The sequence below is a fragment of the Hypanus sabinus genome, chromosome 6 (assembly GCF_030144855.1).
Source record: "Hypanus sabinus isolate sHypSab1 chromosome 6, sHypSab1.hap1, whole genome shotgun sequence".
Classification (NCBI taxonomy): Eukaryota; Metazoa; Chordata; class Chondrichthyes; order Myliobatiformes; family Dasyatidae; genus Hypanus; species Hypanus sabinus.
In genome coordinates this window covers 163,368,084-163,512,262 of record NC_082711.1, presented here as the reverse complement: position 1 = coordinate 163,512,262, position 144,179 = coordinate 163,368,084, and the positions used below count along the sequence as shown (strand labels likewise).

The window sequence follows — 144,179 nt, the reverse complement described above, 5'->3', positions numbered from 1 at the left end:
TATGAGGGTCTTTTAGTGGAACTTGCTGGCTTTAGCATTAGGAGTCATCTCACATGCAAACCCAGGTCTGAGAACTATACGCATTTTCATCAGTTCCACAGACAGAGGGACCCTCTCTCTCTAGGTGTGAGATCACTTGGTTCTCAACTGCTTAAAGTATGTTGCAGAATGCACATAGGAACTTAAACAAAGTAGGTGTGGTTTAGTAAAATCTCTTCAGAGGATGTATCTGGAATAATTTGCAAGATGTTGGAACGAGGTGTATTTAGTCAAATTGTGAAAGCCTTAAAGGGGCAACTGCTTTGAATTGTTCACTAACGATATTATGTATGTCACAAGGATACAAAATTGGAAAATCTGGAAGATCTCAGCAGGTTAAGCAGCATTCATATGGGTAGCAATGTAGATGATGTTTTCGTTTACCAGAGAAGATACGTGAGAGTGTGTGTGTTGCACAAAGAGGCATGGGATTGCGGGAAAAGAGGGGACGTATGTGGTATAATGCAGATCAGAGTTGTCAAGGTAATGGTATTTTAGAGACAGAAAAGAAAAAGAATACAAATTCAAGTGTAATTGCAGGAGAGAGAGAAAAATAAGATGGTTGACCAGAAATTATTAAATTCAATTTTCAGTTCTGAAGGCTTCAGTGGGCCACTGGAAAATGAAGTGCTCTTCCCTGAGCTCATAGCACAGTGATGGAACTAGTAGAACCAAATTCCTCCAGCCCCAGAGATTTGGCTTTAATCCTGATTTCCACCACTGTCTGTGTGGAATATACACTCCCCTCAGTGACCCTGTGAATCTGCGTGTGCTCCAGTTTCCACCCACATCTCGAAGATGTACAGATTGGTAGTTTAACTGGCCATTGCAACATGGTAACGTGATGGTTAATGTAACATTTTACAGCTCCAATGATCAGGGTTTATTCCAGCCAATGTCTATGAGGATTCCCTTGGGACCATGTGGGTTTCCTCCGGGTGCCGTGGATTCCTCCTACACCCCAAAGCTGTGCGAGTCAGTGAGTCGTGGGCATGCTATACTGGCGCTGGACATCCGGTGGTCTGTCCCCAGCACATCCTCAGAATACGTTGGCTGTTGATGCAAATGATGCATTTCACTGTATCTTTTGATATACTTGTGACAAACTAAGCTAATCTTTCTTAATCCATTGCATATTGCCTCTCATGTGTAGTTGGGTGGGAGAATCTAGGAGGATGGAGAATGGAGAAAGATCAGAACAGATAGATGTTTGTGTTGGGTAAAGGGCTTGTCTCCATATTGTAAGACTATATAACACTGGACCAATGAAGAAGATCAATGACAGAGAACTGAAGGAGCAACATTGCGGGCTGAAGGGTCTGAGCTGCCCTATACTGTTCTATATCTGGAAGCTCAGGGTCATTTTAATGTAACATATTTAGTTACCCGCTGGGAAGCTAATAAGCAAATATTTCTGTAAGAACCCACCTTTTTCCCCGTTTTTTCTGCTTTTTCTTTAGATTTCCTGCATCTGCAGTCTTTTTGCACCTATTACAGATATTCACAGACTCGTCGGAACCTAGGGGAGAGACACACTTATATCTGTGTGCCCCCATAGCAATAATGTGACCTAATGTCATCCCAGAGCTCTGAACTGGCTTGATCTTGCAACGTAAGCAAGGTGGCTGAATATGAGACATGTGTATGGAGCAGGCAGGCAGTAGATTGGCAAGGAAGTTATTGGAATAGTGAAGTCTTGAGGTGCTGCAGAAACAAAGATACTGAGGTCAAAGCAATATTGTATAAACAGATAGTATTAGTGAAGCAAGAAAGAAAATTTTATGTCTCTTTCATACATGCTAAGTTGCTTTCCAATTGAATATTTCTGAAATATAATGCAGGACACCAGTGCAATAATATAATATCATTTGTATAATATCATATTTTCACTCACAAATTTCTACAGATGTACTGTGGAGAGCGATCTACCACCTGCTGCGTCACCACCCGCTATGGGATAAGCCACCGCACAGGATCAAAATAAGCTGTAGAGAGTTGTAAGCTTAGTCAGTCTCCATAGCATCCAGGAAATCTTCAAGGAACAATGCCTCAAAAAGGCAGCACCTGTCATTAAGGACCCCCATTCACCCAGGACAGGCCCTCTTCTTATTGGACCATCAAGCCTGAAGGCACACACTCAATGATTCAGGAATAGCTTCTCTCCCTCTGCGAAGGGAAGGTGCTTCACTTGCTGCATGACACCCGGATGCTGCCCTCAGAGCCATAGTATTTATCTGGCTAGTTAGAGGTTTTTGACCGTTGTAACACCCAACATGTTGATGTGATCCAATTATGATAATACCAAGGACCAGAGGTTAGACTTATAACAGACAGCTTTTGCAGAGTTCCACAATTTCAACCAAGTAATGAAGAATGAGCGGTGATATATTTTCAACTAAGTGTGGTACGAGACCTTGGAGAAGAACTTGTAGGTAATGGTGTTCCCCATAGACTTGCTGACTCTTTTTGGATACTGTCATTGGTCAACAATGTCAATGTCAACATTGGAATATATAGTACTGCTTTTGAAAGGCCTACTTAGAGAGGGCATGGAGGGTGTGTTTCCTACAGTGGGGAGTCCAGGATCAGAAGGCACAGGTCAGAAGAGAAGGGCGTCCCTTAGAATGGAAATGAGGAACAATTCCTTTAGCCAGAGAGTGGTAAACCTGTCGAATTCATTGCCACAGGCAGCTGTGGAGGCCAAGCCATTGGGTTTATTTAAAGCGGGGGTTTGAGGGTTCTTGATTAGTAAGGGTGTCAAAGGTTACAGGGAGAAGAAAGGAGAATGGGGTTGAGAAGGACAATAAACGGCAGAGCAGACTCAGTGGGCTGAATGGCCTAATTCTGCTTCTATGTCTTATGGCCTTTCTTTGACAAAATCCACACTGACTATGATTAACCTGTGCTGCCCTGAATTAAAGGAATAATGTCCCTTTAATAGTTCTGTTTTTCCCTGATAACCTGTCCACATCAGCAATTGGCTAAGTGGTCTCAAGTAATTGTCCACTGTGACACCGCAGCAATCTTAGTTAACTGAACACCTGGAAAACTCTTGTCAAATGTTCAATATCTCCTCCCTTGTGACATCACAGGTAGATAAATTGCAGATTGGATAAAGATGCTGAACCCCTAATACTTCCCACTTTCAATCTTCCCCTCATGTCTAATATTTCATATTTCAGCACCTAGGAAGACCTCAACAGAAGCCCTTTCTCTTGTCACAATCATTGGGCTTAATCATTAAATATCCAGTTATCTCATCCAGCAAGACACAAGATTAAATATCATAGAAGTCGGCCTTCTAAATTTAATCATTGTGCCTCCATTTTCCGGCAAGCAGGCAGACAGACAGAGTGAGAAGTTGGAAGGTTTCTGTGTTGTGAAAGACCAAGCAGGACACTACTCAACGTTGAAGCAGACACGGCTTACTCCTGCCCTGTTTGAAGGCCATACTGCTAACCTCAGCCATGAAGCAGAGAGGGAGGGAGATTGTGGAAGCTGAAGCAAGGTCAGAAAGGGTACATTCACTGAATGTCCGAAAGTTGAAGCTTTTGATCCTCAGGGGGTTGGTTGAAATGAACAAAACACCAGCGCTTAACATTTCTGATTGATCACCGGTTTAGTGATAGGCTTGGCCAGGGAAGCAGCAAGTTCAAGGTAAAAACATCTGCTGCTGTCAATGATTAGAGACATCCCCCAACCACAAAATTAACCAAACACCTCAAGCACCAGTGGTCAAAGTAGCAACAGCCCCCATGCCTTAGAAAACAAAAAAGCAATGGATCTTATATTTTTAAATGATTGAAACCAATATTACAGATCATCAAAATACAAGCAAAGCATAGTGATTTATTTCTGAGATAAGGGAATTCAAAAGCTAGTGCTTTGATCACAAAGCACTGTTTGCATTTCTACACTGTAAAAGATATTGAAACACTGAAGGTAGAGATCATGGTACATGGGATCCATGGTGACTTGGCAGACTGGATTCAAAATCTGGCTTGGATATAGAACACAGAGGGTAGTAGTTGTTAGGGTGTATTCTCAAGTTTGGTTATATAGCAAATATTATTTTCTACAGCAACCAGACTTCATACTTGAATGTGGATTGCAGATTGAATTTAAAATGCAGCTCTGAACAATGATCTTGCTGGAACTGCAGAATGAACTTGATCACCTGAGATGTCTGCATTTGCATGAATGCAGCTAGAGAGACAATGGGATTAATATTCATTTTGGGTGTCTGGAGTGTTGGAAGTGTTTGAAAATTATATGTAATTCAAAGAAGGACTGTGGATACTTCATAACTATAGAGTTGTCCTGCTGTTACTTTTGATCTTTAGCAAATAAAAATGTCATGTAATGTTGGGTCAGATGGACTCTTCCCCCAAGAGTGTCTCGAGTATGATGCCTGATGCTTATTTTGCTGAATAAAGACTTCAATATCCACCAACTTCAGTGTCTTTCGCTGACTGTTCACAATCACAGGATTTGGGGGCTTGTCCGGGATATGTTCACAATCCATCATGTGTCCAGCAATCTCAGCAGTCTAAGTGGATAAGTATTTTTAAGATTAGCACTCACACTTAGATCTGTTCGAATCCATGACCACAGGATCACGAAATATCACAAACATGATAGAGAGAAGAAGACTAGTTGCTGTTGAAATTAATATTTGCTATATACCCTAACTCCAGAATATGTCCCAACAGTGGTGACGGGATGTTATTCTGACTAGAGATCTGTGATCAGTGGTATTCCACAACAATTAGTGCTGGAACCTCATAACTTGGATGAAAATTTAGAAGGGCTGATAGTAAGTATGTAGATCACATTAAAACTGGTACAGTTCTGAATAGTTGGGAAAGTTGTCAAAAGATGGGCAGAGAAATGGCAAATGATATTTAATCTGAACAGGTGTGAGGTGTTAAACTTCTGGAGGTTATATGTAAGATCTAAGTATACAGGACCCTTGGGAGCATTGATTTATAGACAATGCTCCATAGCTCCCTGAAAATGGCAGTACAAGAAGATAAGGTGGTAAAGAATCTGGATGGTATTTTTGCCTTTACTGCTCAGAGCATTGACTCTAAAAGTAGGGAAATCATTTTGCAGTTCTGTAATATTTTAGTTATGACACAGTTGAAGGAGGCTTGGGAGACGGTACAGAAGGGGTGTACCAGTATGTTGCCTGGATTAGAGGATATTAGCTATAAGGAAAGATCAGACAAACTTGGATTGCTTGCTATAGACTAGAGTGTTAGGGGCTAAGGGGGAGACATAATAGAAGTACAGGCCATTCCACGGCAGTGAATGGGAAACACAAGGAAGTCTGCAGATGCTGGAAATTCAAGCAACACACACAAAATGCTGGTGGAACGCAGCAGGCCAGGCAGCATCAATAGGGGTAAGCACTGTCGACGTGTCTGGCCGAGACCCTTCATCAGGACTAACTGAAAGGAAAGATAGTAAGAGATTTCAAATCTCTTACTATCTTTCCTTTCAGTTAGTCCTGACAAAGGGTCTCGGCCTGAAACATCGACAGTGCTTCTCCCCAGTGAATGGGATCCTTTTTTTTAGGCATCCTTAATGTGATTTTGTTGATAAGTAAGAAAATATACAAATCTCATATGATATGGTCAATGTACTCCCACTACATGTTAATAAAGGGCATCAAAAACATATAGACTGAGAAGGAAGTATTACCAAAAGTAGAAGGAGGGAAAGCAGAAATTAATTCCTCTGTTTGTTGGAATGAATGTAAGAACATAGGTTGGACTTTTGAGTTTAGTGATACTATGGGAGCTTGTTCCCATAAGACAGGCAGTTTATAAAATTATGAGAGAAGATTGAGAGTCAGAGTCTTTTCACTCTTCGGTGCAAATGTCAAATGCTAGGGGACATAGCGTTAAGTTGAGAGGGAAATGTTTAAAGGAGATTTACGAGGCAAGTTTTGCACAGAGATTGGCAGGTGCCGAGAACATGCTGCCAGGAGACTGGCTGGAAGCAGATATGGTAGCGACATTTAAGAGTCATTTTGACAGGCATGTGGATAGCAAGGAAATGGAGGGATATAGATTATCTGCTGGCAGATGTGTAGTTTAGATTGGTATCTTGGTAATGTAGACATCATGAGTAAAATGGTTTGTTTCTGTGCTGCACTGCTCTGCGGTCTTTGTTCTACCGTATGTTCCAGAGCAGCAAATGGTAAACAGAAAGATTGAATGGATTGAAGTATTTCATGTGGCAAAAGGAAATGACTGAGTAGCCATTAAATTTATGATTGGCTTGGATTGGGTAAAAGTGGAGTGAATGTTTCAACTATGGGAGAATTTAGAAAGAGGAGGCATTTCTACAGGCTAGCTATTGAAAATATGGTGAAGTGTTATTAATAAGCAATTAGACAGGCTACTGCACACTTTTGTATTATTTTGCAAAGGATATGGGGGAGGTTTGGAGGTACTAAAGCAACTAGATAATTGCTGAGATAAAAAGCAAAAGCGTGAAAGAAGATCCCAAAAAACAGAAAAAAAAAAGAAAAAAAAAGATAATTGCTGAGAAATAAAAGGATTGGAAAGACTGGTGGAAAGGAAGGAGAGTTGCTGGCAATCTAGACTCAGTAGTCAATTTATTAGATATTTCCTGTACCTAATAAAATGGCCACTGAGTGTATGCCTGTGGTTTTCTGCTGCTGTAACCCATCCACTTCAAGGTTTGAGATTTTGTGCATTCAGAATGCCTTCTGCAGACCACTGTTGTAGCACATGGTAATTTGAATTACTGTTGCTTTCGTGTTAGTTGGAACCAGAGCTGCCACTCACTGGATTTCTTTAAATGTTTTTCGCACCATTCTCTGTTTAACTTGTGAGACTGTTGTTGCATGAATATCACAGGAGATCAGCAGTTTCTGAGATATTCAAACTGCCCCATCTGGCATCCACAATCAGTCCACAGTCAAAGTCACTTATATCTCATTTCTTCCCCATTCTGATGTTTGGTCTGGACAACAACTGAACCTCTTGACCATGTCTGCTTGCTTTTATACATTGAGCTGCTGCCACATGATTGGCTGATTAGATACTTGCATTGTTGAGCAGGTGTACGGGTGTACCTAATAAAGTGGCTATTGACTGTAAGCAACAGTATGAGCTAGATGGACCAAATAGCCTCGACCTCTATAACACGTAATTTGTGATCGTAATCCTCAACCTTCCACAGACTCCAAAGATAAAAAGATTTTTTTAAAACTATAGCTGCATGCAATGTTATGCACACAGACATACCTCACTGGTTCCGCTGTAATGACAACCAGACACGTCACAGAAACACTGCAGAAGGTACTCATTGATTTCTACAATCCTGATTGAGAAGTTACAGAACCTGGACCTCTGTACCTCCCTCTGCAATTTGATCCCCGACTTCATAACCGGAAGACCACAGTCTGTGCATTTTGGTAATAATATCTCCTCCTCACTAACAAACAACATTGCCGCACCTCAGGAGTGTGTGCTTAGCCCAATGCTCTACTCCCTCTATACCTATGACTGTGGGCTAGGGATAGCAGAAGTGCAATCTATAAATTTGCTTATGATACAATCTCAGGTGGTGACGAGAAGGCGTACAGGAGTGAGATATGCCAACAAGTGGAATGGTGTCGCAGCAACAACATCAATAAGATGAAAGAGCTGATTGTGGACTTCAGGGAGGGTAAGACAAGGGAACACAAACCAATCCTCGTAGAGGGATCAGAAGTGGAGAGAGTGAGCAATTTCAAGTTCCTGGGTGTCAGGATCTCTGAGAATCTAACTTGGTCCCAACATACTGATGCTGCTCTAAAGAAGGCGAAACAGCAGCTATACTTCATTAGGAGTTTGAAGAGATTTGGTTTGTCACCTAAAACATTCAAAAACCTCTACAGATGTACCATTGAGAGCATTCTGACAGGCTGCATCGCCGTCTGGTATGGGTGGGGTTGGAGGGGGGGGGGGAGCTACTGCATAAGATGGAAAGAAGCTATAGAAAGTTGTAAAATTAGCCAGCTCCATCTTGGGTATTAGCCTCTGTAGTATCCAAAACATCTTCAAGAAGCGGTGTCTCGGGAAGGTAGCATCCATTATTAAGGACCCCCAGCACCCAGGACATGCCCTCTTCTCACTGTTACCATCAGGAAGGAGATACAGAAGCCTGAAGGCGATTCAGGAAAAATTTCTTCCCATCTGCCATCCGATTCCTAAATGGACATTGAACCCATGAACCCATTGAACGCTACCTAACTTTTTAAATGTCATTTATGTTTTTGCACTGTTTCTAATTTAATCAAATTAATGCAGCATACATGTATATATATATTTCCTGTAATTGACCTACTTTTTTTCTATATTATCATGTATTGATTTGTATTGCTGCTGCTAAGTCTACAAATTTCATGAGATCAAGTCTATAGTAAACTGCAGGATTCTTTTGCTACGTAAAATTATTTTCTTTGAAATAAACAAGCTTATCTCTTGCCTCTCTAAGGACCATTGGTGAAAACCTGGCAGTGCCTACAGAAAAGTAGGATAAATGTGAGCTTGCTTTATACTTTTCTCATGCAAATTTTCAGTCTGAGTTTTACATCAAGAAGGGAGGAAGAGAGAAGCCAGAGAGAGACTATAGTGGCCCACTAACGTTGACAGGAAAAGAACATGATGTAGATGTGGGTAGTATTTGGAGTTCTGGAAAACTGAATGAGGGAAGGTTATGAGAAGGAGTGTTGCTGACAGGGAAAGGCAATCTGTGCTCATTACTCTGGTCATTGAAACTTCTCACATTGAAATTCTGCATTCTGGGGGTGATGCTGCATGAGTCAGCTTGTCTTGTTGGACCTTTGGCCTTTGGATGCTACATTAATTGAAATGAGAATGTCCCTCTTTACCTTGCCTCTTTCACAAGGACTAAGGGATGGGGAGCTTGGTTCTGAGAGACGTCTAACTAGAGTTGCTTTTGAGCAGGATAGCAGAGCACTTCTAAATAGAGAAAGCAGCTGTACTGAAGCTTAAAACCTGCCTGTGTGCACCCGCCTTGCAAGCGGGCAGACTGTCCGTTCGAACTTGATTGGGCAGGTGCCCACAAAACAAGCTTAATTCAGGCCAGACATTGCAAGCAACCCGGCCCCACTCTAACAAGGATCGAATGAGCAACACGTCCATGGGGTGCCGCAGTTGCGCAGTGGTGAGCGTGACACTATTACGGCTCAAGTCTCCGAGTTCAGAGCTCAATTTCAACGCCATCGGTTAAGAGTTTGTATGTGAACGTGTGCTTTTCCTTTGTGTGTTCCAGTTTCCTCCCACATCCCGGTTAGTAGGTTAACTGGTCACTGTAAACTGTCCTGTGATTAGGCTAGGTTAAATCAGTGAGTTGCTGGGCAGTGTGGTTCATTGGGCCGGAAGAGCCTGTTCCGTGCAGTATCTCTAAATAAATAAAGTGCAAACATTATCTAAACCTAATGAGAACACACTCTATCATCTTGCATGCAACGGATTCAAGACTTTTCAAAGGAAAAGTCTTCAGCCACAAGGTACTGGTGAATCACTTACAACTGTCGTATCCCCCTTTAAGACCTTCACTCGGCTTTGCAGTAGTTCCGCCAGCAGGAAGCGGCGATGATTGAAACATGCAGAATGCTGCCAAATTTCAATGCTAGTAATACTGCTCTTTGTACACATCAACTCACAGAACATAGAGTCTCCATTTGCGATGCTCCAACTGGCTACAGAAAAAAAGAAGTAAAATTGGGTGCTAATAAAATGCAGTGCTAATGCGTTTAATGACATAGTGAAGATTTCATTACACCATGAAACTGACGGGAATGTTTTAATTTACTCATAAGTGCAATTGTTATTGCTACTTCATTCCTTATTGCTCCTCAGAAAGGATTTTTCAGTGTAAACTGGGGAAATCAGTTAACTAGGAAGTTAAACACAAGAGATACTGCAGATGCTGAAAATCGTGAGCAATTCAGTAATATATCTCAATGAAGGACCTCAGCTCAAAACATCGACAGTTTATTCCTCTCTATAGATACTGCTTGACCTGCTGTGTTCCTCCTGCACTTGCTTAGTAAAGAGTAAGAAGTTTAGCGACTAGTCTCACCATAATAGACTCAGAGCCATACTGTGTGGAAGTAGGCCGTTCGGCCCACCATGCCCATTCTGACCAGTGGACACCCGTCCATATTAATGTAGCCATAAAAGGTTTGCATTTTGTTGCATAAGGTGCACGTTTATTTCAAAAATGGTAATTGTGTAGTTATGTGTGTCCATAACTAAGAACTTCAGCTCCCAGTGGGCAATGCGGGTGGTTCACCCAGAAATGGAAATGACGCAGCCAGACAGACAGACGTACTTTATTGATCCCAAGGGAAACTGGGTTTCATTATAGCCACACCACCAAGAATAGTGAAGAAATATAGCAATATAAAACCATAAATAATTAAATAATAACAAGTTAATCATACCAATTGGAAAAATAAGTCCAGGACCAGCCTATTGGCTTAGGGTGTCTGACACTCCGAGGGAGGAGTTGTAAAGTTTGATGGCCACAGGTAGGAATGACTTCCTATGACGCTCAGTGCTGCATCTCGGTGGAATGAGTCTCTGGCTTAATGTACTCCTGTGCCTAACCGGTACATTATGGAGTGGATGGGAGACATTGTCCAAGATGGCATGCAACTTGGACAGCATCCTCTTTTCAGACACCACCGTCAGAGAGACCAGTTCCACCCCCACAACATCACTGGCCTTACGAATGAGTTTGTTGATTCTGTTGGTGTCTGCTACCCTCAGCCTGCTGCCCCAGCACACAACAGCAAACATGATAGCACTGGACACCACTGACTCGTAGAACATCCTCAGCATCATCCGGCAGATGTTAAAGGACCTCAGTCTCCTCAGGGAATAGAGACGGCTCTGACCCTTCTTGCAGACAGCCTCAGTGTTCTTTGACCAGTCCAGTTTATTGTCCATTCATATCCCCAGGTTTTTGTAATCCTCCACCATGTCCACACTGACCCCTTGGATGGAAACAGGGGTCACGTGGTTGAGCTTGTCGCACGTGCTCGGGTCATTGCTGTAAATCTGTAAATAAAGTTGTTCTAGCATCTTTACCCATGCTGTTTATCTTTACAAAGAACAAACATAACAGTGATCATAAGTGCTTAATGAGCATTGTGCCTGAAAAGTCTTGCTTTATTTGTGTAAGCAAAAAAAATTAAAATAAGTTAAAAAGTTTTCATTGTAATTACTTTTTAATTTCAGGTTTTACATTAAACTCATATTATGTGTTAAACTCATATTAAACTCATATCATTTCTCACTCTAAAGTGTTAATGAAGCAGAATGCTTTTTCACTTTGTGGTTGGTTGTATGTGGAAATATATCAGGGCATCTTTGTCACCAGAGCCCACTGGGCTTTTCAACATTTCTGAGGATCTTTCTTTAGGCTCAGCGGAAATGGTGTCATTTCAAGGCTGATCACAAGATCTGGGCTAACCAGACATTGATTTTTATTGTGATGCATGCATCATGTGGTAACTGGTATCAGATTTCTAAAGTTCCACGATTCACTTTTTAAAGTGCGCACAGCTTTAGATTTTGCATCTGCCAAATGAAGATCGGAACTTCAAAAGTAACTGAATATCCCACAAAAGTGATAATCCAATTACTGCATAATTAACTGAAGCCTTTTATCAGTTAATAACTGAATTGTTCATTCTTTATTAAACTAAATGCTGTTGGGCTGTCTGCCATCTGTATTAAATGAGCTGTGAGATTGTGGAATTATCACTGTCTTAATAATATTGTGTTTGTGAGCTGCAAGAAGACAATTTATTAAGTGAGGAATATCTGTATATTGAGCATTTGGTCTCCAGCTGTCTTACTCAGTTTGGCTGAGCTTATATTCGAATATTTCAATAATGAAACATGTTGTACAAATTCTAGTCACGATTGTAGAATATATTTTTTAAATCAACCATTTATTATGCAAAGTAAATATGCGGTAAACTGCAAGTCTTAAATATGCTGGCATAAATCTAAGCCACAGCATGGGGCAGGAACAACAGCATTCTGCTCGTTTTGCCAATGCTGCATATTTAAGGGCAGCGCTTCAGACAGTTGTCCCTCTTATTGGCACTCATGCACCTCCTCCATGTGCCAAGGCACATATTTACTTTGAATGCCACATCAAATTACCTGCCTTAGACAATGGGTCACTTGTACAGACAGCAGCAACAATTCCCGCGCAGTATGTGGTCTGATGCCCTGAGTTATTGGCTGTGTGACTCTCTGCTGACTTTTGTTCCGCTGTGACTTCAAGAAAAGTGAAAAAAAGAGTCATTCAAATGGGCTGGAAGGAATGGGGCAGGGGGCACTGTTGCATTAATCTAAGGAGTCTTGGTTCAAATGCTCTTTTGGATCCTTCCCGATTCACATTTGGATTCACTTATTTATCACATGTACATTGAAACAGACAGTGAAATGTGTTGTTTATATTAACAACCAACACATCTAACGAGGTAGTGGGACAGCCCATAACTGTCACCACATTATGTTTTACTTCCATTTTAATGTTCAAATGAAGTATTCTTACATCTTTCCTAATAAAGTGACAGCGATCTTATTTACTTACTGAGATACAGCGCTGAATAGGTGCTTCAGCCCTTCAAGCCCCACCTCCCAGCAACCCCCATTTTAACCCCAGCCTAATCATGGGACAACTTACAATGACCAATTAACCTACCAACTGACACGCCTTTGGAATTGTGGGAGGAATCCCGCGCAGTTACGGGGAGAACGTACAAATTCCTTACAGACAGCGGAGGGAATTAAACCTGGGTTACAGATACGGTAAAGCATTGTGCTAACTACCGTGCTTCTGGGACACCCTGACTGATTACATTTCAATTTTTTCCCATCTTTACTCATACCTCATTAAGAAACACTTCGATTAAAATTGGTATCTGTCCTTCTGCAATGTGATGTTGACACTTTGCATTGCGTTTTTAACATAATGAGCCTCTGGATGGTAGTTTCGCTCTTTTCGGTCTATATGTATAAACAATACTGTGTGGCAGACCGTCCCAAAACCTTGCTCTGTCTCCTATGGAGGCAATGGTTAGGATGTTACTAGTGCTTGTTGTGGTGTGCTTTGAGACGTTACATCTCAGCTCCTAGAAGAAGCAAGATAATAAAAGAGTTGCTGACTACTCAGCATTTAAGTTTCTCTTCCTCCATCTACTAGTTAGTTCAAAGGTCAAAGGTTCGAAGGTCCAATTTAACGTCAGAGAAATGTACACAACGTGCATCCTGAAACGCTTTTTCTTCGCAAACATCCACGAAAACAAAGAAATGCCCCAAAGAATGAACGACAGTTAAACGTTGGAATCCCAAAGCCCCCCCCCAGCACGTAAGCATCAGCGAACAACAATCCCCCCCTCCCCCACCAGCAAAGAAAGCAAGCATCAGTACCACCACCGAGCACTCAAGCGTGAGCAAGGCAACAGCAAAGACACAGGCTCTTTCTCTCCCTAATAAGGGAGAGGGAGGTATCTCCATTTTCCCAGCAAGCGGGGAAGACGTAACGAACAACTCGCTGGTTTACGATGTTAAAAGATCATTACGTAGCTCTTCCCGAGCTCTGTGCCTGAAGATCGCAAAGATCCCGGGTCTTCGGGCCCACAGCAATAGTAGGTTTTCCAGCTCCCTGGCGACGCATGGGTCTCTTGCCATGACACTGACCCTCCATCCAACCGTCTCCACAGCCCTGAGATCTTAGGCTTCCAAATACTAGTCAGACTCTCAGGCCGAACCCTTGGTGAGCCGAACAACGGCCAGTCCTGAAACCCCAAGAACGGGTCCCATTCCTGCAAAGAACTGCAGGCAGAGTGTAACTCCAGGTCAGGATCTTGAAATAAAGATATTAAAGATGGAAGTAGAGCTGTTTCCAAAGATGCAAATAAAAGAGTCGCTGTTTAGCGCCATCTTAACTCTGCCTCCGTTTTTCTCTTCCATGAGGAAAACATTTCAATGCTAAGATGATGGCCCCACCAAGACTTCACAAGGGACAGAGTTTGACCTGGCATAGTGGGAAAGCAAAAAGTATTGCATGATCTTTGGCCCAGTCAAAAGTCAAAATTAATTTTAAAACTTGCTTTGTGGATGTAAAAATTGCTATTGTAATATTCATTGTCTGGGTACAATACCTATTAAATTTAATATGCCAAGTATCACAACAGTTAGTATGGCAAATATTACACCACGTCTGTAAGCAGATCTTCTGCTGCGTGGATCTCAGAGAGTTGGGGATTACTCTGTGTTATGAAAATAGATGTTATGTGACATAGTACTGGATGTGAATAATGTTAATTTAAGGATCCCAGCTCTTTAAGGGTTGTGTAATATACATTATGTTATTACATCAATATACTATCCAGAGATTTGTTTTCTTGCAGGCATGTACAAGGAAAAAAGAAATACAATAGAATTTTATGGAAAACTACACACATTGGTCTTAATTAGGTACATCTGCACACCTGCTCATTAATGCAAATAGCTAATCAGCCAATCATGTGGGAGCAACTTGGTGCATGAAAGCATGCAGACACGGTCAAGAGGTTCAGTTGTTGTTCAGACTAAACATCAGAATGGAAGGAAGTGTGATCTAAGTTGGTACCAGACAAATGGAGTGGTTCAGACGTCAGAATGGGGAAGGAATGTGATCTAAGTGATGCTGACTGTGGAATCGTTGTTGGTCCCAAATGGGGTGGTTTGAGTATCTCAGAGACTGCTGATCTCCTGGGATTTTCATACACAAGGATCTCTAGGGTTTACAGAGAATGGTGTGATGAACATAAGACATCCAGAGAACAGATGTCCTGCGGGTGAGAATGTCATCTTAAGGAGAGAGGTCAGAGGAGAATGGCTAGACTGACAGGAAACCAAGCGTAACTCGAAATAACCACACGCAGCAATAATGGTGTGCAGAAGAACATCTCTGGCCACATAGCACATCAAACCTTGAAGTGGATGGGCTACAGCAGCAGAAGACATGAACATCAGTGGCCAGTTTATGTGGTACCTCCTGTAGCTAATAAAGTGGCCACTGATTGTACACATGAACAGACAAAGATTGACAAACAACCAATGCACAAAAGAAGACTAACTACAAATAAAAATTATACTGAGAACATGAGTTTTCAGAGGCCTTGTAAGTGGGCCTGTAGGTTGTGGATTTGGTTCAGAGTAGTGGTGAATGAACCAAATGCCATTTATGAAGTCTGATGGTTCTGGGGTAACAACTGATCCTCAAGGTGGTTGTGTGGGACCTAACACTCCTTCCTAACAGTGATAGCAATAAGGGGTTATGGCCTGGATGTTGGGGTCTTTGATGATGGATGTTGTTATGTGACTTCATCATTATTTTTGACAAAAATCTGTAGGTGGAAGAAAATGTACCAGTAAGAGATGTTCAGCAGTTTCCAGGTCATGAATAAAATGGTGAGCATATATTGAGAACACATTTTTAAAACTACATATTTGTTGTATAGTATTAAGTTGCATATTAAAATTGAACCAGCATTATATCTACTTAAAGCTTTAAGTTCAGTTCCCACTTTGCACTGAAGCTCCCAGTTTTACTATCACAAAAGGATTAACAGGAGAAAATCCGTTTTTGTGACTTTTTCCTGGATTAATCAACAAAGAGAGGAGAATTCTCTGATAACTTAAGAATTGGTACCAATTATTTGGCTATTGAATAACAGTGAATTTCCTTTAGGGAGGTTGAGAAGGAGGTTATTAATGTGAAGATTGACCTTAGCATTTCTGCCTCTAATTATCTCCTTCCGGGAGGAATGTGGGTGGAGGAGCAACACCTTATATTCCATCTGGGTAGCCTCCAACCTGATGGCGTGGATATCAATTTCTCCTTCCAGTAACTTTCTTCCTCTCCCCACATTGGTCTTTTACCTCTTCTCACCTGCCTATCACTTCACCTGCCTGGGTACCCTCCTCCTTCCCTTTTCCCCATGGTCCACTCCCCTCTCCTATCAGACACCTTCTTCTCCAGCCCTTTACCTTTCCCACCCACCTGCCTTCCCCATTTAACCTCCAGCTAACCTCCTTCCCCTCCTCCCACCTTTTCATTCTGACACATCCCCTTGTTCTTTTCAATCCTGAAGAAGGGACTCGGCCTGAAACATCATTTCCATAGATGCTGCTTGACTTGTTGAGTTCCTTCAGCGTTTAGTTGCTGCTCTTGAGTTAACGTACAGGCCTAGGCTGCACATTACCAGCAAAATTCCCAGCAGCAGAGCGGTGCATTCGCCAGGGTTGGATTTTCACTGCCGGGTGCTCAATCCTGTCGGTAAGGAGTGTATGCTTCTCCCTGTAACCACATGTACGTTCTTCCATTGCTTCAGTTTCCTCCCACATCCCAAAAGGTTAATGTTCCGCTGTAAGTTCTCCCTGGAGCATAGACGAGTGGTGGAATCTTTTAGGAATGTGGGGAGAACATTTTTTTAAAGGAATTTGTTTTGGAATACTGTTTTTATTTGCACATCATGTCTTCTTTTGCATTTTAATTGCTTGTCAGTCTTTGTTGTGTAGCTTTCCATTGATTCTATCATATCTTTTTGTTCTACTGTGAATACCTGTTAAAAGAAAATGAACCTCAGAGTAGAATGGAGTGTCATATACTGTACGTACTTCGATAATAAATTTAGTTTGAGCTTTGAAGCGGGTGCTTGATGGTCAGCATGGAATCAGTGAGTCAAAGGGCCTGATGCCACTGTGACTGTAGCTTTAGGATATCCATGTTGCTGCTCTTGAAGTTCCTTCACTCCAGCTCAGATCACCTTCTGCGCTCTTGCAATCAAGACAAAAACCCAACATTCATCTAGAGGAATTGAATGATTGGCCTTCTGTTGAGTTAGGTATGGAAGATAGTTTTAAATATTGTCTTTTCTGTTCTATGTTCTCTCTTTGCCTTCCAATATATTTTCTTTTAAGTAGCTGCGTTTTCCGGAGTTCCTTTGACTTTGGGTTTAGTGAGGAGACGTTACACAAGTCAAGGGACGGGGCTGCCGTTTTGAGCTTGTACTCAAGATGCAGTCATTTTCTTCTCTGCATGATGCCTGGTTGGCTGGTGAGTAGCTTATATATAACCATTTCCCAGTAATTCGGACCGGCTTTGGTGATCGTCAGGCAACAAAACCAAAATAAAGGAAGCACAGTCTGGTTTCATTGTTGACTTGAAACCAGTGTAATTACTGAGTCTTTCTTCCCTGTGCTCCTCACAGCAGGGCAAATACTGGATGGGCCGAATGGCCTGCTACAGTGTTGGAATGCTCTGTGACTAGCTCTGGAAAAGAACACACCATACATGTATCGTTCAAGGCTATCAATGTTCAGGAATTGCTCATGTAACAATTTGTATGTGATATCTCTAAACAGTCGATGAACCCATGAACACTACTTGTTGTTCCTTTTCTCTGAACTATTAATTTATTTTGCAATTTATTGTCATTTTTATGTCACAGAACAAAAGGATTCAGCACATATACTGTAAGTCAGTGATAATAAACTTGGTCGTGATTCCTGATTCTGAAATGATTGTGCACAGGAGGCTGTCCAGCCCAGAACAATATTACTGAATAAATACAAGATACAGTCCTGTTTACCTAGAATTCTGTTTTTAACAGCTTTGTCCACTTTCCCTAAAGATTGAATCACACCTCCAGCACTGTTTGAAGTGGAAAATTCCATGTTTTAACAACACTCTCTATAAAACGAATGCCCTAATTAACCTTATTTTTTCCGCTATTGTCCATCGTATCTGTGCCACTGCCAAGTGGAAATAACAATTATTAATATCTAGTGCAGGCAAGCGTGCACAGGTTCAGGAGAAGAAATGGTGGCAGTAGCAGAGAAACTGGAGAGTGATTGTCATGAAAAAGATGTCCAGTTTGTGAAATTAATCCGGACCACTATCACCAGGGAAATTTTTTAACTTGTCATTAAAGCTATAAGATTTTAAGTCAGAACAAGGAAACTGTTGCCAATGATCATTCTGCTCTGGACTAACATGACTGTATTTCATGGTTCACCACAGGCTGGTCTTTCAAACACATTCTACACTCAATGTATATTCATGGTCTTCTGCTGCTGTAGCCCATCCACTTCAAGGTTCAATATGTTGTATGTTTTGAGATGCCTTCACACCACCGTTGCAATGTGTGATTATTTGAGTTACTGTCACCTTCCTGTCTAAGTATAGCTCAAATACTATCTATAAGTTTGCTGATGATACAACCATTGTTGGTAGAATCTCAGGATGGAGATGAGAGGGCGTGCAAGAGTGAGATGTACCAACTAGTGGAGTGGTGCCGCAGCAACAACCTTGCACTCAACGTCAGTAAGACTAAAGAGCTGATTGTGGACTTCATGAAGGATAAGACAAGGGAACATGAACCAATCCTCATAGGGGGATCAGAAATGAAGAGAGTGAGCAATTTAAAGTTCCTGGGTGTCCACATCTCTGAGGATCCCAACACATCGATGCAGCTATAGAGAGGGCAAGACAGTGGCTATATTTCATTTGGAGTTTGAAGAGAACTAGTTTGTCAACAAAAACACTTGAAAACTTCTATAGATGTACTGTGGAGAGCATTCTGACAGGTTGCATCACTGTCTGGTTGGGTGGGGCAACTGCAAAGGAGCAAAAGAAGCTACAGAAAGTTGTTAAGTTAGTCAGCTCCAGCTTGGGTACTAGCCTCTGTAGTATTCCAGACACCTTCAAGGAGCAGTGCCTCAGAAAGGCAATGTCCATTATTAAGGACCCCCATCACCTGGGGTTTGCCCTCTTCTCACTGTTACCATTGGGAAGGAGGTACAGAAGCCTAAAGGCACACACTCAATGTTTCAGGAACGACTTCTACCCCTCCGCCATCCAATTTCTACATGGACATTGAACACTGCCTCACATTTTATATTATTTCTGTTTTTGCACTATTTTAATGTACTCAATATACTTACTGTAATTGATTTGCTTATTTTTTATTTTTTTTGTAATTTATTTTTTTATTGGTTCATCATCAAACAAACATTTCCATAAGATGTACTTCAGACATTGTACATATATATCATATAATCATATATATCACAAATCTCCACAAAGTATTTATCTGAGGTATACACTTGTAGAAAAGAGTGGAAAGAAAAAACAAGCAAAAGGAAAGAACTATGTACAAGTAGGGAGTGATCTTTTTTTTACAACAGATTCATTGATTTGTGAGAATAAAATCAGGCCTATGAGGCATTATGTAGTTAAACCATTTTTCCCAGTATGAATCAAATTGTTCCAGCTTATGGTTAACAGATGCTGATATCTTCTCCATTTTGTAAATGTCCATTGCAATTTCCATCCATGCGTTTAAAGTTGGGCTCCCCTGTGATAACCATTTCCTAGTAAGAGTCTTTTTACCAGCCACCAGCAGAATATTCATTAAATATTTATCTCTTTTCAACCATTCTTGAGGTATATATCCAAAATATATGGTCTTACTCTCCAAGGGTATTTCACATTTAAAGATGTCTTGTAGGGCATTGCGTATCCCCATCCAATAGTTTTTGATAACAGGGCAGTCCCAAAAAATATGATAATGATTTGCATTTTGATTTCCACAATTTCTCCAGCAAACAGGGAGGTTACTATCATAATGGGATTTCTGAGAGGGTGTAATAAAATATCTCATCAAGTTTTTCCATCCAAACTCCCTCCATTTCTGTGAACTGGTACACTTCTATTGATATCTCCATATTGTTGTCCATTCTTCCTCAGATATAATTATCCCTCCTTCCTTCTCCCATTTTGTTTTAATGTATGAAGTCGAATGTGTTTTAAGATTTGATAATCCCTTATACAGGCTTGAAATGATTCTACTACCATTATCTGAATTATATGCTTTTCTAAAGAGCTCTATCAAGCATGTATTTGCCTTGGTTACATTTTTAAGCGTCTTATTAACATATTGTCGCTTCTGTAAATACCGATAAAAATCTTGTTTTTCTAATAAGTGTTTCTCTTTAAGGATTTCAAAACTGAACAGTGTTCCTTCTTTCATTATGTTGCAAAGAACTGTTATTCCTTTAGCTGTCCAGTCCTTAAATCTAGCATCCAATTTATTTGGCGTAAAATCCGAGTCATATGCACACCATTTAAGAATTGCTATATCTCCCTCTAGATTATATTCTTTTATAGTGGTTTTTCATACTTTAAGAGTCGATTTCACCCATGGGTTATCAATAGTATTTATGTACCTTTGCAGGTTGTTATCAGCCAAAATTGCTTGTATGGAGATGGGAAGTACCCGCTCCTCAATGTTTTTCCATTGAGCGTCATATGATGGGTTGCACCAACATATCACAGCTCTCAACTGTGCTGCAAAATAATAATCTCTAAGAGAAGGCAAGCCCCATCCCCCCTTTTCCTTTGCTAATTGCAAAGTATTGAGACGAACACTAGACCTTTTACCCTGACAAATATACCTTGATAGCATCTTGTTCCATTCATTGAATTGATTTTGATTAATCTTTATTGGTAGGGTCTGAAAGAGATCTAACAGTCTGGGCAGTATATTCATTTTAATCGACAATCCTTGAACTGAGACTGAAAAAAGGAATCAGGCTCCATCTTGCCACATCTTCCTTAGTTTTTTTATATAAAGGCTGATAATTACATTCTGATAATTTTGCCAAATCTTTTGGCATAATGATGCCCAGATATTTGAAAGACTCTGTGTGCCATGCCCAGGGGTATTGACTTTCAATTTCTCTTGGTGGGCTATAGTAATATGAAAGTAATTGGGTTTTATCTTTGTTGATCTTGTATCCTGATAATTGACCATATTGTTCAAAGGATTGCATCAAATTAGGTAAAATTGGCTGCCCTAGATAGATCAAAATGTCATCCGCATAACAAGCCAATTTATGCTCTGTCCCTTTAATAGTAATTCCCCTGATATCTTCATTCTGTCTGATGTATTGAGCTAATGGTTCCAGATACAACGCAAAGAGTAGTGGTGACCATGCACAACCCTGTCTCGTGTCCCTTTCTAGGGTAAGACTATTTGATAAATATCCATTGATTTTAATCCTAGCAGTAGGATTGTCATATAATGTCTGTATAGTTTTAATAATTGTGTCTTGGAAACCAAATCTATGTAAAACTCTGTAAAGGAAATTCCAATTAACTGAATCAAATGCTTTTTCAGCGTCCACGCTTATCACTATTGCTTCGATTTCATTTTTGTGTATATGATCCATAATGTGGAGTGTCCTTCGTATATTGTCTTGAGTCTGGCGTTGTCGTATAAAACCTGTCTGATCATTATGTATCAGTATGGGGAGAAACTCCTCTAATCATTTGGCCATGATGGAGGTAAATAACCTATAATCTACATTAAGAACAGATATTGGTCTAAATGACCCACATTCCATTTTATCCTTGCCTTCTTTCGGTATAGCTAAGATTATCGCTTCCTTCCAACTGGGTGGCATTTGTGCCTTTTTTAGAGCCCAGTTCAGTGTGGGGAGTAAAACAGGAATTAACTCATTTTTAAATTCTTTGTACCACTCTGCCGTATACCCATCTGATCCTGGTGACTTTCTTAATTTAAGCCTATTAATTGCAGCTTTTAATTCAACTTCAGTTATATCACCAGTCATCGTTCTATTTTGTTCTTCACTGAAAGTGGGTAACTCTAGAGAATTCAAGAAGGTGTCAATTTGGGTTATGCTTTCCCCTGGAACTTTGGAATATAGAGTTTCGTAAAACACTTCAAAAGCTTCTTGAATTTCACTTAGCTTATTTTTTATCAGTTTTGTTCTTGGGTCCCTAATTCTATGAATTGTATTTTCTGCTATCTTTTTTTTCAGTTTCCACGCCACTTTCATAATGTCTCTGTTTCAGAAACATTAAATTTTTCCTGATTTCTTGCATAGCCAAATTATTTATTTCATCCTTAATTCTTTTAATTTCCCCTAATGTATCCTGTGCCAAATTCAATTTATGTTTTTTTCTCTAGTTCCTTCAGTCTATTTTGTAATTCCTCTAATGTTTTATTCCTTATTTTTTTCTTATATGAAGATATCACTATAAATTTCCCTCTTAAGACCGCCTTCAGAGTATCCCATAAAATGGGAGGTGAAACCTCTCCCTTATCATTAAATTCTAAATAGAGACCAATTTCTTTTTTAATTTGTTCCTTAAAGTACGGATCATTGAGTAGACTTGAATTTAGTTTCCAAATAGTATTCTTTGGTTGTAGGTCAAAATCAACAGATAAATATATAGGTGCATGGTCACTTACATCTATTGTCCCAATTCCACAGGTGTTTATTTTGTCTTTATCTTTTCCAAATGTTATGAAATAGTCTATTCTTGTATATACAGAATGGGGAGTAGAATAATGAGTGAAATCCCTTCTGTCAGGGAACAGGTCCCTCTATATATCAATTAAACCAACATCCTCAAAAAGTGTATTAACTTTCTTATGTAAAGATTTTGTTTCATAGGTTTTATCTATTGGGAGAGTCTAAATCTGGTCGGAGAGCCGCTCGCTGCACTCCTCTCGGCAGCAGGCTCCACAGTGACGCTTTTTTAATTTCTGTTCTTTTTCCCCATTCTTGCCCCTCTTTTCAGTTCAAATATTTTTCGAAAAATATTATATTTGACGGGTTAATGGGGCTTAATACGCGTTTTTCCGGAGGAACTAGTGACTTAAGCTGCCATTCTTGACCGGAACCACTTATTTTTTCTTTCTATTGCATTGAATCGCTGCTGCTAAGTTAACAAATTTCATGACACATGCCGGTGATAATAAACCTAATTCTGATTCTGTCAGCTTGAACCAGTCTGGCATTCTCCCCTGACCTCTCTCATTAACAGGGCATTTTTGGTCACAAGTCTGCCACTCTCTGGGTGTATTTTTTTTGCTTTTTGCTCCATTCTCTGTAAACTCTAGAAACTGTCCTGTGTGAAAACACGATGAGATCACTATGATACTCAATCCACCCCATCTGGCACCAAAAATCATGGTCAAAGTCACTGAGTTCACATTTCTACCCCAGTCTGATGTCAGATCTGAACAACAACTGGACCTTTTGACCATGTCTGCATGCTTTTATGCATGGAGTTGCGGCCAAATAATTGGATATTTGCATTAACAAGCTGGAATATCTAATACAGGGCCTACTGAGTGTCCATATTGGTCATTTTGACCATGATAAATTAAAGATGATTTGTATATTTCTGTTACATTCACAGTAAAATTCTATTTGCTTTCATGGCAGAAACAAGTAACACGAACTAATAGCATGTCAATACCATGTTTTTTTTTCTGACAAGGGATGAAAAATGCAGTGATTAACATCTAATTATAACATGAGGCTTAAAAGTGTAGAGCTCCCCAGGGTATTATCCAAGATAGGGACTCAGCTTTTAGTACCTGCCACCTACAGCCAAACTATTCAATATAATTGAGTTAATGAATATAATAAATGCACTCCGGATTAAATACATATTCTTCCTGCAAATCTTCTTAGCCTGACTGGAAATATCTCCCAGTTAATGTGTTGTAATCATTAGACAGTACTTTGTGGAAGTTTTAAACCATTTCCAGTAATTGTTTTGTTAGTTCAGAACACTTTATCCCCCACAGTTCCGGTTTTCCTCTCTTTCTTCTAATAAAATTGATTTAAATTTAAATTTTAGATTTAAATTTTGTTATTACTCCTGAGGAACTGCTTTTCTACTAATTAGGCCAATAAAGCAAGCCTTGTAAAACCATCTGAATGAGGCAAGAGAAAGGCTCAATTAAATCCAAAGTCTGTTCTTCTCCAAATAAATGGTTGTCTGTAGGCCTCTTTTTCTGTAATTGTAATGAAGAATGAGGAGCTACGTAACAATAGAGCCAACACATGCTGGAGGAGCTCAGCATGTAGGGAAGGAATAAAAAGTCAATGTTTCAGCCTAATATCACTATTAGGTCACTAATATCAATCACTGTTGCTGAATGTATGAGTATTGAACCAATTGACTCAGAAAGTGAAAAAAGTTATCTAGATCATTGAAGCAGCCAATGATGTATAAAGGGCTTAGCAATTTTTTGTTCAGCCTGATTTGAGAAAATAAGTCATTAGAAGTGGTAACCAGACAACTTCTGGTTGACATAAATACCCATCTTCCTCTCCTATTTCCATTCTTACCTACCTTCCCCATGTAACTGAAGAACCACCAATGGGTCTGATATCTTCTGAAATGACTTAGCAAGTCATCATGTTCAAAGGCGTTTAGGGATGGCCGATAAATGCAGGCTTCAATAGTGTCCAAAATAGAGAAAGGTCTGAAGGGCAAATCAACTCTTTCAAAATGTAAACACAAGGGATTTTACAGATGGAGGATCTCAGCAGGTCAGGCAGCATCTAGGGGGAGAAATAACAGTTGACATTTCACGCTGAGGCCCCTTCATCCTATTCTGAGTTGTGAAATTACCAAATCAAACCAAAAGATTAAGTGATGGAGGGTCTCAGCCCGAAACATTGACTGTTTATTTCCCCTCATTGTATTTGCACAGTTTGTTGTCTTTTGCACACTGGTTGTTCACCTACCCTGTTGGGTTTGGCCTTTCATTGACTCTATTATGGTTCTTGGATTTACTGTATGCTTGAAAGAAAAAGAATCTCAATGTTGTTTATAGTGAGTAATATGCGCTTTGATAAGAAATTTACTTTGGTCTTTTAAATCTTGAAGTCGAAGACCATCTTTCTCATCACAGCACAATTACTTTGAATTCCACCACAGTATTCCCCATTATCATGTAGATAGTATTTGGAACTAGCTTCAGGAGTTTCTTCATATTGTGTTCGTTAAAATGTGATAAGAATCAGTCAAATATTCTGCTAAATGCTGCTTCTTATTTTTAATGCTTGCTCACAACAAAAATAGGGTGGCCCGGTAGCATAATAGTTAGTACAACCCTTCGCAGCAGCAGCGACCCGGGTTCAATGCTTGCCGCTGTCTGTAAGGAATTTGTGCATTCTCCCACAACAGCTTGGGTTTCCTCCCACAGTCCAACGACGTGTCGGTGGTAGTTTAATTGGTCATTGTAAACTGTCCCCTGATTAGGGTAGGATTAAATCGGGGGTTGCTGAGTGGCATGGCTTGAAGGTGTTGTGGAAAGGCCTGTACTACACTGTATCTCAATAAATGATCAAAAATAAATAAAATGGAAATGGACTAAGCCTTTTTAATCAACTTATTTCTATAAACATCTTGCTATGATGTTACAGTGCAACATCCTGTCATTTTTAAATGCTGTCAATGATTTTTTTTAATGTTCTATGTCTGAACAACTAGTTCATTATTAATGACATGGATCGTGTCTTCCGGAGACAACCTTGAGTTCATCTCTGCAAGAACCCAGGGAGCACCTCCTGATATTTGCCGTTTTACTGCAGCTCACAGCAGTAATCACCAAATGAGCAAATCGTAAGTACATTGTATGAAGACAAAAGGAAAAATGTAACCACTAATTAAAATTTAGAAGTTCTGTTAGTTTGAGGGTTTGGGTGTGCCTTAATTCATCAAAATACAAAGCACCCACATGTCCTGCAGCTATCTCACTTGGAATGTGATTTTATTTTTTTTTGGTTGCTTCCCATTTGGCTCCAGGGGTGTTCCTTCCGGACACTGTCAGTGTTGTTGCAAGAAGCAGTGGAAATAGGGACAAGGTTTATGACTGTCTGCAAAAACTGACATTTATCCTTTTAATGGAGGGTGTCTTTCAGCATTCCTCCTATCAGTTACTTCAGAGTATTCCTCTTTTATTGTTTAAACTAGTTCACAAATTGGCAATAACTTGTCAAAGGAAAGTACATATCCAGACTCTCCAGAACGTTAGTGATTTTATCATAACCAATGTTTGAGTTATGAGCAGCAATTTGAATTAGTAATAATGAATGATCTGCTCAAAACTACATATGGAACCACAAGTCTAAAGTGATTGACACCCAGGAACATGCATTGAACATACTATTTGCACTCTTTTATCATGAGTCAGTTGTTATTTTGTATAATTGGTACTTGTACAAACAATGAAACTTCTCCAACTGAGTTTTAATTTACTTTTTGATCTTGGAGCAGATTTAATCCCAAATGCCAAACCTCAGTGTTGTGTTAATAATAACAGAGTGATTAAAGAGGAACATACTTTTGCCGAAATAGTGCCATTAAAGTCATTCCTGTCACTGACTGTTCTGTTAATCCTAAATTTGTGTGTGTGTGTATGTGTGTGTTTGTGTTTCTGTGCATCTGTGTGTGTGTGTGTGTGTGTGTGTGTGTGTGTGTGTGTGTGTGTGTGTGCGTGCGTGTGTGTGTGTGTGTGTGCGTGTGTGTGTGTGTGTGTGTGTGTCTGTGCCCTTAAATATTATACTTCTTACGGAATTAAACAAGTTTCTACTTTTATTTAAAATTTATTTATTTATAAATATATTATTTCTTAGCAAATGCCATAAATCACCGTTTTTATTTAAATTACATATAATTTTATCAAACGTATCATGACATACTCTTCACTCACTGTTTCAGCTTGCTTCTTGACTGAATGAACAGGAAGCTATTTTCCATCATTTCACTGGCGGCCCAATTAAAGACTTTATTGTCTGTCTTAGCAGCAATGGCTAGGTTGGGAGGGGCCTTCTGTTTGGTAGGGAATCCCAGGGTATTCGCTTTCTACCTACAAGGTTCGGTCAGAGGCTCGGTAACAACTGTCTCGGCTACAACATAATCGTTGAGCCCCTCTTCAGCTGCAGTGGTTCCGCTTGGAAAATGCACACAGCACATTCAACATTTCTCTATGCCAGCACTGTTAGTTTTCTCTCATAGACTTATTAAACTCAACTATTAGTTCAAAGTTTATTATCGAAGTACATACACTGTAGTGCTATGCACACTGACATAGTCCTGTGGGCACTGGCATGGTTCCATAGGCATTAGAATATTTCTGTGGGCACTAGGATAGTTCACTATGCATTGGAATACTTATATTATGCCCCCTTATATTAGCCATTTCCAATCTAGGAAATGGTCCATAACCGCTTCTGGTATTTTCTCAGTATGTTTGGGAGTTTCACCTTCACTGAACAGTTAGTCTAGGCAGCACCTCCGCTGCTGTCTGCCTGTCATTTTCACATTCTTCCCAAGTTTGTGTGGATGTCCCCCGGGTACTCTGGTTTCCTCTCATACCCCAAGGCATGCATATTGTTTGTTAACTAGCCACTGTAAATTACTGCTAGTGCAAGTGTGGGAGTGAACTGGCTTGTGCACGGGAGAGTGTAGATTACAGGGAACCAGTGCAGGCACAAAGCAGCCAAAATATTCTCCTTACATAAACAAGAGGGAATCTGCAGATGCTGGAAACCCAAGCAACACTCACAAAGTGCTGGAGGGACTCACCAGGCCAGGCAGCATCTATGAAAATGAACAAACAGTCGAAGTTTTGGGCCGAGACCCATCTTCTGAAAAGAATAATGTGATTCTGTGTACAGCTGATCAGTTAAACCAGGCGTCCTCAACCTGGGTTCCACGGGCCCCTCAGTTCATGGCATAAGACGGAACATAAGAACATAAGAAATAGGAGCAGGAGTAGACTATTTGGCCCATTGAACCTACCCCACCATTCAATAAGATCATGGCTGAGCTGTCCGTAAACTCAGCTCCATCTACCTGCCTTTTCCCCATAACCCTTAATTCCCTTACTATGTAAAAACCTATTTAACTGTTTCTTAAATATATTCAGTGAAGAAGCTTCAACAGCTTCCCTGGGCAGAGAATTCCACAGATGCACCACTCTCTGGGAAAAACAGTTTCTCCTCATTTCTGTCCTAAATCTTCTCCCCTAAATCTTGAGACAATGTCCCCTAGCTCTAGTCTCACCTACCAATGGAAACAACTTTCCTACTATCTTATCTATCACTTTCAAATTGCTGTATGTTTCTATAAGAACCCCTCTCATTCTTTTGAACTCCAGAGAGTATAGTCCCAGGCGACTCAATCTCTCCTCATAGGTTAACCTCTTCATCTCTGGAATCAACCTGGTGAACCTCCTCTGCACTGCCTCCAAAGCCAGTATATCCTTCCTCAAGTATGGAGACCAGAACTGCACACAGTACTCCAGGTGCAGCCTCACCAGTACCCTGTACAGTTGCAGCATAACCTCCCTGCTCTTGAATTCAATCCCTCCAGCAATGAAGGCCAACATTCCGTTTGCCTTCTTAATGACCTGTTGTACCTGCAAGCCAACTTCTTGCAATTCATGCACAAGCACTCCCAAGTCCCTCTGCACAACAGCATGCTGCAATCTTTCATCATTTAAATAATACTCTGCTCTTCTACTATTCCTTCCAAAGTGGATGATCTCACATTTGCCAACATTGTATTTCATCTGCCAGACCTTGGCTCACTCACTTAGCCTATCTATATCCCTCTGCAGACTCTCCACATCCTCTGTACAATTTGCTTTTCCACTCAGTTTAGTGTCATTGGCAAATTTTGCTATGCTAGACTCAGTCCCCTCTTCCAAATCATCAATGTAAATGGCAAACAGCTGCAGGCCCAGCACCGACCCCTGCAGCACCCCACTCACCACAGACTGCCAACTGGAGAAACAACCATTTATACCAACACTCTGCTTTCTATTGGTTAACCAATCCACTATCCATGCCAATACACTTCCTCCGACTCCATGCATCAGTGTCTTACTTATAAGTCTCTTGTGCGGCACCTTATCGAACGCCTTCTGGAAATACAAGTATACGACATCCACTGCACTCTTAATGTCCTCGAAGAGTTAAACAGAAATGCTGGGAGCTCCGATCATTTTAGCAACTTTAGTTTGAACTCTTTAAGAAGTTTGTGCTTTTTTTCATGGTTGCAACTAGACAAAAAGAAAACAAAATAAGAACAGATATATTAGCACACACTGCCTTATTATCTCAGTCACGAATCAAGATTGGAGATTACTTATCGTCATTCTTCAGTGCAGGAGTGTAAAGGAGAACAAAATGATTGTTACTCCAGATCCAATGCATCATAAAAAAAAACAATGAGCACAAAGAATACAATAAAAGCTCATTAAATATAAGTACATAAAATTAGCTTAAACACATAGACTGATAGTATGTCTATAAAGTGTCAGGAGCTTCTGTACATAAAGAGTCTGGCAGGAAATGATAAAGTAGTGGTGACTGGGGATGATCGGGTCGGTTAATGAGTCCCCCTCAGAAATACACCAACAGACAGGGACAGCAGGATTAGCATAGCGTTATTACAATGCCAGCGACACATGATCAGTTCCACCGCAGTCTGTAAGGAGTTTAGTTTCCTCTAGGTACTCTGGTTTCAAGTTCAATTTCAAGTTTAATTGTCATTCAACCAAATATGAACACCCACGAATACAGCCAAACAAAACAGTGTTACTCCAGAGCCAAGGTGCAAAACATGGTACTAAGAGTTATATACAGCACAAATAAGATAGGAGTAAAATACAGTCACACACAAAAAAATAGACCAAGCCCCCGAGTCCATGAATGCTGCTGTCAAACACAATACAGCTTGTCTTCTGCCAAGCAAACGCTAGCAGGCAGCATCTACTCCAACGCCTCTCACCTGGACAGCTGCAAACAGGAGACATCACAGCCCAAAGCCTCATCCTCACTACCACCGAGGACACACAACTCCGCACAGCATGAGGCAAACAGAGCACGTACAAGACAGCAGTAAAGCCCAGTCGCACAGAAGAGAGCGCAGTCCAGGTTCCCGGCTCCATGAATGCTGCAGCAGTCTGCAGCCAAGCACAACACAACTTGTCCTCCATCGAGTGACCACTGGGGGCAGCTATGACAGCTCGCTTCTAGACTTCCATAAACGGGCGACCCTACGGCTTGGGGCCTCTCACATTCCAAAATGTACAAGTTAATTGGTCACATGGCTGTCATTAGACCGCATGGATTTGCTGAGCCGCAAAGCCCTGTTTCCTTGCTGTATCTCTAAAAAATAAAAACAATAACTACTATAAACCTTAACAATAAATGTTTCACACTATATAGAAATTTTATCCAGGTTCTGACAGAATGAAATTAAAAGGAGAAATATATTTCTGTTTGGAATTGTTAAACTCCTGCAGAATTTTCTAATCTGAAATCACAAGTAAGAACATAGAAATCTACAGCGCATTACAGGCCCTGTGGCCCACAACTTTGTGCCGACCATGTAACCTACTCTAGAAATTGCCTAGAATTACCCTACTGCATAACCCTCTATTTTTCTAAGCTCCATGTACCTTTCTAGCAGTCTCTTAAAAGACCCTATTGTATCCGTCTCCACCACCACTGCCAGCAGTGCATTCCACACACCCACCACTCTCAGTGTGAAAAACTTACCCCTGACATCTCCTTTTTACCTACTTCCAAGCACCTTAAAACTATGCCCCCTCGTGTTAGCCATTTCAGCTCTGGCTTTATTTTCATGCAGAACAGATTCCCATGAAAAAAAAACTAATGCTCTCTCAAAGAGCTGGATGAATAAACAGAAAAATAAACAAGTTAGAGTGGAGCAAGGGGAATAAGGTGGAGGAAGTTAAGAAATATATATTAGTAATCAATAGCAGCACACACAGAATGCTGGAGGAACAGCAGGTCAGGCAGCATCTATGGGGAAGAGTAAACATTTGACACTTCGGGACAAGACCCTTCATCAGGACTCTGAGGTGATCAGGGACAGGGTTCTGAAAGTTGCTGAAGGATTTCAAGCGCTCGAAACGTTTAATTGGATCGTATTTCCCTCAGTTCAAAGTGAATTTCTTATCAAAGTTCATCCAATATATATCACCATATACAACTCTGAGATTCGTTTTCTTGTTGCCATTCACAGTCTATTGAAAGAAACCCAACAGAACCAATGAAAAACCTCACACGACAGAGATGGACAAACAACTAAAGTGCAAAAAAACATCAAACTGTGGAAGTACAAAAAGAAAATAAAGAATAATAATAATAATAGTATAATAAACAGGCAATAAATATCAAGGAGATGTGTTGCTGAGTCCTTTAAAAGTGAGTCCATAGGTTGTGGAATCCAGTCAGTGTTGGGATGAGTGGAGTTATCCCCTTTGGTTCAGGAGCCTGATGGCTGAGGGTTAATAACTGTTCCTGAACCTAATGGTGTGGGACTTGAGGCTCCGGTACCTCTCTACTGATGGCAGCAGCGAAAAGAGAACATTGCCTGGAAGGTGGGGTCTTCGATGATGGATGCTGTTGTACTGTGACAGTGCTCCTTGTAAATGTGCTCCATGGTGGGTGGTCCTTTGCTTAAGATGGACTGAGCTGTATCCACTATCTTTGCAGTTTTTTTCTGATCAAAGGCATTGGTGTTCCCATACCAGGCTATGATGCAACCAGTCAGTATACTCTCCATCACACATCTATAGAAGTTTGTCAACATTTTAGATGACATGCCGAATCTGTGTAAACTGAGAAAGAATAGGCACTGCTGTGCCTTCTTTGTACTGGCCCTTACATGCTGGACCCAGGACAGATCCTCTGAAATGATCCTCAAGAATTTGAGTCCTCAAGAATTTAAAGTTGTTGACTCTCTCCACCTCTGATCTCCTGATGAGGACTGGATCGTCGACCTCTGATTTCCTGATGAGGAGTGGTTCATCGACCTCTGATCTCCTGATGAGGACTGGATCGTCAACCTCTGATTTCCTGATGAGGAGTGGTTCATTGACCTCTGATCTCCTGATGAGGACTGCATTGTTGACCTCTGATCTCCTGATGAGGACTGGTTCGTCGACCTCTGATCTCCTGATGAGGACTGGTTCATCGACCTCTGATCTCCTGATGAGGAGTGGATCGTTGACCTCTGATCTCCTGATGAGGACTGGTTCGTCGACCTCTGATCTCCTGATGAGGACTGGATCGTCGACCTCTGATCTCCTGATGAGGAGTGGTTCGTCGACCTCTGATTTCCTGATGAGGACTGGTTCGTCGACCTCTGATCTCCTGATGAGGACTGGTTCGTCAACCTCTGAAGTCCTGATGAGGAGTGGTTCATCGACCTCTGATTTCCTGATGAGGACTGCATCGTCGACCTCTGATCTCCTGATGAGGAGTGGTTCATCGACCTCTGATCTCCTGATGAGGACTGGATCATTGACCTCTGATCTCCTGATGAGGACTGGATCGTCGACCTCTGATCTCCTGATGAGGAGTGGTTCGTCGACCTCTGATCTCCTGATGAGGACTGGTTCGTCAACCTCTGATCTCCTGATGAGGAGTGGTTCATCGACCTCTGATCTCCTGATGAGGAGTGGATCGTTGACCTCTGATCTCCTGATGAGGACTGGTTCGTCGACCTCTGATCTCCTGATGAGGAGTGGATCGTTGACCTCTGATCTCCTGATGAGGACTGGTTCGTCGACCTCTGATCTCCTGATGAGGACTGGTTCGTCGACCTCTGATCTCCTCCTCTTATGGTCAATAATCAGCTCTTTGGTTTTGCTGACATTCAGTGAGAGGTTACTGTTGTGGCACCACTCAATCAGATTTTCAAGATCCTTCTTACTGTATCTGCTGTTTCATCACCACATTTGATTTGGCCCACGACAGTGATGTCGTAAGCAAACTTCAACATGGCATTGGAGCTGTACCTAGCCTCACCGCCATAAGTTTAAAGCAATGAGAGCAGATGCTTGTGGTTCACCTGTGCTGATGGTGGATGTGGAGGAGATATTAGTGCCAATCTGAAATAACCGGGGTCTGCATGTGAGGAAATCAAGAATCCAGTTGCGCAAGGGGGTATTCAAGTCTTGCAGCTTATTGATTAGTTTTGAGAGGATAATGGTGTTGAGTGGAGAGCTGTAATCGATGAAGAGCATCCTGATGTATGCTTCTTCACTGTCCTGATGTTCTAGGATTGAGGGAAGAGCCAACAAAATGGTATCTGATGCTGACCTGTTTTGATGTTAGGATAAATGGAGTGTATCCTCAGGCTGAAATTCATGTGCCTCATCACCAACCTCTCAAAGCTCTTCATTACAATAGATGCAAGTGCTGTCGGGCAATAGTCGCTGAGAAAGATACCATAATCTTCTTGAGCTACAGCCTGCTTGGAGCAAGTGAACACCTTCGACAGCTGAAACAGGAGAGTAAAGATATCGGTGTACCCACCAGCCAGTCTTCAGTGCTCAGCCAGGTACCCTGTTTGGGCTGGATACTCTTTGCAGGTTCACCCTCCTGAAGGATGCACTCACGTCAGACTCAGAGACTGAAATCACAGAGGCATCAGGGCTTTGGGAGTTTGTGAAGGTGTCTCTATATTTAAGTGCTCAAAGTGAGCATAAAAGTCATTCAGCTCATCCGGGAGAGAAACCTTATTGTCACATACAGTATGTGCTTGATTTACCTTTGCAGGAGGTGATAGCATTGAAGTCCTGTCACAGCTGTCGAGCAACCTTTAGCGATTCACAATTGATCCAGAATTACCACTTTACATGTGAGATAACTTTCAGAAGGTCATAGCTGGACCTCTTCTATTTTACTTTGTCACCAAACCTGAATGCCAGTGATATGTCCCTCAGCAGATTGTAGATCTCTTGGTTTATCTAGGGCTTCTGGTTGGTGAAGACTCTGGATGATTTTATGGAGGCACACTTGTCAACAACCATTTTTATAAAGTCCATGACAACCATGGAGGATTTGTTCTGAACCTCTGTTGAGTCCTTGAACACAGCCCACTCCACTGACTTGAAGCAATCCTGTAGCTGCTCCTTTGACTCCCGTGGCCACTTCTAGAGCTTTGTTCTTTAGCCTCTGTCTGTAGGCAGGTAGAAAGAGGCCAGTCAGATGATCAAATTTCCCAAAATGCGGTCTGGGGATTCAACAGAAGGCATTCCTAATCATAGAAGAGCAGTGCTCGAGTGTGTCGAGACCCCTGGTGCTGCAGGTGATATGCTAATGATAATTGAGCAGAGAAGTCCCTGGCAATTACTGACAAGGTTCTGCACGGAAGGTTAGTTAGGAAGGTTCAATCGTTAGGTATTAATATTGAAGTAGTAAAATGGATTCAACAGTGGCTGGATGGGAGATGCCAGAGAGTAGTGGTGGATAACGGTTTGTCAGGTTGGAGGCTGGTGACTAGTAGTGTGCCTCAGGGATCTGTACTGGGTCCAATGTTGTTTGTCATATACATTAATGATCTGGATGATGGGGTGGTAAATTGGATTAGTAAGTATGCAGATGATACTAAGATAGGCGGCATTGTGGATAATGAAGTAGGTTTTCAAAGCTTGCAGAGAGATTTAGGCCAGTTAGAAAGTGGACTGAAAGCTGGCAGATGGAGTTTAATGCTGATAAGTGTGAGGTGCTATATTTTGGTAGGACTAATCAAAACAGGACATACATGGTAAATGGTAGGGCATTGAAGAATGCAGTAGAACAGAGTGATCTAGGAATAATGGTGTATAGATCCCTGAAGGTGGAATCTCATGTGGATAGGGTGGTGAAGAAAGCTTTTGGTATGCTGGCCTTTATAAATCAGAGCATTGAGTATAGGAGTTGGGATGTAATGTTAAAATTGTAAAAGGCATTGGTAAGGCCGTATTTGGAGTATTGTGTATAGTTCTGGTCACCGAATTATAGGAAAGATATCAACAAAATAGAGAAAGTACAGAGAAGATTTACTAGAATGTTACCTGGGTTTCAGCACCTAAGTTACAGAGAAAGGTTAAACAAGTTAGGTCTTTATTCTTTGGAGTGTAGAAGGTTGAGGGGGGACTTGATAGAGGTATTTAAAATTATGAAGGGGACAGATAGAATTGACGTGAATAGGCTTTTTCCATTGAGAGCAGGGGAAATTCAAACAAGAGGACATGAGTTGAGAGTTAAAGGGCAAAAGTTTAGGGGTAACACGAGGGGGAACTTCTTTACTCAGAGAGTGGTAGCTGTGTGGAACGAGCTTCCAGTAGAAGTGGTAGAGGCAGGTTCAGTATTGTCACTTAAAAAAAAATTGGATAGGTATATGGACAGGAAAGGAATGGAGGGTTATGGGCTGTGCAGGTCGGTGGGACGAGGTGAGAGTAAGCGTTCAGCACAGACTAGAAGGGCCGAGATGGCTTGTTTCTGTGCTGTAATTGTTATATCGTTATATGATTCCAAAGGTGCTGGGGTAGGCCATTTTTTTGTGAATTGTGGCACTCAATGCATTGAATGCTTACTTAACATTGGCCTTTGACAGTGTATAAACTGCGGTCAGGATCATAGAGAACTCTGACAGTAAGTAGAACACATGGCACTTAATCATTAGATGTTCCAGGTCAGGAGAATAAGAGTGTGACAAGACCGCCAGGTACAACTACCATGGAGAGTTTATCGTGAAGCACAAACCCCCACCTCTTGTCTTCCAAGAGTATTCTGCAGGTCAATCCATCAGGTAGATCGAGAACTCCTCAGATTGGACCACCATATCTATCATGTCTTGAATGAGCCATGTCTCCATGAAACACAGAACGCAGCAATCCTCATTTCCCTCCGATACAACAATCTTGCTCTTATGTCTTCAGTCTTGTTCTTCAGTGACTATACATTTGCTAACAAGATACTGGGTAGAGGAACATTTACACCCCACCATGTTAGTCTGGCTTAGGGTCCACCTTTTGTTCCTCTCTTCTGGCTATGGTGACCTTTCTGATGACCTTTCCTCTGGCCACCTTTGTCCACTTAAGGGTGCCACACCTGCATTCCTGAGAGATAATTCCACTGAGTCCTTCAGAAGATCGTGAAATCACTAGTTTGTTTTCTTTTTCAGTTCAGAAGTATGTTACTTAAAGGGAAATTATAGGCTGCAAATCGCAGTGTTAGAAATTCAGAAATATATTTAGAAGTTTTGTAAGCTGCCCGCAAAACCTCACTGTGTTTCACCACTGCCATCTTGGTCTCCATTTACCTTATATCTCTTGATTCCCTTATTATCCAAAACATTTCCAAGCACGGCCTTGAATATGCTCAGCCCCTGAGCCTCCACAGCCACTTTAAGGAGAAAATTCCAAAGGTTCGCTACACTCTTGGTGAAGAAATCTCATCTCTGTCATCTGTGTCTGGATCCAGATACCCCACTCAAAAAAAAATGTTGTCCTTGTATCTCTCTTACCAATCCCTATAAGAATTGGACATAGTTCAGTGTGATCATCTCCCATTCTTCTAAACTGAGGAGAGTGCAGTCTACTCTGCTTAATTTCTTTCCTAAGACAGAGAAAGGAGGATACATCCTTTTCTTCCTCTGCCCAATGAGTTCCCCATTCCTAGCTTATAGGATGGTTTGTTCTCCAGCATGCAGGCATTCCTGAATCTGCCTCAACAGTTTAAGTCAAAGAACAATGGCGATATATGAAGCAAAACTCAGAAACAGGCCCTTCGGCCAACCTAGTGCATGTCATCCTCTTTCTCTACCATCTACCCACACCCAGATCATAGACTGCTATGCCTCTCTCCAGAATGTATCTATCTAAACATCTCTTAAATCTTGCAACTCAATCCAAGTCCAACTCTTCTACTGGTGGCCTATTCTACATTCGCTCCATCCTCAGAGTGAAGCAGTTCCCCTTCAGATTCCCTTTAAATATTTCATCTTTCACCCTAAACCTATTGCATCTATTTTTGCTGAGGGTCTCAGCCCAAAACGTCACCTGTACACTTTCCCATAGATGCTGTCTGGCCTGCTGAGTTCTTCCAGCATTTTGTCTGTGTTATCTCTATTTCTTGAAGGGTAATGTAAGGGCTGGAAACATACACGCAGGAGGAACTTGGTGAGTCAGGCAACATCGATGGAGGAATATGGATCGTCAACGTTCCTCATTGAAATCCTTCACCAGTCCATATCTTGGACTGGGATTGCTTAGCCTGTTCACATGACATGAATATCCCATTGGTACCTGAGTTTCCACAAAACCACTCACTTGGTAATTGGCTTATTATTATCACATACGCTGAGATATAGTCTAACACATTTGTTTGTATCAAGACTGCTTTGGCCAGTAATGACTGGGTAGGGTAATGTCAGAGCTATAGGTGGTTAGTGACCATGGTAAAGCAGGCTTCACTTTGAAAAACTAGGCCCGATATTAACACTTCTGCTGATTTATTCATTTTCTGTTATCTGGACATCACTGGCCACACCAGCATTTATTGCTCATCCCTAATTGCCCATGAGCTACCTCTTTAAACTGTTCCCTCATTGCTGGGGTGGGGGTGGTTTCAGTGTTTTGTATAAGCACCGATGATAGAATCTTGCAATCAGCTTGCCGTGCTGCTTCCCTTGACCTTCTCAGAGCATCAAGGTTATGGAGAGAAATCAAGAGAATGGGGTGGAGAGTGAAAATAAATCAGACATGATTGAATGGCAGAGCAGACTTGATGGGCTGAATGGCCTAATTCTGCTCCTATGTCTTATGACATAGATAGAGTGGACATCCAGTGTCTTTTTCCAGGGAGGCAATGGCTAATAGGAGTACATGTTTTTAAGGTGATGGGGAGAACATATAGGATGGATGTCAGAGGAAGGTAAGTGGTGGTGGAGGAGGCAGATACAACGGGGCATTTAAAAGACACTGGATAGGCATGTGGAAAGGAAAGAAGAGGGTTATATAGGAGGGAAGATTTAGATTGATCTTGGAGTAGGTTTAAAAGCCAACACAGTGTTGTGTACTGAAGGGCCTCCACTGTGCTGTATTCTTCAACCTTCTATGTTCTCAGTAACAGGGACAGCAGGTGTTAAGTCACCTTCCAAACTCCAGAAACAAAGGACCCTATAACACCCCCCAAAGGCCAAAAAATAGGCAATTGGAGAGTGAAATCAGACATCATCGTTTCATTTTAAAGTTAGGAGAAGTTGGGAATTCTTCCTCCAAAAGGCTAAGATTTTTTGGCCGAGTGGAGTAGCCAAGGCTGAGGTGACTTTCTCAAAAGTTAAACAAACAAGAGCTATATCCAGTAAAAGGAAATGAGATACACATCAGCTGTGCCTGACTGAACGGTGGAGCAGGGATTGGGGACATCGGTGACTTATTTCAGCTCCCATGTTCCCTCCGGAATTACCAGGATGATTGATATACTGGTGAATTTACAGCCGTGATCTGAGATCTGTGCTGAGCTAAATACTCCCCCCAGTGGCTTGTTTCCAAATGACATTCAGGGGTAAACTAGCAGGTGAGATAGTTGTCACCCTTACACCTCTCCGGGATTATAGCTTACCTGTGGAGACATGTAAAACAACACGACTTTACAATTGGAATAACATAAAGCTATGAGAGAGAAACATTTACTTTTGGTGCCTAAAAGAACTCATAAATATGACAATAAGTGAATATGGCTTCACCTAGTGTTAGTGTAAATTAACTGAACATACATCAAAATCTGCCTGAAGAAATTCAACATTACATCTTAAAACTGAGAAGATTTTGCCCTCAGTTGATAGAGTCCTATGCAAAAGTCTTAGGCACATATATAGAGTTAGGGAGCCTGAGATTTTTGCACAGTGCTGTAGTAATTGTATGTATTGCACTGTACTGCTGCAAAAAAAAACCAATTTACACGACATACGCGAGTGACGATAAACCTAATTCTGATCTGGGTCTCAATTGTGGACTGAGAGTGGGAAGGGGGCGGGGAGAGGGGAATCGTGGTTGGGGAAAGGAGAGGGAGAGGGGAGGGAGCGGGAAGCATCAGAGATTCATTCTGTAATGAGCAATAAACCAATTGCTTGGAATCAAATGACCTTGCCCGGTATCGCAGGACTGGGTGCGTCTGCACCTGTGACAACCCGCACCCCTGGCGCTCCTCTGCTACCGGCCCCACGCCTCCACCCTCACCGTTACCCACGCCCTTTGCCCCCACCAGATTTACGGAGTCACTCTCCGCCCTGCGTCGACAAATTCAGCACTGTGCATAAGTCTCCGGCACACTGGCGAGACACATGTGCCTGAGGCTTTTGCGAAGTGCTCTCCACCCGGGACTGAATCTGTTCAGGCGGCCTCCGCTGCGCCGCGGAGAACAGGCGGCAAACGATCAATCACAGTCACTGCTTCCCCTCGTCCACATTGCACTCGAACACGTGCATCCCTGAGTGGCTTCCACAGCCACCCACCGTCAGACAACCCCTCATACTCGACCCGAGTGATTGCACCACTGCGACTGACTGCGAATGAAATGAGAGACTAAAGGACGGTTATCGTGATCCGTAAAGCGATGGGGCTTGGTTCTCCCGAAGTAATAGTGCATAGAACGTCATTTCCAGCACTAACTTAGATTGAACTCATAACTTAAAGTTAAGGATGTCATGGTGAGGTTGTCTGAACTTTTTGGTGCAGCATGTGACTTTACTAAAGGTGGCTTTCTTTGCCAAAGCCTGTTACTCCTCTGTAAATCTCTAACCAAAGAAACACTAAAGGAATTTCCAAAGGAACCATATTCAGATTCATTTATTTATCACATGTACATTGAAGCATGCAGTGAAATGCACAGTTTGTGTCAGGCCAGGATGTGTTGGGGACAACCCACAAGTAGCACCACACGTTCTGGCGCCAATATGCATATCCGCTATTCTCGGCAGAACGACATGGAGCACAACAACAGCAAAGCAGGTCTCTTTCCTCCCTCGCCACACGTCCACATACAGTGATAGTCCTCCAACTGCCGGGTGAGGACCCTGAGCATCCATTCTCCAGGCTTCGGCCATCGGGCTTCAACCTCCGGACCTCCAATCAACCTTCAGTATCAATCCCCAAACTAGCCGATGATAGGACCCCAAACTCCAGGCTCGCTGACTCTCAAGACTTCGTGCCTCCTGCTCGCATGGGGATCAGGTTCTAGGATCCATCGACCTGGGACATGCTTCACTCTGACGTTGGAGGAGATGAATCAACTGCACTGGCGTGTCTGTTTATCTATGCTTCACATACAGCTGAGACTAAATGGGGTGGATAGCATGGGTGAATAAAATAGATCAGAATCATGTTCAGGAACTTAGATTTGACCTCTTTTTAAAGGATCACATTAAACGCATACACTCAGTGACACTTTATTAAGTACACCTGCTAATTAATGCAAATATCTAATCAGCCAAGCACGTGGCAGCAACTCAGTGCATAAAAGCATGCAGGCACGGCTGTCGTTTAGACTAAACATCAGAATGGGGAAGAAATGTGACTTAAGTCACTTTGACTGTGGAATGACTGTTGGTGCCAGACAGCGTGAAACTTAGAAACATGAAAACCTACAGCACAATACAGGCCCTTCGGCCCACAAAGCTGTGCCGAACATGTCCCTACCTTAGAACTGCCTAGGCTTACCCGTAGCCCTCTGTTTTTCTAAGCTCCATGTATCCATCCAGGAGTCTCTTAAAAGACCCTATCGTATTCGCCTCCATCACCGTTGCCGCCAGCCCATTCCAGGCTCTCACCACTCTCTCAGTAAAAAACTTACCCCCGACGTCTCCTCTGTACGTGGTTTGAGTATCTCAGAAACTGCTAATTTCACACACAGCACTCTCTGGAGCTTACAGAGAATGACGTGAGAAACAACGTAACATCCAGTGAGAGGCTGTTCTGAGGGCGAAATCATGTTGTTAATGAGAGAGGTCAGAGGAGAATGGCCAGACTGGTTCAAGCTGACAGAAAGGTGACAGTAACTCAGGTAATCGCACAACGCGTGACAGTAACTCAGGTAACCACGCGTCACAACTGTGATGTGCAGAAGAGCACCTCTGAATGCACAACATGTTGAAGCTTGAGGTGGACGGGTTACAGTAGCAGAATACCACAAACATACAGAAATGCCTCTGATACTTAATAAAGAGGCCACTGAGTATAGATATTATACATTCATACATACATCACAGACATGTAGTCCCTGCCTGCTTAAGCAACCGTCTTCACTCCTGGAGTGAGTAGAGTGTTATTTCTATCTCCATTTTCAATAAGTGTACCCACTGTCAAGCTGCAGAAAGTACTGATGTTTGCCTGTTTGCAGAGAGGAAAATGATTGAACTATAAAAGGTGCAACATGAGAGCACTTTGCAGGGTCATAAGAACATAAGAAATAGGAGCAGGAGTAGGCCATCCGGCCCATTGAACCTACCCCGCCATTCAATAAGATCATGGCTGATCTGTCCGTAAACTCAGCTCCATCTACCTGCCTTTTCCCATAACCCTTAATTCTCCAACTATGTAAAAACCTATCTAACTGTATCTTAAATCTACTTAGTGAAGAAGCCTCAACTGCTTCCCTGGGCAGAGAATTCCACAGATTCACCACCCTCTGGGAAAAACAGTTTCTCCTCATCTCCATCCTAAATCTTCTCCCCTGAATCTTGAGGCAATGTCCTCTAGTGGAAACAACTTTCCTACTTCTATCTTATCTATCTCTTAAATAAGGATGGACATGCCTCCTGGAAGTGAAGTAGAATCTCTGCCTCAATGGAGGGTCTCAGCCCGAAACGTTGACTGCTTATTCCCCTCCATAGGTGCTGCCTGACCTGCTAATTTCCTCCAGCATTTTGTGTATGTAGCTCTGGATTCCAACATCTCTTCTGTGTATGCTCTGCTAACCCTAACTTGCTCTGCTTAGTGCAAAACATGTATTTTGTTCAATAACTTCACAGCAAGTATCGGAAAGTAGTTAAGACACTTGCAATGTCGTTTATCTACTGGGAAGGGATTAATGGTTTATCATTGAAATATAGTTTACAAAGATTTTATTCTCAAACTATTTTTAAGAAACAAGAGCAGGTCAGGTCTCAAAGGAAAGGAAAGCTATTTTCTTTTAAAATGTAATTTAGCTTTGTATGAATCAGCGGCAGAGAGGCTTTGATGGTGCAAAACACCAAAGAATATTGATTCATATTAATGGCAACTATATTTAATAAGGAGTCATTTTTCTTTCAATTAACAAATATCGAGTGTGATGGCCTCAATTCCATTTTTATGGCTAGATTTGGACTGAATTCTTAGAATAGGCATGGCGGGGACTGACATGAAAATTATAGGAATGTATTTTCCAAACAGTCCTTCAATGGAGCCTTAGTCAGACATTCATCGATCTGACTTCATTGGCTAAGGCCTAAACACAAGAACCATACCAGTGAGGTGAAGCAACACCTACAGCCCTTTACCATTTTTCACCTCTCAGCTTCAAACTTCATCTTCTCACCCCCTCCATCACCCACCACCTTCCCCCTCACCTGGCTTCACCTCTCACCTGCCAACTCGTACAACTTCCTCTCTCCTCACCCTCTTATTCTGGCACTTCCCCCTTCCTTTACAGTCCCAATGAAGGGTCTCAGCCCGAAACGCCGACTGCTTATTCCTTGCCATAGAGGCTGCCTGGCCTGCTGAGTTTTGTGTGTGTTGCTCTGGATTTCCAGCATCTGCAGGATCTCTTGTGTTTAACTTCTCCACTCATTCTCAGCTTCACATCATGTCCCTCAGGCGATTTTAGTCCTCGAGGTTGCTCATCGGAAAGCAAAGGCGCCATATGTGGATGCAGAAGGGACTGAAGGAATGGGGTCAGCATTCATTGGTGGGCCCCATAAGGAGTGAGGTTGGAGAGGGCCTCATTGACCAGGTGAGTGACAAGAGAGGAGCAGCGGCAAATGAGTCTTAGAAGACCCAGAGAAGAACTGGCAGGCGATGTTACTATCATCTGACCTGCACCTCAGAAGAAAGCAGGCTTCCATGTAATATTCCCTCTAGTATTCATGCTTGGGTTTAAGAAAGAAGGTAACCATGGCTGAGTGCCCATCTGTTAATGGGTAATGGTCAGCCAGCTTCTATGGAGACTACAGTAATAGTCACATTAATGTACTCCCGGTATCAGCACCTTGCTGTGTTAAAAAATGCCTTTGGATTGTAACAGTACAATCAAAGTGCAGTGCCCATTTGCAATTTTTATTTAATCTCCTAGGTTCAAAATGTCATATCAGTGGGCCAGAGAGACACTAAAAGCAAACAAATTGTTTACTTAGTTTATAACAAGCTTTATGAAATACATAACAACAAAATTTATGAATATGCAGAACCTTTCCTTGTTGACTGCAGTTTTAAATTAAACTTAAAGGATACTGTAAATGAAAATTGATTTCATGCAGAAGTAATTTTGCGCTGGGATGACTGCAGAACTTGAGGGAGGTAGTATGACAGCGCAGGATCAGGCGCTACCGCCACATCAGTCAAAGGAGGTGTAGTACGCACAGTGAAGCATTGAGGGTCAGTCTAATAGACAATAGACCCCCTCTGGCTGTACCTGGCAGATTACAGATAACTCACACTTGAGATGGTTTGGCGCTCTGAAGCTTTTCTGCTTATTAAGTGCTCTGTGCCACTGTTTTATTCCTTCCAGCCGTTGCCAAGATAGAGGCGACGGTAGATATTGCTTCCCAGTGGTGGCTAGGCCTTTGCAATGGTGGTTGCTGGGTATCATATGAGGGATTGTGCAGAGACACAGAATCAGCACATAATGTTGGTAGTGACGGCTCTAGGGCAAGCTGTTATACGTCGGATCACTGACTGAAACAGAAGTTCTACAGAGATGGGGTTAGGAGTTTGCAGTGGAAAGGGCAAGCAGCTTCAGGTTCCTGGATGTCAGCATCTCAAAGGATCCATTCTGGGCCCAACATATTGATGGAGTCATGACGAAAACATCTCAGCAGCTATACCTCATTAGGAGTTTGAGGAGATTCAGTACCTCACCAAAGGTTTTACCAAGTTTCTATGGATGTACAGTAGAAAGCCCTCTGACTGGTTCCATCACCAGCTGGTATGAAGGCTCCAATGAACACGATCGAAAAGGTCTGCTGAGGGATGTAGACTCAGCCAGTTCCATTGTGGCCACCATCCACCCCAGCTTCAAAAGGTCAAGCTTCAGGAAAGCAGCATCCATCAGTAAGACCCTCACCATCTGGGACAGACCTTTCCTCATTGCTACCATCAGAGAGGAAGTACGGGAGCCTGAGGACATAAGCTCAACATTGTGAGGCTTTTATTTGCTAACTGTTAACCCTGCTGACCAATGCTCCCTCTGATTTGTAATGACCAGTGTGTGCCAAAGTCTTGCGCTGTGCAACTTTTTGCCCAGTGACAACAACATGTGCGGACTGAATAATTTCTTCAATAAGAACAGTATAAATAAGCCAGCTCTAAAATCTGCAGGCTGATCATCACAAACTCCACATTGTCAACGTCGTTCACATCAGAAACTGGAAAAGGAAATGTAATTGCGTACGATTGTGAAATATACTTAACATGCCGACGAGATAGACAGTGACAACCTTTGGTGCACGGTTTAAATTCCTTCGTGCACTAGTGGCATACGTGCACACATTAGAGACAACATTGTTGCTGACTTTTATTTTGAAATTCAGTTGGACCACAACAGGACAGTCATTTTCATTCTTAGTAGAGGTTTTCAGTCAGACTGAAGCACATGTACACAATCCTGGATGATCTTTCTTTTGTTTGTGCCATCGAAACCATCACCTGTGAGTATTATTTTAGTTCATAAAGGAGAATGCTATCTGAGCAACATTTTGTGCTAAAGTTATGTAAAAGTTTATTTTTGATTCTCAGTACAGTGTTTGACCAGCCTTGGAACATTTACATGATATTAACTTTCTTGCATACTTTAAAGCCATGTTTACTCACATTGTGTATAAGGTTTGGATATTTTACTTGTAAGTCTAATTTCTTATGAATGTGTGACTTTATCATCACAAGTTTAATGCATTAAGTACTTGCGGTATTTTCCTGTTTCTCTCTGTTTTACTCTTAAATAATTGAAGAGGTGAGTGCTGCCCAATAAAGCACCTGGAGCTTGGTCTCTAAATCCTGAATCGGCCAAGCCCTACTCCTTCAGTGACGCTGGGGATGTGGCCATAATCATCATGAGGAAACTTAGGGGAGGGGCTGGGCATGTGCTGAGAAGAGAGGCCAACTCCGTCATCAAGACAGCATTTCATTGGGCACCAGAAACCCTGGAGACCAAAGACAACTTGGCACTGCACCGTAGAGGCAGAAATGCGGACCCTGAACCAGACCTGGGGCATAATAGAGAAGATGGCCAAGGACAGACAGAGATGGACAGAGATGCAGCGGCAAAATGGGCAGTAAGTAAGTGTTCAATTGAGTGGAATTTGGCTTCGTGCTGAATTCTGTACTTCCTACTTCCCACACAAGGACAGCAGTATAAGCTTCTTCACCTCTACCAAAAGATTTCCCAATATGAACATTACCTCACAATTTTGCCCTCTTTTTGCATTATTTATTTATTTTTTATATTTCTTGTGGTAATTTTTTAAATGTATTGCACTGTACTGTTGTTGTTAAACAGCAAATTTCACAACTTATGTCAGTGATAATAAACCTGATTCTAATTCATTTAATTGAAAAGAAATGATCATATATTGGAATTTATTCATACGTCATGGCCCCAAACATGTGGATTAGTTACAGCAATTTGAATGATCTGATTAGCTACTTCTAAGCATTTCTTATCTGATACAGACTGTGGAAACAAGGAGATTGTTACAGGAGTTGCTTTTTATAAACCCCATATATTCCAAATTTAACTCATGAAGCAAATTGTTAAGTGCAGTGATTTTTATGAAAGTGAGGAAACTTTTGAACAAACTTTTTTAAAACAAGATGAATAAGAAATTGATTTTTTTATTTTTAAGGTTACTAAAAAATACATTGCAGAGAAAATCAATAGAATTCTTTGCTGTTCATTTGGGTGGTATAGGACATTTAACAATTTTGAAAAGGGTTCGGAGTGAGTTGTCTGCCCCTCCTGCAGCCGGGGATGGTGATATGATGATCACAATCTAACATCGGTAACGTAAAACACGAAATGGGAAGTAATCCAGAATGCAGCAGGCATGATGAGTACGGGCTGGATTTGTGATTCCCTGCGAGACTAGCCCAGTGCTCGTCTCCTTTAGGAAGGCTGAAGTTTCTGTATGTGTAATGGCAAGAGGCAGAGAACAATCCCCCCCCCCCCGCCTTAAACATTTCACTTTGTTAACTTACTAGCCTCCCTACCAATTGCAGACCAAAAATGTGTGTGCTGTTCGTGCAGTTTGTTGAGCTGCCAGAAGAGGGCGTAAAGCTGAAGAATCAAGAAGACAAATATGCATTCATTTTAATTGTGTATGGATATTATGGAACCAAAATTGAGTGCATTTATTGGAATTATTTGGTTTAAGAGCAGATCCCCTGTTTACTGCACTTTAGAGGACAAGTTAATGGCAGGGTTCTTAGCAATGTGGAAGAACAGAGGGATTCTGAGGGCCACATCCAAGTTGGTAGGATGATCAAGAAAGCATCTGGCAAGGCAAACTAAACTAAACTAGTTTTGTTTAGTTTATCTTGTTTTTGATTATTCAATTTGGGTTTTTTTCTTTGTTTTTTTATTATCTTTTTATTTATTTATATCATGTTGATATTAAGAGCTTGGGAGGTCAACTATATTGGTGTTACCTATAGCTTATATATAGCCTATATAACTTATATAGCTTATATAGGTGTTACCTATAGCTTATATTGGTAATTAACATGTGTTAATTACCAATAATGTAATCCCACTCCCTTTGTACTATTATAACTGCTATGTATACATGTTTAAAACTTAATAAAAAAATTGAAAAAGAAGGCATATGGCACGTTGGCCTTAGTCAGACAGGGGATTGAGTTCAGAGTTGTGAGGTAGTGTTGCAACTCTAAAAAACTCTGGTTAGACCACACTTGGAATATTGTGTTCGATTCTGTTCACCTCATTAGAGGAAGAATGTGGAAGCTTTAGAGAGGATGCACGGGGAATTTTCCAGGCTGCTGTGTGAATTAGAGAGCATGTCTTATGAGGGGAGATTGAACAAGCTAAGGCTTTTCCCCTTGGAGCAAAAGAGGGTGAGAGGTGACTCGATCAATGTATATATGGTAAAATGAGAAGAAGCATAGATGGAGTGAACAGACAGTGCCTTTTGTCTTAGGGCATTGATAGCTAATATGAGATGATTTACTTTTAAGTTGACTGGGGGATATTATAGAGGGAGGTCAGAGGTAGTTTTTTTGCACAGAAAGAGGGATAAGTACATGGAATGGCCCGCCAGGGGTGGTGGGTTAAGGCTATTTCAGACTCTCTTAGATAGGCACATGGATGAATGAAAACTGGAGGATTCTGGACGAGAGTTAGATTGGTCATGGAATAGATTGAAAGGTCAGTGCAGCATCATGGACCGACTGTGCCATACTGTTTAATGTTATGTCTGTACTCATTTCTTAGTTTCAATGTTAATTATCATGGGAATGTTTGAAAGACATACAGAGATCTTTCTTGGAGAAGCAGCTGACTTGCCTTCAAATGAGTTCCACAGAGAAAGACCCCAGAGTAGTTGCTTACTCGTGTTATTACATAAATGTACTTTGACAATAAATTTACTTTCAGCCTTGAACTTTGCTGCTGCACAAAATTGCTGGGATCCCCTTTACCAGTCAGTGACCACACTTTAAAATATTTCACAGTGGGAATCTTTTGGAGACTGAATAGGGTTCTATAAGTCCACAAAGAAAAACTTTATAAATATTAGTTTTTTTAGAAGTTGAGTTGATGGAAAAGTGAAATGACACATACTTTAAACAAATATTTGCCATCTGACTAAGATCACATTGTTTCCACCTAATCACGTAAAGCTTTTATAAGTGATATATTATCACTTGGTAAATAATGGATTCCAAATTTTACCAGATAACTGACGTCAGCTTAATTGGCTTGTTAGTCCCTGTTTCCACTCCCAGTTCTTTCTTGAATACAGGTGTCACATCTGTACTTGTCCAACATTCTGGAGAGTTTTATGATCTTCGTAACTTTGGAATATTGCATCCAATGCATTCATTATCTCCAGAACCACCTCTCTTACAAACCCAGTCTAATTAGTCCAGGGGAACCATAAGTCACACTAGTTTGCCAAATACGTTCCCTATACTATTCATTAAGAATGAAAGATCAACTCTATTCGCCATATACACTTACATATATTAGGAATTTTCTGTGGTGTGTTGGTGTGACATGCAACAACAAGGAATAAAGAATTATATACAAAATAAAGTTAGAAATGGAACAAGATATGCATCAATACATAAATACCAGCATGTATTTACAACATAAGCAACAGTATAAAAAGTAGTTTGCAGAGTTTACAGTGCAGAGACTAAGGTAATAGATGGAGTGGGGGAGGACTAGAAAGGTTAATCAGATTAATTGCTTGGGGGAAGAAACTTTTAAGATGGCATGAAGTTTCTGTTTTAATAGTTCAAAGTTGAAAAGCCCTCTAAGGCTTTGCAGAGCGGATATAATGTGCACAATAAACCTCATGTGGAACAGTTTTCCTGAATATTAAGGTAAGCGTGTACATACATTGTACTGATAATTAATGAATTAGTAGCCTTAAATTACTCTAGTGAGAAAAATTTACTTCAGCAGAATAATTCAGCATCATAACAAATAAAAATATTCAGAAAGCAACATTGTCTGAAACATAGAAATCCTACAGCACAATACAGGCCCTTTGGCCCACAAAGCTGTGCCGAACATGTCTTACCTTAGAAATTACTAGGGTTACCCATAGTCCTCTATTTTTCTAAGCTCCACGTACCTATCCAGAAGTCTCTTAAAAGACCCTATCGCATCTACCTCCACCACCATCACCAGCAGCTCATTCCATGCACTCACCACTCTCTATGTAAAAAACCTTACCCCTAACATCTCCTCTGTACCTATTTTCAAGCACCTTAAAACTGTGCCCTCTCACGTGAGCCATTTCATCCCTGGGAAAATGCCTCTGATTATCCACACGATCAATACCTTTTTCCATCTGATGTATGTAACAGATTTCACAGAGGCTCTATTGATTAGACATCATTCTTTTTAATCATTTATTTGATTTATTGATACAGCGCGGAACAGGTCAACCAGCTGCACTGCCCAGAAATCCACCTGTTTAACACTAGCCCAATCACCGGACAATTTGCAATGACCAATTAACCTACAATCCTACGTTTTGGGAATGTGGGAGGAAATCGGAGCAGGCAGAGGAAACCCACGCATTCACAGAGAGAACATACAAACTGCTTATGGACAGCGTCAGAATGGAATCCCAGGCTGAGCTGTAGCGGTGTCACGCTAACTGTTACACTACCATGGCGCCTCCGATTTAAGTCAATTATAACTGAACACTGCGAGGGCATCTTACAATGCTTTTCTGTCTATAAAGATGAACGGTTCAGTTTTGGATCTATAGATAAAGGCCTGTGGACCATATTCCCATCATTTCAAAGGAGACAGAATTGTTTTTAAAACATGGTGGATTACAAGTTATCTTATACAGGAGCTTTAAGAAAACAAATCATTCAGGAGAGCCAGACTAGGGGTAGGGAATGGGAGAATAAGAACGCACCTATCAAAACTCTATCCACAACTGCATTTTCTCTCTTCTCGCTGCTGCCATCAGGAAGGAGGTACAAGAGCTTCCACAACACCAGGTTTAGGAAGAGTTATTATCCTCCAACCATCAGGATCCTGAACCAGCGTGGATAACTTCACTCACCTCAACACTGAATTCCACAACGCATGGTCTCACTTTCAAGGACTCTACAAATTATTTTCTCCATATTATTTATCTATCCACCAACCAAACAACCACCCACCCATCCACACAATTCTGTGGCTATTGCAGCCTGATCACAAAGTTCAAAGGAAATTTATCATTGATGTCACCAAGGTTCATCCTCATGCAGGCATTCGCAGTACATACATAGAAACACAACGAAAAGCTACACAAAGATGGACAAACAACCAATGCACAAATGAACAACAAACCAAGCAAATACAAGAAGAAAAACAAAATAATAATATTGATAATAAATAACTCATAAATAATACCGAGAGCATTAGTTGAAGAGTGCTTGAAAGTGAGTCTGTGGGTGTGAAAACAGTTCTGCGATGGGGTGAGTGAAGTTATCCATTCTGGCCCAGGAGTATGAACTAGAGTCAGTTGCGCATTGTTAACATTTCCTCTTTTTCTGGTTTCTGGCATTGCAATTCTCCTTCACATCTCTTTATGAGTACACATATTTAATGGCTTCAGTTGATTGTGTACCATTAACTTATCCTTATCTCTGAAGCATGTATATAACAAGGGCGACGGAACAAAGGAATGTGATTCTCGCTACAGGCAATTTACCATTAACATGTTTTTACTGGCAGAGATTTCAAATAAGGAAAAGACCATCCACAAAATATTTGCGTGTTTGGAAAACAGTACAATCAGTAGTGGGGGAAAGGGCAGTGTTTACCTAAGTGTATGCTTGCTACTCTTGCCCACTTGCTATGACCCAGAGCAGCACACAAAACAACTCAGGTCAAATTTTCAGGGTTATAGTGCACGTTTTTGGGACTGATCTGCTGTTCTGTGTTAAAAGTGCATATGGAGGAATGAATCAGTTTATACTTCACAGCATAATGACAATCAAAGCGCATTGAAGAGGAAGAGTTTAAAGATTCTTCAATTTAAACACTGTATTGATGCAGTTTTAGAAAAGTTTGAGGAGGAGGTAAAAGACGGGTGGATACAGAGTGCTGTATCGGCAAGCTGCGGTGCTGGAGGTTCATGGCAGGAAGAGTTTTTCTTCCTTCTACCGTCTGCGTGAGATGATGGGCTGTTGGGACTTTGAGACTTTCTTTTAAACCGTGCCATGGACTGCTCTTTATCAGATTACGGTATTGCTTTGCACTGTTGAAACTGTGTGTTATAATTATGTGGTCTTTGTCAGTTAAACTTTTATCAATTATGGTATTGTCTGCACTGTTGAAACTATATGTTAACCATAACTATATGTTGTAACTATGTGGTTTTGAGTATGTCTTGTAGCTTTAGGTTTGTCTGGTGGGTTTGGAGCTCTTTTCCGGGGAACGTGCTAAGACAGTAGTGCGATATCGATACACAGCAGCCTCTCCGGACTCTGGATTGGGGATTACCAAACATTATGTGGTTTTTCTTGTGTGGTCTGTTTGTGTTTTTTCCTGGTATCATTCCGGAGAACGTTGTCTCATTTTTTAACTGCATTGCATTTGTGGTTTCTAAATGACAATAATCTGAATCTGAATCTGAGTTGCACTGTTAATCAGGGACTGCACTCAGAGGAGATAATGGAGGGTTCAGACACTGAGCCCATTTGGGTGGAGCTCAGGAATGGGAAGGGTGCTATCACACGAATAGGATTCTGCTACCGACCCTCTAATAACAACCAGGACACTGAGGAACAGATATATAATCAGATTAAGGAAATGTGTAAAAATAATAGAGTTATTATCATGGGGAATTTCAACTTCTCCAATGTAAACTGGGCCAACCAGAAAATGATCCTTTTATTCCCACTCGCTGCCTCCTACCAATCAGCTAATACTCGAACCATGCCAGTAACTTTCCTGTAATGCCGTGGGCTCTTAGCTTGGTAAGCAGCTTCATGTGTGGCACCTTGTCAAAGGCCTTCTGAAAGTCCAAATATACAACATCCATTACAACCTCTTTATCTATCCTACTTGTACTCTCCTCAAAGATTTCCAACAGGTTTGTCAGGCAAGATTTCCCCTTAAGGAAACCATGCTGCCTTTGTCCTCTCTTGACCTGTGTCACCAAGTACTCCATATACCTCAGACTTAACAATTGACTCCAACATTTTCCCAACCAGACTAACTGGTACATAATTTCCTTTTTGCTGCCTTCATCCTTTCTTAAAGAGTGGAGTGATATTTGCAATTTTCCAGTCATCTGGCATCATGCCAGAGTCCAATAATTTTTGAAAGGTCATTGCTAATGCCTCCACAATCTCCAACACTGCCTCTTTCAGAACCCTAGGGTGCAGTTCATCTGGTCCAGGTGACTTATGTACCTTTATGTCTTTCAACTTTTGGACACCTTCTCCCTTGTAGTAGTAACTGCACCCACTTCTCTTCCCTCATACCCTTCAACATCTGGCGCACTGCTAATGGCTTCCATAGTGAAGACAGATGCAAAGTACTCATTTAGTTCATCTGCCATCTCCTTGGTGAATAATGCCATCCGCATTATTATTCCATCAACCTCATTTTCTAAAGGTCTCAACCCTCTTTTATTTTTTTACCTACTTGAAAAAGCTTTTACTATCCACTTTGATATTGGTTGCTAGTTTGCTTTCATATTTCATCTTTTTCCTCCTAATGATTCTTTTACTTGCTCTCTCTAAGGTTTTAAAAACTTCCCAATCCTTTGTCTTCCCACTAATTTTCGCTTTGTTGGATGCCCTCTCTTAAGCTTTTACATTAGCTTTGACTTTCCTTGTGAGCCACCGTTGTTCTATTTTGCCATTTGAGTATTTCATTGTATTTTGGAATACATCTATCCTGCACCTTCCTCATTTTTCTGAGAAACTCACGCTGTTCTACTGTCATTCCTGCCAGCATCTCCTTCCAATTTACTTTGGCCAACTCCTCTCTCACATATCACTGCAATTTTCTTTGCTCCACTGAAATACTGCTATGCCAGACCTTACTTTCTCCCTATCAAACTTCAAGTTGAATTCAATCATATTGTGATCACTGCCTTCGAAGGGTTCTTTTACCTTAAGCTTCCTAATCGCCTCCAGTTGTGGATAGTGAAGAAGACTGGCAAAGAATACAGCACAATATAGATCAGTTACAGATATGGGCTGAGAGATGGCAGATAGTGTTTAACCCAGATAAATATGAAGTGTTGTATCTCAGGGAAAATTCATGGAGACAGTACACTGCTAAGGGCAAGGTCCTTAACAGTGTTGCTGAGCAGAGAGATCTTGAGATCTAAGTTCATAGCTCATTGAGAGTGGCCACCCAGGTCAATGAGGTGGTTAAGAAGGCTTATGGATTTCTTGCTTTTATTAGCCAAGGCACTGAGTTCAAAAGTCAAGAGGTTATGTTGCAACTTTTTAACTTTATGGTTAGGCAACATTTGGAGTATTGCATACAGTTCTGGTTGCCCCGCTATAGGGAGGATGTCGAGGCTTTGGAGAGGGTGCAGAAGAGGTTCACCAGGATGCTGCCTGGTTTAGAGGGCAGGTGCTAACATGAGGGGAGATCTGATAGAGGTTTACAAGATTATGATAGGCTTCGAGAGAGTGGACAGAGAGTATCTGTTTCCCAGGATTGAAATGTCTAATACCAGAGGGCATGCATTGAAGCTGAGAGGGGTAGGTTCAAGGAGGATGTGAGGGGCAAGTTTTTTTTTTACTCAGGGAGACATGGTTGCCTGGAATATGCTGCTTGGTAAGGTGGTAGAGACAAGTGCAAGAGGAGCTTTTAAGAGATGCTTGGATAGGCACATGGATGTAAGTAAGATGTAGGGATATGGACATCGTGTAGGTAAGAGAGATTAGTACTTGGATGCATTTGGTTTGCTTTTTAGCTGGGTTGGCACAATTCTGTGGGCTGAATGGCCTGTTCCTGTGCTGTAGTCTTCTATAATCACAATGAAGGCATGACAGCAGCTATATTTCATTAGGAGTTTGAGGTATGTCAACAGAGACACTTGCAAATTTCTACCAATGTACCGTGGAGAGCATTTTAACTGGTTGCATCACCGTCTGGTATGGAGGGGCCACCGCACAGGATCGGAATAAGCTGCGGAGAGTTATAAACTCAGCCAGCTCCTTCATGCACACTGGACCCTCCCCCCCAGAATGGGGGTCACCCTCAAAAGGCAATGCTTAAAAAGGTGGCATCCATCATTAAGGACCCCCATCACCGAAGCCATGGCCTCTTCTCCTTGCTACCATCAAGGAGGAGGTACAGGAGCCTGAAGAAACCCTCTCATTGTTCCAGAAACAGCTTCTTCCCCTCTTCCACCAGATCTCTGAATGGACAATGGACCATGAAAACTATCTCAGTATTTTTGCTCTCTCTTTTTGATCTACTTACTTTAATTTAATTTGCCTTTATTTATTTTTTATTTGTACACTCAGTGGCCACTTTATTAGGTACAGAGGGCCACAGAGTGTATATTGATAGTCATGAATTCTTGGCCATCCCTTGCTCGATTATCAATTGACATCCAGGTACCTTCTTTCCTCTGCTATCGAGAAGAAAGTACAGGAGTCTTAAGGTCTTATACTGCCAGGTTCAGGAGCAGTTATTTCTCTTCAAACATCTGTTGCTAAACATGAGACCGCTTAACAAGCTACGAGCGCATGGTATTACAGGAAAGATTTTAGCATGGATAAAGCAGTGGCTGATTGGGAGGAGGAAGAGTGGGAATAAAGGGAACCCTTTCTGGTTGGCTGCCAGTGACTAGTGGTGTTCCTTGGGGGTCTGTGTTGGGACCATTTCTTTTTACATTATATGTCAATGATTTGGATGATGGAATTGATGGTTTTATTGCAAAGTTTGCAGACAATATGAAGATAGGTGGAGGGGGCAAGAAGTTTTGCGGAAGTAGAGAGGCTAAGGAAATACTTAGACCGATTAGGAGAATGGGCAAAGAAATGGCAGATGGACTACAGTGTCAGGAAGCATAGGGTCATACACTTTATTTGAAGAAATGACAGGGTTGACTATATTCTAAATGGAGAGAAAACATAAAACACTGAGGTGCAAGGGACTTGGGAGTCCTGGTGCAGGATTCCCTAAAGGTTAATTTGCAGGTTGAGTCTGTGGTGAGAAAGGCAAATGCAATGTTAACATTCATTTCAACAGGACTGGAATATAAAAGCAAGGATGTAATGTTGAAACTTTATAAGGCACTGGAGAGGCCTCACTTGGAGTATTGTGAGCAGTTTTGGGTCTCTTATCTTAGAAAGGAAGTGTTGAAACTGGAGAGGGTTAATAGGAGGTTCATGAAAATTATTCCAGGATTGAATGTTTTCATATGAAGCTTGCCATCTGTGCTGGGTTGAACGTCGAGCTAGCAACTCAGCCTCACAAAAAAAAGACAGACAAAATGCTAAAGGAATGGTAAGGTTGCTGCCTGACACACCACAAAGACGTGGAGAGGAATAACCTACTAACATACATCTTTATGGAATGTCTGAAGAAACATCCCTTTGGAGAAGCCAAAGGGAGCCAACATGGTCACAAAAGGAATGGGCAAACAAGGATCTATTCACAAAGACAGCACTGGGGTGAGGATTGAGCTCAGGCCTCTGGCAGTGAGAAACACTACCCCGGAACATCCCGATTTTAATGGCTCATTTTCCCTACTACACAACAGACTACTCACTGAGCCCAGCGAGTGGGGAGGATGAACTTTGTGAAGATGTGTTAAGGCAAAAGTATAAAAGGGCACGTCACCATAAGTTACAGAGCACTCCATTTTAATCACAATTGAAATCCTTTGACAGTCGTCGTTATTTACTTAGGCACAGCAGCCAAGCTGCAGACAACAAGATTGCACAAAGGGCAAATCATTGAATGACTATTTATTTGGATCAGTATGGAATGTTGGCCAATGCATGGAAAATGTTCCAGGATATTTAAAGTCCCACTGAACCAGGGAACAGGCAGATGTGGTTTGCTTAATGGCTTCTTGGAAAGCTGGCATGTGTGGAAAGAAATACTGAGGTTCTGGCGAACTCCAAGCCCCAACACTGCGTTCAGTTTGGTTGATTAGAAAACATTTTCCTTAATGCAGATGATTTCAGGAAGTCTTGACATCAATTTGGCAACTTGGCTTGTACTGAGTTCCTGTGTTAAAATACTTTACACAGCACTTTTGGCTTCTGGCTAGAACAATTAAATAAATGAGTCACGATTCGAGAGAGACAAATAACTAATTTCACACCATTTTCAGAAACACTTTCTTCAAAGTAACGTCCATTCAAACAATTCTCAATTTCTAAAACATATTTTTAAATAAATCAAATACTGCTGAATTTCAGTTGTAGAGAAACTTGGAACAAATCCAGGTGCCTTTGCCTTTATGATTTGAGATGTACTTCATTCAAAAGGTTTGGGAATAAGTCATATTGTAATGATGGATAGGAATGACTCGAGTTTCAAGCACTGTTCCAAGAAAGTAAGAAAACTAGAAGACTGACTCTTTCCCTAATTGTATCTCTGTTGTTCCTTGGGTGTAATTATGTATACTTGTGAAAAACGAGTTAGCTACCACTTCACCAGCCTCCACGTCCAGCAAGTAATTCTCCGTAACTTCTGCCATCTCCAGCGGGATCCCAACATCAAGCACATCTTTCCTTTCCTCCGCTTTCTGCTTTCTGCAGGGATCACCCCCTACGTGACTCCCTTGTCCATCCGTTCCTCCCCACTGATCTCCCTCCTGCAAGTAGAACAAGTGCTACACCTGCCCCTACACCTCCTCCCTCACTACCATTCAGGGCCCTAGACTGTCCTTCCAGGTAAGGCAGCACTTCACTTGTGAGTCTGCTGGGGTCATCTACTGTACCTGGGTGCTCCTGGTGTGGCCCTCTGTATATCGGTGAGACCCCACACAGATTGAGAGACCGCTTCACCGAGCACTTACGTTTCATCCGCCAGAAAATGTGGGATCTCTCAGTGGCCACCCATTTTAATTTCACTTCCCATTCCCATTCCTACATGTCAGTCCATGGTCTCCTCGACTGTCGCAATGGGGCCACACTCGGGTTGGAAGAGAAACGCCTTACATTCCATTTGGGTAGCCTCCAACCTGATGGCATGAACATCGATTTCTCAAACTTCCGGTAATGCCACCCCCTCCCATTCACCATTCCCCGATCCCCTTTTCCTTTCTTACCTTCCCTGCCTATCACCTCCTTCTAGTGCTCCTCCCCCTTCTCTCTCTTCCACTACCTTCTGTCCTCTCCTATCAGGTTCCCCCTTCTCCAGCCCTGTATCTCTTTCACCAATCAACTTCCCAGCTCTTTGCTTCACCCCTCCCAGTTTCACCTATCGCCTTATGGTTCTTCCTCCTCTCCCCACACTTTCTTACTCTGACTCCACACCCTTTTTTCCAGTCCTGCTGAAGGGTCTCGGCCCAAAACATCGACTGTACACTTTTCTATAGATGCTGCCTGGCCTGCTGAGTTCCTCCAGCAGTTTGTGTTGTGTTAACTATTGTAGTCATCTATTTTTCACCAGACGTCATCTACTGGCTTTTTAACTTCTACAGGTGATGCACTTCACCACACTGCATCATGGGTAAGGAAGCTAGACTGTGATGGACAGGAAGGCTCCAAGATAGGTTGTCAGAATAACCCGTCACATCATCAGCAACAGCCTACCCACCATCAAAGTGCCAGTAGCGTCATAAATGATCCCGCCCACCCTGCTCATGGACTTTTTGTCCCACTCACATCCGGGAGGGAGCTATGTAGCATCCATGCCAGGACCACCAGCCTCAAAAACAATTACTTTTCTCAAGCCAACAGGCTGGTCAACACCACCTACCCACCAACCCCATCCCTCCACAGCCCTCACCAGCACGATTTTATCATTTCCTGTCAGTCACCTCCTGTACATGTTCCATCAGGAAGAAGGTACAGGAGCCTCAGAACTCAGACCACCAGGTTCAGGAACAGTTCTTATCCCTCAACCATCGGGCTTTTGAACCAACAGGGATAACTTCACTTGCCCCATCACTGCACTGTTCTCACGACCCATAGACTTACTTTCAAAGACTTTTCATCTCCATCGAGCGGTGCTGCATGAATTCCCAAGGCCCCCCAGAAGTAAAAAACCCAAAGCCCAGGACATGCCCTCTTCCCATTGTTACCGTCAGGAAGGAGGTACAGAAGCCTGAAGTTACACACTCAGCAATTCAGGAACAGCTTCTTCCCCTCTACCGTACTATTCCTAATAAAATGGACATTGAACCTGTGTACACTACCTCACCTTTTTCTTAATATATATTACTTCTGTTTTTGCATTATTTTATTCTATTCAATTTAATATATATGCTAACTGCAATCAATGTATTTATTTTTTTATTTTCTTTCTGCTGTATATTATCACAAATTGCATTGAAGTGCTGCTACTAAGTTAACAAATTTCACAACACATACCAGCGATAATAAACCTGATTCTGATTCATCTCATGTTTGCAACACTTTTTGCTTATTTATTTACTATTATTATTATTATTATTTTCTTTCTTTTTTATTTCCGCAGTCGTCGTCTGCCCTCTTGGGGCAGTCGAAGATTCAAAGCACATTTATCACCAAAGAATGTATCAAATTACACAATCTTGAGATTCATTTGCTTACAGGTAGCCACAAAGCCAGAAACCCCAAAAGATCTCAGTTAAAGGAAAAATAAAAATAAAAGACCAACACCCAACATACAAGAGAGAGAAAAGAAAACTCAAATCACGCAAACAATTGAAGCAAACAACAACGTTCCGAATCAAATTTGAACCCAATCAGTCTTTCACTGATTCTATTATGGTTCTTGGATTTATTGAATATTCCTGCAAGAAAATGAATCTCAGGATTGTACATGGCGACATTTAAGCACTTTGATAGTAAATTTACTTATAGCTTTGAGCTTCCAACTCCTGTGCCTAGTGTTACTTTATGGGCATGCAATCAATCCATGTATATAAGCTATCTTAAGTATTTATATTTATCTTTATTATTGTATTCTTTATCTTATTGTGTTTTTTGTGTGCTGCAAAGTAGTAATTATTTTGTTCTCCTTTACACTTGTTTACGGAAAATGACTTTAAACAATCTCAAATCTTGAAGCAGTTGAGGACGTGGATGGATGACTCCCTCGAGAGACTTTCTTTGCTTTTGTTTCCATATTTGTGATTTACCAGTGCACTTGTTCAACGAGGAATCAGCTCTTCAAGTACAGAAAGGCATGCAAGTTCAGAAAAAAGCCACTAAAATCAAAATATTCCAGGTAATAGAGCCATTGCCTCTCAACGCCAGAGAACTGAGCTCAATCCTAACGTCAGTGCTATCTGTGTGGAATTTGCCCAAATATAACGTAGCAGTGATGCACCATCAATAACTCTCCGAGACGTGAGGCGAGATATAGGCTTTTATTGACTGGAAGAAAGAACAAACAGCAATTGACCACCATGCTACATCCTGGAGACTGGCAGGGCTCAGGCCTCAATTGCCTTTATACCGGGGTCTGTGGGAGGAGCCACGGTCAGTGGGAGGGGCCACTGGAGCAGTCAGCAGGGGGGCGTGTCTAGACAGGTATATGTAGTTCACCACAAGCAGAAAACACAAGCAAAGAAGTAAATACTCATAATGTAAAAAAGATAAAAAGTAGGATTTCTTATGTGTGGGTGTAGAATAGGGGGACCTCAGAGTGTCACAATCATGACTATCTTCAAAAAAAGAGACACAGTGAATTGTGGTTCCTGCAGAGGAGTCTCAGAGTCTGCCACAGAGAAAGTCATTACCAGCATCCATCTGAGCTACTTTCTCCCAGTGGCTAAGGAAGCACTGCCCAAGTTACAGCACGGGTCTTTAGTGGCTATGATCTTCAGCATGTGGATATCATTTAGTAGACATGATCTTCAGCTTGCAACAATTCCAGGGGAAGAGGGAGCAGCTCCAACCACTATATAAGTCCTGACGGAGAGTCTTGGCCCAAAACGTTGACTGCTCGTTTCCATGGATGCTGCCCGACCTGCTGAGTTCCTCTGGCGTGTTGTATGTGCCACTATATAATTAGTCTGCTTCAGTCTCACTAAAGCTTTTTAATGGGCTAACCTGGATCTCCCTCTCCTCAAATTAAACTACTGACAAGAATTTGTCTCCAACTTGAATTTCTTTCCTAGTGGCACTCAAACCATTGTATGTTAGGTTTAGCCAATCTCAGTGAAGACTAGAAGACCATAAAACATAGGAGCAGAATTAGGCTATTTGGCCCATCAAGCCTGTTCCATCATTCTATCGCAGATAATTTATTTTCCCTTAAAACCCTATTCTCCTTTCTCCCTGTAACCTTTGATATCCCAACTAATTAAGAACCTTTCAACTTCTCCTTTAATCCAATGACTTGGCATCCATGGCCATCTGTAGCAATAAATTCCACAGATTCACCACCCTCTGGCTAAAGAAATTCTGGTATCTGAGAAAACTGGTGCCTAAGATACACGTTGTTAATGGCACCCTTGATATGTGTGGTAAGCTTGTTTCCTTTCTCACTTCACTCTGCTGAGGATATTGCCTTCTACATGGACTGTATCAGGTTGCAAAGACCTATGTCTGAATTTCATGAGTTCCAAAGATCTACTTTTACTGTATTCTTCATGGCTTTTCTCAGGTGCATTTTCTCTGACCCATTCTTATCTGTGAGGCTGGACTGATGTTACACACTATCCTGGAGCAGCACCTTGCTTCATCACAGCTTGGCTTTCACTTGAAATCGACATTTCAGGCTCATGGATTCAGTGTACGTTCTGCTTTCTTTTCTTCACAACCAGTGGGTTTAGTTATAGACACTGCGCCTGTCTTCACTGTGAAGCGACGTGCCATCACAGCCACTTCAGATTACACAGAAATGTTCCGCTACTTGTGATGAAAATGCTTCCAGAAAGTGGTCAGGAAATTTCCCGCCGTTTTCTTGCTGAACCGCAGAGGCAGATTACTGAAGGTTTCTATACTCGTCACATTGTTGGATGCATCAATATCAATTTCAACAGTTACAACTGTCCAAAGCTGAAAGCTCTGTCTATTAACACAAATGAAGGATTATCAAAACTGTTGTTGACCTTAGCACAGATTTCACTTCTGGCTACATGCTATGATGACTTCTGATATACGGGCTTTGCTGGATGCAGAATGGTTGTGTTTTGTCATAGGACTTACACCATAAGACTAAACATATAGGAGAAGATTTAGGCCATTCTGCTGGCCTATCATGTCTACCATTCATTCAAGGCTCAACCCCATTCTCCTGCCGCCTCCCTGTAACCTTTGAACCTATCAGCCACCATTTTAAATATATCCATAGCTCGACAGATTCACCACCCTCTGGCTGAAGAAATCTGGCTGAAGCCTCCATCCTCTGTTAGCTGCCCACGTGCTTAGATGCCTTCTGCTCTGATGGGATTCAAGTTGGTCAACACCATGCAGGATGAGAGACTGGGTAGGTTGGGGCCATTCTCCCTGGAGCATTGGTGACTTAGTGGAAACCTCAGACATTTATCAAACAGCATAGATAAGGTAAATGGTCAGAGTCTTTTTTCCAGGGTAAGAGTCTGAAACTAGAAAGCATAGAGGGTGCGTATTTAAAAGGGTCTTCAGGGGCAGCCTTTCACACACTGGGTGATTGGTGTATAGAATGGATCAAACAGTAGGGGCAGGTACAATTACAGTGTTCAAAAATCAGTCACACAAGTATGTATATGGATAAGAAATATTTAAAAGGATACATGCCAAGTGTTTGCAAATGCGATTGGCATAGGCGGCATCTTAGGGCCTTTCTCTATGCTGTATGAACTCTGAATCAATCACAAATACTATTTCCAGTGTTTCTATTACTCCATTCCTTTCTTCACATAAGAGGTGTAATTGATACTGTTACACATACTAAATCGTGGAGGAACTCAGCAGGTTGGGCAGCATTATGGAGGGAAATAAAGAGTCCACATTTCAGACAGAGACCCTTCAACAGCAATTAACCTCAGGATACTATTGCACCAGGGGTTCCCAACCTGAGGTCCCCAGACCCCTTGCTTACTGGTATTGGTCCATGGCATAAAAAAGGATGGGAACACCTGTGTTACACTCTTACTAGTTAATTGAAAAGCAAGGATCGCATCTTATGTTATTTAATGCTTTTCCTCGGACATGTCCTTACTTGAAGACAACCTGAAATGAAGTCAGTCTTTTCTAAACTCAAGGTTACATAATGCTTTCCACAGGATGTAAACTGGTTCATCACAATATTATCAGTCAAGTGATAAATGATATGTCTGAAGTCAAATGAAGTGCATGATGCCAGTTGTTAAAAGTACAACTTTCAGAATATCTGAGCTAATTTATTCTATGGAGGTAGTTCAGTTGTTCAAAGATTGGGTAGAATTTCTAAGAAATTCTGCTTCATATCACTTCAAAAAATTATTTTGGACGGCTGGAAGTACTGACAGTATTTGGTTTATACTGAGAGTATTCCCTGTTTATAAAGACTGCTGAAAATTGTTTAGTTTAAAGTGGGTTGTAATTGCTGATGGCGCAGAATAATGCTAGAATCCGATTGAGGGGAATACAGCTCCACATTGCTTAAGACAGACCTGATGTGCAGACACCAAAATGTTTCTAGGAACACTGATCTCATTAAACGCTAATGGTATTAGATGAGGCAGATTTACTGGCATTGCTAGGACTTGTCTCCCTGCTCCTCTCTTGTCGTTCAACTGCTATCTGGTTCCGAGAAAAGTTGCTATTTCAAATCTAATAAATCAAATGGGATTAAGTGATTGAAAGCAAGGAGAACAGACAAAATAATCTCAGATCAAATTCAAATTTACATATGTACTGTTTGAGTTTACTGACAATGTATAACAATAAGATGAGAGCATCTTATACACCATTAAACTTTGCTTTACAACTACTACCACTAGGGGGCTTTACAACCCCGATCCAATATTGAACGTAGAACTTAGAGCACAGCACAGGCCCTTTAGCCTATGGTGCTCTGCCAAACTTTTAGCCTGCTTCTGACATTCTTCCCTATACTTTCCTCCAATAACCTTAAAATTACGCCTCCTTGCATTAACCATTCCTACCCTGAAAATGTTCGTTTTTTTTTAAATTACACTACAAACTGTAAATTTTCAAAGAGATAAGACTTTGGAACACGCCTTCCAGCCAATGGACCCTAGCCTAATCGCAGGACAATTTACAATGAACAATTAACCTACTAACTGACACGTCTTCGGAATGTGGGAGGAAAGCGGAGCACCCGGAGGACACCTGCACTTATCATCGGGGAGGACATACTAACTCCTTACAGACACCACCAGGATTGTACTCCGACCTTTGATGCCCGAGTCGTAATAGCAGCATGCTAACCACTACGCTACTTTGGCGCCCAAATAAGTGGGAAAGAGAAAGGGTAATTATGCTAATTTATTATCTTATAGAGGTATATAAAGTCATGAGGGGTGTAGATAAGCCACTGTTCTTTGTTTCCAGGGTACGGAAGTCTGCAACTAGAGAACATAGATTTAAGATGAGAGGTGAAAGATTTTAAAGGGACATTCTGGAGCAACGTTTTGCTTGCAGAATGTGGTGGATATATAGAACAAGCTGTAGGTGTGGATACAATTACAATGTTTGGAAGATACGCACTTGGGTAAGTACATGGGTATAAAATATTTAGAGGGATATGCACCAAGCATGGGCAAATGAAACTAGCTCAGCCAGACATCTTGACTGCATGGATACATTGTGCCAAGTACGTTCTGTATAACTCTATGATTCAGAACACTGTTGAAATTATGGATGCAAACAGTTTAATTCTGCTTTCAGACCTGAGCCGTTTAAATAGATAAAACATAGTCTATGTTAGAAGGACAAAGTCTATTTTGACACTATATAATTCAGGAATTTGGAAAACTGTATGTACATGAGCTGGTACCTTTAAGTCACCTGCAACGAAGAATAAGTTATCTCAATAAAGTTTTAAACACCAGAATGTTAGAAATCCAGAATAATACACACAAAATACTGGAGGAACTCTGCAGGTCAGGCTATGGAGGGGAGTAAACAATCGATACCTTGGCTGAGACCTTTCATCAAGTCCATTTTGATGACACAGTTGTATAGTATTTTATTAAAGTTATCAACCTATAAAGTTAATTCGGTTTCCTCTTTCCACAGGTGCTATATTTTCTATTTTGTTTTATAAAATGTTATAATCTTTTTACATAAAAATTACATTATGAGTGAAGATAAAGACGAGTCATGCTTTGTCCGCCCGTGAACCAGAAGCTAATGCCTGGTTTAAGTTCACATGATAACAATGCTGTTTACATTTGCATGACTAGGAACTAACTTCAGACAATACTATGCTGTGAAACTCCTGCCACACAGGAAGGGAAATAAGGTTAACTAAATGTGCAAGTTGGATGAAACGGAGTGAGCTCCCAACACAAGGTAAAAAGGCTTAGACTTCCCCATCCACTAACCCTGACCCACCACCCCACTCCCCAGTTATCTCCCTTCACCAATTCTAGACCTGCTAACCTCTTGTTATGTACATGGTTATCAGTATCCCCCATTCACTGCTCCACAACTCAATTCAAGGTTCAGTTTCATCTCACATTGGTGTATCCCTGAACCATTTATCTGCATCCTGCCCTTATTTTTATGCTTTATATAATATACTCGCAGAAAGTTTTGAACAAAGAACTGAAGGTCCATTTTTTTTTCCTAGGCCACATTTCCCCATTACATCATTATTGGCAGTAAGACTGAATGACTCATATTCATATCATTCACTGGGTTGTTTCTTCTGTGTGTATTTCAGGATATAGCCAACTAAACAAAGTAAATAAGACTCATCACTTGTTTTTTTTTAATTATGCAGTATGCTGAGTTTCAGAACTGCTGAACTTTCGTCATAGCATACACAGAAAACATTTCTCCATTCTCCTCCAACTGCACAGTCTTGTAAGATTCATATCTTACATAGTGGGAATACTTAAAGATTACCCTTTAGCAAAGGCTCCCATTAGTTGTACAGTTAACCATGTTATGTGATGTTATGCTAAAGTAATTTTGGGGAAAAGAGTCCTGAAGAAGGGACTTGACCCAAAGCATCGAATGTTTGTCCAATTCCATAGGTGCTGCCTGACCTGCTGAGTTCCTCCAGCATTTTGTATGTGTTGTCTTGAATTGCCTGCCTCTGCAGAATTTCTTGTGTTTATGATTGGCTGCTTTGTGAGTATATTTCATTCTTTACTTATGACACGTTGAATGTTTTTGTGGCTTCGTTCTAGAACTAGCTAGTTGAATGTTCTAAACTAGTTCTAGTGCTAGTTTAGCTGCATATGCTGTGGTTTCTCTGGGGTGAACCTTTCTGGAGAAGTCCTCACACCTTGTTGCAATGTGAATATAAGCCATTTACAGCAATGACCCACGTACTAAATGTGCTCTATCTCTTCAATGACTCCAGTGGAACCAGACTTCCAAAGCAGAGGAACCGTAGATACCATAAACGTAGATACCTTCAGCTCGGAAATCACCTGAGCCGTCTTCAGATTCGTCTGGAGATCCAAGATGGAGCAGATCAGATGGACCACCATGCACAATTCCCTGGACAACAGGGGCAAAAACGTCCCCAGTGTCGCCCTCACCCTGATGGCCAGCTTCATGTGTGGCTGCATCAGGTTGTGTGTGGATCCCAGGTACGTGGGCACCAAGTACCCAGGTTCTACCTGTCGCCCTGGCTACGAAGGATGGGTCTGGCCCCTTTCCCGCGCAACACCTGTCAACTGGTCGTTGCTGCCGTACCTGTCCTTTGTAGAGAAGTTCTTTCAGGTCAACGCCTTTGACCAGAGGGCCATCAGGCAGTGGTCAGCACATATGATGGACTCAGTGGGGTGGTTCCCTGAGCAGACCGTCCAGTTCATTTGGCAAAATACCTCATCGCCAGACCTCACCAACAGGCACCAAGGCCTCGCCTGGCTGGCGGTGAGAGGGGCCCTCCCAGTCCGATCCCTCCTGTATGCCCGGAACGTCGTCTCCACATCCCGCTGCCTACAGGAGGACTGCAGAGAGGAGGAGTCGGTGACCCACCTCTTTGCACACTGTGGGTTCGCGGAAAAGGTGTGGAGGAGGATGGAAGGGGCAGTGTCGAGATTCATCCCCAACAGCTGCGTTACAGAGCTGATCTACGGACTGTTCCCGGGGACGCACATGGAGACCAACATCCAGTGCTGCTGGCAGAGCATCAACTCGGTGAAAGACACTCTTTGGTCGGCCTGAAACTTGATGGTCTGCCAGCACATGGAGACGTCTGTGGGAGAAAGCTGCCGACTGGCGCATTCTCGGCTGCAGGAGTACGTGCTGAGGGATGCACTCAAACTTGGTGCAGCCACCACAAGGGCCCAGTGGGGAAGGACCACTAGGGTTCTTCTCCCGTGGGAGCTGAGGGGTAGGGGGGCAGAGTGTATACCCCTCAACAAGTGTATGTAAGTATGAAGTAACAGAGTGCCACCTGGGTGGCAAAATGGGGGAATGGAAAGACTGTAATGAAAACATTTGTAAAGGACTGAGAGTCATTGAATGGTTTATTGTACATAATTTTATTTTTGAATAAAGTATGTTTTGTTTAATTTTTAAAAATCACATATTTAGTGCCAATATCCACTGACAAAATCCACTCCATGTCCAAAGAACTGCCCAATCTCACTTCTTCACCTGAGATGAAGCATAGTTTTCTCAATCTCCTGCTGACTGCCAATGGACAGGTCCAAGACCAGGGATTTTCCAAGCTTTTCTCAGCCTTAGTCTCCCTTTTGCCCAGTGATCTGGAGTTAAATATGATACCTAAGTAACTTTGATGACCAAAGTGGGGCCCATTTTTCAAGGGTAAGTTTGGCGGAGGCATTGTATGCCTGGAACTTAATTGAGGTCCCGACCACTTCCTTTCTCAACTCCAAAGGTCTCCATCACAATATCCATAAGTTTATTCATCTAAGGGTTGAGTAACTATCAGCTTACTGTTGGAATTAGCCACGGAAGGAATGAATTTTTATTCATGAATGCCAATGACATTAACAAATGATGTACATCTTTAATCAGCTTTGAACTGAGTCCCATGCTGAAGAGTCAACTACATTTCTGTGGGAAGGGAGTCCCATCTGGGATTCACCAGGGAAGCACAGATAGAACTATAAATTTCCCTCTCTAAAGGGCATTAGGATATGGATACCAAGTGTGCTTTTGGTAGCACCATTATGGTACAAGTTTTTTTTAATTTCAGTTTTCCTAGGTTAAGTGAACTATTATTCCCCGATGATCCCTGATGAAGATGGTAGAGTTAGTCATCGAAACGTTCATTATAATATATACCTGTACCCAGCCGGAAGCCCAAGAAGAGCTTATTCGTAATGTTCCGTCGCTGTGGTAATGGGATTTGAACTCGTGCTTCACAAACTCCCAATGTGCCCCGTGTCTCTGGATTACACGTCTAGCAACATTGACACAATATTACCGCTATCTCCAGGCACACAGGTGATGGCTGGCAGCATCCCACTGCTCAACACTGTCCAGATGCTCCTTATGGATGAGATCACTTTATTCTTTTCCATTTACCTCAGCTGAGTGGGCCGAAGGAATTTCAAGAATGGAGTAGTTACCTAAGGCTACTGTTAAGAACTGCAGAATCTATTCATTAAAAAAATAATTTCAGAGGAAGGGTGTTAGCAAAACAGAGGCACAAACATGATCATTGAAATCTTAAAATAGTATATAAATCTTATTTATTTCTCATCCACAGACACTGCTCTGACTCATTTTGAGCTATGGTCCTTTCTCATTTGGGTTCTCTTAACAATCTAGGGGCATTGTTTGTCATGTTTTTTCTGGATACGTATTGTATTGGACATTTACTAGCTTGACTTTAAAAAGAGTGTTACTGTAATGGTAAGAACAATGAATGACAACACACTTCCCTTGACAGAAATCCAGGTTCATTCCACAGATTTTTTTATTCTTGTCCATACAATCTTTGTAGAAGACTAAACTCATCCATTGTAGGTGAATGGAGATGTCAAAACACAAAGATTCCCTCCCACGATTAAAGCCCATAAATTATTTGACTGCTTTTCTCCCGCAGCTCATAGAAGAAGTCTTTCACTGTCCCCTAAATGTACATTATCGCTGTTCCCAGTCTAGGCGATCAAAGTTCAAAGTCAATTTATTATCAAAGGTCATCATTTACGACCTGGAGATTCATTTTCTTGTGGGCATTCACAATAGAAGAAAGGAATACGATAGACTCAATGGGAACTTATGCACAAACAAGGCTAGAATGGGATTCCTATTACTACAGTCTTCTTGGTAATAGTACCAGTCAATGTCTTGCAGTCTAGTCTGCATACCTTACTCAGTACCCCCCAGGACACAATATCCAGGTTTTAGGAGGAAACATACCTTTATTTATGAGATTGATTAGCCATCTCTCATTAAAACAGGACCTTGAGGCAGCCTCTGAGCCCTTGCAGAAGGCAGAACTCAGTTAAGTTAAGGCTGCCGATGCCAGAAATCTGGAGAAACACATTTTTGTGGGTGTGTTGCTAGGGAATTCCGTCATTTGCACAATTTCAGCACCTGGGGGATACACACACTCCATTTCCCTCGTATTAGGAGGCGTAGAATCATTTCTGAGCTCTCTTCCAAAATTCAATATACCTTCATGTATTTGACTCATGTCAAATAAATGAGTTACTTATCGTCCAAAATCCTGTTCCCACCCAGTTCTCCCAGATCTCTTTTAATATTGCTGTTTAACAGAGCCGTGGGCAATGGTCAGAAGTGGATTAAAGTGTTCTCCTGTAGCTTTACTCTGCCTTCTCTATAGAAACCAAGCCAGCATCAAGAATATGCATAAGGATCTACAAAATAGGAGCAGCATTCAGTGACTCAATCTTGCTCCCACATTCAATGAGGTAATGACTGTAACCTCAGTTCCACATTCCCAACAACCTCCAGTAACCCCCGACATGTCAGGAATTTATCTACCTATGTCCGAAAGTCTCTGCATGAGAAGTTACCCTTTCAACTGTACCATCCGATACCACATATCACAAAATTACTACCTAAGAATGTGCTAGAACTTACTGGATGCATGATTAAAGAATCTGCCAAAAAATTCTGCCATTATTATTTCAGAAGAGGTTACGAGGAATTAAACTTAGTTGTTTGATTACAACTCTTTTAACTCAATCTGATTTCTTTATCAGACTATTCTCTCTCCCAGTGATTGCAACATATTTATTTAGAAATACAGCACATTAACGGGCCCTTCGGAACAATGACACCCAATTTTACCCATTGACCTATTAGCCTCATGAGCCATAGGTCTTTTGAATGTGGGAGGAAACAGGAGCACCCAGTGGAAACCCACGCGGTCACCGGGAAAGCATTTAAACTCCTTACAGGCAAGGGTGGAATGGAATCTGGGTCTCTGGCACTGTCAGTGTTACGCTACCATGCCACTCATGGAGAACTAGACAGGTCCTGACGTTGTTCACTAACTACATCTTGATAAACTTTAGACCTGCACTTAACCCTCTAAACACTTCTACCTTTATTTCCATGGGCCTTTTCATGTTGTGGCACTGTTTTTAAGCTGTTCTTGGAAGTCTAATAGTGTCTATATTTCCCTTTATAAAGGGGAATTCTCATAGCCTACTACTGGAATAGTAATCCAGAAGCCTCAAATAATGATTGGACTGTTGTTCAAATGTTTGAACTCAACTTTTCAAATGGTCAAAGCAGGGATGTGATGCTGTGCCTTTATAAAGCATCGGTCAAACCACTCTCGGAGTATTGTGAGCAGATTTGAGCCTCTTATCTAAGGAAGGATGTGCTGGCATTGGAGAGGGTTCAGAGGGGGTTTGCGAGAATGATACTGGGAATGAAAGGATTAAGTGGGGTGTTTGATGGCTCTGAGCTTGTAATCACTAGAGTTTAGAAGAATGAGGAGATCTCATTGAAACCTATCAACTATTAAAGGCCTAAATAGAATGAACGTGCAGAGTACGTTTCCTATATTGGGAGCATCTAGAAACAGAGGGCCCAGCTTCAGAATAGAAGGATGTCCCTTTAGAACAGAGATGAGGAGGAATTTCTTTAGCCACAGGATGGCATATCTGTGGAATTTATTGCCATAGATGGCCGAGGAGGCCAAGTCATTGAGTATATTTAATGTAGAGATTGATAAATTCTTGATTATTAAGGTTGTCAAAGGTTACAGGGAGAAGGCAGGAGAATGGGGTTGAGAAGGAAAATAAGTCAGCCATCATGGAATGATGGAGCAGATTTAATGGACTGAATGGCCTAATTCTGCTCAAATGTCTTAAGTTATGGATGTTTGATCCTCCACATCACCTTCGAAAATTAAATTCTGAGCAGTAATGAAAAGCGAGTATTGGTAACGTTGGCCATGAAGCTGATAGTTTGCCATTAAGAACTCAACTGCTCCACTGAAGTCCTTTTGGGAAAAGTTTTATCTTTCTACAATCAAGCTTGTTTGTGAACAGACTCCCACAGCGATGGTCTGAATTTTAACTGCCCCTCGAAAACAATCTCATACAACAAGGACATTTAGGAGGTGAGCATTGATGGCTGATCTTGCTATCAGCACTCTCATCCAGTGAATTGCTTCCATTAATTCAACAAAAGTAGCCGAAAATCACCTGCACCTTTTAGAAATCTAGTTAAGTGAAAGAGATGTGTCAGCTTATTATAGAATCAAAGTTATCCTTCCATAGCCCTTAACATTTGATAAAGGAATGAATTTAATGGATCTATACTCACAATCTACCTTGTCATGGTCTTGCTTCTCATTGTCTACTTGCACTGTACTCAGTAACTGTAACAGTATATTCTGCATTCTGTTATTGCTTTTGGCTTGTACTACCATAATGCTTTGATGTCATTAAGTGGACTCCATATGTTAAATGCAAAACAAAGTTTTTTTTCACTGTATCTCAGTACATGACAATAATAATCCAATTACCAATTACTTGCCTTCTTGTGTTTAATAAAAGAAATGTAGTTTGGCACTTTATATCAAAGTAGGTTTACACTGATAAGATCGCAATATGTTACCAGGTATTGACTAAATGAATAAGCATTGATGTCAAGAATGAACTATTCCCCTCAGGCAAGCAGCCATTCAGTAAGTAGCAACAAATTTTACTGATCATCCAGACTTGATGTTTATATTAATTTATTTAGAGCAGGAGTTCTCAGTAGTTTTTATGCCACGGACCAATACCATTAAGCAAGGGGTCCGTGGACCCCAGGGTGGGAACAACTGATTTAGAGATACAGCATAGAAAAGGTCCTTCAAGCCCTTTGAGCCACGCTGCCCAGCAACCCACCTATTTAGCCCTAGCCCAATCAGGGGATAATTTACCATGACCAATTAGTCTACTAACCCATACGATGTTGGACTGTGGGAGGATCCCTGAGTACCCAGAGGAAAGGTGAGAAAGCTTGAAAATGATATTTTTTTGAAGGTTAATGAAATCATTTGAGAGTTTACTTCTGTTTTATGAATACCTCTGTATTCCTGGTTATTCTTTCCAGTTTTTACCCCTCTGCCATTCTAGTGATGATTACTACCTCACTCTGCTTTGATTGATAAGGGACCAAACGACTACCATTACTGGCAAATAGAAGAGGGCAACAAGATTGCGTAATGGTTAGTGTTCAAAGTTCAATGTTCATTTAAGATTTAATATCAAGATACAGATACAACCCTGCAATTCAATGTCCAAAAACCCTGCAATTCAATGTCCAAAAACCATAACAGAATCAGTGAAAGATGGCACCAAAAGGGTGGGCAACCAGTGCAAAAGGCAACACACTGAGCAAATACAAAAAGGAGGGGGAAAAAAAAACAAATAAATAAATAAACACTAAATATTGAGTATATGAGACGAAGAGTCCTTGTAAGTGAGTCCGTAGGTTGTGGGAACAGGTTAGTGATGGGGCAAGTGAAGTTATCCCTTCTGGTTCAGGATCCTGATGGCTGAGGGGTGATAACTGTTTCTGAACCTGATGGTGCGAGTCCTGAGGCTTCTGTACCTTCTTCCTGCTGGCAGCAGCTAGAAGAGAGCATGGCCTGGGTGGTGGGGGACCCTGAGGATGGATGCTGCTTTCCTGTGACAGTGCTCTGTGCAGATGTGCTCGATGATGGACATGGGTTTACCCATGCTGGACTGGGCCCAACTCACTACTTTATACAGGATTTTCTGTTTAAGGGCATTGTGATGGAGCTTGTCAATGTACTCTCCATGACATATCTATAGAAGTTTCTCAAAGTTATAAATGTCATGCCAAATCTTTGCAAACTCTTAAGGAGGTAGAGTCACTGCCATGCTTTCTTTGTAATTGCACTTACGTGCTGGGCCCAGGACCTGCTCTCTGAAATGATAACACCAAGGAATTTAAAGTTGCTAAGCCCCTCCAGCTCTGAACCCCTGATGAGAAATCGCTCATAGACCTCTGAGTTCCTCCTCCTGAAGTCAATAATCAACTCTTTGGTCTTGCTGACATTGAGTTGTTGTTGAAGACCACCCAGCCAGGTCTTCAATCTCCCTCCTATATGCTGATTAATTGCCACCTTTGATTCATCCTATGGCAATGGCATCATCAGCAAACTTCAATATGGCATTGGAGCTGTGTTTAGCCACACGGTCATAAGTGCAAGGCGAGTAGAGCAGGGGGCTAAGCACAGAACTTTGTGGTGCGCCTTTTCTGATGGGGATTGTGGAGGAGATGTTGTTCCTATCTAAAGTAACTGGGATCTGCAAGTGAGGAAAATGAAGAACCAATTACATAAGGAGGTATTGTGGCCAAGGTCTTGAAGCTTATTGATGAGCTTTGATGGGATGATAGTACTGAATGCGAAGCTGTAGTCAACTAAGAGCATCCTGATGTCTGAATCTTCACTGTCCAGATGGTCCGGGCTTGAGTGAAGAGCCAATAAAATGGCATCTGCTGTGGACCTGTTGCTCCAGTAGGTAAATTGGAGTGGATCCAAGTAGCTTCTCAAGTGGTAGTTAAAACGTTTCATCACTAACCTCTCAAAGCACTTCATCACAGTAGATGTAAGTGCTATGTGATGTTAATACAGCTCTGGGCACTGGAGCACAGAGTTCAATTCCGGTGCCATCTGTGAGAAGTTTGTACGTTCTCCTGGTGACTGAATGGGTTTCCTCTGAGTGCTTCAGTTTCCTTCCACAGTCCAAAGTTAGTAGTTTAAATAGTTATTGTAACTTGTCCCGTGATTAGCCTCGCATTAAATAGTTGGGCTGTTGGGTGACGTGGTTCATTGGGTTGGAATGCCTTTTCTGTGATAGATAGATAGATAGATAGATAGATAGATAGATAGATAGATAGATAGATAGATAAACAAGCAAACTTTCATGTTGATCACCGCTGATTATTCATTGAATCATAGAAATTAATGACAGAAACCAAAATCTGTCCATTGGTGCAACCATGGAGAACAGCAAAGATATTTAAATTCAGTGTGGAAATTAGATTGCACCCATTCTTTTGTGCACTAACTGTACCATCTACAGCACCATAAAACTAATCAAATCCCCATTCAAAAATTCAGAAATATTAAATGTACCTTCAAACTGGTGCAATGGTGTTTGATATCGAGAATCATGCTGCAAAGTTGATGCACCATCAATAACTCTCGGAGACGTGAGACAAGGTATAGGCTTTTATTGGGTGGAAGAAAGAACAAGCAGCAATTGACCACCATGCTACATCCTAGAGACTGAGGCCGGGGCGGTGTCTCCAATCGCATTAATACCGGGGTCCATGGGAGGAGCCACGGTCAGTGGGAGGAGCCACAGGAGCAGTCAGCGGGTGGGGGGGGGGGGGGGGAACGTGTCCAAACAGGTATATGTAGTTCACCACAAAAGGAGAATTAGAGAGGTTCCAGACAGAAACTGACTGTTTGATGCAGCCAGAAACACTTTGCAGTTAGGGAATGCTGCCAGTCACCAAAGGCACAATCGTCATGCCAGCAAGAAAGCTGCTTTTACCGCGGCTATCAGGGAGGATAGAGAATGCTTCAGGTTTCCCTCAAACTGACTTCAAAGTCATAATGGTCAAGATAAAAATACTCGGCTCTGGAGCGTCTGGACAGTAAAGCAATCTATGTTAGATTGTTGCTTATTGACAACATCTCTGCCTTCAATGTTATAATTCCAAGTAAACTCATCGACAAACTCATCAACTTGGGATTCAACACCTCCCTTTTCAACTGGACCCTTGACTTCCTGACGGACAGACCACAATCAGTAAGAATAGGCAGCAACACCTCAGTCACGATTATTCTCAACACTGTGTTCCACAAGGCTGCATCCTCAGCCCTCGTATATACTCATCACTGTGTGGCCTGAATCTGCTCTGCCTCCATCTACAGCTTTGCAGACGATATCACCATAGTGGGCTGTATCTCAGATAATCATCATCTGGTACAGGGAGGACGGAGGGAAGCTGGTGTCACGACAATCACCTTTCCCTCAATTTCAGCAAAATAAAGGAGTTGGTCTGTGACTTCAGCAGGGGTGAAGTCATGGGCCAACTCTTGACGTCAAGAGGGTTGACAGCTTCAAGTTCCTAGGAGCAAAAACATCACCAAGATCCTGTACGAGTTCAACCTTGCTGGTGGCACAGCCAAGAAAGCTCACACGTGCTGCTACTGCCTCAGGAGGCTATAGAAATTTGGTATGTCCCCTCTGACCCTCACTAATTTTTACTGATGCACTGTAGAAATCACCTTTTCAGAATGCACCACTATTTGGTATGGCAGCTGCTCTGCATGTGACTGCAAGCAATTGCAGAGAGGTGAGGACTCAGTTCAGTGCATTATGGAAATTACCTTCCTTCCGTGGACTCCACCTACATTTCTCGTGCTTTAGAAAAGCAGGCAGCATAATGAAAGATCCTACCCACCCAAGACATTTCTCTTCTCACCCCTCCCACTGGACAGAAAGTACATAGGTCTCAAAGCACATACCACCAAGCTCAAGGACAGCTTCTCACCTGCTGTTATAAGACAATTGAGTGTTTTCCTGGTATGATAAGATAGACTCTTGACCTCACAATCTGCCTAGCACTTTGCTGTTTACAGTGCAAGCACTGCACTTTTTCTGTACTTTAACTCTAACTTCTGCACTCTGTTATTGTTTTATACTGTACTACCTCAATGCACTGTTGTAATCAATTGATCTGTATGAATTGTTTGCAAGATAGGTTTATCACCTTAACTCAATACACATGACAGTAATAAACCAATTTATCGGTTATAATTTAGAGATCAGGGAAGCAATTCTGTAGATGGAGGGGACGGAAGGGGTACATAAACTGCCAGGACTACCATTTGAAGACCATAGCAGCCTCCACCAGGAATTGAAATGTTGCAACAGTTCAAAATTATTATTAACAAAAAACATAGTATTAGTGAGGGCAACTAGTTCTGTTGTTTCCACTAACTTTTGCCCAAAGTGCAGAATTTTAAGTGATCTATGGACAAGTAAATATTTCCTAGAGTTACGCATCATCGGTTTTATTCTTCCTGTTAATATTAAAGCTAATATAACAGTAGGAAAGGCCAACTCAAGTTTTGACTAATTTTAACACAAAATTTTAGAACATGGGACAGCACTGGACAGGCCAGTTGGCCTCTGATATTGTGCCAAACTTGATGTCAATTTATACTAAATATCCTCTTCCTGTGTACTGTTGTCCGTCCATTCCCTTTAAAATTAAATTTATCCGAATCAGAAGAACACAATCTGTGTGGATTGACGATAACATATCCCCCTTGCTGACGATCAACACTGGTGCACCTCAGGGGTGTGTGCTTAGCCCACTGCTCTACTCTCTATATACACATGACTGTGTGGCTAGGCATAGCTCAAATACCATCTACAAATTTGCTGACAATACAACCATTGTTGGCAGAATCTCAGGTGGTGACTAGAGGGCGTACAGGAGTGAAATATGCCAACTAGTGCAATGGTGCCACAGCAACAACCTGGCACTCAACATCAGTAAGATGAAAGAGCTGATTGTGGACTTCTGGAAGGGTAAGATGAAGGAACCCATACCAATCCTCAGAGGGATCAGAAGTGGAGAGAGTGAGCAGTTTCAAGTTCCTGGGTGTCAAGATCTCTGAGGATCTAACCTGGTCCCAACATATCAATGTAGCTATAAAGAAAGCAAGACAGCGGCTATACTTTATTAGGGAGTTTGAAGAGATTTGGTATGTCAACAAATACACTCAAAAACTTCTATAGGTGTACCATGGAGAGCATTCTGACAGGTCACTGTCTGGTGTGTGGGGGGAAGGCTACTGCATAGGACCGAAAGAAGCTGCAGAGGGTTGTAAATCTAGTCAGCTCCATTTTGGGTACTGGCCTACAAAGTACCCAGGACATCTTTAGGGAGCGGTGTCTCAGAAAGGCAGCGTCCATTATTAAGGACCTCCAGCACCCAGGGCATGCCCTTTTCTCACTGTTACCATCAGGTAGGAGGTACAGAAGCCTGAAGGCACACACTCAGCGATTCAGGAACAGCTTCTCCCCCTCCGCCATCCGATTTTTAAATGGACGTTGAACCCTTGGATACTACCTCACCTTTTTTTAATATACAGTATTTCAGTTTTTGGCATGATTTTTTAATCTATTCAATATACACATACTGTAATTGATTTACTTATTTATTATTATTATTTTATTTATTATTTTTGTTCTCTTCTATATTATGTATTGCATTAAACTGCTGCTGCTAAGTTAACAAATTTCACGTCATACGCTGGTGATAATAAACCTGATTCTGATTCAGAAACAGTTTTATTTTCACTAATATATGTCATGAAATTTGTTGTTTTGCAGGGGCAGTACAGTGTAATAGAGTACAAGTTACTACAGGTTACAATAAGAAATATCTTAAAAATTCAGAAATAGCAAAATAACAACATAGTGTTCATGGGTTCATGCACCATTCAGAAATCTGATGGCAGAGGGGAAGGTGGTGTTCCCAAAATGTTGAGCGAGTATCTTCAGGCTCCTGTACTCCTCCCTGATTGTAGCAATGAGAAGAGTGCATGTCCTGGATGGTGAGCGTCTCCAACGATTCACGTGTTCATCTAAAAGCCATAAATGCCACCAAACTGCATCTACTGTGTTCTTTGATAGTGCTTTACACTGTCCACAACTCCGTCAATGTTGGTGTTATCCACCTATTTCTAAATCTCACATCTACATTTTCATCCAAGTCATTGACGTATATCACGAACAATAGAGGTCCCAGTATCAATCCTTGGGCACTACTGGTCATGGACCTCCAGCCAGACAAAAGATATAACCTTCCATCCCTTGTTTCCATCTTCTATGATAAAGCCAGTTCTGAATCCAAAGTTGCAATTTACCCCAGATCTTTATCTTCTGAAGTAACCAACCATAGGGGGCTTTATCAAATGCCTTAGTAAAATCCACATAGATAAAGCATCTTACTCTCATCCAGCACCTTTGCCTCCTCAAAAAAAAAATTTAATCAAGTTCGCCCTGCAGAAAGCCATCCTGGCTGTCCCTCAGTAGGCCATGCATTTCCAAATGCACATTAATCCTATCCTTAAATAACTTCTCCAATAGATTCCATATCAAGGAGTTTCAAGGTAGTTTATGGTGATATACATGTACTTTGATAATAAACTTACTGTAAAATTTGAACTTTAAACCACTGATGTGAAACTCACTGGCCCATGATTACCTGGACTATCTCTATTTCCCTTCTTGAACAAAGGCACATTTTGTTGCAAGTTTCAGATTTAATTGGAGAATAAAATTCATATGTGTGGTGAACCACATATACCTGTCTGGACATGCCCCCCACTGCTGACTGCTCCTGTGGCTCCTCCCACAGGCCCCGGTATAAAGGCGATTGGGGCCTGAGCCCTGCCTCTCAGTCTCCAGGATGTAGTATGGTGGTCAATTGCTGCTTGTTCTTTCTTCCAGTCAATAAAAGCTTCATGTCTCAGAGAGTTATTGATGGTGCATCAATATGTACCCCAATTTAGCTGATTATTGATCTCTTTGGATGAAAATGAATAGAAAAGAGCTGACATCAATTTACTGTTGAAACTTACTGTTGATTTTTTTTCTGTCTGATTAAATTTGATTCCTGAACTGTGTAAATTTAGGCCAGAGAGAGGAAAAAAAATTAAGATTTTCAGGTGTTTAGAATGAACTAACCAAATATTGAAGGTGTATCAAACTTCTTGTGTTTCAGTCCATAAGTCTTTTCTGTTTGTCACTGTTAGTGTCACCCAGTTCAGATATGGTGCGGAGTGAGAGATACTGAAGCAGGTCGATAGTTCACAGTCTTTAATGTGAACAGTGTAAAAGGGAAAAGAGAACAATAAACACTAGGCCAAACAGGGCCATTAACTAAAATACTCAGATGGAAAACAAAGCCTACACTGCGGCTGAAAAGAACTACTAAGAATAAAACGAATACCACTCGACTTCAGAGTCCGTTGACTCAGCAGTCCAGTTTCTCAGGTAAGGCGGAATGCAAGCAGGCAACGAAGTGTTGCTGTGTCCAAGTCTCGACAAATACTACGACGGAATGAATGGAGTTAAATACTATCACAATGAAATAATAATTTGCTGACACGTGCATATTCATGAGTGCAATTGTCATATCTGCTGTGCTGCCTGATCCATGTTTGTGACAGTTAGTTTAAGCTTAGGACAGTGCTGAGTACAATGCCTACAGCATAGTAAAAAGCATTGCCCTACAATTGTACAATCATAAGCAACATCTCCTGAATTTGCAACAACTTAATTTGAGAATTAGCAACTCATTTTAAATGATTTATAACATTAGAATGCCTACATTGGCATGGTAAATTAACAATGATGTCCTTGAGGATTCATTGTGTACAAGATGCCTAACTAGCTTTTATCAAACGGTTTCTAACCATAGGCACTTGCTTTAGAATGAACAATAGCAGCAACTCCAGAACAATAGAAAAATGTAAAATTATTTCATTGAGATTACTAACATTTTTCAATTTAATAAATATGTAACTTATTACAAAAATTCACCAGAGCAAAATGTACAAAGTTTATTGAAAATCTAATCAAAATAATTACAAAATTTTAAAGGATATTTTAACTAATTATTACCTACATTCAATACAGGCAGTAATTAATGTTCATGTCTCGGTTATGTTTTAAATCCTCCAGAAATTTTGGAGCAAAATACTGTTACCGTTGCGTCTGTGCAACAGATTCACAAGTAACACACTTTGTAGGTTTCTTTTACTGTAAATAACATGTGAAGAAACTATGATGGTTTGACAATGTGAGAATACATTTCAAAGGAAAATCAACGTTTCAATCATCCACTCTCTCCAATTTCTCATCTTAACCTCTCACCTCAGGATACAAACAGGAAGGCATACAGTGTATTCAAAGTTAAGTAACATATGGTGATAAAACTGGCTAGGAATAATTTTTATCTGCTATTTTTAAATGAGGTAGAGTTTCTCATTAAAAATATGATTGACTTCTTGCTGGTAAATAATATATAATAAGTCAAAAGAACTGGCTCCCTAGAGATGGTGAAAGCAGATTTTGTTGATTCATTCAACTGCAAATTGAGCAGATCACTTTTAGAAAAGCATATTTTAGTAAATAGTGTATGAGTAATTTGTGAAGTGACATGTGGTTAACATATGATACTCAAGAGGAATAGGAGACTTTGGGTTAGTTTATTCACACAACTTAAAGCAATGTTGCTGTGCTGCTGAAAATCTGTAGAACTTGGAATGGAACCATAAGACCATAAGACTGAGGCTATTCAGCCCATCCAGTCAGCTCTGCCATTCTATCATGGATGAGTTATTATTCCCCTCAACCCATTCTCCTGCCTTCTCCCCATAACCTTTGAGACCCTTACTCCTCAAGAACCTCTCAATCTCTGCTTTAAAGATTCCCAGTGACTTGCCTCCACAGCCATCTGTAGCAAAGAATTCCACAGATTCACTGTCCTCCAGCGAAATAAATTCTTCCTCATTTTGAGTGTCATAGCACTTACTAGGAAATTAATCTCATTATTTGTTGGTGGGATTTTAATTCTTGCTAGCACTTTCTTTGCTGATATAAAATTCCACCAAACATTGTCAGCAGTGGTGCCATATGCAACATTTGTACGCAGTGAGACGGACCATGGAACAGTATATCATGGGGACAGGCCTTTTGGCCCACGAGGTCCGAACTGAGCACAATGCTCTATTAAACCAATCTCTTCTGTCTGTTCATATTCTATATCTCTCCACTCCCTACAGCTACAGTTTTATTCAAAAACCATAGGTACATATATATGGCTAGGGTGCTTAAGACTTTTGCACTGTACTGTATGTGTCAGCGTGGAGGAGACTGATTTTGTAAACTGGATGGGAGTAAAGGATGTTGGGAATGGCAAGGGTGGAGTGCTGTGGGTTGGGTGTGGGACAGGTGGTGGAGAAGAGTGCCAGGGCAGATGGGGGGAGGGGTGGCACAGGTGCATTCACACCCAGCTCTGAGACACCAGGCAAGGTCGTTTGATTCCAGACCATTTATTTATTGATCATTACAGAGTATCTCTCTGGAGCTTCCTGCTCCCTTCCCCTTTTCCCAACCACTGTGCTGTCATTGGAGAGAGTCCACAAGAAGTTCATAAGGATGATTCCGGGAGTGAAGGGGTTAACATACGAGAAGCATTTGACAGCTTAGCGCCTGTACTCACAGGAACTTAGAAAGATGCAGGGGGACGTTATTGAAACGTGCTAACTGTTGAAAGGACTAGATAGGGTGGATGCGGAGACGGTGTTTCCTGTGGTGGGGGTTTCCACAGCCTCAAAACTGAGGGGCGACCCTTTAGAACAGAGGTAAAGAGGAGTTTTCTTGGCCAGAGAGTAGCAAGGCCGTGCAATGCTCTGCCACGGACTGCGGTAGAGGCCAAGTCTGTGCATATATTTAAGGCGGAAGTTGATTGCTCTCTGATCGGTCAGCGGATCAAAGGATATGGAAAGAAGGTAGGTGTATGGGTTTGAGCAGACTCAATGGGTTGAATGGCCCAATTCTCTTCCTGTGTCTTATGATTCCCCTCTCCCAGCCCCTTCTCACTCTCAGTCGACAATAGAGACACCTATCAAAATCAGGTTTGTCATCTCTCACTTAGGTCATGAAATTCATTTCTTTTTTTGTCCGCTGTTCAGTGCAATAAAAAATTTTACTACAGTACTGTACACCCTAGAACCATAGAACATTACAGCTCTGAAACAGGCCTTTTGGCCCTTCTTGGCTGTGTCGACCAACTTTACTCATCATATACATTAACATGTATTAACCATCTACAGTAGTGTGTTGGCACAATGTGTATCAAAAGCAACAACATTCTATAGCTCTAAAGAATAATGGCTTATATAAAAACAAGTTAGATGTTAACAATGGATATGGAATAAGATGTGCAAATTACATAAATCCAGCATGTATCCGCAATGTAAGCAATGTTATAAAAATGGTTTTAAGGTGTTTACAGTACAGTAACTGAGATAACAGACAGGGGGTGTGTAGTCAGGAGAGTTAAGTAGAATGGCTGATCAGATTAGCTGCCAGGTGAAAGAAACTTTTAAGATGGCATGAAGATTTTGTTTTAATAGCCCTATAATGCTCCTTACACAAACAAAATGCCTCTTACGGGCCATATTTTTCACCAGCCTAAGTCCCTCAGGAGAATTTGCACCATCTCCTTCACAGAAGAATCCGTTCACACGTAATACTTCCCTTTTACTGGAAGAGTGTTGCTTGTACTGTGTATGTCCCATTGAGAAATGACTGCTTTAGCTGGGCTACAAGGAAACATCGCAATGTAACTGACATTGTTACCTTCAGCAATGCAAGACATGGGGAAACCCGACAACAGTGCTTTGTGGAATTTTTGGTCTATATGTAACTTTCACTAACAGTGTTAGAGTGAGCTTTTAAAATTAAAATGATTTTTATTGCAACATTTCTAGGTCTTAAGTTTCCAAAGCCATTAATGAATAGAAGTTTACGTAGGTCTATTGTACATTAATTGTTGCTATGATAGTCTAAAATACTCTGAGAGGAGCTTGTCTCTACCAGGATATCAAAGGGAGATCTCAGTGATATTTTTGAAGTTGTAGGGCTTCTAATAAAAAGCAGAGGAGGAATTGAATCAGTTCCATTATCTCCTTCCAACCAATAGTCCTGCAAGTCTGCTTTCACCATGTACGGATCTGATTTCATTGTTCATTTCCACTTCCACCAGGACAATTCCAGCTTTTCCAATTGAACCTTGTAGTAAAGGCCAGCATGCTTGGAATAATTCCAGTAAATCTTCGCTGTACCCCTTCAATGCCTGTCACATCCTTTCTAATGAGCATTGAACAGAAGCGAAAGTTATACCATAGCTGTGGCTCAAGCGACTGGCATGTAAACTAGTTTATATAAGACCATAAGAAAGGCGAGCAGAATTAAGCCATCTGGCCTATCGAGTCTGCTTCACCATTCAATGAGATCGGGGCTGATCTGGCCATGGACTCAGCTCGAAATACCTGCCCTTTCCCCTTAATTCTTAATTACCCTGCTATGCAATAATCTAGCTGACTGTGCCTTAAATACATCTAATGAGGTAGCCTCTATTGGTTCTCTGGGTAGAGAATTCAGATTCACTCATTTCTATGAAAAGCAGTTTGAGGCTATGTCCCCTAGTTTTATTTATGTTTTTTTTAATTTATTGAGATCAGTGTGAAAGAGGCCCATCCAGATCTTCGAGCCACACCACCCAGCAACCCCCAATTTAACCCGAGCCTAATCATGGGACACATTACAATATCCAATTAACCTACCAACCGGTAGTCTTTGGACTGTGAGAGGAACCAGACTACCTGCAGGAAACCCACAAAGTCACAGGGAGACTGACAACTTTCTTGCTGCTATCTTATTAATTTATAATTTCATAATTTTATATGTTTCTGCAAAATCCCCTCTCATTCTTCTGAGTAACAGCGAATGTTGCCCCAAGTGGCACAAAGTCTCCTCATAGGCAAAAACCCTCATCCCTGGAATCAACCTAATGAGCCTCATCTGTGCCATCTCCAAAGACGGTATACCTTTTCTCAAGTAAGGAAACCAGAACTGCACACAGTACTCCAGGCGCGGCCTCCCCAGTACCCTGTAAAGTTGCGGCATAACCTCCCTGCTTATCTGGCCTGACTTGAGGTGCCAGCCCATTAGGCATCAGTAATCCCTCATGCGTGTGCCTGGCACCCGGTATGGGAGTGTCGTGAGGAGTCTGCGTAGGGCTTGGTGTGCGCGTGGGCCTTGGCTGAGAGGGGAGTGTGTGCGGGGTCTCATGGGTATATATATACAACGGTGGGTACGGGGTTCATAGTCACCGTGGAGTGTTCGGGGTAGGGGTCTGGTGCTCCTGCACCAGGTAAGACCATGGTGCTCCTGCATCAGGTAAGACCACGTAGGCATACTGGGGGTTCGCATGAAGTAGGTGAACCCGCTCGACCATCGGGGAGTATTTATTGCTCCTCGCATGTTTCCGGAGCAGCACAGGCCCTGGGGACTTCAGCCAAGCCGGAAGGGTGGTCCCAGTGGCAGACCTCCTGGGAAAAGAAAAGAGTCGCTCATGAGGGATGGCATTGGTGGACGTGCATAACAGGGAGCGGATGGAGTGGAGTGCCTCTGGGAGGACCTCCTGCCAGCGAGAGACCGGCAGCCCCTTTGACCTAAGGTTCAATCCCACTAGCAGTGAAGGCCAACATTCCGTTTGTCATCTTGATAACTTGTCGTATAATTTCTCTGTTTCTGTGCTCTGTAATGTAATGATATACATGGAGATATACAGTAGCTTTAAGAATTGATTGTTCCATGTGTTATGACTTTTAACAAACTTTTGGATCAAATTTATTAAGTATAAGAATTAATGTTCAGTTGATAATTTACCACTTCCCTTCTTAAGCAGCAACACAAAAGTAATTAACTGGTACAAATATCTCATTTTATGAAGCACTAAATTCAATATACACTCAGTGACTACTTTATGAGATATACTTGTACACCTGCTCATTAATGCAAATATCTAATCAGCCAATCATGTGGCAGCAACTCAATTCATAAAAGCCTGCATGCACGGTCAAGAGGTTCAGTTGTTCAGACTAAACATTAGAAAGGGGAGAATAAGTCATCTAAGTGACTTTGACCATACGATGATTGTTGGTGCCAATCGGGGGGGCTTGAATATCTCAGAAACTGTTGATCTCTTGGGATTTTCGGACACAACATCCTCTCGAGTTTTCAGAGAATGGTGCAAAATAACAAAACCAAACATCCAGCGAGTGACAGTTCTCTGGGCATAAATGTCTTGTTAATGAGAGAGGTCAGAGGAGAATGATCACACTGGTTCAAGCTGACAGGAAGGCTACAGCAACTCAAATGACTTAAGTATTACAACAGAGTTAAGCAGAAGAGCATCTCTGAACAAAGTGGATGGGCTACAACCACAGCAGACCCCACCAAGGGGTATCAAATAAAGTAGCCACTAGGTGGATGTTGACTGTACACCATTTCTAATGTCTCCATAGCATTATTGATGATTGGATAAAATGAACAAAGATCACGATAGAATTTTATCCGCTGGATTGAAAGAAAATGATAACGCTGAGTAATATTTCAAGATTCAAGACTGTTGATTGTCATTCTTCAGTTTGCAGCTGTAAAGGGAACAAAGTGATTGCTATCTCAGATCCAATTCAGCATAAAAAAACCACAATGAGCATAAAGAACACAGTAAGAAACCAGACTAAATATAAATACATAAGATTACCTTTCTACATAGGCAGATTGAATGTACATAAATTGACACCTAGCACAGGAGTGTCTGTACATAAGGTGACTCTGACAAAAGTAGTGAGGTTGGGGGTGTGGAGGTGTTGATCAGCCTGACAGTTTGAGGGAAATAACTTCTTCTGAGTCTGGTGATCCTGGTGTAGATGCTGTGTAGCCTCTTTCCTGAGAGAAGTGGGTCAGCAAAAGCAAGGGATTTGAGTGAACATAAGGCCTTTCATGTGGAAAACATTCAAGAAGCTTGTGAGGGAATGTTGAGTAACAAACATTAATGGAAGAGATGTGAGAGAGGGAATGAGAGTGAAAGAGAGAGAGGGAGAAGAGCAGAAACATTGGTAATGAGTAAATTTCAAAGGAAGATTTTAGAGAGAATGTGAAGCAGAGTTCACTACATTGATCAATTTGCAGTAAAAGCCAAAGGCTGGACTGTGAGTGCAAAAGAGGTTTTGGAAGCAGTGAAAACTATGCACCAAAGGGCAAACAAGGATAAAAATTCAAAGCATCATTATTAAAGTATGTATTTAATTAGTCAGCCATGTGGAGTCATTAACATCAGCAACAATAATGGCCATTAAGGGGACTTTATCATATTTATCTTGTATAAACTGAAGTAAACATATTTTCTATTTTTGAATGGCAAAAGCTAGCAAATTCCACTGAGGTTTTTTTTTCCTGTGTTCAGAATGCTTATGTCCAAGGAATTCCACAGTTTCAGTCACTGTTAATCCATCCAGCTGAGTGTGTTGATGTGAAAGTTTTTTTGTAATTGGCATTAGCAGTATAAAGCAAACTTGAGCCAGATTTGAAGGTTTGGCTCTCACTCTTTCTCACATCTGTACTAATAATAAAAAAAGAAAATAGAGCCAGACAATCATTTGGAAAGCCAATAGTTCTCCATGTGATGAATTAGTAATCACAATCCAGATTCATGTGGAGGAAATTGCTCCACCTACTCCTCTCCTCACTTCCCTCAGGGGGGTGTAGAGATATTTTTAAAAGAACTTGCGCAACCGCCAAATCATACACACTTTGGCCATTAAGGAGACAGTAGTAGATTTAAATAAGGGGAGAGTGAGGAAAGGCTGTTTCAGAAAGAAAGTGAACTATGTCAAAACAGCTGTGAGTACAAAAGGAATATCTTCACTGACTGCACAGCTTCTCTGAGGCATGTAAATAGCTGTGTCGACAAATCCAACGTGTTGCTCCTGCTCTTCTTTTACGCACCTCCTCACTAGTATAGTGGCTATTATTCCTGCCTGTCGCATGGGAGACTAGGATTCAATTTCCTGATGGGGAGGTGGTTTAGTAGGGGGTGTCATGGTTGCATAACTGTTAGCATACTGCTATTACAGCACCAGTGATCCAGGTTCAATTCTTGCAGCTATCTATAGGGGGTTTCTGCATTCTTCCCATAACTGCGTGGCTTTCCTCAGCTTCTCCCACATTCCAAAGACATATGAGTCAGTAAATTAATTGGTCATATGGGTGTACTTGGACAGGACAGGCTTGTTGGGCCAGAAGGGCCTGTTACTGTACTGTCTCTCTAAATAAATAAATAATATCCTTAACAATAAACATTTATCTTAATAATGTGGTAGCATGAGATTGTTGCAACAGGGGCAAAGACTTACTAGGACAGTCGACAAGTCTGTGCATATGGGTATCAAAGTCTGTTAGGCTAATGCCTTGCTTCTAGCTTCTCAAAACTTTGCAAAGTTTTGTGCTTAACTTATGAAACTTAATTCCTGCCTATTGTATCTTTAGTCAATGACAAATCCATTCACTTCTCTGGAAAATAAAAGTTAAAAGTTCCAAATAAATTATTTTTTTCTGTCTGTCTTTGCGTGTAGTTTTTCATTGATTCTATTGTATGTATATGTTCTACTGTGAATGCCTACAAGAAAATGAGTCACAGGGTCGTTTATGGTGACGTATATGTATTTGATAATGAATTTACTTTGAACTTGGTTATACCACCATATACTACCTTGAGATTAATTTTCTTGCAAATTATGCAAAAGAAGACAAACTGGGTAAATAAATAAATAAATGATACTGAGAAGATGAATTCTAGAGTTCTTGAAAGTATGTCCAATGGCTGTAGAATCAGTTCAGAGTTGAGAAGAGAATAAAGGAATTGATGCAAGCAAGTTTTACAGCGATGATATCTGAGCTTGCAATGTTATGAGAACCTATAAAAATTCACTACTTTGGAAAAGAGAAGGTTGAGGTGCAGACTTATGAAGATGACTTTATAATGTTAGGGTATCATGTATACTGTATATATTCATTACTAATCTGACTAAGAAGACAGGAGAAACAGCTTCATCCAGACAGTGGTGAAGAACGTGAAGAATTAGACTGTGAAATTGGAAGCAGTTGAGAGGAATAGCACTTAAGAGGAAGCTAAGTAAATAAATTAGAAAAAAAAAGTAATACTTATAAAGTTAGGTAGAGTGAGAGGAGGCTTAAATGGAGCATAAACCTTAGCAGGAACTGTTTGGAATAATTCAAGTGTTCTTGTGCAATTCATTCAATGCAAATCTATTTTTAAAGGAAAGATTCTCAAGACAAAATGCTACAGACACACCATTGTTAGTGGAAGACAAATGGAGTTAAATAATGAGAAGTGAAGGTGATTTTTCATATTTTCTGTAGCTTTCTGGCTCAGAAAGCTAAGAGAGATGCATGGCTCAGTGTGATGTTGTAAGTCTTTGGCATTTCCACTCAAATCTACAATATTGCATCACCCAAATGAAAAAATGACTTTAATAAGTCCATGATTTCATGTTTCTAGAAATAATAACATTTATAAGTATTTTATACTTTGTAGTTTACCTGTAAATCTACAAGAGAATGATAGTCTAGCTGATATAAAAGCATAAAATAGAAACTATTTGTGGTGAACTACATATACCTGTTTGGACACGCCCCTCTGCTGACTGCTCCTGTGGCTCCTCCCACAGACCCCAGAATAAAGGCGATTGGAGGCACTGCTCCTCCCTCAGTCTCCAGGATGTTGTGTGGTGGTCTCTTGCTCCTAATCGTGGTCTCTTGCAGCTAATAAAAGCCTATCGTTCGCCTCCCGTCTCCGAGAGTTATTGATGGTGCATCACTATTATTCAGTACAACTTTACAAGAGATTAGTTTGTGCCATTCTTAATGACAAGCTGTGAATCTGGAAAAAGTCCAGTTTCAGAGCTATGCTGTAAACATAATAGACTTGGCCTGAAACAAAATCTTAGATATTAGATGATGCGAAATGCTGTAAAATGAGAAAAGCATCCAGTTTGTACTCATATCTTCCTTCCAGCTTATAATTCACACTAAACACAATTACTATTTGTGCAGCAGCTTTTTGGTAATGGTACTGCGAATGTTGGAAATAATACTGCAAATAATAGAGTTGTACAAAAGCAAAACTGAGGATGGCATGGTAGCTTTGTGGTTAGCACAACGCTTTAGACAACCAGCAACCTGGATTCAACTCCCACTGTTGCCTGTAAAGAGTTTGCACGTTCTCCCCATGACGGTGTGGGACGCACCAGTTTCTCCCCACAGTCCAAAGGTATACCAGTTGGTAGGTTGATTGATCATTGCAAATTGTCCCATGATTAGGCTAGGATTAAATTGAGGGTTGCTAGGCAACACGGTGATGGGCCAGAAGAGCCTGTTCCGCATTGTATCTCAACAAATAGATAAATAATGTACAACTTTGTCCAATGTATGGCTTTATCTTGATGATAAAATGTGCTTTCCTCAAAGTGAATCATATTTAATTTGCAAAGCTGCCCCATTACAATAAGAAGAAATTTTCACTGAACCAAGTCTGAGTCATTGAGTCATGCTGCCCTTTGTAAAAAATATTCCCTGAAAACTCACTGCTGAGTGAGCAGTGCAAGAGGTTAAACAAAGAGTCTAACCTCTTACCCAGCACAAAAATAGAATCACTATCACTGAGACCATGAACAAAAATATCCTGAACAGTAACGTGGACAGTCATTATTGCAGGTCATCAACTGGACCTGTAATAAAAGTAGAGACAATTACATAAACATCTAAATTAGGAACAGAACAAGGACACTTGTCTCTCAAGCTTACTCTGCTATTCAAGGAAATCATATTTGACATTATCCAGACTTTTCCAAAACAAATCCCTTAAATAGAATGAGGATTATGAATATATGAATTAGCAGGAGTAGGCCTCTCATTTAGTAAAATCTGCATTGATCCACTTGTAAGTTAATCTCAGCATTCTCAACTAGCCAGTAATCTTTCACAACTAGGATCTGTCCATCTCTACCTTAAAAATATTTGAAGGGTCTGACTTCTTCATTCCAAAAGACCCCCAAATTCTCACAACACTCTGGGAACACAAAAAAAACTATCTAGTGGTTTCCTGGTTTATGACGAATAAACTCTTTTCAGGCTTCTAGCCAGGTACAGGTATCGATTTTAACCGACGCTTCAATGTCAAACTGCCATTTTCATCAGGGATGATGCCTGGGTATGTCTGGTCTGGTGGTATATATACCTCCATCGTCCATCCTTCCTGATTGTTTAGTTCTCAACCAATCAGGTTTCCACTGTCCCACCTTGTTTACAATCAAATTCCCGTTCTTACTTAGAGCGAAAACTTCATTTTCATTAAAATTCTTATTCTCTAATCTTATTTCAATGGCCACCAGTCGATCCCAAAGGCCATTAGCATGGCACAGTAGTTTTGTGTTATTGAAGTCGATCCTATGGCTATTATGAATGCAATGTTCCGCCTCAGCTGGGAACAAATTTGTTCTTATTTCTGTCTTAAATGAGCAATGATTAGTTCAAATAGTGACCCTTTGTTCTAGATTCTCTCACAAGAGGAAATATGCTCCACACATCCAAACTCGTTATTAACTTATATGCGTCAAATAAGTTCACTCTCAGTCTCTTAAACCTCCACCAAATACAAACCTGAACTATCCAACTATTCCTTATAAGACAATCTTCCTTATCCATGCACCAGTTACAAAGCATTCCTTAGAAAGCTTCCAAGGCACTTACGTCCCTACTTAAATAAGAAGACCAATATGATTCAGAGTACTCCCAACATGGTCTCACCAATGCCAAATATAATTGACCAACGTCCTTCCTACTTTTGTACTCAATTCCCCTAGTGATAAACCAGAACATTGTAGTTCAGTGCTTCAATTTAATCTCACAGAATGTATACGGTATACAAACTGAAATTCTTACTCTTTGCAGACATCCACGAAACAGAGAAAAAACAAAGAATGAATAACAGAAACATCAGAACCCCCAAAGCTCCCCTCCCCCATGCTCCAGCAGAGGCACAAACCCCCTCCCCCCACAATGCAAGCAACAGCAAAGCCCCCAAAGAGATCATGATCTCAAGTCCATTAAAAACTACAGTCAACCCCAACTCCTCAGTATCTCAGGCACTTCATCACTAGCAAGGGAGAGAGAGGTTGCTCCTGTAACCAATGAGAGAGGGAGATCAGCAGCTCACTGTTTCGATGTTACAATCTCCTGCGTCCCCCGACTCGAGGACCAACAGGGTCTCACTCACCTTCAAAAGAGAGAGAGAGGATCGCTCAAGTGCAGAGGGCTTCTTCCAACAGCAGTGTGTGCCTCTTGCTATCTGGATGGTTCAATCTCCCACAATGCTTCAGTCAGCGACATTGGCGAGGAATCGGGTCATCCATGGGGCTGTAGCCTGAAGGTGCATGTTTTCCAGGCCACACCTGGAGATACTGAAATGCCAGGACGCAAGGCAAGTCTGAGAATGACAAGACACCACTCTTAGAGGACTGTCGTTCGACCTGCAGCTGGAGATCATGGCTTCTGACAGCAGTTAGTCTCCAAATTGCTTGTTGCCCCTGTATTTTAGCTTTTGGCAAGTTATGCAATGGACAGCCAGATCCCTCTGTCCATCAGAGCTTTATAATCTCTCACCATGTAGATAATATGTTTTATAATTTTATTTTTCTTGTCAAAATGGACAATATCACATTTTCCATATTCTTAGCCATCTGTCAGATCATCGCCCACTGATTTATTCTATTTATATTGCTTTACAGCCTCTTTATATCAATTTCAGAACTTACATTCTTATTCATTTTTCTGTCTTTGTCAAATTTAGCAACAATATATTTAATATTTTAATCCAAGTCATTTATACGTTGAAGTCTCAACATCAATCACTGTCATACATCACTCATTACAATTTTGCAACTGGAAAAAGATCTATTATGCCTAGTACCTTCCTCTCTTGTCGGCTAATTAATCTTCCATCCATCTCAAACTGTTATATGCCACACCATAAGCATCTTAATTCTGCAATTATCTTCAACGTAGCTCCTTATATGCTTTCTGGAAATTTAAGTATAGTATATTCATTGGTTCCCCTTTATCCACAGTGAGGAATACTTCTCCAAATAACTCCAATAAGTTGGTCCCGCATGATCTATCTCTCACGAAATGGTGATGAATTTGCTTGATTACCCTGCTTTTTTCTCTCAGCACCCTACAATGAGACCTTTACTAATGGCGTCTAACATTTTCCCCATGGTAGATGTTAAACTGACATGTCTGTAATTTCTTGCTTTCTATCTCCCTCTCTCTTTGACTATAGAACTTACAAAGGGAACATAATCAGGATATTTTTTTGAAAATTAAAAAAATGCTTCGGTCAGCTCACTGAACACTTCCATTAAGACTCTTGGATGATATCCATCAGGACTTATTTATTTATTTGTTTGTTTATTTGTCTGTCTATTTATTTATTTGTTTGTTTGTTTGTTGAGATGCAATAGACCCTGTGACCCCTGCTGCCCACCAACCCACCCAATTTAATCCCAGCCTGATCATCGGATAATTTACAATGACCAACTATCCTACCAACTGATACATCTTTAGACCGTGGAAGGAAACCGGAGCACCCAGAGGAAATCCACGTGGTGACAGGGACAATGTACAAACTCCTTCTTGTCAATCCACGACTCAGACAAGTTGCACATTAACATGCCTCTGCAGATTTCTTATATTTTGTGGTATGGGGATCCTTGAAAACATCAATATTTAGTATTACCCATTCCTAACTATCCTTAACAAAAAGGTGAAGAGCCATCCTTTTGACTCACAACATTACTCTGATATAGATAATTCCACAGTATTGTTCCAAATTTTAACTCCAGTGACAGTATATTTCTAAGTCATGATGCGTACAACTTGGAGGGGAACTCGCAAAGGATGGTGACCCCACATGGCTGAACCATTGCCTTCCTTGATTGTAGATGTTATGGTCATGGACAGAGCTGTCAGAACAGCCTAGATAAGTATCGGCAAAGCATTTTGTTGATGGTACACACTGCAGAGACTGAGCCCCAGGGCTAGTGGGAATGGATGGGGTTGCTTTTTCTTATTGAATTTGTTGTAGTTTGTTGAAATTGTTTTCATTCAACTGCCTTCACAAAATTCCACCACATTCTGCAGTTGACATCATAAATCTCTGTAATTTCTCTATTAGAGTCAAGTAAGGGTACATGGTCGCTTGTGGGTGGCTCAAGTATATATCACTAAGGTGTGAAAATTGGTCTATTTTGGAGTTGCTTTCATTACCAACTTTATGGAGCTCAAATTAATACTCACTCTCATTTAATTGGTTGCAACTAATGAGGATGCAACTAAATTGGCCCATACGATAGAAAGTATTTCTCAGTAGAGTAAATTATTTGGGAATAGGTTGGTGATATGCAATGCTGATATAGATACATAATGTGTTTGATGCAGTAGTGGAGAAATGCTCACCACCGTTCAAAGCTCAAAGTAGATTTTATTATCAAAGTATATATACGTCACCACATACAGCCCTGAGATTCATTTTCCTGTGGGCGTGCTCAGCAAATCTATAGAACAGTAACTATAACACAATCAGTGAAAGATCAACCGGCGTGCAGCAGACAACAAACTGTGCAAATGCAATAAATAACACAAGTATCAGATAATGAGCTAAAGAGTTCTTAAAGTGAGATAATTGGTTATTGAAGACATCTCAATGCTGGGGCATTGTAGTTATCCCTTTTAATTCAAGAGCTTGATGGTTGAGGGATAGTAATTGTTGTTGAACCCAGAGCTGTGAGTTCTGAGGCCAATGCCTGTTTAAAAATGTTACCTTGCTTTAGACATAAATTCAAAACCAGTCAGCTATGTGAGGTGTCATCATCAAATGATATAGAAATGGGCTCTTTCAGTTCTCCTCTGAGTGTTAATAATTTTCCCTCAGGCCCCTCTAACACTCTCATTCCTCAGCTTAAACCTAGAATCATATATCATAGGAACGTACAGCACAAAAACCTTGCCCATGGTGACCATAATGGCTAGCTATGCTAATTCCATTTGCCTGTGTTAAGCAAATCCTTTCCTTTTCAAGAATGTGGTCAAATCTCTATTAAACATTGTACGTAATTGGATCTGCTTCTATCATCTCCTGTGGTAGCTGTGTGTGAGAAACATCTTGTCAGATGTTCTTTAAATTTCTCCCCTCTTACCTTAATCCTGAATTAAAAATCATGCTCTGAGAATCTATTTTATCTATGCCCCTCATGATTTGGTATTCCTCAATAAAGTTACCCCTCATTCTCTTAATTCTAATGAGAGTAAACCCAACTTATCCAATCTCTCCTTTTAGCTACAGACTTCTGTTCCAGGGAACATCCTGGTGAGCCTCTTCTGCACTTTCCCTACTGTTACTACATCCTTCCTGCAGTGTGGCAACCAGTCTTAAACACATTATTCTCAGTCTAACTGATACTCAGTACAACTGCAATATAACAACCCAGCTCTGATACTCAGTACATCAGACTATGAGGACAACCATTCTAAATGCCTTCTTGATTATCCAGTCCACCTGCATCACCATTTTCTGGGAGTTTTGCCATGGAGAGCATTCTAACTGGATGCATCATCGTCTGGTATGACGAGAAGTTTGTAATATGTGGCTTACCACAAGCATTGGTGCTAGGAGCTCTGTTGTTTGTAATAAGTGCTTGAATTTGAATGCAGGCAACCTGATTAATAAGCTTGCTGGTGACACAAAAATCACTTACTTCAAACTTCTAGTCAGAAAAGCACCCATCCACCAATCTGTCCAATCACAAGTGTGTTTCGGATCCGGTGTATACTCAATGAAAACCCTGTTTCAATAAAATAAGAACGACTCATTCAGAATGTTGGCAATCTGATTAATGTTTGCAGCTGATATAAAGTTGAAGTCATTGATAATGAAGAAGGTTACTAAGGACATAGTGGGTTACAAAACATTTGGAAAGTTTGATGGAGCATGGCGGGTGGAATTTCTTCCAGACAAGTGTGAGGTAATGCACTTCAGAAAGTCAAATTCTGTTAGAATATGTCAAGTAAATGGCAGGGACCGTGGCACTGTTGATGTAACAAGATACTTCAGCATGCAAGTTCATAAAATCAGAATCGGGTTTATTATTGCTGACATATGCTGCGAATGTTGTTGTTTTTTTCAGTAGCAGCATGGTACAATACATTAAAAATACTCTAAGTTAAAATAAGAAGTATATTTTTAAAATAAGTAAAGCAAAAAGAGAACAAAATAGCAAGGTAATGTTCACGAGTTCATGGACCATTAAGAAATCCGATGGTAGAGAGGAAGAAACAGGTCCTAAAATGTTGAGTGTGTGTCTTCACGCTCATGTAACTCCTCCTTGATGGTAGTAATGAGAAGAAGGCATGTCCCAGGTGGTGTGGGTGCTTGGGACCTTGCCTTTTGAAGATAGCCTCGACTGCGAGGAGGCTAGTGCCCATGATTGAGATGGCTGAGTTTACAGCCCTCAGCTTTTTCTGATCCTGTGCAATGGAGCCTCCACACCAGATGGTGATGCATCCAGTTAGAATACTGTGATATAGCTCCCTGAAAATGGTGGTAGAGGAGGACTGGATAACCAGGAAGAGATTTAGAATGATGGCCTTCATAGACTGGTGCATTGAATATAAGCGTTGGGTTGTTATATCTGCAGTTGTACTAACTATCAGTTAGACTGAGAGTCAAGTGCTCAATACTGGTTGCCACACTACAAGAAGAAAGTAGTAGCAGAAAGTAGAGTGTAGAAGCGGTTCACCAGGATGTTGCCTACAATGGAAGTCTTTAGTTATAAGGAGAAATTGGATGTTGGGTATATTCTCATTAGAATGAGGATGAATTTATTGAGGCATATAAAACTATGAGAGACATAGATAAAATAGATCATCAGAGCTTTTCCCCCCCAGTATCTGCGGATTTTCTTGTATCTTTCTCCGGGTCAGGGCACAGGTTTAAGGTGAGAGGAGAAAAATGTTAAGGATATTTCACAGGATGTTTTTCATATGCAGGCTGATGATCTAACACAATATATCTCTCTATCAGCCATGCACATCTCCAAACTATTACCAAATCATTTACTCTAATGAGAAATACTTTCTATCACATGGCCCAAATCAGTTGCAACATCATCGGTTGCAACCAGTTAGATGAGAGTGAGTAATAATTTGAGCTACATGAAGTTGATAATGAAAGCAACTCCAAGACAGATCAACGCTCACATTTTAATGATATATTCTTGAGCCACCCACAAGGAACCATATGCCCCTATTTGGCTCTACTAGAGCTTTAGGAATAGTATCCTGGGTCAAACCAAATGCAAATGATTAGATTATGCAACTACAGCCACACCCTGACTTTCGTAACTTTTGATAGGTTCCTTACCCAATGTGTACATTGTATACAATGTATTCCTTACACAATATTTGATCAGTTGGTTTGACCAAAAGGATAGTATTCCTGCAAGCTTCTCCATCCTTGTCCCCTCCCTCACTCCATTTAAATCATGTTTTGCAATTTACAGCATTCTAATGGGTTGGGCATACAAAATTAATTGGCCAACTTTTCAACCATTCTCACCACCAGAAGGGATCTGTACACCGGTAAAACATCATAAAATCAGGTCTGTATAATGTACTTCAAGTACCTATTCTTCAACCTCAGAACATTGGGTTTTATAGGCTTGTTTGTATATCATAATTATGGAAAAGAATTTAGTTTTATGCCACATATCTTTCCAGAAAACCAACATAATATTTAGCACAATAATCAGTGCCATTATTTCTTTTGTGCTTATTGCCCTTCGGGGTAATTTCAGAATGTCTTATGACTGAAGAATAATTAGTATGGCAGCTGACCAAAGAAGAAGCAGATTAGTTAAATATTGAACTTATTGAAGGAATTCCAAAGCTTACATTTTGAGAAACAATATTATTAGTTATAGTAGCTAATCTGCTATATGAAACCCATCTCCAAACTATCAAAGTATATTTAAAGAGTCACACATTGCAGAACAGGCTCTTCAACCCGACTCATCCTTGCTAAGGTAGTTTTTTTGTTTACTTTCGTTCATGGGCTTCACTACATTTAATTTCTGTCCATTACTATTTCTGAACTGTGGAATTTGCTGGGCCACCATTTCATTTGTTAGTGTGTGTCAGACTGACAGAAATGGAAAACTTCCTACATTGAAGGATTTGACTCAACCTGACATGCTTTATAACAAACATGACTAATACTAGATCACTATCTTGATTTATTTCACTAAGTTCTTTAAATTTCACGTTAAATTCTAACTTTGGATCGGTATTTCAAATTCTCTGAATATATACATTTGTCCAGTGCCCATGTTGTTGCATCCATTCAGTAAAATATACATTTGCAAAGATAAAAGTCTTCATTTTCGAACAGTTGGATACAGACTAAGTGATAGCCTATGTCACATTCTCTTCAATTAGTGAAACCTTATACAATTCTAAGCTTACTTGAATATGAGGTTTGCTTTTTTTAAAATGTGCTCAATGAAAATTAAGTAAGAATTCCTGGTACGCAAAGATACATCAGTATAATTGAAGATTATCACAAAGAAGACAGAGAATCTGAATAAACCAGTCATCTCCAGGCTGGAGGGGTGTAATTTGTGTGGTGCCCAAAAGATCAGTTTCTGACCTTCATTATATACTCTGTATATTTCTGACTCGCACAAAGATATCCAAACATACTGATGAGATAAAAGTAGGTGGAAGGGCCTGTTGCAATGAGAGTATTTGGACTCTGCAATGGCATAGGGATAGGTTGAGTGAATGAGTGTCAAACTAGCAAAGGAAGCTGAATGGTAGAAACTATAAGACTCTCATAGTTCCTGTGAGCATGCCAGTCAGAGGAATCTAAAGGCAGACTAGTATCTAAATGGGAAAAAGAATAAGGATCAATGAAGTTTCAAAGGAAGCAGATGTTCTTATTCATGAATCACAAAAAGTTGGCAAGAAATTAGGGAGGCAAATAGCATATTGGCTTTCATTGCAGGAGTGCTGGGGTTTAAAAGTAGGGATGTACAGCGTACAGTTACAATTGTGCAGGGTGCTGGTGAGGTTACACCAAGAGAACTGTGCAGTTTTAGTCCCTGTTTTTATGAAAAGGTATGCTGGCACTAGAGGCTATCCAAAAGAGATGCATTAGGCCAATTCCTGGGTAAGAGAGATTTGCCTGAAAAAAATAAGATTTTTATCCTGTAGATTATGGTAGAATGAGGAGTGATCTTTTATGACACATGTAGGATCCTGAGGGGACAAGGTAGGATAGATGTTGAGAAGTGGGAATCTGATAGGAGAGGGTAGAAGACCATGGAAGAAAGGGCAGGCAGAGGAGCACAGAGGGAGAACCTAAAATGAAGGGATTAGGAGATAAGAAGACAGTCACATAAAAGTGAGGTTCATAAGAACTTCTCATAGAGAATGGTAAATCTTTACAATTCTCTAATCTAGATTAATCCACATTATTTAGAAAGAAGTAGATAAAGTTTTGAAAGATGTGGAAAATGTGAGTTAAGGGGAACAAGCACAGAAGAGAAGCTCACATTTAATGATGAGATAGATTTCGGGTCCAAGTAGCCTAATTATTTTCCATTCTTATATCCATCACTCTTTTATCATTCAACTTTTCTACAGATGTTTTGAATTCACTGGAAAGTAGCCCAAGCTATACTTGGCCCATTTTCTCAGTGGTATGTTACAATTAATGCACGAATGAAGAGTCAATCAGGAAACATTTGAAATAATACAAGTGAGGTCTCTGCTAATCTGTTAATGATGCACTTTAAGAAAATTAAATGAAGCCTACAAATTTGACTACATCAGCTGTGCTATACAGCTACTTTGGTATTTCTGGTTCTGCTTAACTTAGGCAAATAATGTAGGATACCTAGTGTACCAAGAAGTTCTTGGAACAGCTCCTGTCTGTAATATGAATCCATATACCTGAGCTCATAAAAAACGTTTATATATATATATATATATATATATTTGACAGAATATATATTTGAATTGACAGAGATTGGGAGGCCACTGTGCTGAGCACCTATGCTCCGTCTGCCAGAATAAACAGGATCTCCCACTCATTTCAATCCTACTCCCCATTCGCATTCCGACATGCCAGTCCATGGCCTCTTCTCCTGCTGCGATGAGGCCACACACAGCTTGGAGGAGCAACACCTTATATTCTGTCTGGGTAGCCTCCAACCTGATGGCATTAACATTGACTTCTTGAACTTTGGTAATTGCCCTCATCCTTCACCATTCACCCATCCCTCTCTCACATTATCTCCTTACCTGTTCATCTCCTCCCTCTGTGCTCCTCTGCCTGCCCTTTCTTCCATGGTTTTCTACCCTCTCCTATCAGATTCTACCTTCTCCATCCCTTTACCTCTTTCACCAACTAACTTCCCAACTCTTCACTTTGCCCTTTTCCCTCTCCCACTTTCACCTATCATCTACAACTGTGTATTTCTTCCTCCACTCCCCCCCAACTTCTTATACTGACTTCTCATCATTTTTTGCCGGTCCTGATGAAGGGCCTCAGCCCGAAACCTTGACTGTACTCTTTTCCATAGGTGCTGCTTGGCCTGCTGAGTTCCTCCAGCATTTTGTGTGTGTTGCTTGGATTTCCAGCATCCACAGATTTTCTCACGTTCTTTAAATATATGTTGGAGTGATTTTCATTTGATGTAATAACATTCAAAAACAAAGTATTAACCATTTTTAATGTCGCAGAACACGTCATGGTGCTTTTTTGGAATGCAATCAAGCAATATCTTAGCCAGTCACAATTGACCAAAAGTTTGGTTCAAGTTATGTCTCAGCAAGCAGCATAAAAAAATGAGATAGTACAGAACAATTGGCAAGGCTGCCAACGATAAAACAACTTTAACTAGGCCAATACAAAAGAAGAGAATCAGATGAATTGGGCAGAAAGTGTGCCCCAACTGGATGTAGAGGGGAATTGACAATATTAAGGCATGTAACAAAAAAGCATTGAATATGAGAGATCCGATATTAAAACAGTAAATCCTTGCAGCAAAATATTCTTTATTTAAATTGTGACAATCAGAATTGATTCTACCTGTACAAGTAATTATTTTGCAAACCTATTTTGTATTGCCAAAGTATGTCATATGATACATACCATGCATCCTCAAAAACATAAATACTAATGCATGCTTGATATTATTTTCCACGAGAAACTGACAAAGCATGGACAATTATAGAACCATCAGCAGACATAGACATGGCACATGCTTACTTCATTAAAACTATTTTCTGTTGCAAATACAACTGTGCACAAGCATCTGCATTATATCTCTGATCTGAATGTCTCAATTATGCTGAAATTTATCAGCAATCACGACCAGACAATCACACTTTGAAAGTCTTAAGTTCAATGCCACCATGTGTAGTCTTGATAGTATTTCCATTCAGAAATATTATTCCTGTTGATTCTAGCATCCAATCATGCAATTAGTTGTGGATTTTCTTTCCTTCCTGAGATGCCAAACATCCACTTGCTGATGATATTGGACTTCATATTATGTATCGGAATTACTGTGATTTTTTTTCCCTCAATTAACTATTTTTTTAAATGTTTTCCTCTTCTAATATTTTTTCTCCCTGCATAAGTGAAGTATATCAAGCACAGTATATCAAGAACAGTTGTTAGCTTCTACATTGGCATGTAAAAGAATTTCTTACTCATACATACGCTTTATTATTATCACAAAAGGCCTGACTTTGCTCTGTAAAAGGAATTGCAATTCTATCTATTCAAATGCGTCAGCAATCAAAAACGTTCATTTTAAGTTTGCATCAACACGAGTCAGAAGGAATTTCAATGCCGGTTTCAGCATTTTACAAAATAAAATTAAGTTTTCATTAGAAATGGCGATCAGTTTCAACTAATCGGATCAGTTAGAAGGCAGAGTGGGAGATGTTTCCTAACAATTGGATTAATTACAATGGAGGACTAGATAGTGAGAACCATTCAATCAGCATAACTTACATTCAGTGGCACCTTAATAGGTACACCTGCTCATTAATGCAAATATCTTATCAACCAATCATGTGGCAGCAACTCAATGCATAAAAGCATGCAGACTTTGTCTAATGGCTCAGTTGTTGCTCAGACCAAACATCAGAATGGGGAAGAAATGTGATCTAAGTGACTTTGACTGTGGGATCGTTGTTGATGACAGAAATGGTGGTTTGAAACGGCTGATCTCCTGGGATTCCGCACATAATTGTGCCTGGCGTTTACAGGAAATGGTGATAAAACAAAAATATCAGTGAGTGGCAGTTCTGTTTATGAAAGTGCCTTGTTAATTCATGAAGGTCGTAAGAGGAGAATGGCCAGACTGGTTCAGGCTGATAGGAAGGTGGCAGTAACTCAGGTTACCATGTGGAACAAAAGTGGATGCAGAGAAGCATCTCTGACTGCCCAATGTGTTGAACCTTGAAGTGGATAGGCTACAGCAGCAAAAGGCAATAGCAACTTTATTAGGTACTAGAGCTACCTTATAAAGAGACCACTCAGTGCAAATCTGTTATGTGTTCCACATATCCTTGATGTAAAGAAGTTACAAATTCTCAGGATTAAGGATGATTTTTTAAATTTTATTTAGTTTTAGAAATCAATATATCTTGAATAGTAATAGTGATGCTCATTGTGTTAAATCCCAAGGCATACTGCATGAACAAACATCCAAGTATTTGTTGTTTCCTATTCTTTGGTGATTTTATCATATGTTTCTGGGTCAAACCTGACCTACTGTCTTCAGTATTATTAAAATCCCTTGTATCTTTATTGTTTTTAGTTCTGTCAAATTGCAGTATTTCATGGGGGTTAATCATAGGATTGAAGGTATTCCTGTTAAGGGTTGAGTAAGGATTTTGTTCTTTGAAATGTTGATAACTATGGTTAACAGCCTTTCAAACTCAAAGATCCAGGTGGCCATTCTATTACTTTACAAATTGAGCTGAGAGTAAGATTAGATCAGCTATGACTTCTGGTATTTCAAGCATGCTTCTGATCCTTACTTGCATAAGGATTTACCTGTTCTGGATATAATTAGTCTGTTTAGGACTTAAATCTGGATCTGTAATAATTTCAGTTGGAACATAATTGTTTTTGTAAATGACTAAATGGATAGCCACTTCTATTCATCTTTATTCCTATTTCAAGTCAATTTAGAGCTCATTGTTTTCTATCACCCCCTCCCCACCTGTGTTTCTTGCTTTCTAAAAACCACTTGAAGTATATTTGTTGCCCTTGTATCTATCAAAGTGGAGTCTTTCCCTTTCCTTTCAACAGGATTTGCACAACTATTCATTTAAAATAATTTGGGGTTCCTTTTGGTTTTTCATTCATGATGGAATGATGGAGCAAACTCAATAGGCCGAAAGGCCTAATTCTGGTCCTATTTCTTACAGGCTTTTCTTAGGACAGTGTTTACTTTACATGCTTTGTATTGTCTATTTAAATACCTTCAATCTTTTCTCTACCCAATGAAGCTTAACAAAAAATTATCCATCCTTTTATTTTGTTTTATTCCCATATTTCATCAAATTAACCCTTACTTAAAAGTTGTTTTTAGGCCTTGGATAGTTTGGAATGTCAGATCACAGTAACTTTATGCTTCAGTGGAGAGGCTTTCTACATCTGGGTTATTAACAAGAACTGCAGATTAAAATGAGTATTGCTTCTTAATTTTCATTAAGATAACCACTTGTTTTCCTTGGTCTTCTGAGGTTGCAAACAATGTGTTAAGCATACAGCTTGACACTTTATCTGCTAGCTCTCAATCTAAACCACTTCAGTTTTCCCAATATGATTTAGATTCAAAATTGCATTCCTGTTCTTCCATCCCCTTGTAATCCATTTGCAGCAGTAACTGCTTATCTAATGTAATCTGCAGTATGTTTTCATAAAAGGGTTTGGCAGTCCAACCAAGAACAGTTGGCTTTGTAATATTCCACCTGGTATGGGATTTACTTCAGATTTTCTGTGACAAATCTGGCAGTACTATTTTGATAAATGCCCTTTTATTAACTCCACAATCTCTAAGAGATTGCTTTGTAATCTTTCAATAATTCAGAATTATTCCATAAATTTTTAGTTAAGATCAATGCAGATGTGCAGAAAAGCAATGTAAACTGTCAAGGAAATTAGAGACTCAAAATAAAACAAACTGAATTGGTATGACAGCTGCATTCAACTTGTGTTTCTTTAAAACACTTTTTCAAATGTGATGTGCAACTTCTGTTTGAAATAATTAGAATTTAATCACATGACTGGGTGATAGAACAACATGGTTCATGTGAAAATAGAATAGTTGAGAATCAGGTTTATTATCACCGGCATGTGACGTGAAGTTTGTTAACTTGGCAGCAACAGTTCAATGCAAAATATAGAAGAAAAACAAAAATAAATCAGTAGATCAGTTACAGTATATGTATATTGAATAGATTAAAAATCATGCAAAAAACAATGTAACTATTAATATTTCAATATCCTGATACTGAAGGTTTGAAAGAAATTGCCTTTTTAATGTCCTTCATAATCTCCAAATGTTCCTTAGTATTTCATAGTCAAATAACTTGAGCGTGGTTACATGCGTTATATAAGCCGGCCGGCGGCGTAGAGGCATCACACTGGACTTCGAGGTGAGTGGTCCTGGGTTTGAATCTTGCATTCTTCCATCTGTGCTGGGTTGAGTGCCTAGCTAACAACTTGGCCTCATAAAACGAAACAGACACATGCTAAAGAAAGAGCAAGGTTGCTGCCCAATGCAGGGAGAGGAACTTACAACTTGCCTTATAAGCATTAGAATGACTTGAGTAAGATCAAAATCTATTGCTACATTTTGCACATTGTATTTTTGTCTCTTATCCTGTATCTATCATCAATTGAAATTGAGGCATCTTAGTTTTCAGCATTGAATTATTGTGTCACTGTCATGGTTCCAGTCTTTTAAGCTATTAAACTTTCCTTTGAAATCCTTGATTAGCAAGATGTATTCTGATGTGACTGCATGAATGTTAATTGTATGCCTTGGGGAAATGATTATAGGCAGTCTTTAATGTTCTTGTCCATTATTTAACTTTTGTTGTGCAGTCACAACTAGAATGTTAAGTTTCCAGAAATATAAAAGATAACTAAATCTTTGTCATATTCCCATTCAAGGCTGTTTGCATATTGTATGTTAGCTCTAATTTATGTACAAGTTTTAAAAGGTCAATGATGAGATCTTTATTTGAAATGTTGCTGTTCCATTGTGATCACTTGTGTGTCACTAAGCCAGCCAATAAATATTAAATGAACCAATATAAACCTAGTTGTCCTGGACTATTGTGAATGTTCTAAGAACCCCAAGGAAATTGAGGGCATGTTTGTTTGCACACTTGCACAGGTTAATGCTCCACTAAAATGGCACCAGACAATGTGGATACACTTCCATCATGATCCACTATAATTCTGTGTCCTTTGTGGTTGACCACACAGTTCTCCAAACATAACCGGAAAATTCCAATTGAAGTATTCATTTCCCTGTCTCTCCTTCTCTAAATTCCTCCAACACGGCATTCCTCCAATTGTGGCCTCTTGAATTTTAATTACTTCCTTCATTTTACTGAGGAGAAAAACAGAGGGATTTCAGAACTTCCTTTTAAACACTAGAATACTTTTTACTGATCGTTACCTCCTTGAAGCTGAGGCAAGAGGTCCCACGTGCAGCATTTCTACCAGCATTAAATGATGGGGGTTAGAGAGGAGGTTCTTTCCACTTTCATGCTAAAAGTAATTTGTGAAATAGAGTTCCAAAATATGCTTAAAACCTTTATTCAATAATGTGAACAATCGTCAATGTTTCCCCTTCCAGTGTTGGCAGTTTTGGTCTGCTAACATAAAGCAAGACTATTAATTAATATTCAGCATACCAGGCAGTATTTGTAGAAAAAAAAATTGTGTAAAAGTTTTGAGTTGAAGATCCTTTCTCAGAACTGGTCAAATTGAGTTTTCAAAGATACAAGGTAGCCCTACATCCCTTGCCTGTTTCATAACTGGTTTGCGGCTGTCCATATCGCATAGTTGTTCTCCCCCACGTGCTGGTTTTGTAGGGTAATTGCTTAGAATTGTCAGAACTGGTTTGTTAATGAACTTTGTAACAGTTGACTAGTTAAGTGTTACATGAATGTATTCTTTTGATCAGAAGTTTGGGAGGGAATTAAACTAATTTTCAAATATATACTTAAATGTACTGAAATGTGCTTTTGCAATCATAATGGAGGGAGGCCATTTTGTCCATAATTCTAGCTAAAAATGAGAAATTAGTTTTTATTACAATTGTATTTCTTTTTAATGAGGCTTCATAATGCATCTAAGTACAGGTATGTCAATTCCAAGCCATTTAACATCTCCAAATACTTCTATTAGCTTTATATATGTTACTCAAATTCATTCATATTGTGTGCAGTCCTGATTCAATTAAATTTATGCAGATATCAAAGTATTAACTGCATATTTTGGTATACTTTGTATAAGAACCCAGAACACAACTTCCAGAGTATATGTAATGTTGAAGAGGAAATATTCATAAATCACGCATATAGTTGAAAATCAAAATGCAGAACCTGTAAATCTTTAAATTAAATAGCACAAAACATCATACTTGTTCATTTTTGATTTTAAAAAATCCAATATTACATGTATTTGTTGGAAAAAATGTGAACCTTTGATTTCAGTAACTGGTGTGATACCCTTGTACAGCAATAACTTCAACCAAACACTTCCAGCAACCATTGATTAATCATGCACATTGGTTTGGAGGAATTTTAGGCCATCTGTTACAAAACTGCTTCTACTCTGCAACGTTGGTGGGCTTTCTTGCATAAGCTACATACTTCAGGTCCTTCCACAACACTTCCATAGGATTAAGGTCAGGATTTTGACTTGGACATTCCAAAACAAATTTTCTTTTTAAACCATTGTTGTTGATGTACTCTTACCTTTTGGATCATTGTCTTGTTGCAATATCCAACTTCTATTAAGCTGTCCAGTCCCTGAGGTAGTAAAGCAGCCCCAAACCATGATGCTCCTTCCATCATGCTTCACAGTTGGGATGAGGTTTAGCGTTGGTGTGCAGTGTCAGTTTTCCTCCAAACATAGCTATATGTATTTCCACCAAAAAGTTAAACTTCTGTCTCATCTATTCACAAAATATTGTCTCACAAGTGTTGTAGAACATACAGGTGGTATTTTACAAATTTGAGACATGCATCAATATTTTTTTGGGAGAGCAGTGGCTTCCTCTGTGGTGCTTTTCCATGAACACCATTCTTGTTCAGTGTTTTCATGAACAGATTTAGCAAGTTCTAGAGATTTCTACAGGTCTTTTGCTGTTACCCTTAAGTTATTTTTCACTTCCTTCAGCATTGCACATTGTGCTCTTGGTGTGATCTTTGCAAAATGCCCACTCCTAAGGAGAGTAACAAAAATACTGAATTTTTTCCATTTGTAGATAATTTCTCTTACTGTGGACAGATGAACACTTGGGTCTTTAGAAATGTTTTTGTAGCCCTTCTTCTAAGCTCCTCTGAAAGTTGTTTTGAGGCATGGTGCACATAAACAAATCTTTCTCGAAGAGCAGGCTCTGTCAGGAACCTGTCTCTTTTTTTTTAGGGCAGGGCTCCTCTACAGCCACACCTCCAGTCTCATTTTATTGGAACACCCGACTCCAAATAGTTTTAGAAGGCATTACCCTAGAGGTTCAGATACTTTTTCCAACAAATACATGTAATATTGGATCATATTTCTCAATAAATAAATAAACGAACAAATGTGTTTTGTTAATTTAATGCAGTTCTCTTTATCTAGTTTACGGATTGCTTGAATTTCTGTTCTTTTTGGTCATACGTAAGTAGAAACAGAAAATTCTACATGGTTCATAAGCTTGCTAGTACCTCTGTAAATACAGGCGGAAAAACCAAGGTTACCTGAGGTTGTAGAATTCAATATGGAGTCAAGAAGGAACAGCACCTCGGCTTCTCACCGGGTATGGTTGAAGGATCTTCGTCCTGAGACGCTAACTCTGCTTCTCTTCCCACCAGATGCGACCTGACATGCTGGGCATTTCGTTTCGCGTGGCAGTGCGCGATCCCTAGTCCACAAGGAACTCAGCAGGTCAGGCGGCATCTGTGGAGGGGAATGAACAGTCGACGTTCCGGGCCCAGCCCCTTACCTAGGACTGTACAGAATAGGGAGGGGATGCAGAAACTGGAATCAAAACGACTCCGCCCCGTATCAAAACTGCTTAGGGGGGGGGGGACTCTTTGGTTGTAATGGGGGGGGGTGAGAACCCGACTTCTGTGGTAAAATGGGGGCGGGGCAGAGTCAGGCTGTTGAATCTGCCGCTCGGAGTGGAGCGATAGCGGGAGGGGCGGCGGCGGCGCCCACGTCGAAGTGTTGAATCAGCGGCCAGCAGGGCTGTGAGTAAACGCATGACGCAGGCGCAGTGTCAGCCGCCAGCCCCCCCTCCCTCCCCCCGTCGGCCCGCCGTCTCTTCGCCGCGTTCAATGGACGAAAAGTGCAGCCGCGAACAGCTCTCAGCTCCCGCTCCTCTCGCCAATGGAGACGCCCAGCAGCAGCGAGGTGGCGGCGACCTAATCACCAAAGCGAGCGATGTCTCAGACGGTCAGAAAGCGAAGAAAAAGAAGAAAGCAGGTCGGCGATCTTTTATTCACAAGTATAGGTGTAATTTTCTTTAAGCCCCCCCATCTCCCTGAGGGAAGGGGCTTGATGACCTTGGCTTCACCAGGCCTGGGGAAAGCGGGCCAGGATTTTTTCCCTCCTCCAGCCGTGTTTTTTTTCTAATCTGTAACCGGCGCGGTTTGCCGGGTGGCTTGGAGCGGAGAGCGGCCGCCGGGCCGGCCGGCGTGGAGTAGCGGCTGGGCCCAGGCCCAGGCCCAGATGATGCCGGCTCACTGGAATGTTCTCTCGGCTATTTCCTGTCCGCCATGTTGCGGGAGCCCCGCTCACTGGGTGCCAACACACGGCCGCTGGCTTCTTTCTGCTCCATTTCCAGAGCCCGATGAGGGGGGAAAGACACCAGCCCACACATATACTCACTCCGCTCGCGGGCTGAAGGGATTTCTGTCAACTAACCAGCCCTTTCTCTCTCTCCCCCTTCCCCCGTCTGTTTTTTTTTGCCCACGCCGTTATCAAATTTGTTCTATAGGGCTGCTCTAACCCATAGAGAGTTTTACTTTCCCAACGTGTCTTGGTTTTCACCCACTTTCGATCCCTGTTTTCGATCAGAAAAGGTTTAAGTGTTTTCCAGCCTCACTTCAATTTTTTTTTCTCGGCCTCCTTCTCCCCCTCCCCATTTACCGCGGCACCGTGCCTCTCCCCTTTTTTAAAAAAAATCCGATTACACAATATTGATTCAGACTACTTTTTGCAAAAAAAAAAAATTGTTTGCTTTGGCCCTTTTTTTGGTGGGGTTTCCAGTTTGGCAGGTGCAGTCTGTGTGGCACAGACTTCGGTCTGCAACGTGGGAAAGTCTCCGAGGGCGGGGAGGGTCTGGTCTTACTCGGGGATATCGAGCGCTTGTAAACTCGCTGAGCTATCAGATATTGCAATGGTGGGTTAAAATGCAGATTATTTCGCTGTTATTAAGAATTCTTGAAAGCACATTTGTGGAGATGAACCGCCGTTTTAAAGGTCATACTAAGGCCTACTTAAACGCAGACGAAGAAGGCAGAGAAAAAGCGTCGAGCTCTCAAAATAGCCATTACTTGTTTTTGTAGCTCATAAATAGACAAGCAATTTGTTTTGAACGGTAGGGAATAATCTTTCCTGTTACCGACTATTTCGGTTCTTTTTATCTAATCACATATGGCCGTGCTTTCAAATTTTCAGCTGAATAATTAGCTTCCAACAACAGAGAAACACTTTAAGAAGAGTCTTCCTATAATAAATCTGCCCACTTATTAATATGAAATTTAATAAAATTCAAAAAGTGGGTATATAAAGATAGTATGCTTATGCATTAATTTTATTGTGCTCTAAGCTATTAATAATTCCAGTGGCAGGCCTCTGTTGAAGTTGGGGAGCAGCACTGCAGTAAATGTTCACTGTATTAGTGTTGCTTAGTGATACAGGTTGGTCCATTCTCTTGTCATATTTGACTGGTCACTATTTTATTTTCTGAAGACAGGAAGAAATATCAAAACTTGTTTTTTTGTGATATCTTCATGTGAACTCTGACCCTAAAGCATTTTGCCTCTGTTTAAGTACTCTGATCATTTAGTGCTATTTACTATAATGTTTACATGGTTTTGCTTTATTTATTATGGGGAACAAACAAGTTCTAATGCTGAATCACAGGTACTTGCAGAGGGGCAGATTAGTCTTCAGTTGTTTATTGTAGACTTCTTTTTTATAGAGCTGTACTGAAAATTTAGGATTCCAGTTTTCCTCCTCCAAGTCTCCTGTTATCACCTCTCAAAATCCTGCATCTCTCCTTCCAAGCTTGTTTCCAGCCTCCATCGCCCTGTCAGACTGACGAACTTGTTCTAGTAATCATCTTTTTTAATTTTCCTTAAAAGATCAGCCATGATTTGTGTCTTTTGTTCCCATACCAAAATAGCTAATAAACTATGTAATTTTGTAGTTGTATGATCAGTAATTTTCACTAAGCAGTGTCTATTGTCAATGCTATCTTCTATGCCTCCATGTATTTGTCTAGCTGATTGGTGCTGTTCTTAGTGAACCCAAGCTTTGGATTAATCTCCCAGTCCATCGCTGATACCTTGGAGTCAACAGGGACTTGTTCTGCTTCTGCATTTTGCTGATTAGCCACGGCACCTACACTACCCACTCACCAGATTTCTTAATCCAGTCAGCTAAATATTAGAAAGACCAGAGCCATTTAAAGACCTGGCTGTAAAGTTTGTGTGTCAGCCATTATTCTGCTCCTTGAAACTAAACCTGAATTTTCAAAGTTTAATGCCACATTTAAGCTGCAGGCTATGTATGATGGCCATTTGTACCTTTGCAGGATCACTTGAGTCTTTTTTTTTTTGCTGGCACCTTCAACCATTCCTGTGTTTCTTGAAATTTTATTCCTAGACTACATTCAAAACTGTTCCTATCATAACTCACTACATAACCAATCACCTTGCTTGCTTATACATTTCCTCTCAGAGCAAGACCTTGATTCTGTTTTATCTTTTGTTTTTAAGTCCTTTCATGGTCTTTCTCTAATTTCCTCTACAACTTGCAGTTATTTGCATTCTTGTAGAGCTTGATCAGTCCTGAGTTTAATTGTTCTACCCATGGGCAGCTGTGCCCTCAGCTGTAGAGTCCCCATAATGTGAAATTCTGTCCAACTTTTCCTTTGCAGTTTTACTTATTTACTCTAATATTCCAGTGCTTGTTTGTTTTCAGGTTCTATAAATTTTACCTGTTGTGCTCCTAACATAGCAAGATGGTTGTATCAAAGTACAATTCATGTGCTGTAATAAGCACTTTAACCAGTGAATAGAAGCTTTTCAAACATGAAAAATGTCAGAAACATCCAGTATGCCAGAGAGCATCTGTGAAAAGAAAACAGACATTTCAGGTCAATGTCCCTTGATGAGAATGACAGCTTTAGCCTTGTGCACGAATATGTGTATTAGGTTCTTTAATAGCATCTATAACTTGAACAATTTTACAGGCAATTTCATTTCAAACTGTCAAGTATGCTATTTGATAGCTTAACCCTGATAGTATGTGTCAATTGTATTTTGAGTTTGCTAATGTAACTAGGAGGGGGAAAAAAACTTTTAATTTGATAGTGTAGCTCATTTTAAAGGGGATATAGGTGGTGTAGAAAATGTTGGAACTAAATAAATTAACGTTTGCATCCTCTAATTCAAAAGTTCAATCCAAAGTAAAATAGTCAACCATGTTGACATTTAAGCAATGCTTTTGGTAACTTTTCCAGATACTAGTAAATATAATTGCATTTTATTAAGAAATAGGAGTGTGAGTAGGTCACATGGCCCCTTCAAGTCTGTTCTGCCATTTGATGAGATCATGGTATTTCCTTTACCTGAATTCTTTTTTTCTGCTTAAACCACACATCTCTGGGATGCCAAAAACAATTCTTCACATTGTGTGTGTATATATATTTAACTAAAAGACTAGGATTTCTGGGTAGATAATTTGAGAATTTTAGTTCCATGAAGAAATCCTTAAATGACTTCTGTCCTAAATGATTACTTTTCTTCTATCCATTCTGGGTTCTGAGACTGTGACCCCAGTTTGTGATTTTTTTTTTAGCTAATGAAGCCATCAATGTCCAATCGGTTGGGCACCTTCAGAATGACTTTATTTTATCTTACAGATTTTGTTGCAGCACTGCCCTTCTGTTTGAATTGCACAAACCAATTCAGTATACCTTTTTATTGTCTCTAATACATATCCTTGTATAAAAACACCATATATATGTATTCCAGATGTGATTGTGTTTCATGTGATTGTAGTAGGACTTACTTTTGAACTTTTTGCAGAAGAGTTAGCATGCCATCTTTAACTTCGATGTTTACCGAACTTTGATTTGTATGTTCAATTGCATGAAATACCCTGAGTATTAACACTTTGATTTCTATTTTAACTCTTCCTACCTCAGCCTGCCAAAGATATACTGGCATCTTGCACACTCACTCTCCTTCATTTTCCTTCATCCCTCTTTGCATCATCTGCATGTTTCTTCCATCCTTTGTTTTCTCAATAAAGGAGATTGATTAACTATTTTGTGAAATTAGGTTGCTTTATACATGAATCAAATGTCTGCAAAGTTTATTTTGATCATGTAGACAAACTAGAATTTTCGAAGAACTGAAGAGAAGTTTGACTGTTCAACAGTTTCAAAGGTTCATTTAATGTCAGAAATGTATACGATATACATCCTGAAATGCTTTTCCTTATTTTGGAAAATGGGTTTTTCAAATGGACACACATCCCATTTCCTCTTGTCAGTTTGGGGAAAATAACTGTGCCTAATGTGTTTTTTAACAGCAAAATTCTGATTGTTGTGCTGCTTGGGAATAGTGTAAAGCTAATTAACTGCTATTGTAAGTTGTACTTTAGAGCAGTTTGTTAGACTGATCCAAACTTGGGTAAGAGGCTTTGGCTTTTTAGTACAGCAGATCTGTCAAAACATTTTAAATTATTTTCAATTATACCTGTTATTGAGAACTGTATTAATCTAGTTATTTTGACAATTATTTAAAACCCTACCAGCTTTACCTGAGAGAGTTGCCTTTGAATTTGAATTGTTCATACCACGGTAACATAATGGCTTTTGGCAAACTTGCAGTGGTTGAGCTGTTGAGTCAAGTTGCCAGACGTACTGCACTAAATGTATCTCACCACTTGAAAGTTTAAGGATTAAAGATGTGTTCCCTATTGCTCTCAATCTCATGAATTTGTTTTTGTTTGCTTCTATTCTAAGTATAAGTATCACATTGTTGAAGTTCTGGATCATTTGTTATTTTTAAAAAGACTTGAGTTACTGTTAAAGGGTTGATTTGCCAAAATTTCCATTCTTTGTACTCCAGATCATCATTTGGTTTGATCTGTTATGGAAGAGGAAAACAGACTGACAGCTCTTAATGGAAGCAACCACTTTTATAAGTTATATTTTTATTCACTATTTCAAAATGCATGCTTAATTACATAATGCCAGGCCAGTTTCTACCCCATCCTCACCACCCTCCACCTGTGGAAAGCTATTCCTGCTTTCTGAGGTAATGTGCACTCTTTGTTTTAAATGCTGTTAAGCATAAAATGAATTTTAAGGAATTAATGAAACAATATTCTGATCAAATCTTTGCAGCTGTATCTCCATCTTCTGTTGATTTTTAGTAGTTCTACATTATACAATCCAAATCCCTGGAAACTTTCCAGAACTCCCAACTCTACCTCAGAATCAGGCTCTTGTGTGAAATCTAGAGCTGAATCTTTTAGCCGTTGGGAAAATATTAAATGATCTGGATAATGATGTTTTATTGTTTTGGCGCTATCAGGAGTAAACAGTCACCATGAACATAAACATTTTAATTTTATGCCCATTGTAAAGATGGAATATTTTGGATAAGTGTTAAGTTCTGACAGTTCTCTTTAATCACAGTATGAATAGAACATTTTAATACCAGCTTTTATTCTGTTCAAGGCTCTAGATTTGTGGAATGGAGCTTGCCATGATTGCTGGCAACTCTGGTCCAAATTTGTTTTGCAGATTTTATAGCTAACACATACTTAGACTTGTGATTGATTCACTTACAGGTAAACATGTGCTAGTAGCCTGCACCATCCAGTGCATTCAAGTATTTCAAATTTCAGTGTTAGGGTGAATATTATTTGGACAACTAAATGATGAGTTGTATCAATATTAACACAGTATAATGTTTATAGTGTATATTAGTGTCCTTGAATGCTCTAAGGCTTTGTAGCCAGTTATTTCTTGCTGAGTAGGTATAGTCTAATATGGCATGAAATTGTATAATCCACAGGCCCTTTGGCTCAACAAGTCCATACCAGACACAGCATCCTTCCTGCTAGTCCCAGTTCCTAATCCTCCAACACACCTTCATGTACCTATCCATATTCCTCTGAAATGTTGCAGTTGTACCCACCGTAGCCACTTCCTATAGCAGCTCATTCCATGTACTCACTACTCTGTAAAGAAGTTGCTTCTGGTAAATCTATCTCCTCTTATCTTAAAAGTTTCTGTGTATAGTGTTGCAAAATAGATCATTGACCAATTAGTAAGTGCTCATCGGTATTATGCTAAAGTATTAACTGGGAAAATTTGCTGAGTTTGAACCCTATTATTCTATTGACGATTTTAGTCTCCGAGTCAAATCAGTCTGGGTGTCAATCATTAATCTGAGGTAAGAAAAAAATAACACGGATCTGTTAATGTTCTTTATTTTCAATAGAAAGAAAAATTCACTAACTTGATACAAATACAAAAGTTTAACTATCTTAAAGGATGTTAAGAAACATAGAAAACCTATAGCACAAAACAGACCCTTCGGTCCACAAAACTGTGCTGAACATGTCCTTACCTTAGAAATTACCTAGAGTTACCCATAGCCCTCTATTTTTCTAAGCTCCGTGTACCTATCCAGGAGTCCCTTAAACGACCCTATCATATCTGGCTCCACCACCATCACCGGCAGCCCATTCCACACACTCACCACTCTGTGTGTGTGTGTAAATAAATAAATCGAGATAAAATAAAATAAAAATAAATAAATTAAAAATAAAATTACGCCTGACATCTCCTATGTACCTACTTCCAAGCACCTTAAAACTGTGCCCTCATGCTAGCCGTTTCAGCCCTGGGGAAAAAGCCTCTGACTATCCACAAGATCAATACCTCTCATCCTTCGTCACTCCAGGGAGAAAAGGCCACGTTCACTCAGCCTATTCTCATAAGGCATGCTCCCCAATGCAGGCAACATCCTTGTAAATCTCCTCTGCACCCTTTATATGTTGTGTATCTTTATCAAAGTACTAACTTGAATTTCACTAATATTGAAACAAATACTTAGATTTGAGTCAGGGTGCCACTTCGGTTGAAGGATCTGATACTTTGAATACGAGGCTGGTCTTGAAAAAATCGTGACCTACATTTCTCCATGCTTAAGATATGAAGTGTTGCGTGTTCTTTTTAGATGGTCTGACATATTCAGATGTCATTTTAAAGGGAAATTTTCAGTAACCTAGAAGTCCACTCTTGTCCAGATCAGACAATTCAGGAGAATAGGTATGTCTATTCTCCTATACTCTCATCAATTTTGCCCCAATTCTATCACTCTGCAGCACATTAGATAACTTACAGTGGCCAATTAATCTACTAATCATCATTTTGTGGATATGTGGGAAGAAACCCATGCAGATTCTATAAGCAGTGCTTGATGTCGGGTCATTTTGATTGCTCTGAATCATGGATCCTCTTGAAGCATAGTTGATTTTTGTCCTATTTCAAGATTCTGGATGCTTCTCTCAGCTTGGCAATCAGTCTGTCTCAGCCTATGATAATCTGCACTTTCCTATTCTATTGTCTTCGAAGCATCTAGATACTTGTCCATGATTGGTCAACCTGATCTCTAGGTTCTAGGTTTCTACCATCTGCAGTTTTTGATCTTTTTTTCATTGGCTGAATTTGCTGCATGGAGTGGGTAGGGAGGGTGTTGGTGAGGAGTAGGGGATACTTTGTAGAAACAATTAGCATGGTAGTGTGTTGTAAGTTATACATTTGTCTCAAAAATTACATTAAACTCTACCCAATTTTTTTTATATCTATTAAAAGTAATTAGAATAAATTTAGTTATACACTGAACAACATGGGTTTTGAAGCAGTTTGGTGCTGTCAATGCATTTGCCTCTGTAAAGGATTTTTTCCATGAATTTTAGATCTGCTTCCAATGGGGGGGGGGGTGGCTTGAACCAATATCAGAAAGGTGGTTATGCAGTTAACTTTATAATTTCTATCTGCCACTTGTTATTCAGTAAGCATAATTTTGGTGTTCTACTTCTTTCCTACACAAGATGCACTTTAATAAATATTAAAACCTTTAAGGACCCTTTCCCACTGCCTACTTACTGCTTGTATTCTATTTGAGCATATTGCAATGTCTTATCTGCATTTCTTCTATCCCTACTTCATGTCCCTTGGTTCCTCTAGTAATGCTGTATATGAATTATATGTTGCTGTCCTTTGGCCCAGATTCTTTTTTACTCTGCTTTTGATCCTTGATTAGCCATTGTGAACCTTCTGTATACACAATTGCAGAGTGAAGGGCTCTTTATAAATCTACATACTGGCACAAATAAACATTAGTATTTAAATGTTGACATTGAGAATCTGAATGTTGGTGTCCAATGGATATTTAAATTTTTTAATCTGGAAATTGTGTGGATTATATTTGCTGACCAAGATTCATGAATCTGAAGCCTCTGTTGGTCAGGGTCGTCTATGGATGTTGTGTCCTAGCTGCAAGCTCCCCCCTCTCCACACATCTGATGAACCCAAAGGAGCGGCAGAAGCAGACAGTTTGCCTCTAACACCGTTGCAAGAGTTACCAGTCACTGTTGAACTCAACTGTTAGGGACTCCAGGTCCAGATATTTCCCTGGGAGTAACTCCTGAAGCCTTCCCCATAAGTGGGTATAGCCGCAAGGTAACAGGTGTTTGAAGCTAGAGTTTTCCTTCCAGATGAGACACCAAGTCCCATCAGCCTGACAGCTGTTTTTATGGTGCTAGTAACCTAGCTTTGCTCCGGCTCCTGTCTGTAGAAATGGTTCCACTGAGCTTCATAGCCAAGCTATGCATGAAGGCCAGGAGTTGGTTGTCAGAGGCTATTTAATAGGTGGTGGGCTATTATCTCCTTTCCCCGCCCCCAGCTAAAACAACCTTAAGGAAAGATTGATGAATCACTTTATTTTAAAACTACCTTTTATAGAGACATGTTCAGCCCACTTGCTGGAATCCAAATAGCCTTTCATCTATCGCCACTATTCTTAGCAAAGACTATTGGTAACCGTTACAAATGTCACTGAAATCATTGCTAAACAAATAAACAGAAGTGCATGTTGTTTAGTACATATTATGTTGCTAATCTGAATAATGCTGACATTTTATATTAGCGGACAGTTGAGTAATGTTAATTTTCTTGGGTGTAATCCAAAATAATTAATTCAGAGGTTAACTTTGCTAATAGTCTGAATCCAAAACGTATGGCAGATAATCTTATAGTCTCTGCAGTTGAGAATATTGTTTTTTTAAAAAAATAGATCATAAGGGCCTAATTCTTGTCTCTTCCTCTTAGGTTTTGAAGAATTAAATGGTGATGCAGGATCAGAGGACGAACTTGAATCTACAGCAAGCCAGGAAACTGAAGAGTTAAACTTGATTTCTTCCAGCACAGTTAACGGCAGGAAGCAATTTGTAGACACTAATTTCAACCCCAGGCACACAACAAAAACTATTGTACACAACAGAGTGGTTAATAAAACAAAGAATTATAATCAAAAAAACAGTATGGACAAAAAAAATGATAAAGTCTTTGAGAATAAATCTAGGGACAACAGATCAATTGAGAAAAAGGAGGCTTTGTCGTTTCTCAATGGTGTTATATCTAGCAGCTCTGGGTGTATTACAAATGGATTTTCTGTCAAGAATTCAGCTGACAATGACGGTAGTGGGTCTGAGAGTGGTTACACTACTCCGAAGAAACGCAAGGGCAGGAGGAATAGTGACAAAGGTGTTGAGAACTTAAATTTGTTTCAAGACAAAATCATGCAGCACGAGGGGAATCCACTAACCCCAAAATTAGATCTTGAGAACACCAAACTTGAGTTACCTGAGCAGAAGGCAAGTCGTTTGGAAAATGCTAAACCTAGTGGTAGGTATGAACTGGCAACAGTTAATGCAGCTGGAGCTCGTGGGAAGGTGGGAGTTGGTGAAACTCAACGAAAAAATTCAGATGGAAAACCTAGTGGAGGTAAGAAATACGAAGAGAAACCTAAATCAAAAGCAGCATCTGTAACTTCAAAGGAAGATTCCTGGACCCTCTTTAAGCCACCTCCAGTCTTCCCAGTGGATAACAGTAGTGCAAAAATTGTTCCGAAGATTAGTTATGCAAGTAAAGTTAAAGAGAACCTCAACAAGTCATCCTCTAATCAGTCACTGGCTCTGGACACTCAGACACAAGCTTCAGGTCGTTTGTCACAGGTTCCTATGTCTGCTGTGAAAACTGTCACCTCAACTAGCTTTTCCAATGGCTTGGCTTCAGTAGTGACTGATGGGCATATTGGTGTTTCAGGGGTCCAGACAGTTACTACTGCCAACACTGTAGTGCCTGCCTCATCTGGGAGTGAAACTTCTGTGTCCCCTGATGGCACAGACCCAGTGGCCACAGAACAAAGAAAGCAGGGTCTCTTTGTCTACCCTTCAAATATGCAATCGGTGCTTCCTGGCACAGCACAGGTGGAACTACCGTCACAAACAACTCAACAAAACCTGGGGGATATTTTCCAGAACCAGTGGGGGTTATCTTTTATAAATGAGCCAAGTGCTGGCCCTGAGCTAGCCACTGTAAAATCTGTGGACAACCCACCTCTGGATTTGACATTTCAAGCTGAATGTGCAGCCACTTTGGTTTCACAGGGCACTGAACTATCTTCAGGATCTGAAATTCCTGTGTTTCCAAAGGCATATGAACTAGACAAACGGACTAGCCCTCAGGTTCTCAGCAATGTCATGAAGACTGCCACAGTGGCTGCTAGTGTTTCTGCTGAGAGCACGGCCCGGTCTGTGGAGCCACATGTTAGTGAACTGCAAAAGATGGCTGCTACGAGCCAAAGTGCAATAGGTTTTGCCCCGAAGGACCTTGGGAATGAAACACCACAACAGGCCTCTTCTACCAATGCTTTGGTGCCATCAGCCAAAGAACACCATCCAAGGTACCACAGAGGCTCTGACAGAAAAGACAGCTTTGGGTCATTTGACTTGAAATCCGCTGTTATGTATCACACTAAAGGTAATATTTTAATGGTGTTTTCACACAAATGAAATTACACTCAGTTCTGAGAAATTTAGAAACTTGGGTTACCTGTGTAGCTTTCTGCATCTTATTGCCTGTTTACATTGGAAATTAAAAGATCAATTCAGGTAGCAGGTCCAAATCTTAGAAGCTTGCTCTATATCAACAAGGTGCCATTTGGGAGGAATATCAGCAAACACAAGATAATTTAAATCTGGAGCAACATCGTCTGCTAGAGGGACTCAGTAGGTTGAGTAGCATCTGAGAGAAAAATTGTTGATGTTTTAGGTCTAAACTGCACCAGTTCTGATGCTACTCAACTTATTGAGTTTCACCAGCTGATTGTTTATTGGGAGGAATATCATACCAGTATGCAAGTCAAGCTGGTATGATATTCCAGTTTGAAAAGGTCTGTACATGGTAACCCATCAAGAAATATTTATTGAACTGGCAGTAGCTCTTGTTCTTGTACTATTGTCAAGTGTTGTCACTCTGCTCTTGTCAATTGTTCCTGTAATGAATGCTTATTTCCAGCAACAATTAAACCTAGATCCATGCCTCTATACCTTGCACCACATCTCATTGAAACTCAACCTTATAAAATTCCTACAGGTTGCAAGGAGAATGTTTCTTCTGGTTAAGAGATCTAGAACCAGTTCACTCGGGGGTAGTGAGTCATTGAAATTCTGTAGTCCAGAGGAATGTGGGGGCTCACCCAATTTGGATCCTTGGATTCAAATCATAAGTGGATGATATAGGTTGTTTTAGTGCTGCTAATGGTAGGATGAAACTTCATCTTGCGGCAATAATTGTTGATTACTGCAAATCAAGGATTCATTCGGCCCTCCTGTTAAGCAGTATGAAATTTTATAGTGATTTTGTTTTGATGATTGTTATGTAATATAATTGAATGTCAGTCAGTTGGTTCTGTTATTCAGGAGTGTGCAGGTAAATGTTGATGTTCTGACAATAATCAAAATGTCTTAATTAGGCAACTGGTTTATATTTGTGATTATTGGCAGATATCAAATTAAACTGCTCATTTTGGACAAGGACGATGTTTAGATTTGATTATGCTACAAGAGTGGCTAATTTGGAAATGAAGAGGGGCTATGGCTTCCATAAGTGATAAGACAAAATCTCTTTGATTTGCTTTTGGTCACAAGCTGCTCTGACCACCAATGTATTTATTGTCCTGGACTTGTGTGAAGAGCAAAAAAAAAGGAACTTAATATCTTTTAATTGACATGGATTATATTGAGACTAGTAAGCTAGGAGAGGTAGCAGCTGTCTCATTAGTCATACAGTATTATGCAAAAGTCCTAAGCACACTAGATTTTTTTTAATATAAATTCTGTTTTTGATTTTTTTTTCATTGCATTAGTGTCAGTAGAAATGAGCAAATTTTGGTTTTCCAAATGTTCATTTTTCTAAAAAAAAAGATTTTTTTATTTAGTTAAATCTTTCTTAATGTAACATATTAAGTAATAGATTTTTTTTAACTAAATAAATTCTGTACTAGTTAGTTTTTCAAGTAAAAGTTTGGTTACTTTGTAGGTATTTAGCACAGTGTATGATTAAATGAAGGTAACTGTGCTGATGATCAATGACATAATGAATTGAATGAACTAAACTGGTTAACTGAAGCAAACGAGCATAGGAGTCCAACTGGATAAAGGACAAACAAGCTAAAAGCTGAGGGTTTGGCATATGTGACAGCTTACTCTTTATAAATCATCAATTCTTACACCATGGCCAGAGTAAGCATAGCAACAAAACACACGGTCAGCATAAGCAAGGTCTCTCCCAAGCAGAAATTTCCCAGCAGACAAGAGTTTCAAGACGTATTGTCCAATCTCTTCCTGGAAAAGGTACAAAGAAATGGGCATAGTGGGAGAACCAGAAACACAGTAGTTGGCTACAGAGACTAAGTGCAGCAGCCAAGAGATGCATCAAACTGATATTCCTCCTAAATTAGTCCATCTCTACTATCAGCTCTGAACTCAAAGAAACCACTGGAAACCAAGTATGACCCTGTACAGCCCAGAGAAGTCTTGCTAGAAGTTAGTCTTCATGGAAGAGTTGCTACCAAAAAGCCATTCCTCAAACATGGGAACAAAGCTAAGAGATTCACTTAAGCACATAAACACTAGGATTGGGATGCTGAGCAGGAGGAAGTGTCTGCAGTCAACAGTGAAGCATGGTGGAGGTTCCCTCCAGGCTTGGATCTGCTTTTCTGCAAAAGGAGTTGGTGATCTGGTCAGAATTAATGGAATCTTCAATGCTGAGAAGTATAAGCAGATTTTTGTCCATCAAGTAGTACATTTGCAAAGATGTCTGGTCAGTCCCAACTTCATTCTGCAGCAGGACAATGACTCCAATCACACGGTCAAGGTCATAAAGGACTACCTTCAGCGAAAAGAAGAATAAGGAATTCTACATCAGATGGTATGTCCTCCTGTGAGCCCTGATCTCAACATCATCAAGGCTGTTCAAGATTACCTGGAGTGACAGAAGCAAGCAAGACAGCCAATGTCTGTAACAGAACTACAGCAAGTTCTCCGGGATGCTTGGAATAACCTACCAGCCAATTTTTCTTATAAAACTGCACTACAGTATACCTAAGAGAATTGATGCAATTTTAAAGGCAAAGGGTGATTACTCCAAATACTGATTTGTTTTAGTTCTTTTGTGACTGTTTACTGCTCTTTATAGTTTTTTTTATATTTAGAAATTTAATTTTCATTATTTTTGAAAGCTTCTTTGCTATACAGATTTTCTTGCATGTGCCTAAGGTTTTTGCACAGAACTGAATGTACTAGCAAAAAAATGAGGGTGATAACAGATAGTTTGTTGAGAAGGACAAGCTAATTGTACCAAAATTCAGTGATAGCTAGACCAGGGGTAAGCTGTAATAGGTTTGTCTATGAACAGATTGTCCTTTAGACTTTGAAATGGTGAGGGGAATGAATTTGAATAATTGTAATCTGCTAGAAAAATCAGATTATTTTAGTTGTTTGTAAAGTATTATCTCGGTTTGTGGGAGATGTTGAAATTACCTATTTTCTCCATGTTCCTTAGTATTCCATTTGGTTAACATTTAGTTCAGCAATTAATGGTGTACTTCCTTTACAGTCACCATTGTCAGTTGAAAGTTCAGAGATGGAAATGTCAATATTTTCCATTTATGCAAATATTTTGATCTAATAACTCAAATATAAATCCTGTTAGTCTCACTAACATCTGCTGAGAAACAGATGCAAAGTATTTGGTGTTAGACCAGAAACTCGGGTGACATAATGTCATTTGCTTTGGTAGAAAGAGTAAGGAAGCTACTGTTGGCTAATGGTGTACCTGAGAGTGTTAACTCAAGTCATAGTGAGCATTTACAAAGATAAATAGTAATTTGGTCACAAACTGCAAGAAGGGAGAATTTCAATTGGCCTTTGTTGCCAGGAAGATGGGTAGTAAGAATATAAAAAGCAGATCTTTGAGAAAAACCAATATGGATTTGGTAAACTGAATGCAAGGAAGAGGGACAAGTATTTCGGATCAGCAAATATCAAGTGAAGTTTAGGAGGACAAGATATTTTTGCAGAAGGTTCTGATTGGAATTGATGGTGCAGATAAGTTTTATTATGATTCTAATTCCATTAAGAACAGAACAAATAGTAAATCTCGTTCACTTTTCGACCTATCCCACAACTGTATAAAAACTAGAATAGTTCACTTGGTTAATTTTTGGGATGAGCAGGCTGTGCCATTGAGAGTCTGAACAGATTGGGTCTAAATTCCTTGGCATTTAGAACAATGTAGTGTGACTTATTCAAACATACAAGATTCCAGGGGACCGTGTTTTCAGTAGTAGAAAAGTCTTAAACAATAGGACATAGTTACAAGGGTCATTTAAAACCTAGAAGAGTGGAAAATGTCTTCACTTAGGTGGTGACTTTCTAGAATTTTCCACCGTAAAGAGCAGTGGAGATTAGATCATTGGATGTATTTAAGATGGAGATAAATGTTTGAAAGATTGTGGGCAGTAAGGAACTGGTACAGAGGTGGTGTTAAGGCCAATGGTCATATTGGTTGAGTACGCTCGGAGCCTGATGGCTTACTTGTATTATGTAGACCTAAGATCTTGTTACCTGATTTGGTGGGTATGAAACTCCACCCAGGAAAGTTTTGATTGTTTAGTTTTCAAGTGACTTCAAGAATGAACTTTTCTAGTTTATGGAGAATTGTGTGATAAGTAGGAAAGTGCATAAAATTTAAGATCAGGGTTAAATTTTAATCTTACTTTATTTATTATTAATGGAATCATATTACAGCTGGAATCATGGTTAACCTACCACTGGAGACATATTCAGTCCATTGTGTCCTTGCCAGTAGAAAAGGCAAACAACCTAGCCTAATCCCACACTCTATCATTGGGTGTCAGTTCTTTAAATACATATCCAAGTACTGTTTAAAGGTGACATGGGTTTCTACCTCTATGCTCTTTCCATGCAGTTTCAGACCACCATCTGCCTGTGAATAGGTTTTTTCCCCTAATCTTGCCTCTGTTTGAGGGTAAGGAATCACATTAAATCCATTTACCCTTTTGAGGACTTTTCTACTTCGCAATCCAAGCCCATTGTGAACTAGTACATCAATGAAGTATTCTTTCTTTTCATTGGCAAGGCAAATGGTCCCAGTCTTTGTTCAGATACTTTCAGAATCTGGTGTGGAACATGCAGATGACTTGACTGTCCTCTAGAGCTGTGGTTTGAAACATCATTTGCTGAGAATGTTGGCCTGGATCAAGGTTCTGACATTGTTTATCTTGCCAGTGGATTACGAAAGTTTTGACAAGAAAGTTGGTCTTGTGCAGCGTTTGCCATTGTATATTTTTGTCCCCAGAAGCAAATAATAGGACAGATAGGCCAAAAGTTCTGTTCCAGCTTTGAGATCCTGAACTTCAAATAGGCTTTTTCTCAGTTGGCGTGAGGTTGTAATGGCATACTGAAGTAATGAATAATTTTTATCATTGATGTCTTATGTTTTCCCAAGAGGAGACTCCTGAGATATGGAAAGTGGCCTGTGTTTTTCCAAGATCATGTCCTGGGTATTTATTGTCAGAGGGTGTTGTGCAGACATTAGTTGAGGACCTTGCTCTTATGGGGTTGGTGGGAGGGGAGGGTAATTTTGATGTCTTCATACAGAAATTTACAAAGTTTGATTGGGATAAACTGTAGGTAGTGGGACATCTGACAAGAAGGGTTTTTTTTTAAAGTGACACAAGGAGAGTCCAGGACCAGTACTCTACTAAAGGCAAGTCTAGCAGGATTATAGAACTCTGAGGGATATTGAATTTCTGTTTAGGAAAAGGAGGCATTTCTCGGGTTTAGGCTGCTTGGATCAAGCAAATCTCTTGGTGTAGGAGTAGACTTGAGAGGGAAACTGGGAAGGTGAAAAGACATTGGTAGGTAAGGTAATGAAAATCCTAAAATTCTACCAAGTATATTAAGCAAAAACATAACTAGTTCCTCTTGAGGATCAATGTTATGTATAGTATTATGGGAGATTAACAAGGTCTTAAATATTTCTAAATGAATATACCATGGAGATGGCTTGAAACATTTGCATATTACAAAAGGGGGTACTGACAATCATAAAACACATAATGTTCTTCTATTTAATGGGGGCTGCAAAGGCAAGCCAGGGAACTACATGCCAGTGAGCCTGATGTTAACAAGAAAGCTGCTTCAGGGTGTTTTGAGATAGTGCATGTCTCACAAAATTGAACTTTTTTTTCTTTGAAGAGCTAACTAAGTGGATTGACAGGAGCATGGTGGTGGAGATTATATATGTGGACTTTAGCAAGGTGTTTGACAAAATCTTGACTACTAGGTTGACCCAGAGAGTTTGGATCGTATGGAATCCAGGGTGGGCTGGCCAGCTGCATGTATAATTAATGTTGTGTTAGGAGTTCATGGTGGTAATGAAAGGTCGTTTTTCATTCAGAGGTCTGTGGTAACTGGTATGTCAGAAGGATCAGTGCTTGGCCCAATTATTTGGAAGCTAGTGCATTTGGCATTAAGTTTGTGGGTGACACCAAAATTGTGTTGTGAACAATGAAAGAGGTTATTTAAGATCACAACAGGATCCAAATTAGCTGGGTAAGTGCGACAAGGAATGGCAGGTAACCAAAGGAAATGTTAGAGGTGGGTAAAATTAGAAAGTTTAAAATGCATTTTTTCAGACAGGTACATGGATATGAAAAGTTTAGAGGAATATGAGGCAAATATGGGGATTTTCTCTTCCCAACTGTTTAGTTAGCATGGACAAATTGGGCTAGAGGGATTGTTTCCATGATGTTGAGCTGACTACTGTACATTCTTGTCTGTATACTAAATGACTATTTAAAGATGGAGGCAGTGGAAAATTTTTTCATTGGTGCCGTAGATATGCTCCAACTTGATTGTGGACAACTTGGTGGAAGTGAGTTTCAACACTGCAGTGTGATAGAATGGGAAGAGTAGTTTCCTCCTATTTCCAAAGGCTGTAAACTTTACATCAACTTTTACAGACTTGTGTAAACTTCACCCAGCTCCAAAGGACAACATCAAACCTGACTTGTTCGAGCTGAGGCAGAAAGTCTGCTAGCCATTTCATTGTGTGTTCTGTTCGGCTTTGGTTAATACAGAAAAAGTTAGTTTGCTCTCTTTCACCCCCCGGCCCCCCCCCAAATTTCCAGCGTACATAACATTTAATTATAATTAGATGCATTGATCATCTTGTGACTGTAATGATTCCTATCTTAAAGAGTAAAATTGATGCTGGAGTGCATGGGTTTTGTTTATATGGAACAGAGTTTTAAAGGTACCAATTGCCTCTTTTGAATAGATCCAAATTTTACTGTTAAATTCTGTATTGTATTAGCAATTAGTTCAAAAGGCCCCATGGAAACTTTCCACATTGGTGGGTAGTGGTGTTAGTAGGAGTAAGTGTAAAGGTTTGCAGCTAATTTAAACCAGATATAGTTCTTGCAAGTATTGAGAATTCTTACCCTTTTTGTACATTAGTGGTCGCCAACCTGTTGATCGCGATCGACTGGTCGATATTTGAGACTTTCCCAGTAGATCCTGAAAAATAAATACACAAATACTGTTGAGAGATTGTTTCCTGGTTGCGGGGTTTTAGTTCCGTTCTTTCAGCCCAGTGCAGATGCCTGTAGCTGCCCCGCGCTACACAGTGAACTTCAGTGGTCCCCAACCACCAGGCTGTGAGGAAACAATGTGAGTCTAGGAAATTGTTTCCCCGTATGAGAAGAGTTCAGAAACTTTCTATTATCCAAATATGCTTTTTGCATACTTCATGATGTAGAAGTGGAATTTTAGAAATTGCTGTATAATGTGCAGCGGTGCATTTGACACTTTACTAGCCAGTTGCCACCGTTAGTTTTAGATGTGGAATTGTTAATCTAGGGTATTTACATAAATATCAGCAACACTTGAGTTTTAATTTAAAACAATGGGATTATTTCTGAAGTTGGGTATTTGCTTCTGTCCTGATAAAAGAAAAAAACTTTTCTTCAGTGTAAATGGACCACAAAATTTTAGTAAGTAAATCAGTAGTGTTGTTGGAGTTTAAATGGAGATGAGAATTCTGAATATAAGAAAATGTTAAGCAGTGTCAGCTAGCTGCTGGAGAATCTGAATTTGCTTGATAAATGTCTTAAGGTTATTTCTAAAATTAGTTCTGTATCTCAAATGAGTATTTATTCCAAATGATGTGCAGTGGACTCTGCTTAATTGGGATATGGAAGCCAGTACATTTTGATCCAATTAGCTGGTGTCGTGGGAATAGTTAAAATGGTAATAAAAAGGACAAGCTACTGTTTAACTGAGTAACTAATTATTTATTTAAATAAAATACAGAATAAATTGGAACACTACTATTACCGCTGCTGCGGTACTGGAATAATTTTAGTTCCTAATACCAATTGACAGAGGAATTCATCTGTGTCTAATTCTTGTGACTGTAAATGAACAAATCAGCATAGACAGCTAGTGCAGATAATGGACTGTCTTCATACAATGCTATCAATGATTGCATCCTCAAAATTTTCATTTTCATCATTGGTAAACCAAAAATTGCGGTAATAGGATGGGGTTGTAAATCAATGTTCAATACCGCAGAGATAATATCAAAAATATCTTTCCAATATTTTTTCAAAAGCGGACACGACCAGAACATATGAGTTAAAGACGCCATTTCAGATTGACATCTATCACAGATAGGATTTATATAGGAATAAAAATGAGCCAATTTATCCTTGGACATATGGGCCCTATGTACGACCTTAAACTGTATTAATGGATGTTTGGCACATATAGATGATGTATTAACTAATTGAAGAATTCTATCCCAATTCTCAATAGGAATAATGTTAAGCTCTCTTTCCCAATCATTTTTTGTCTTATAAAGGGGCTCTGAACGTTTTTTCATAATTATATTATAAAGTTTTGATATAAGCCCTTTCTGAAAGGGGTTTAATTCAAACAAATTCTCCAAAATACCTGAAGACACAAAATTTGGAAAAGTAGGAAGTACAGTATTTAAAAAAAATTCCTAATCTGTAAATACAAAAAAAATGAAATCTAGGCAAATTATATTTATTAGATAATTGCTCAAAAGACATAAAACAATTATCCAAAAATAAATCAGAAAATTGTAGTAATCCCTTAGTCTTCCAAGCCGAATAAGCTTGGTCTATAATTGAAGGGTGGAAAAAACAATTGGATACAATAGGAATATTTAAAACAAACTGAGTCAACCCAAAAAATTTCCGAAATTGAAACCATGTACGTAAAGTATGTTTAACTATCGGGTTGTCAATTCATTTCGACAAATTAGAAAGAGCAAAAGGGAGAGAAGTCCCCAAAATAGAACCCAGTGCAAAACCTGGTACCGATTTAATTTCCAGGCTCACCCAATGAGGGCTAAAAGATCCATCCCAATCTTTCAACTAACATATCAAATATCTGATATTAACTGCCCAATAATAAAATCTAAAATTAGGCAATGCTAATCCACCTTACTCCTTTGCCTTCTGTAAGTATATTTTACCTAACCTGGGATTTTTATTCTGCCATATATATGAGGAAATTTTTGAATCAACATTAGTAAAAAAAAGATTTTGGAATAAAAATTGGTACTGCTTGAAAAATATATAAGAACTTGGGTAAAATAACCATCTTAATAGTATTAATCCTACCTATCAGAGATAAAGATAATGGTGACCACTTAGTAAACAAGCATTTAATCTGATCAATTAAGATACAAAATTAACCTTAAATAAGTCTTTGTTTTTTTTTGTGATTTTAATCCCTAAGTAAATAAAAGAGTCATTAACTAATTCCTGTAGTTTCATCATTGTTGGCTCAATTTAGTGATTTAATTTATACCCAGAAAAATCACTAAATTGAGCCAACAATGATGAAACTACAGGAATGGCTTTCTCAGGATTAGAAATAAATAATAATAAATCATCTGCATACAAAGATAACTTATGAGTATCTGTCCCACGATTAATACCAAGAATATCCTGTGATTCTCTGATAGTAATTGCCAAGGGTTCTAAAGCAGTATCAAATAATAGTGGGCTAAGAGGACAGCCTTGTCTAGTGCCCCGAAATAGACGAAAAAAGGGAGATCTTTGTTTATTAGTAAACACCGAGGCTACTGGAGTATGATAAATCAGTTTAATCCAGGAAATAAATGTCGGACTAAAATTAAACTTCTCCAACACATTAAGTATAGCCATTCAACTCTGTCAAATGCTTTCTCCGCATCTAAACAAATAACACATTATGAAATATTATGTGAAAGAGTATGCACAATATTCAATAACCTCCTAACATTAAAAAACGAATAATGATTTTTAATAAAACCGGTTTGATCTTCCGAGATAATTTGGGGTAATACCTTCTCCAACCTGGATGCAAGTAACTTGGAAAAAATCTTGGTATCTACATTCAATAAGGATATTGGTCTATAGGATACACAATCAGTAGGGTCTTTATCTTTCTTCAATATTAAAGAGATGGAAGCTCTATAAAAAGATTGTGGCAAATTGCCCAATCTAATTGCTTCTTCAAAAACCTTATATAACCAAGGAGGGAGAGTAGCGGAAAAACATTTTAAAAATTCTGCTGTATACCCATCCGGACCAGGTGCTTTCCCTGAATTCATGGAGCAAATAACCCCTTTGATTTCTGCAACAGTCATAGGAGTTTCCAATATTGAAAGATCATCTGGTGATAATTTTGGGAAATTCAGTTTCCCAAGAAAATCACACATGGTACCACAATCCTGAGGAAATTCAGAATGATACAGGGAAGTATAAAAATCCTGAAATGATTTATTTCTCATCATGGTTAACTGTCAAATCCCCATTTTGCTGACGGATCTTAGTAATTTGACGTTTAACCAAAGCCGCCTTCAATTGACTAGCTAGCAGTTTACCCGATTTATCACTCTGTATATAAAAATCAGATCTGGACTTCATCAGTTGATTTTCAATCGAAGATGTAAGTAATAAACTATATTCTGTTTGAAGTTCAACCCTTTGCTTGTAAAGCTCCTTACTAGGAGTAATCAAATATTTCTTGTCAATCTCTTTAAATTTTATCAACCAATAAAAGAGCTTCCTTCTTTATGCGTTTTCTCAGACCAACAGAGTAAGAGATAATCTGTCCACGTATATATGCTTTAAAAGTGTTCCGTAAGAAATATCTTCCGTGGAGTTGGTTGAAAAGAAGTCAATCTGTTCATTCATAAATTTAATTAAGTCCGGATCTTGCAATAAGGTAGAGTCAAATCTCCATTGTCTAGCAGTAGGAACTGTATCCATAAATTTAATAGAAAGTTTTAATGGAGCATGGTCAGAAATAGCTATAATATCATAATCACAACTATTTATCGAAGGAATCGAACAAGAGTCAATAAAAAATAATCAATTCTTGAATAAGAATGATAAACGTGAGAAAAAAGAAAACTCTTTGTCCTTAGGATGCTGAAATCTCCAAATATCAAAAACTCCATTATCAGTCATGGGAGAGTTGATACAAGTGGCCGACTTATTGGGTAAAGTCTGAGTAGATATAGATTTGTCCATCAAAGGATTTAAACAACAATTAAAATCACCACCCATTATTAGCTTATATTCATTTAGATTAGGTAAAGAAGTAAATAAGGACTTTAAAAAATCAGGACAATCCACATTTGGAGCATAAACATTAACCATAGCAACCTTTTTATTACAAAGTAAGCCCGTAATTAACAAAAATCTACCATTCGGATCTGAAAAGATATCATGTTGGACAAATGCAATAGAGGAGTCAATAAAAATTGAAACTCCCTTTACTTTGGCATTCGAATTCGAATGGTACTGTTGACCTTGCCAAAACCTAAAAAAGCGATAATTGTCCTCCTTCCTCACATGAGTTTCTTGTACAAAAATGATATGAGCATTAAGTCTTTGGAATACTTTGAAAATCTTCTTTCGTTTAATCGGATGGTTTAAACCATTAGTATTCCAAGACACAAAATTAATGGTCTGAGCCATAATTCTAAAATCAACCCTTTGGTATAAAAAGGGTTAACCAAATTATAAACTGATGCACCCGGAAGAGGAACAAAAATAGAGAGCGGACCCCGAAGTGACGACATCGTGGACATATTTGTAGTTCAAAAACAGCTCAAATGAAAAAACTAAAACAAACTGGTAAAGGAAATATAGAATTAGAAAGACCACCCCCCACCCACTCAAGAGAGAGAAAAAAAACCACAGACAAAAACAGGCTGGGAAAAGGAAAAAATGAAACTAACTCTACCCCCATATCAGCGGAAGACCACTCCGTATATAAAGGATATATATAAAAAAAATCCACCCAAACTTTAAAAATTATGATCACTATACTAAAACCAAACTTCTTAATATACTTGGTTGTAAAAAAAACAAAAAGAATATAATCACTAAAAACTTATAAATCGGGTTAAAACCCAAACAAACCAAAAAATATTTAAACTGTGATAAGCGATGCATTGTAGGAAGAAGACAAGAGGGAAAAAATAGTGCCATCTTAAAAAAAACACCAAAAATGTTTTTCAAAAAACCACCATCTTAGTAAAAAAAAATTCACCTTCGAAGGAACAAAAATAATAGTCAGCGATATAGTATAATGGTTAAAGTGTATAAAACAAACCGATTAATATGACGAAAGAACACTTTAACTTAAGTATAAAGTATAGAGTAAACCTACACCAATAGCCAGAAACAAAATCTGGTTTGAGGAATCAAAAACCATCTTACACGATCAAAATCACTCATTTATTAGGAATGAGAGTCCGTAGCAGTAGGGAAGTTCTCATTCAGAAAACTTCTTGCTTCAGATGTAGAAAGGAAAACCTGGCGTGGAGCGTTCGGCGGCGTAGATTCTGAGCTTCGCAGGGTATAAGAGCGCAGGTTTTAGATTTTTCTCATAACATTCAGACATCAGAGGTTTAAAAAGAAGCCTTGCCTTCATTACTTCAGGACTAAAATCTTCTACTAAGCGGAAATTGTGATCCTGAAATTTAACCATTCCTACACGCCGAGCCACACGAATAAGTTGCTCTTTATCAAGTACGTAATGAAACCGGACAATTACAACTGAGGGTTTAGCTGAAGCACTCGGTGATCGACGCATAATTCTATGAGCACGATCAAGTAACGAGGGGCTATCTGGAAATACAGACGGGAACGCATTCTTTAAAAGTTGAGCAAAGTACTTTATGGGGTTGCCTTGTTCAATACCTTCCGGGAGACCAAGTATACGTAGGTTCTGTCTTCTGGACCGATTCTCGAAGTCAACACTCTTGGCTTTAAGAGTTTTCACCAGTTTAGTGGTCGAAAGTGAGTCCTGTTGCAATTTTTCAATTATCAAATCTCTTTTCCGAGCGTCTTCTTGCAGAGATGCGATAAGAACTTGCTGCTGGTTAATTACTGAATCCTTCTTATCCATATAATCTTGAAAAGCCTTTATATCTTGTTTAAAAATTTGTTGTTGTTCATCAAATTTTTTATCCAAAACTTCCAATAACAATTCATAAGTTAATTCAGTGCGTTGCGGATGAGCTTGCTTCTTTCCATTAGCGTTCGGGTTCCGTCCAGGTTTTCATCCTTTAGATCTAAGAGCCATTTCTGAGTACATATCTTCAAAAATTCACAATAAACTCTTAACGATAAGTCCAGAAAATTAGCAAGAATCTTTTGGTGTAGGTAGTTGAATAAGGGTGATCAGTTTAAAAAAAAGTAAAGGTTATGGAGCGAATCTAAAACAGTACTCACTCCATGAGCGTCTCCTGCTGACCCCTTTAAGTACTAACTTACTGAGATTCTTGGGTCCATTTGTGCCCAACTAGGTAGCCCTTGTTCAATGATCCATGGACCTTCTGAAGAGCATTTCCTTAGATGAATATTGAATCCATACGTTCACTATTAATCCCTAGTTAACATGTCAGAGTGTATCATTGTACTTTAACTTGGGACATTTGACAAAACACTTCATTCAGTCATTCAAACTCATTAAGTTGGTATCATCAAGACTTAGTTTTGATGCAGTTATTGGAAGAAGCAGCTTAGCTATGAGCATTCATACAGATATTTTGTTGCAATGTTTAAAACTATAGTTAAAAGAAATTGCATTCCGCGCTTCAAGAACTCTGAGGTCCTATGTTGAGCTAAAAGAATGCACACAGCACTTTTATTTATTGGTAAACTATATAGGAGAAGTGTAGAAATAAGTAACTTAATTGTAGTTTATTGTGGTCTGTTTTCACTGACAGAGCACTGTCATAAAGTCTGTTTGGACAGTACAATGAGAGCAAAGTAATGGTGATTCTTGGAAATGTGAGTTGGCATCAAAAATGACAATTATTACAGAATCTCTTGTGTGATTGAAAATGTTTTTATATAAGCAAAGTTTTAGAGGCTTTAAACTTCAGCTAATCCATTTAGTATAAATGTGCTCAGTACTGCTTTTGAATCTGAATCTGTTCTGATCGTAATGTTTATCTGAAAATTGTAGTATTGAACTTAAGCAATTCTAGTATTGAGCTTAAGAGGGGATAGGACACAAAGGTGATGCTACAGTTGCACACCAGGTTACTGGGCGTTTGATGTCCAAGGTCAATACCTTTTTGGCAGAGCTGAACTCTTTCTCTCAATGCCTGACCTGTTCGGCATTTCCAGCACATTTGATTTCAGATTTTCTGTATTTACATGAATTTCCTTTTGCGTTCTTATCAATATTAAAACAAATCTAATCCATGTGTCCTTGAATTCTTCAACACTTTGAAATTCAGGCTGATTCAGTTTGTCATCAGTGATGTGCCATTTTCTTAGCCTTACTTTACTCTTCCTCATCTACAGAATTCCAGACTTGGCTATACTCTCATTTTTGTTTGGATGTCTCTTAATTGTACCTGAACCTAAGAAACATCAGTAGCCATTTGAGCCACTGTTTAATCAAATGATTGTTGATCCAGCCTTGACTTAAACAATGTTCTTGTCATTTTCTTAACACTTCCTCGAACTTCTGATTTCCTTGTTAAATATATTCATGATTTCCTCTCAGGCTATCAAATAGTATAGGGAGAGGTTTGGGTTCAGTGATACTGGCTTTTTCTAAACTAAGGAATAGAGATATGTTTTGCTCAGTGAAATGTGAATCGGAGCCTTAAACAGCTCTAATCATGAGTATCTAATCGTAAATTGAATATTGTTGACCCTAAAGTGTTTTTGTTAGGGTTGTTTTTGAGAGCATATTAGCTACTCAAAGACAGGTCTGATGAAGAGTGACCTGATAATCTCAGGTGAATTCCATACTTTGGTGTCGGGGGCAGCGCAGGGTGCAGTGAAATTTTTGAAGTTTAGGTGCAAGATGTCTTTAAGGTTATTTACTTCGCTTTTGACAATTGATTCATTTTGCTACAAAATGACTATGCACCACTGTAAGGTTAGGAGTAGGGTGTCGTTCCCTTGACGATTTCACCTTTCTATTGGATTGTAATTGATCTTCATTTACTTTTTTTTATCCTAGATCAATTGACCCCCACAGCTTCTAAGGAGGAATTTACTGAATTTGTACCAGTACAGAAATAGCAACAAAAATGCTGTTAATATTCAGCTCAGTCAGTACTAGTGATCAAAGAAGCAATTAATCTGATTAAAGATCATGGACCTGAAATGAACTCCTCTCCACAAAATTATTTTATGACTTACAGAATAGAATATAGTAAAGTATAAGATGGCATTCTACTGATCAGAGGGATTTCTTGCACAATGGCATTTGCATCATTACTGTCAATTATAATTGTAACAACCTTAAGTTTTGTAACTTGTGAAACTTGTAGAACTTTAGTGTAATTTTTACCAAATCTAATAATGTAAAATTTGCCTTAATTAATATTTGCATATGCTGAACACTCAATGATCAGGATTGCACACATTAAAAGTGTAGATTATAAAAGGCTCATAGGAATTCTGGTAATTGCATAAATCTTTAGTTTGGCATTAGCTGGAGTATTCCACTTTAAAGTTCATTTTATGATCTTTGAGGAGGTACAGAGGAGAACTTGGGTTAAAGGCATTGATTAAAATGAGGATCATAACTCAGAGCAGAAAGTAACTGATTTTATAATGGTATTTCAAAGTTATAAATGCTTATATTAAGGCTTGAGTTGGTAAACAAATAAATGGCATTGACCTAAACCGAATGACAGAATAACTTAAAGGAAATTTGGTAATTTTATGAGCAACATACATAAAATGTTGGAGGAACTCAGCAGGTCAGACAACATTTACAGCAGGGAATACAGTCAATGCTTTGGGCCGAGAACTCAATAGATACTGCCTGACTTGCTGAGTTCCTCCAGCATTTTGTATGTGTTGCTCAAGATTTCCAGCAACTTCAGAATCTTGGTGTCTTTGATAATTTTATGCAGTGTTGTGGTCTGAAATGCGTATTCTGAAAAGTTAATAGAAGTAGGTTAAATTGTTTCTATCTCACTTTGTATGTATAGTACATCTATGCAGGAATAGTACACCAGTGTATTTAAAGCAGGCATGATGTCTCAATCTTTGCTTTCTATATAGGGGTCAAAATATTTTGCGTTTTTATTTTCTTTTTTTCCACCCACCCTCCCCGAACATACAATGGCAGCTAGTGTATTTACAATACAACACTTCACAAATACAAACACAGACATTTCGCAACCATACCCCCACATTCCTTCAAGACGAAGGCCCACACACATCCACAACACGTCAGTCAGATGATCCAGAATACACTCATATTACAGTGCATCAACCATCCTGTGAGGTAAATCATATGCGTGTTAAAAGGGGGCAAATCCCCAACTACAATCAAATGTCTTTTTTTTTAAAGCAAAAAAAACCAGCATTTTGTAAAATTTGGGATATTATAGTCCTTGTATAATGATTGTATAATGTACAATGGCCCAATGTATTCAAGTCTGAGTTTTTTAAAACTCAAGCAAAATTATTTGGTTTTGCCACTTTTATCTGGCTTGTAAGCTTTCATGTTTTTTAAAGTTATGTTCTAAACGATTAAACATTTCCATTGTTTGCTTTGCAACTTGTAATTGTTCTTCTTTCAAATATATCTTTCTGCTAGCATTACCACAAGCTGTTTAAGTACTCACGTTAATAAGTGCTCTTTAAAACTGTTATACAAAACTAATTCCACTAGTACTTTCTCCAAAAGTTTTGTAGAAGTAAATTGTGCTTGGATTTGATTGTATATATCTTGTTTTTCAGAAATGGACTCTATATGGAACTTGCATAAACAAGGTAATCACAATTAAAACTTTGAGCATTAAACATTTTAAGATTTTTCAGATTGACACTACAATAGGTTACTCAGTCCATTTTATGTTCTTAAGTTATAAATTTGATTTGTATTTTAAGTCATGTTTGCATCTTGCCTTGTAAATAAGCATAAAATGAATAGTCTGAGATCATTCGGTGGCACATGGCACCTGTCTCCTGCTGCCTTTGAATATTTCATTTTTCCCGCCTACGCTTATTGCATGAAGATAACACTTATTTCAATGGATGTCTTCTATTGGGCATTACATTTTAATGTGCAGTCCTGCTATTCAAAATAGTGTTTGGTCCAATTTTTCTCTTGTGATCCTCTCTTTTTAATCAAGGACATTGCAGGATGATGCTCTGGATCCAGGATAACTTGCATTATTCCTTTAGTATGAAGTTATTGCAGTGATGGATCAAATCTAGGAAATTAATCACACAAGATGCAGAAAGAACTCAGCAGGCCTGGAAGTATCTATGGAAAAGAGTAAACAGTTGAAGTTTCGGGCTGACCTGAGACCCTTCCTTTGGATTTCTGGCATCTGTAAATTTTCTCTTGTTTGGAATTTAATCATGCCATGTTACTCTTGACTACTTGCCTCCTATTTTTGGATTCCTATGAAGTAAATGGTTCTAGTACCATTCCTTGGAGACAAAGTTTGCACTTATTTTGAGGTTAAATAATTGCTTTAGTGCAGTATTTAAACTTTACATTCCTGTGCTTTATATGCTACTGTACAAAAGTAAGCATGCTAATAGTACTGAAGTGGTAGCGAAATCTCTTAAGTTTTGGCATACGTGAGGTTGTGGAGGAGTCTATATTTTTAACATACTGAAAATCTTAATTGCAGATTGAGGGTGTGTGTGAGTATACTGATACATTGAAGATTGATACCATAACTTGGTGTGCACTGATTTGCCTAAGTCTGCTTCGTTACTTTTTCATTAAAAGGACTGAAAATATTATCTACTTTTTTTTGGTTTGGAAGAGGTTTCCCATTTTGATGCTCAATTTGAATGGAGAATTGTGTGGAATTTGGCTACATTGTGTTCTTATGAATTAGATGTGGCCCATCTAGTCAAGTTAGAATGAATGATTGTTAAATTGCCAATGAAGATGTGTTGTAATGGTGCTTTGGTTCTATGATTGCATGTGCTTAAATAGAAGCATTTATATCTACATAATGTTTATTTTCTTTTTTGCAGATCCTTCAAGAGTAGTTACCTATGATGAATCTATGGACCGTCCTGGCCAATGAAGTCAGCTTAGTGAACTGCCTGTTTTCATTGTTGCTGCAAGCCACTGTCTGGAAGCGGTTATGCTCCTTTTTTAAAAAATCATCTCTTAAGCAGTGGGCCAGTTCAGGAGAAACATTCAAAACAAAAAAAAACAAAAAATATTTTTTAAAAAACGCAAACTGAATTTGAGTGAGTGCAAAGAGTGTGTCGTACAGTTATTTCGATGGACTCTAATTGGGTATTTAATGACCTCTGGTACTGAACTTATCACAAAGCAAAACCTGAACGCAATGAATAGTGGACTTTTTACTTAAATCGGGTTCTTAAGGTCCTGCTGGTGTAATGTCAGGCTCCAGTGAACCACTGAAGGGGCTGTCCCACTTCACAAAGGCTGCATTTTGCTGTGAGTGCACCAAGATTCCACACGGGAAAACAGGAGGATTTGCAGAACTTTTTAAAAACCCCAAAAAAAAGTTATGCTGGAATAATGCCTTGAAGTACAGTGTGTGTTTTTCTTTTTCCTTGCTGCAACATTCTCAGATTTTGCTGGGATTAAGATGGTCTATTAGGCCTTGGGGAAAATTGTCTTAACTCATCACTGGGAAGAAATCGAAATCACAGACAACTGCAATATTAAATGATGCAGGTCTAATCGTTCACTGATCAGAAAGACCGTGCTCCACCTGCAGAGGGTCTATTATGTAAATCGTGGAGTAATTCAACTTGGGTATTTAATGTTGTACAATTCTTTCCCTTTTAATTTTGTTAAAAATTTGCCATTGTATGTGTTAGTAACATAAACTGCACTGCTTTTGCTATAGGGGCTTTACATTCGCTGTCCTTCTCTAGGCCATTAAAATATCTCATTCATTAGATTTCCTTGTTGCGTATCTGGCCTTAACTATTACTAAATGACATGTATTTGCTTACTATGCCCTCCTTTCCCTTTTTAATATCACCTTGCTTTTTAAGACTTGCATTTTCATGCACTATATACCAGAATCGTGCAACAAGAACATAATTTTTTTTTAAAAAAAAGAAAAAAAAAGTAGATTTTAAAAAGTCAAATTAAAATTGGATCACTCTCCTACATTCTTTAGCCCTTTTACAGAACAGTTTCTGTCAAAATTGACTATTTGGTTATTGAATTCTAATGCATTCTGTGTAGTCCACAGCTTTATTGCTGCTTCTAAACTCTATTAAAGATATATTTTTAATATGAAAAATGTGCTTGGATTTTACAAATCGGCAAAGTGCTTTACGGCAATATTAGAAGTGAGTGAAGAGTGTGCAGGCATGGACTTCTGAATGTGCAACGGTAGTTATTAAACACTACAGCTTGTGCAGCATGTAAGACTAGACGCCAGAGTGGAGAGATTTGTTTTTAACGTTCCTGTGGCTTTATGCTGTCTTGCGAAGTAAATGTCCTCTATCTAATTTCTGCACTGTGGTTGTGGAAAATGTAATGTGCTCCACACAGCTCCTCCCCAGATGCTTGTGCTTCCTTTTCCATTTGATTATCTTTCAAGCGCTAGACAAAACTTAACCCTCTAATTTGCTTAATAAACTAAAATCTTACAATGCCAAATATATTTCTTCTGATCTCATTGTGAAAATAGCCCATTTCTGGGGAGAACATTTTCAAGCTAGCATACTTTTTTAGGGACAGAAGTGTGCTTGCATGATGGTAGCTGAGATTAACTTTGTTGCCCAAAGCATTTGGGTGCAGGATCTGACCAGCTACTATGATTTGTAGAAAAGCTTAAGTATGCCTTTACACAGCTATATGAAAAAGCAGGAAACCTCATCCTTTCAAAAATTTCCAATAGAATAGAAAGGTTTGACATTTTGCATTTTTGTTTTGTGTTGAATCTATATTTTACCTTAAACACAAACCTAATATTTTAGTGCTTAACTAATTTCCAGTAATATACAGCAACACTTGTGAACAATTCAACATAAGCAGTATTGTTTCAGAATTTCAAGAGTTTCTTAGTCATACTCATTGTTAGAAAGATTCTTTTGGTCATACTTGGGAATTTTTACTTGCAGATGTCGAACTGAATAATATGCCTTTGGCAGATTAATTACACTTGACTATAAAGCAATCAATTACTAATTTCCAATGGCTACTAAAGCTAGTTTATAACAACTTTGTTGTCGATCCCTAAAATGAGCGGTCGAGCAGCCCAGTACATGTTTGGTACTGTACATATTCTGGTAAACTAGGGCCACATGACTACTGGGTTGTTCCACCCAGGTTTTGTTATGCTTACATGTTTTTTTTTGTGATCTGTCACTGTCCTTGATTCTTCAATAAGCACTTAAATTTTCTTAACTTTTTAATCTGTTTATATTTTTTGAGTAGGCATGTAAGTTTTAAGTACAGTCCAATCATTTGTGACTAATTAATACAGTGAATGGTAATGTGTTACTGTTGTAGATATATTTTCCGCCTCAATTGTTAGTACTGTAGCATAAACCAAATACAGTGTAGACTGCAGTGCCCCTTCTATGAAGAGACTTAAATTTGGGAAGAGGGACTGAGTGAGTGTGTGAGTGAGAGCAAGTGTGTGTGAGTTCTATACAGTATCTGGTGCATACATTTATTAGTATTGAGAATAAGAGCATAATTTATTTTGTGCCATGTGTTGATTTCATCTTTTGAGTAATGATCATCAGAGGTCTAATTATTGCAGAATGGCACTAAGCAAGTCAGATAGCATAGGTTGTTTTAAATTCTTGTTGCTAGACAAGCTAGTCAAGGTTTGAAGTCTTTGATACCTGTGTTTATTTTTTTTTAAATCATGTTTTGTAATGCATTGTCAGTCCAGCTATAGGCCTTGCAGGTCAGCCTTTTTCATTCCAAGTCCCATTTTGTGTCTCCCTTCCCCAACACGAAGGCTGCCAAAACCTCAGGGAGTTGAGCTGTCGACATGCACGTGTGCTCCATGTTCCTCCCACATTTGTTTAAAGAAACTCACCAGTTTGTTCCCCCAAATAGCATTTTCTTAGTAATGCCATCAAAATTGATGGAATGCATGGTTACTAGGGCCTATTAGTATTGGTTCATTAATGCATTTCTTGTCTGTGTCATCATAAAAGTAATGTATTTTTAAATGCTTGCTACTGTTACTAATTATGTTAACTTAAAAACAAAAAAAAATTAAAAGTGTAAATAACGTGGGATTGAACAATTTGATCTGCAGAAACTTTGTCAAATCACATCTTGAAAAAGCTTTTAGCTCTTCAGATCTTGAAACCAGCGTTCAAGGATTTTCTTTCCCTTTTCAAAATGTCTGTTTACAGTAAAGGGTGATTGGGTTGTATGTAATTAACTAAAGCTGCTACATGGGGTTTCTGACCAGGCATGGAAATGATAGGGACAGCATGGAAATGTATAGTGAAATACATAAGCATAGAACATGAAGCTGAAATGCTGAAGTGCTAAGGAGCATGATATCTTTTTTGACATTATAGTACTTCATAATTGTTTGATTGCTCAGTGTATTTTTGCTACCAGAGTGAAATTGGTGACTGGAACATGTTGCTGTGTTCAAATACAGTATTTCTTAACCATAACCAGTATTTGGCAATTGCATACATTGCTGGTTATGTATTTCCAAATGAAAAGACATAACTCAGTTAATAAATTTGAGTTTAAGAAATTTTGTTTGCTTAATGCAAAAGAATAAAACACTTTCCATTGCATTCTTTGGAAAAAGAATATCCATATATAAAGGCAATTGCAGTTAGCAATCTACTTGGCACTTGTGGTTGACAATTTGATGTTGGTTTCCCATGTATAATGACTGACCTAGTAAATATCAGTAAACTTCCGCCCTACAAACAAAGTATTAAGACATCTGAAATGGGACGTGGATGAGGGATGCAAGAGAGAAAGGAGTGTTAGTAGCCTTTAGTAGAAATTCAGAGGTAAAACTATGTTTGTCACTGCGTGGTAAAGGGGGGAATTAGTTCTGGTATTGATATTTACATTATTCATCTAATAGCTGGAAGATCTTTCTCTTAACAACTTCAGGAGACTAGTAATTTATTTTTTAAGATTTAGTCTTATCTGTTTATTCCCAAGTGTTCTTAATGCTTGCAGTTTGCCCTTGTCTTTTGGTGAAAAGATGCATGTATTTTGTTTCCGGTTTTTAATTTTAAAATTTTGATACACAACCAAGACACTTCGATTCACTTTAAGGACTTTAGTTACTTCTCCTTTCTGAAAATTTGACAAGGAGGAGAAAGTTGTGTTTTAACTACATAGAATGGCCATCAGTTAATTGCAAGTGAAGACAAAAATTTCATGCCATTAAAGCTGAAAAGAGCAGCATAAATGTCAAATAAGTAGGGCTGCATTATTACAGCAGTATTGGACTAGTATGTGTTAACGTGATTAGATTAGATGGCCTGAAGGGCCGTAAGTGGAACAAACTATTGTGCAATTATAATTTTTATTCTACAATGGGTGTGTTCAACGAACAGTAACTTCTGAAACTAGTTTTCATTTGGTTGTTAATTTAAAGCCAGATACATCACAGGAGTAGTGGCAGTCTCTGCAAAATACACCTGTCAACCAAGCTTTTGTCTTGCTGCTGTATTGGTGAGATGGAATAATTTTTCTAGCCAAAAAATTAACAGCATATTATACAAACAATTAACATTTTCTGGTATACATTGAATTATGAAGTGAGAGAATTGGCCTCACTCTGGTTAGAAGTTGTGTGGCTACAGGTTTATAATTTTTTTTTAATTGTGAATCCTGAATGTGTTAAGCACCTTGCTTTAAAAAATAGTTCTCTGCTACTTTGTGCTGAAGTAAAATACTGTAATTTCTTCCTCCCTCTTGTTCAAAAAAGAAAACATCTGCTAATTCTGCCTTATACAGAATCCCTCTATGTATCATTGTGTAAGATTTACTTCCTGGGCTGCTTGCATTACATTAGAAATGCATTTTGCACACTCAGGTTTTGCTGAAGCTCCAGTAATGTTTGCTTGAGCTGATGGTATTGAGCTATGCACGTTTTTGAGTTAATAGATTTCTTCCCATTCAATATGTTTATGTTCGTTTGTGTGTGTGTATGTGTGTGTGTGCGCTGTACTTTGCAGTTTAATTTCCATGGTCAGGGTCAGATGAACATATCTTGATGGGCCAATGACCAGTTAGCAGTGTAGAATTCATCCTATCCCCTTTACCCCTTGAAATAGTACAAGCATCAATATGTTTGTGGATTGCATTGTAAATTCAGATTCTGCTTGCATTAAGCAGAAGTTCAATAAACAAAATGACCCAACTTTTTTTTCATGTATTTGTCACCTATTTGTATGTCTCATAATTGTTAAAACTATAATCTATATCACAAACGTTTTAAAAGTTCTTATTTCTAACATTTGTAAAGAACTGCATAATTTCTGATTAAACTGTTGCTATTTTCAATTAGTGTCAATTTTTCAATTTTGTTTCAAAAGCCATAGGAGAATTTATATAGAATGTTATCTTGTAAATGGATGTTAATATAAATAGGTGTACAGAGATGTATGGCTGATGGTTTGGCCAAAATGTATGTTTTTGACTACTTCCGACTGCCCAAATTTACAAAATGTTTTTTTTCCCAAGTCATTTGGTCTGCTAACCAAATGGAGGATTGTGAAATATCCAGTGCCTATTTGATCAAGAGAAATTTCGCCACTTAAGGACAGGTTTATTTGTTTATATTTTTCGTACCCATTGCTTTCGTTCAGTGAATACCTTTTTTCAAAATAATCTAAATACTACCTGGAAATGTATAAATGACTTGGTCATTGGTTGATCAGTTACTGATTTCTGACCTATTGTAATTTAGATGAATGCATTGATACTTGTGATCAAAAACATACATTTTAAAGTTAATTGCCAGACTTAATGTACAGTACCTTACGTGAGCTCCAGGAGTTAAATTTTATCTATCAGTTAAATCATTCCCTGCAAAATGGCCTTTATAATGTCTTTAATGGTTCCAATATTTCTTTTACACGATATTAGACTCCCTTGCCATGAGATTTGAAATACATGGAACAAGGCTTTTAAAAATCTTTGTTCTCCAAAGTCTACCTATTCAACACTAAATGACATCATCTGAGCAGATAAAAACTTAAGAATCTATTCCTACAAAGTAAAATATGTCGCATTTATCGTGTTTGTGGGAATAAATTATTTAGACTGGATCAGTGTAATTTAACTACTAAATCGGAATCTAAAAATAAATATGAAGGAACTCTATTCCTTGCTTTGTGCCAGTTATGTGTGTGTATGTATATATATATATAAAAAAACTATTATCCAAATTGTAAACTATCATGATTTAGCTGGTATGAAAAGCACAGAAACTGATCCTGGATGCTTCCATGTGCATGAATTCCTGTGTTTTAAAAAAATAATAATAATAAATTGTAACAAGAACCCACAGAAGGCTTGATTCTTGGGAGTTGCCATGTTTTAGATAATTATGGTTTGCCCAAATTTCCCCTTATTCTAAGCCCTTCCTAAAATAATCATGCATGCCACACCACTACTTCAAATGGTTTGAATTCTTTACCAAATGTGTTATAGCTATGATTTTTTTAATCTCACTATCCATATAATACTGAAATTGAAAGCATTAGATATGCAAAAAAGATATACATGGTCCCTTCTTCCCAGAGGAGGAGATTGTCTGGTGTTGTATTTGAATATACCTGTATATTGTCATTGTTAGCTATAAATCTGTAAATATGTCATGCTTTTTCATGTAGTGTCCCGGTAATTGAGTAACCAAGAAAATAACAATTTGTATTATCTCCTTCCTCTCCAAATCTCCAATTAGAAGGAAAAAACGTGATCTGGTTCGTTGCATTGTATTTAAAAATCAAAACTCAAATTCAGTTTGTGAATCTTGAGAGGAAAGATACTTTATGAAACCATAGTTTCTTAAATATTGTTGGAATCAAGCATGTGGATAATGAACCATTCTTGTGCAACTGTATGTTATGAATTGACTGTACAAACTCTTGTCCTGGGGCATGGGACTGTGGCCTTAATACATGGCAACTCCAAAGTAAATGATATCTGAAAAATTATTTTGTGATCAGTTTTATTATATATGAAATCTCTTTTGTCTAAAGTTTTTTTTGTCATTCTTAACCCTTGCAATTCCTTTCTGTATACCTTTCCACTTTGTAATAGGTTGTAGCTGTAAAAGTCAAATCCTGGCAGCATTAGCCATGGCATTGAGCTCCAGGAAGTGAATTAAATTTTGGTGCAGGCATTTCAGTTGTTTCCTTTTCAAGACTTAAGTCATGACTGTCTACTAAGTTCACTGACAATCATGGTACAAAAAATGTTCAAATAAAACTCTTCTGCTGCTTTATTTTCTGCAATAAACCTATTTTGTTCCTTTTTTCCACATTAAATACCATCACTCATTATAGTTATGTTTAAGTCAACAATTGTCATTACTTGGTAGTAATTGTCATGTTGATGATCTAGCAAAATTTTAATCGAATATTATACTTGTATTTCCATTTCTAAAGCTTTTGCAGTCAGTTCTGACTTAATGTCTAATATCACACATGCAGCACAGAATGTTCGTTAAACAGGAATGTTGAATGTGTGAACTTGCAGCATTACATTGAGGGGAAGAGTTAAACCTCTGAATTAACACAACTGAAGGATTCCAGCTGAAGAAAAATTGCAAAATAGTCCCAAATTGACACTGGATTCCCACACTAAGGTAACCAAAACATTGAATTAAGGGAAAGTGCCAAAAACATTTCCATGTAAACATTAACCCTTTTCATGTTCTGTGCCAAAAGTTGATTGGTATTTGTCAAATCTTTGATAAAAGAATCACACCTATTCTGGTTTAAATTTTTTAAAAGAATCCAAGTGCCTTCAAAGCCATGCTCTTCCTAATGCTGTAGGACCAGCTCATGCTTTCTATAATAGTTTCTACTCTCCAAATACATCAGCATAATGCTGTGGAGTTGTGCATACGTCAGTGAACAGTACAGCATCTCAACTTTGACAATTTAAGGAATGTAATGTTGCATTGTAA

The 144,179-nt window shown here is 39.7% G+C and overlaps 1 protein-coding gene and 1 long non-coding RNA gene across 2 annotated transcripts; one reads left to right on the top strand and one right to left on the bottom strand.

The window, feature by feature from the left end:
• Positions 1-83,789: 83,789 nt before the first annotated feature.
• On the bottom strand, positions 83,790-106,668 carry LOC132396032 (uncharacterized). The gene is made up of 5 exons (XR_009512813.1): positions 106,330-106,668; positions 94,014-94,100; positions 90,476-90,685; positions 87,821-88,928; positions 83,790-84,770 (listed from the first exon to the last, which is right to left on the bottom strand). It is a non-coding gene; the product is annotated as an uncharacterized LOC132396032 (long non-coding RNA).
• A 63-nt stretch (positions 106,669-106,731) lies between these two features.
• On the top strand, positions 106,732-141,544 carry nufip2 (nuclear FMR1 interacting protein 2). Its single transcript, XM_059973345.1, has 4 exons — positions 106,732-107,056; positions 116,223-117,935; positions 134,806-134,838; positions 136,066-141,544. The coding sequence occupies exons 1-4, from the start codon at positions 106,834-106,836 to the stop codon at positions 136,116-136,118; spliced, it is 2,022 nt and encodes a 673-aa protein (XP_059829328.1). The 5' UTR covers positions 106,732-106,833; the 3' UTR covers positions 136,119-141,544.
• Positions 141,545-144,179: the final 2,635 nt, after the last annotated feature.

Bases quoted from the DNA above. Each gene is read 5' to 3' on its own strand.
- nufip2 (XM_059973345.1), top strand. From the start codon at position 106,834: ATGACGCAGGCGCAGTGTCAGCCGCCAGCCCCCCCTCCCTCCCCCCGT. The intron at 117,936-134,805 runs GTAATATTTTAA...CTTGTTTTTCAG, and splicing joins TGTTATGTATCACACTAAAG to AAATGGACTCTATATGGAAC. The intron at 134,839-136,065 runs GTAATCACAATT...TCTTTTTTGCAG, and splicing joins ATGGAACTTGCATAAACAAG to ATCCTTCAAGAGTAGTTACC.